The sequence below is a fragment of the Passer domesticus genome, chromosome 5 (assembly GCF_036417665.1).
Source record: "Passer domesticus isolate bPasDom1 chromosome 5, bPasDom1.hap1, whole genome shotgun sequence".
Taxonomy (NCBI): domain Eukaryota; kingdom Metazoa; phylum Chordata; class Aves; order Passeriformes; family Passeridae; genus Passer; species Passer domesticus.
Window position 1 is genome coordinate 7,035,534 of NC_087478.1, and position 121,896 is coordinate 7,157,429.

The window sequence follows — 121,896 nt, forward strand, 5'->3', positions numbered from 1 at the left end:
ATCCCAATGCCAAGGAAAACAGCTCTATGCAATCTGAAATGAAAATGGGCCGTCATGAAGCTGAGGAACAGCACATTTCCCCGGGGTGGATAATATCCATGCAAAGCTACAGAGGCAGAAAGGAGACTTTAAGATATTTGGTAGATTATTCATCATTGTTTCTTTCAGAAGTGAGTTGGATGGCTGCCCTTCAAGTGCTGAAGCACGAACAATCATGTAGTGTACATATTTGAAAAAAAAATCCCAGTAACTTGGACATATAGTCCCACTGGATTTTGCTGAGATCTGAGTGCAGACTATTTATTTAATCACACCAGCAGAGGAAAACACAAGTCTACCAAATAATGTAGCAAAAGAGCATTCTTGACATGATGACCAGGACTGGGCTGTCACTGAGGGAAGAAAGTTGATTGCATAGCTTAGGGGAGAATGCACTGGGTAGTGACTGTATGAGAAGTAAAGAGTTAAATAGGATTGCTGAAGAATGTTGCAACAGCACTGGTCTGACAGTGGATATTTATATCAGTATACCTGTATTATACCACTATACCAGTTTTGTTGGTTTATCAATATATCAAGACTCATGTGAATACCAGGAGATATAAATATACGGATAGATGGATTAGATATAGATATAAATAGAGAGATAGATAGATAGATAGATAGATAGATAGATAGATAGATAGATAGATAGATAGATAGATAGATATACATCAGCAGTAGCACAGAGAATCCCACCTCAGTTCAAAAGTTAAAGTAATCAGCTTAATTGTCTTTGGCATATTATTGTTTCTTCTAAATATAGAACTGGGAATGAAGCTTTGTCAACTGAAAAGGCTTCCCAGGGGAAGTAGTTACAGCAGCCAGCCTTCCAGAGTTCAAGGAGCATTTGGACAATGCTCTCTGGCAGTGGTGTGATTCTTGGGTTTGTCCTGTGCAGGGCCAGGGGTTGGACTTGACAGTCCCGGTGGATCTCTTCCAACTCAGCATATTCTGTGATTCTGTGATCGATGAATAGCAGGTGTACTGAACACATGCTGCTCAACTGGACTTACTGCTAGGTCCATGCTTGTGTACAAAATAAACACATACTTTTGCGAGAGCCTGAATTTTACTGTCGAAACTTCTGCAATAAGATTAACTCAATTAGTGGCTATGCAGACTACTACAATCTATGCTGAGCTAAAACACATGTGTCTGGGTGACCTGGGGTCCAAACACCTACAAATCTCTTTGCATGTTATTCACCATATTTATTGTGGTTTTATCCTATTTATTTTGATTGGGTGTCATTTGTTTTTGCACAGAGCTTCATGTATTTTAGAAACAGAAGTAATATATACATAAATGTTTCATTATTATTACTATTACTACTACTACCAGCATCTGGAGGTTGAGGAATTAGTTTGGAGAATTTTCCCAGATGTTAGACAGTTTGTTTTAGTGAGCAATGAGCAGGAGAAATGGGACAGAACAAAACTGATGTGACACGAACATCTGCAAAGTGAAGAGAAAAATCTCAGAACCATCAGAAGAATAGATTTGACACCTTCTGAATCTCCAACAGAACTCTCTAGAGGAGAGTACCGTGATGAAGGATGGTGTGATTTAACTCCTGAGTACTACCTTAAATTTTTCCTGTCACTAGCCAATCTAAGTCTCATTAACAATGCTAGGGAGAAGGGTGAAATAAAGGCATATATGTCAGATTTAGAGGCTGTTCCTGAAGCTCCCACACATGATTTCTGTTCTGCTGAAATATTATTTCCTTTCACCACATTTGAGATGGTTGTTTCACTTGAAGCCCAGGTCTGTCTAAGAGAAGGCCTTTTTCCAGCAGTGAGATCAGAAACTGATTTAACTTGAAAAGATGATTGTTACTTAATAACACAGATAGAAGCCTTCACATAAAACTCAGTTTATGGGATGAAAAAGCATGGTGAAATGAGAAAAGTGTGACTAAATATGAAGGAAATGGTGAGGGATATTTACAGACATGGCTAATAAGGTATCTTTCAACGAGCTTTTGAGGCCTGCTCTGGAGTTACTCTTAGCACTGTTTGGAGACTAAAACTGGCTATTCACTATTCACTGTAACCTAACCAGAAATTCAGGCACTTTTCTTGAACCTGGGTGGGCAGTTTGGCAGTTTTTTAAAAGTAGGGTTTTGTAACATTGGTTATTTTTTTTCTTAGTCAACTGGTTTCCCTCTGCCCCTTGGCTCCTGCAATTTTCTGATTACCATGCAAACAGATCACAGGCGTGGGCCAGGAGGAGGTTCACAAATGTACCTCATTTTGCATATGTCATTAATTTGAATGTTATAACTTATATGTTCATCACATTTAGATCTTCTGCTTGGTGATGGCTCTTAGTTTTTGATTTACTGAAGCTTTGAGCCTTCCTCCGGTGGAAGGGTGTTTGCACCATGTTCTTTTCTGACCAAATTGCACAGTAATGCTTCTATTAGTTCTGACTTCAAAACCTATTTCTGCCTTTATGAAAACCATTCCTTCTTTTAAATGATTTTTCCTTTGAGATAAAGCAAATCTGTGTTAACATCCTCCCATTTAGTTTGCATAGAAATCCACTTAAAAATTCCCCAAATCTCTGTCAAAAAAGTAACTAGTAACTACTTCCTTCTTACACCATAATTACTTCTCCTCTTACCAGAAATCCTCAAAAAAATGTAATACATTCTGACAAAAACTGAAATTTGAGTGTTCTTTTCAAGTCGAGAAATGGATAATGTGAGAAACAGAGAAAAATAAGTTGAATTTGGTTGTATTTCTCCATATCTTTTTAATCAGCATTTATTTATACTTGGAAAACCACTTCCCTTTTGAATGCTTCCCTAACATTAAGGCCAGAAACTTTCATCAACATTTTACAAGCATGACTGAAGCTAAACAGCATATTTATACTGGATGGCATCAACCCAGTTATAACTTCAAGGAGATAAATATTGCAGCTGAATGTGTTGATGCAAAACTGTGGTGAAAGAAAAAATAACTTGATATTCTACTCAGAGATATATCAAAAATGTGACCAGGTTAGTGCTTTAATTCAGAGCTGGATGTTCCTGAAGAGTCTGGGGGGACTGTTTGGTATTTTGAATATCTGCCATGAAATGTCTAGCATAGATTTGGAGAAGATTTTATACAAAGTTATTCCTCTGCAAACCTTGAGTCATTCGGGTTATGAGTTTTATATAAGAGCAAATATGCAGGGTCAGGATGAAATGTTCATCTAGTCCTGTGTCCTGTCGCTGACATGTCAGCCAGTGGCCATGTCGGGGGAGGACGCGGAATGAACAGGAGAAAGATTTAGTGACACTTTGCAATTATGGTCCTCCAGCTTCCAGGGATATCTCCCAGCTCTAGGACTTTCTTTGCCAGAAATTGTAACCTTGTGGTTTTGGGAACATTACAGAAACAAGTCCAAAATTTATAATGATTGAATCCAGCTTTTTTCTTTCTCCCCCATTTTTTTCCTTTTTTTTTTTTTTTTTTTTTTTTTTACTACATTTCACAATCCCTCAAACTATTGGAAATATGTACACAATTTTTTCATACTTGATCATGGAAAGCATAGATATTTCTCTCCTGTGACTTATGATATGTCACAGGAATGCACTCCCTTGCAAATCTCTGTAATTTCAGGTTTTTAGCAGGAGCTGAAGTACTTCAAATTTATATATGTGTGTGTATATATATATATAATGAATGTGTTGTTTGGAACAGTGCCCACCTTACTGCAAGCAGGAATTATTAGAAATCTCACAGGAAAAATTTTTCTTATGCAGATTTTTCCTTCATTTGTAATAAGAGTCAGGTACTTTGTACTTTTCTTAGATAGTTCATACTTAAAGTACAAAGCTAACTCTTACTCTAATAAGAATTTCAGTTTAGATCAAATTAAGATAAGAAGAGATAATAAAGGGATCGAGCCTTATACCAAGGTATTACTCTACTGTTATTTACACAGAATAATAGATTATGTACATATATGTTTATTTATTTATAGATAAACACTGTGGGCATGAGGTCACAATGATGAAGGGATGTAGGTAGTACACATGCATATATCAGACATAGTTGTGTTTTTTCCTTGTGTTAACATGTATTGTAGGACCTGGTTTTCCAAGTGGATGGGAGTCAAAATTCCTGCCATGGCCCTGACTCTTATATTCTGGAAGCCAAATCCCCAGAGTCCCCAGACCTCCCTCCAGATGCAGAATGCAACTCCCAGCCAGACAAATATGCACTACTATAAGGTTTTTGCTTTTATAGCTAGGTATAATTTTGCATTTTATATGTCATTGGTCTGCAAAATAGATACACAGGAACAACCACAGAAAGAAATTTGCCATGGCTATTCTGCTGGCTTTGAGATGTGGTGGCACCTCATATTGGTCATATTGATGGAGATCCCAGTTAGAAAGGAGCTTTCCCTACGTCATTTGTGCACTTTATTTTTTGCTAGATTGCTACTGATATGTGGAGACATTTCTCATTTCCAGAGGTCACAGAAATAAGTTTTGTTCTATTTCATTTCACCTACCTATCTGTAGACACCTTGCCAGAGCACTGCCCAAGTCCTAGGTACTGTAGTTTACTTTTTTATTGCCATCATTCTGATTTTGGGACTTTTAACTTTCTTCTATGTGAAAACTTCTCATAAGCAGAGAGGTTTTTTACACTTAAAAAAAACCCCTAAAACAAAACCAAAAAGCCACTTCCTTTATTTGTCTAGGTGAACTGAAAAGCTTTAACAATAAAAATCCACGTGTCTGAATATCACAACATTATGAATGTTCTTATCAATCAATTCACTGTAATTTTATTCTCCCTTTTGTAACATGGCAGTACAACAGTTCAGTGTTGCTTCCCCAGTCACGGAAATTGATGATGCATTGTTCTGTACCACTATCTTCTCTCTTGTGTGCCAATGATTATGTATATTACATAGAAAGATATTTCTTATTGCACATTTATCTTATTAACATATTACAGAGTAAGATATTTCTTATCGCTGCTCAGTGTGAGTTTATTGCTTTACCACATGTATTGCTTTACTTTTATGTTGCCTTCATGTTCCTAGCAAGAAACACACATGTTGTCAGAAAAACAAAAGGGAAATATAGGTCCTCAAGAAAATTTAGATAATACAATATTTACACTAAAATTGTTGAAAGTAGATCATCAATTTTGATCCCTGGCAGAGCAATACTTCTCTGAAGGTTTGTGTGTGCAGAACCAATTTCTAAAAGTTTTAGGTAAGGATCCACAGTTGGGTGTGCAGTGGCAAGGCCTAGCTGACTTGCTGACCTGGGGGAGAAGGTACATGTGTGTTTTGTTGCCAGCAGGTCTACGGTGGTTGCCTGCTCATCTGGAAAAATATCAATTGCCTCCAAGAGGATGAGGCCCAGTGAGAAGAAAAATTACCTAATCACCATCCAGCCCTCATAGCCAAGGCAGGAACAGAAGGAGGATTGCCAGGAATGTGGCTGTGTCTGGAGGCTCACAGAGACAGCCTGCCAACACAGGCCTTGTGTGCCACTGCACCCACCATCAGGGTATTGTGTTCCAGCTATTCCCCATTCCATGCTTCCAGAAAGATACCCAGTAATGCCAAACTCAGCATTTCCAGCTAATGGACTTCCTCCTGCCTAAACACAAGATACCCAGTAATGTCAAACTCAGCATTTCCAGCTAATGGACTTCCTCCTGCCTAAACACGGCCCCCACGCTCCAGCCCTGAGCTCTTTGGAACAGTAGCCATTTATTTCCACTTCCTGGGACATTGGATATTATATTTTTCTTTTGCTATGCTGTGGATCTCTTTGTCAGTGGTGTGGTTGTATTTGATGGGTTTTTATTGACTGTGATCTGTATTCCATGTATCTTATCCTGTGTCCAGCAGATGACCAATAATAGTCTTAATAAGATAATGGCCTTACAGGTGCTGTTTTGGTATGATAGTAGACAAACTCTTTGCACAACAACCAAAGAAACAAAAGAAACAATGAAAGGGGAACACTGACTCATATTCACACTACCCTGAAGAAAAAGGTCTTCTAGACACTGTTTAAGCATTGTCTAGTGAAGGCATGGATCAAAACCAAGCCAAAGTCTGGTCTAGCACGCTACAGAGAAGAGTAGGTAGAAGGCCCTGAGCCCTGATCATGCAGCACTGAAATATTTATGGGCTTTTCTGACAGGCAGTAGCAACTCAGACTCCTGTGGTTCCTAACAATGTTATTAAAAAGAGCTGTAGGTGAAGATCAGAAATAATTTATTCATGTAATAACCAGCCCTACTGGAAGGCTTGGGTGTGCAAGGGTAGGAAGGGGATTATTTGAAGGTATGCAGTTTAAGAAAGTCATTTCACAGCAAACCTTGGAAAATAGTGTGGACCTTGTCACCACTTTGTTTTCTCTTAGTATAGAAGTGGGTGGCTATATTTGTTGTGGAAAGCTTGTAAAAGTAAACAGCGCAATTATTTTAATCTCTTAATATGTTTGGAATTACAGCTCATGGCTGTTCAAAACACTCTGGTGACTGGGGTTTGCATAACACGTATGCCATAGAGTCAGCAAATGTCTACCATATGGGCAACAAATATAGAATGATAAAATAAATTCAGAAGAAGACCTTTCCAACCCTGGATACCCAGGAGACAAGGGAAGCAAAAGTGACAGCTGTCTTCAGCAAGAGAAAATCTATTCAAATATTGTTTTTCAAAGGATTCCTCTAAGTAAGGAAGATTTATTTTACCATGGGCATGCCAGAAATGCCATGATGTTAGGAAAAATATTAGAAGAGTTATCTGAGACCCAAAACTCCACCATACCATGAGTCAGTTATTAAAAAACAAATAAATGGATACTTCAGTCCTCAGGCACACAAAGTAAAATAGTACTGCCACATTTTCTCCTTTTGTCTAGGATATATTAATTTTCTATAATATTCAACAAAATAGATTGGATCCAGATCAAAACAAAGGTATTCACATTGCAGATTCCCATGCAGGTTAGTTCAAGTCCTTCTGGATTAAAAATGCCATTCATATAGTTAGGTATGGTAATTTTACTAGCTGTGTTCAGAAAAGAGCAATACTTTATAAAGTATCCCACTGGTGCTTTTTATTAAAATGACATTTATCCTAAGACATATTAATTCAGTTTGTTTATTATATGAATATAGCAAAAATACTCGAGTATGAGAGCCTTTCCCCTCAATGTCTTAGCTCAGAGCAAGGATTGCTGTTGATTCTTGCAGTTCAGTAGGGAGGATTCAGTAAAACATTACTTAGAAGAAAGGCACGTGATAAGGTTAACACAATAAATACAGCATCTCTTGTTGGTAGACTTAAAGTGAAATTAACATTTTTTAAAGATATCATTTCTGAGCAAATCCACTTTCTAAAACACAGTTTATGTGCACTGTATCTTTGACCAGAGGTATGGAGCTGGACCCCATCAAATGCCTATTTCTGGCTATATTATCCAAAAGCTCTGATCTCACTCCCTAGTCAGCTCTTGGTCCCTTGGTCACTCATCTTGCAGAGGTACAAGTGCTTCAGTGCTGTTTATTAAACATACTTGTTTATTAAATTCCATTGAAACTTTTTCTTCTTCACTAGAAACTAGCTTTTTGATTTAATAAAACATCAATTTAAAAAAATCCCAGGCAGATTTCTCAGCTTCACCACAAAAAATTTTAGCACCTACAAAAATGGAAGAAAGTTAACACAAGACAAAAGAGGCAGTCACAGCTTTCATTTAAAAAACAATTTCCCAGAAAGTACCACAAGCATTTTCAAAAGCTGTCAATTTTCCTCCTATTGGTCATAATTACTGTTAGAAAGCACAAAGAATAAACTGAACATCACATCAAGCACCGAGCAAGTAGCCTCCAAGGAAGTCTAAAGGCACATCACCTTCTATAAATTTACAACACAGCACGAGAGTACAAATTCCAGAAAGAAGTTGTTGAAATACAGCATTAAACTCCTTTATAAATCATTTTTAGTACAGGTAATTAAGCAGAGGCAAAAGCCATAGCAATTTGGATTAGATTTGGAACTATATTTTACAATCTGTTGTGTAATTCCTTAGTCTACATGAAAAATTTCTGCTTGAAATTTATATTCCAAATGAGAATAATATAGTCCATAAATGAAAAATAGCAGGAGTAACTTGATGAATGGAGGCAAAGATATGATTGTTCTCCCTGAAGTTTAGGATGAAGTTGGACACAGTAAATGAGAACAAATTTATTTATTTTTTTAAATCTAACACAGCAAGAAGCATGAATTGCAAATGGCTGAAAAATATTATATTGCATATAATACTGGTTTAAAATAGTGCTTGATTAATTCAGCAGCACACAGCCTCAGTCTCTTTAAGCACTATAGACTTAGTAAATCACTCTCAAGGAGAGAGAAGCTGAGATTCAAAGAAAGCAGGGACTAAGCTAATGAAAACACATGACTTCAAGAAAGCTTTCTCAAAAAAAGTGTTTATTTAATTTAAATTTAAATAATCATACTATTAGAGATTATCAGATATTGTGGTTTTTATACTCTGCTTGTGTGTTAGAAAGTTATCTAGGCAGGTCTGTGGAATCTTGTTTGGGAAGAGAAAATAGAAATACTAAGAGGAAAGATTTTTATAATAATTTTTAGGACATGTCTATTTGCTTTCTGAAGGATTTAAATATAATATGACAAGACCAAATTACAAAGGAAGAATTCATCACTATCAGATCTAGAGACTATACAATTCTGTGTTTTACCAATTAATTAAATAGGAAAGAATTATGAGATTAAGGAGAAAGTCATAAAACTATTTGAAGATTATGAAGCCTGACAAATCTGAAGATTTGTCAAATATATCATGAATTTAATCTAACAAAGTTACTCTAATTTTAACTCATTTCAGCCTAATGTTTTTAAACTGAATCTAGAATATTGTTTTACATTAATGACATTTATAATAAACTGGAAAAACCCCAATGGCATTCCCATCTGGAATATCCCATGTGAGCAAGCCATGCTGTGCTGCTGATCTGTTTGTATTCTGTCTGGGCTAAGAGTTTTCTGTGAAAGGACAATTCTGCATGTGAGGAACTTCAGGCGGGAAGAGCTGGGATGCACCTAACAAACATCTTCAGCTGAAGCTGGAAATGGTGCAAGGTTTTAAAAATTCCTCCACTAAAGAACACTAAACAGGAGAGTTCAACCTTAATGGTTGAGCTGCAGTTTATGGTGTAACTGCAGTTCTGAAATGGGACCTGGGTTTGTGATGGTGTCTTTCTGAAGATGGAGGTCATGTGGGGCCAAGAGGGAAAGGAGGAGCTCAAACATGCTGGGGACTTGGTGCAAATTCTGAAACCAACAGATGAAGCCAACAGCAAACCTTCCTGTGGCTTCAGTGGCCCCCAGATGCATATTTGAACTTCTGTAGGCCTAGCAGGACCAAACCAAAGCTCTTGAGTTTCAGTTATGATTCATCTGGCAAAAGCTGCTGTTAAGTCTACTCAGCAACTAAAATGAGACATTGCTAAAATCTCCTTGGCAAGTAACTGCTACACTGGAGCTGCCTTTCAAAAACATCCACAACTGCAGTTTGTTAGGATTGATTCTAACTGCTGGGAGATGAAAAGAGGGAAAGTCTGACTGGGGTTGAATATTGGAGAAAGCAATTTTAGTCTTAAGAAAAGAAGGAGGTAAATTTAGAAGTTCAATAGCTTCTGAAATGTGCATGAATATGTGTAGACATATATAGCATGTGTGTATAAATACATATACATATAGATAGCATGTGTATATATGCACATATAAATCTACATCTACACATCTAAGATTAAAAAAATATTTTTCCAACTTGTGAAAAAGTTCCTTTTCTCTGAACACAAACCATTAAGCACTCTGCAAGTGTGCCAAATGCTGCTTTGAATAAAAAGGGAACCACTGACATTGTTTCCAGCCCGCCAAAATAAACCCACCCCAGCTGCTGAGATGGAGACCAATGGGACATATGTGTGTGATAACCTCATTCCAGAGTAAATCCAACCACGATACTAAGGTGCAATTTGAATAATAAAACCGTTTCATTAACCGTAAATCAAAACACATTTTATGCCTGGAAGGCGATTTTGAGCTTTCTTCTTCTTCCTGCTCCCTTCCTGTGCCCTTCATTACAGTATAATCAATTAGGAATGAGCTTGAGTCAAAACTAGGATGCCAAGAACCTCTGAACACCAAAGAAAATTTGAAATTGTCTATATCTGCATTCAATGGATGATTGCACATTTCTGGCAGAATTTTAGTAAACCCAGGTAAAGTGTGTTTTCACCAAAGGGAGCTTTCTCATGAGTGGAATGACTTTTGCCTGTGACTCGATTAGCAGTAGCTTTCTATGTGATTTCCTGCCCCTTCCTACTTGCAAAGTAATGTGCTATGTCCTTAATCTCCTGCAAAATGGTTTATGCTACACCAGTTAATGCATATTTGCAGTTATCCAGAATGCCACGGTCAGCAGTCACAATTGGGCTGGAAAGCAACAATGCATTAAGCTGTGATAAATTAATCACTTGGAAACTTGTGAACATGTCCTGAGGAACTTATGGTTTCCCCTTAGCAGAGTATTTCTTCCACTCTATCATTTTAATAGCTTTAGCCTCTCAGCACTACTGTGACAAAAGCAAATTCTCTTTTCATTCTTTCCTTTTTTCCTAAAAAAGATATTTAAGGCACAGAGGAACGGTCACATAGAATGCATATGTCTGAAAAGGAAATTAAGGCTTAATCTTCTTAATCTTATGTGGATTCACTAATTGCTGGACAATTCTTCCTCTTGGGTTTTTTTCAGCCACAAGTTTCTAGGCATTTGGGAGGATGAGGTGGGCGAGGAGTCATATTAACATTAGAAATAAAGAAGACCAGATTCAGATAAAGTAAGAACTGGCTGAAATCCTTCCTCAAACCTCAAAGCCCTTCTGAGGCTTGAAAAAGTTCAGCACGCTCCTTTTATTTGCTTCATCTGCTTCAATGGCACTTCCTGACACTGGAGTGGGGAACAGAACAGTGAAAATACCATTGAAAAGCTGAGGTTTGAGTGAGTTCTGCCAAGTGTACACTCCCTCGGTGTTTTTGTTGAGGATGTTGTTCAAGATTATTTTTATTAGGCTTCTATAAACAGAAAAAAACAATACCAGCACAGTACACTCAGATATCACAGATATCTGAGCATCAGGCCTAAAGAATGCTGTGGTATGTGGACTAGAGACAGCTCCCTGGGCTCCAGATCAGCTATCAAGCCCTTTGGATGCACCCTAGAATTGCTTCAGGAGTACTCTTGGGAGCCCATGAGTGTAAGTGACATCACCTACTTAAAACCTTTCATGGTGGCTGTCAAACACATGGAAAAAGCTGTGGGATAGAAAGGAGGTAAGATTCACTACTGATGAAATATTTTTATTTTACTGATGTTCTTTCAAACATAATTTCTGACAGTCACAGAAACACCAGAACCACTTCTGGGATGTTTGAATTAATCGTATGTTGGTTACACATTTGTCAGATTATTGAAAAGATATTTTTGAAGACCCCAAACAAGCATGCACATCTGTATTCTCATCATCAATCTCCCTGAAATCCAGAAATTGCAGGAACATCCCCTTGCAATACTCAAGTGAAATTGTCCTTTATTGGCCACACCACCCGACACCCCCAAAACCTCCTAAATTGTCAGGGTAATTTTTTTTCCAGGCTTTTGCAATAGATTGTACTCCTTTTATTGCTTTGAGCTTTTAAAAAAGTCATGCACATGTTCAAGGTATTCCAGAGTCTGTTTTAGAGGTTTTAGCTGCTTTATAAACTTATCCAGTCCACCTTTTAGTATCTATATATAATCTCAAGTGGGAGTTTGTGATTGAAAGATCCTGGCAATTTTCGGTCTAGATGAAATGAGTTACTGCTATCAGACGACCATCTAGAAACCTTAGCAATTCAATTAGCACTAATTGAAATGGTAATTGATAATGTCAGCTCAATGGCCCCAAAACAAATGAGCCTTAAATCTGAACTGTTCCCTTATCTCCAGTACTTAGATTTATATCCTGGAAATGCTTATTGACACAGAAATGCATTTGTTGGCAAATTCATTGGAAAAATTCCTGGAAGTGAATCAAATGAAACTGGAAGAAATGTAAAACTGGAAGAAGGACCCATGCATGTATGATAAGGTATAACTGGCTTGATAGGAAGAAAAGTGAAATGTCCAGATCTGTTATTCAAAAATAGGATTAATTTTCCCTAACTTTAGGTGTTTATGACATAAGCTTTATAGCTAAGGTTTTAGTTCAGGGGTCTAGTAACCGGCACCTAGAGCAATTTCTGTTGACTCAAGAAAACCTGTCTGATACCCAGCTGCTGCTCCAGGTCATCACAGATTTTCTGGGAGTCCTATGGCATTTTTTCCAGCTGCAGATGCATTTTTGGGATGCTACAGAGCACCTCAAATGGCGGTGGATATCAAAGCTGAAGCAAATGAATCATGCCTGTGGTGCCTACACCCTTTTTAGGGGAGAGGAGATTTTTATTCAAGGAAGGAGTCTTACAGCCTTGGTGAAAGGCTGCTCACACGTAGATAAGCAGCACAGTTTCAGATGCCTTAGGACTGGCCTAAGCACACACCTCCCATAATTCACATCCCTCAGCAAATACCACAGACAACCCAGGGCTCCTCAAATGGCACAGAATACAACGTGTGGGCAACTGAAATGAGCCCATGTATCTCTGAATGTGGAGCTGTATCTCACATTTAATGTTAGGGGAAATTAATCCTGTCATTTATGTCCCTATTTAAGAGTATCTTCTGGGTGTATTCTGCGATTCAATACCAGGAATCCATGCAAAAGAGAAGGCATCAGTTTTCTGTGCTGTGGACACAGCACTCCCACTCAGCTTTGAAACTGAGGATGTGGAAATGAGAGTGGAACTAATACATGGGGATCTCAGGAGTTTAAGGTTCTAACCTTAACCTCTAACCTTGTCTTAGAGGGTTATTTAAGCAGCTAACCTGGCTGGATTATTGACATAAATCTGTCTTTGAAATATCCATCCTAAGCTGTCATGGTAAATTTATACACTCAGAACAAATAAGTAAGAACAGAGAACATGGGTCAAATCTCTAGCTGAAGAAAATTCAGTGAGTACCTGGCTACGTATAAGTCCTTGTAATGGAAAACTGTGTAGCAGAAAATCCATTTCCACAGTTACTGAAGGGATGGATGTACACATGACACCTGGTGGGCTCCAAAGGGAACCCACAGGACAAATTAATTTCCTAAACTTGTAATTTATCGAGGCTGTGGTCCAGAAAGACATTTAAGACACTTACATTTGAGTATCTTTCATCATTGCTGTGAAAAAGAATAGGCCTGCAATCTTGCAAGAGTTTAAATATCTTATTCTAGTTTGTCAGAAAACTACTTTGTCTGGCTGATCTATTAAGCTGCTCTACCCAGCTGGAAAACACTCAGCACTTTCATGTCCTATATTATTCCACTACTCTGTTTATTTTGCCCATTAATGAAAATGCTTTCAGAGTGGATTAGATATAATCAAAATATTATGATCTCTCCACCTTCAAGGTTTGGCAGAACATAAAACACAGGCCAATGCAGCTGACCAGGCAAGGAACAGATTATCTGTGAGAGATAGAGAGTGTCATGTTGCTGTTGCAAAACAATCCCCTGGATGTGTGAGTGGCTGGAGGGAATGCATTAGAGAAATAAACTTGCAAAGAAAATAGGATATATTTGTAAACACAAAATGCTCATCTAAGAGTTGCATAACCTAAGCACTGCCTATGAATACCACTTGAAAAACTACTAATATGCACAATATAAACTTTAAAATTAGGGTTTAATGATAAGATGACAACACATTTCCTAAATGACTCAAACTTCAGAGAATATCAAAGGTTACCAAAGGTGACAATCTATGAATGAACAAAAACATGTGCTAAAATTTTGGAAATGGTAGCAACTTCAGAGATTAAATTTATTTTGACCCAGTGCTCCCATGAACAATGCACAGCTCCATATTTCCCACATAACAACAGATAGGATTTTTCTAGTGGATGTAAAACTTACAGAGTGTAATATTTGTATTATGGATCATTATAATGATCAAATCATCCTAACACACTGAAGGCAGCTAAATATGAGCAATGCCATATAAAAATAAATGAGAACAGAGTGGATATTCATACACTTCTTCCTCCAGAGGCAAATAGGGGATTAAGTACTTCATGAATGATGATGAAAAGACAAAGCACTGCAGTAAACTCAGTCCTGCTGTAAATAGACACAACCCCATTGACAACTGAATCTGTTCTTATCCAAAACCATATTTAGGGTGGAAGGTTTCCATCCCCATGGTGCATTCATTACATCTGTCTCACACTGAGGCAGCTCCATTGCTTTCACTAAATGGAGCATGTCATTTTCTTAAATAAGTGCCTGCCCATAAAAAGACCCTAAGCATATATGGAACATTGTGTGAGAAAAACAGCTTCCTATTCTGATCCATGACTTTGATTTCACAAGTCCTATTTCCATCAGCAATCACATTTACAGCACATTCACTTTAATTCCCCAAAACACTGCATTTATATGATGGAACAAACCCCTATTATCAAAACTGTTCTGATGCACCTCCACAGTTTAGCTGACATAAAACACTTGACCTTAGCTCTTGAGAAAGTGCAGCAAGTTCAGATTACAGGCTCAGACAGCAGAAGTGGGTATGTGAAGTTCTTGCCATCAGTCCAAGTTCTTTGGGATTTAGCTTTACCTGGGATTTCTCTCCTGGAGCCGTGACACAGAATCCAGTCTCTCTCTAAATTTCTAGAAATGCCGGGGCTCAGGTACCAGAGTTCCTACAAGAGCTCAGGGTTACAAGAAAAAGTGACCACAGACTTCACTGACACATTGCTGGGTTCTCATTCCCCAGCTATCAACATCAGGTTTCTTTTGCATACTGAAGTTCCTGCCTGGAACATTTGCTTGGATTTCCTTTCTACAAAATGCCTAAGCACAAACAAGAAGTTGCTACAACACCGAAGTTTCTGGGAGATTGGCACATTTGCTGTGTTCAGTATAAGTTAAGAATATAACCTTTTCTGATGGGTCAAATTAAGGTTAAGTGTTTTGTTTAGTTATAAAACCATTTTGCTATGGCTACATAGTTTTCATTACAGATATGATTACATCAGCATCATGGTTAATCACTAATTGTCAGATCATGATATAGCTGTTATTTCCTGCTGGCAATTAGGAATTTTGAAAGTATGTCTATATCCTTTTTTGTGTCCAGAGAAATTTCATCAACCTCAGAAGCACATGTGTCAGAAATACAGGGAGGAAATCCATTCAGACTGGGTGTCAGAAGGAGAGAGTGTTGAGCAGATTTGAGCAATGATTGAATGTTTGCAGCAGACTTCACAAGCCACAGTGAGTTCCTCCAACAGATGTGACTCTGCTCCTGAGGAACAATTGCCTACTCCTATACAGGTGTGCATTAAATTGATGTACAAATGGCTGAGATTTCTCCATGCATTTTAGAAAGAATTAGATTAGAAGTATGATCCATCTCTGCTCTGATTTCCCAGCATGTAGAAATATCAATATGAGTAGCAATGGGTAGAAATGACTCGCTGAAAACAGTTCAGACTGAATAAAACCTAACTTTACTGTTATGTGCATCTTTACCCAGTCTCTTCTGGGATGGAACTGCTGTGTTTGCTTCATGGGTGTATAAGGAAGGCATTCAGATAAATGGGCATACCTTGCACGATGCCTTGCATGATGAAGTGTATGCAAAATAAAAAACATAACCTTTGTTACCATTAATCCTGCATTTAACTGGATTGCCTACAGCATGGAACCAGGGATAGGAAGGAGTAAATAGAAAAAAAAATAGACAACATATACATTTAAATGACAGAAAGGGTGGAAATGTATGGTTCATAAAGACAATGCATCATTCCTTACTCTTCAATTCAGAATAAATAAAACAACTCTATTTTTCTCCCAGCAAATCAATCAAATAATTCAATAAGTACAATGACACCCTATTGTTTCTTATGGTTGCCAGAATGAACGTGAAGTTATGAGTGTTTTGCTTGGCAGAATTGAATCTTCCCCTCAAATCCCACTAACCAGGTCCCAAGACTTACCTTTCTTTGTCAGAACCCCCTGTAAATAATTATTTTTAATTTGAAGGATCTCTCTGAAACCTTTCCTGCACTTCTCATTTCAGGTATCCTCAGGGATGTTGTGTGTTTTTGGAGCACAAGAAAGTGCTGTCTGTTTTCAGACTTCTTTGCTGTCCCCACCCAAAAGCCACTAGCATTTTTGAAGAAAAGTTGAAATACTTCTGGCAACATCCTTCTCCTTCTGATTTTTAACTGAATGGGAATGTGAAGTGAAGGCATGCACCAAGACCAAGGGCATGGCTGAAGTGCAGCTCCAGGGTAGGGAAGCAGCAGGTGAGGCTTCTCACTCCTTCCCCACACACTTTGCTGTGTTTACAGAGTTTAATACAGGGTTTTGTGGCTCCACCATATCAGACCTGGCCTTAAACACAAGCTGTTAAAACCCTATGAGGAGGGAGAGGAGCTGCTGACCCTGTGGATGTACTTGAAGATTTGACACCTCCTTGACCACGATGCTGCTTACTTGTCTTGAAAAATGTCCCTCTCAGAATGCCCCAGAATGGATACTGGGTGGCAACAGCTCACATTTTCCCCAAAGGGGAGAGGTGAGCACTGCTCCTGCACAACTCAGTGGCTGTGGATCAGCACTTTGAGCTTTTCTGGATCTTTTCACATATTTACTGTGATGTTAAGGAGAAACTGAATTTTTAATCTAAGTCTTGCTCAGACAACTTAAAGTGGCACTTAACAGACTGCCATCTATTGTGCTATCCATGCTCAAAAGTCAAGGAATACAGAATTTCCTTTCCCCCCAATCTTATACAGTTAGAGCAGAAAGGCAGGATCAGTAACTGAACTGCTTATCAGAAGTGATCTGCTCAGTAATAATTTCTGACTGTGTTGGACTCCTGTGCCATTGGAAATTCTTACTTACTTTTTCACAGGTAATTTAGACACATCCTTGTGAAACAAAATAGTGGAATTCATTGTTGTAAGTACTATTTTATAAATATTATCATTCGAAAAACTAATATGATTATCACAGGAAACAAAGGCCAGCCTGGATCCATAAAGTCTTCAATTTTCTGCATTTCTGTGCTTTAATTGACATTTATGCAAAGGGAATTAGATCTACCTAGTGGTTACACACTTAGCAGTCTGTCCTTAAAACATTTATTTTCATCCAGTTCACTAGCAAATAAATGTTAAAGCCATCAACATTGCTTTTACGCACTGTGGTCATGCTCCTGACTTCTCTGCTTGGCTTCATCCATGTGTAGAAAGACACAATAGAGAAAGGGACTTGTTAATGTAATTGCTCTGTCACTGACGAATGTTACAATAAAATAATACTAAGGGTTAAGGAAAAGGACTCTGCAGTAATGTTGGTTAAGTGTCTGTGAGATGGCAGGAGAGTTGGTGAGATAGTTCTGGCAGAGAAACTCTTGGGATGTTGTGGCCTCTTTAAAATTTAGTTTAGCAGCAGTGGATGCAGTTGCTGCACTTGAGTGGGTCTTCTAGTGCCATAGAATATTTGGTGTCACAATACATTTATTTCAACTACATTTATTGCATCCAAACATTTCTGTTTAGTCACATTGGAAAAATGTGGAGATTGCTGGAAGTCTTCCGTATGCTCATTTCTTCTTCCAATTTCTCATTTGCTTGAGGCAAATGATTTTCTGAGAACCTTAAATGTGACTAAAGATGCAATAATTCTTCCCAGAAAAAGCAATAATACCATCCAGCAGTATCACATTCCCACTTCTTAATTACAGTTCTATGCTTTGGTTATTTGTTGACAGTAACCAACATGCACATACTTCTGCATAATTATACCACAGTTTCATTAGGATCTATGCACATATACGTGTTTGCCATTTGGAACTCACATCCATCTGAGCCTGACAGATCATGTCAGTGAAAATAAAATTAGTCTTAAAAAATGAAATCTAGTAAGCTATGGGTAAAAACAATTGAAAATTTTAGAGAAATTGGACTTTATGGAGATCGTCACTTTTCCACTCTACAGAACACAAGTGTTCCTAATGTAAATTTGGGAAACATAAAGTAATAACTGAGGTACAAATTGTTATATTTGTATAGGTATATACGAATTGTTATATTTGTATTGAAATTTTGCTCCTGGTATTTCTCAATGCGAATTGCAGTTAGTTTGCACAATGTAACCTTGGGTGTCACACTGGTATTTAAAGTGACTTTTCAACAGAAAAATTATTGCAATCAACAACTAAACCCAAAAGTGTGAAGTTTAATGGCTATGGCCTAGTTCATGAGAGACTTTACAGTGATGCCTAATTTGAAATGTCTTGTGCAGCTGCAACTGTCAGGGCACATCTTTAACAAAAGGCTCTAGAGACTCTTAGGACCAGATAGATTTTGCAGACATTTAGGAAAGGGGTTTGGTCGTCACAGACTGTTTGTTAGAGTTAATGAGGACAGATAAAGACCTGCAGAGGGAGAATCAGTTGCTAAGTAGATTAAAAAAACTTGGCATGTATATGGAGATGAAACACCTCTGAGAGGCACAGCTTCCTCCTGTCTATTGACTGGTACCTGAAGTGGAGAGGAAGGAGTCCAGCCTCCAGAGCACTACTGCTTCCTAAGCATCCTCCCCAGAGTAAATATTTCAGTGGCTGTGTCAATTCTGAGTTCTGCTTATGCTCTTTGGCAAACAGCAGTTTTGGATCCTACTCCTTCCTCGGTCTGGAAAACTGCAACTCACTTCTCTGAAAAGTGACCTCATCACCTATAACTGAGATTGCAGTCACTATTTACTCCTTCTACTGAGAATATATCACTGTGCAGACACTAATGCAGAAAAAAAACCCACAAAGATGACTGGCTTTAGCTGAGGTACAGCAGCATTAACCTGCACTGGGCTGGGGACAATGTCTTGAAGCTAAATCCAGAAATTTCAGGAATCTCACTGCCACCCAAATGCTGATGTTTCACACCCATTTCCTTTATGGGTCTGCCACTTAAATACCCAGTTAGGACTGGATATTCACACGGTGCAGGAATCATTGGGGGAAATAATCACCTAGGTCCTGATGCACCAAGGACAATGCTGGAAAAAAGAGATGTAAAATACCTTTGGACATAAACCTTAGGTGTATGATAGTTCAGTGTGATGGATTCATCTGAATTCAGCCAGTGAGCTGGGAAGGTAAAATCTAAAAATTAATCTTGTGTTCTTATGTTATTCTCTTGTTCTAAGGAAAAAAAAAATCTTATTAAGTTGAATTTTATAGGGTTCTTTTATTTAAATTTCAGTAACAATTATAAAAAGAAGGGGAAAAACATGATAAATTTCAGCAGTACTATGTAAGGTCCCATTTCCAAATTACAAAGAAATTCATTTGGAGGAGGATCATGAAATGTGACTTGTTATAAACTTCCTGGGAAAAAAATGGGACAAAAGAGATTTCCATTTAAGGACTTTCCAGGACATGCCAGCTGCTATTAGCTATCTGCACCGAACAACTAAGGAATGCTAAAGTAAATCCTTTAAGTATGATCCAAATTTAATTTCACTTTCTGATATTTATTAAATGTTGCCCTGCTACTGAAAACAGAATTTTTACGTTAACCTATCTTTTTTAATTTCAAAGCCTTCTTTGATAAAGGTAATTCTGAATAATGTTCCTGCTCCTGTTTAGGGCAGTGATTTTCAAGAGCAGGAAACTGAAACACTTTCAAAGCAATCAGGGCACTTTCACAGATTCCCCAGGGTTTCTTAGAAATGTCTCGACTTGAACGAGCTACTCTGAGTGCTGGCAATTCGTGGATCTAAAGACAAGGCTGTAAGGTAGTAGCTAATATTAGCCAAGAAAGCTCTGTGGTATCCTTATGTTTGAACCATGAGAGTCCCAAGAGAGTTCATAACATCTGCCTAGAACTCTAACAAGGTTAGCTCTACTCAAAGCTCACTCAGCTTTTGTAAAATAAATCATGACATAATGGTAAGTTAAGTACTCCACTTCCCCAGCTTTATGTGCAAATCACCGAGTTCAGCTATAAAACTATCATCTGTTTCCAGATACTTAACATTTATTTTTCCTTCCATAATCAAGAATTACAATCATAATAAATAAAGCTCAGTTTACTCTGCTGTTATTCCATGGCATCCCAGTGATGTGAAACACAAGCAAGCCAGGTTTTATTGTCAGATACAAATGTCCAACATCCCTTTAAACATCTCTATGTACATGCACTTCCTGTAGGCTGAATAAATCCAGCTAGTAAAACTGCTGCTGTAATGAGCCTGAAGTGTAAAACTCAACAGAAAACATATTTTTATTGAAGTGAAATGGAATTCATGTCTGATTATGCTGTCTTTCTAAAAAATCAGCACCATGATATGCTCTGGGGAATCTCTGCAAGGCTTTCCAGGCTATATGAAAATAAGCTATTGAAGTAAGAATAATAAACAGTTAATTAACTGGTCCTTTTGCATGGCAGCTACTGGATACTGAAATAATATGGAATTCTCACAAGTCATATTGTCGCCTTTACTGATTCTGGAGGTTTTTTGTTGGGTTTTTTTTGTGGGGTTTCATTGTTAATTTGTTTTGGTTTTTTTCTTTAAGCTGAGCATTGTGAACTTTTTAAAAGCAAATTCAGTAAGAGTGAAGCACAGATGCTTTATGGGCAGCTCATTGTCCATAGTGTTTTATTCATGCTTGGTTCACAGAACTACCCAATAACTGTTTCCCCTCAAAATTTTTTAGATTAGTAAGAAATCACTAAATGGATTTCAGAAGTGTTCATAGTAGTTTTGGGAGCTTTGTTAAGTTTTTCAAGCCACCATTCATGCGAAAATTTCTCTAGGACAGTTTTTGAAGACAAAATACTTTAAAAATCAAGGTTTTAATTGCTTATGAACAGTACTAGAACCAGGGGTGCACTCTTTTTAAACCATGCTGAGATTCAGATTGATCTTGTCAAGTTTCAGCGCTAAAATTTATGTATGCAGCCTCAGTCAGCAGGGCAGGCTCATTCCATAGTGAAAATAAATGGAGAACTCCACTGGGACATTCATTTTGTGTATTCTCAAAACCTGTCTTCAGACAGATCAAATAATCTGTTAGCAGTGCCTGTATCTTTGGACTGATGAAAAAGCAAGCTTTAGTGGTGAGTTTAGTCCAGAAATCTATTTTAACCCACAAAAGTACTGCCAAAATGAATCCCACCCTGAATGAGAAAAGAAAGATTTCTAAGTGCCTTTGTGTGTTTCTGTTCAGAAGTTTTAATATTTTATGTATCAATGAGATATTCCTGAAGGCTTTCTGGATTTCAGAAACAAAGACATTAACATGCTCAGCTCTGAGTGTAACCTGGATGTGTGCTCCCATCTTTTGGGACATAACTGAAAATCAAAACCCATGCACAGGTGTGAGGTGCACTTACCTTAAACATCTCAGTTAAGCAACACTGTTAATCAAAATTAAATGTGGCTTCATCCTTAGACTCATAGAACAACAGAATTTGGAATTTTGTAAAATTGGACCTCTGGAGATCTTCATGCCTACCCCCTTGCTCAGAGCAGGTTGTGCAAGATTGCATCCACTCCAGTTTTGTCTAAGAGTGAAGTCCCTATAGCATCCCTGGGCAACCTTAAATACCAATAGTTTTGTTTTATATGCTCTCTATTTAATTATTTTATGAAATTTGGTAGCTACTTCTTTGCTAATTATATTCAGAGAAATGGCTGCAGCTACTGCAGGTGTACCAAAATTAGTTTTAAAATCGCTGCTTTGGGTTTTAGTAGTAATGCACTAGCAACAGAAAGGGTGCAGTTGGAATGAAATAATTTTACTTTTTCTTGATTTTTGCAATCCTGAACTCTTTTCCTGTGATACAGAACAAGGTTCATCAGTCTAGTAGGTACTGGAAAAGCATTAGAAATATTTTTATCCTTACAGAATTCAGTCATTATTGGAAATGCTGCAGAAACTGTGAGGGGTATTGTTACGTTTTGAGAGTTAAATCTTGCATGTGTTGCTTTGTTGTAGTCATGGGGATTTTTAAGAAAAGCACACTACATTGGTGAACTGACTGATATTTAGAAGATAAGCTCTCCTAGGAAGAGTAAAAAATGATATATGAAAAACAGAAAAGCAAAATAGAAAGTGCATTAAAAACAATACAACAGAGAGAAAAAACATGATTTATCTAATGGAGTGACAACAGGCATTCACTTGTGATCTAGTGAACCTGAGGTGCCTTTGTAGTAAGAAGAGAGAATAAGGCATTTCTAAAGCTCAGTTCCGTCTAAAGCAAATACCTGGAAGAGTTTAGATAAATTATGTTACAGTTTCTCCCCCACTGACTGCAAATAGAGCCCAGAGTGACCAGCTCAGCTATTGACACCTATAAGTATAAATGCTTAGAGTTAGGTGAGACAAATCCCACCCTAACAGTCTGCAAGAGGATGTCTTTTCCAATCCTCTTTTTCTGTCTCTCTTTCTGTCTCCGGGGTAAGATGGAATTTCTGGGAAACCTGGACTGTCATAAGAAAGGAAGTTACAACTCCAGCAAAAAGTTTTGGGTGTATAAAGAGCCTATGAAGATTTAGGCCTCAAAACACCCTTAAGAGCATCAACAAAAATAGATTGCTTTTGTTTCCTAGGATTAAAAGGATAATTATTTTCATGCATACCTAAAACCAAATTGTTGGATTAATCCTCTCAAATATCTGTATTGCTTTTAGAAGGAAATTATTAGCCAGCCATGCTGTACTGAGACAATGATTAGCTCACTGGAACAGAGGGAAGCCATTTGAGGAGGTGAATCCACACTGTGTTACCACTGTGCAGAGACACCATGAGTGAAGGAAATGCTTAAGGAACCTGTATCCCAGCCTCACTGTACAGAGACAATAACAGGGCAATGAGCCCAGTGTTACCCTCAGTTATGCAGGGTAACAAAAACTAGCCTAGCTCTACCATTATAGGCTTCCCAGGTCTCCTTCAGGATGGAAAGGCTTATCTAAAGACCAGAAGAGAATTAAGTTTTATTTGACTTCTGGACGATTCTGTTATTCCCTGTTAAGTCATTCTGGGAATACAGTGCTTCCATGAATTTAGCCTTCCTGAAAATTTGTAGGGTCCTACATTGAGGACTGAAATGTATTTCCCTTTTTCCGGATCAATTAAGTGTTATGAATCAAGCTAGAAAGTGAAGTTACATTCAGGAAAAGGTATATATGGCTGCTACAACTTCCCAGCAAAGAGTTCGGTGAGTAATAAATCTGTAATCCAGTAGTGATGCTGAGAAAGGGCAAAGCACTGGCTTGTTCTCTTTCAATGATCTTATTTCATAAGGTAGATTGAGTTTATTAATAATAGAAAGTAACTTTTTATTTTTCTCTTTAACTTTGTAAATTCTCATGTTAGTCTTAAAATATCTGTTCTTCCAAATCTGCTTGCTGAGAGCTGCACAATACCAATATACACTGTGTTAACAAGCCATCTGACCTCTTTAAATGTGTGCCTATGTAGTCTAATAATATTAAAGACAGGGATTCAAATACAAATGATAGACTGTTTTATATCTATAGAGAAAGAGAATCCAGTCATTAGGGATGTGGAATATGGGGAAAGATATATGGCTATGTAGGTCTGGATTAGGAAACAGGTTCCAATTGCTTTTGTCTTTGGTGCTGTGGAATTTATTTGCTTTGTTCTTGTAAAGTCATAGCAGAGCTGGTAGAGAAGAAATATAAATCTGTTTGGACCCCCAGAAATACCAGGTGTACAGGATTAAAGTAAAACCTTTAAAAAGTTCATATCAAGCAGACTCTATGAAGCAAACAACCCTGATCTATTCTTCCCTGGGTAAAAATTCAGTGAAAGGGAAAAAAAAAAAAAAAGATGCAGTGTGTAAATACAGAAGGTTTACAATTTTCCCTTCTGTATTCAACATTTAAATTGGATGGACATGGGCCAGTGGCTGGAAGAGTAGAAGTTACATGGGACAAGTTAATATGCATTGGCACAGAGCTCTGTATTCAGGCCTGCTTGCATAGCTCCTGCTGTTGTTATTAAAAGCTCTGGATATCCATTATAAGAGTCATGTACTTTAGCAATCCGTACTGTGTAGAGTTATACTGGAACAAAATTATTACTTTCTTCTGGTAATGACTTTTCTAAATGCCCTTTTCTTACTGTAGCAAAGTTATTTGAAAAATGTGATTTGTGCTGCAACTTCAAACCAAAGAAACGGAGAGAGATATATAAATAATGACTTTTTTTTTCTAATTTCTCCTCCATTTCTTTACAACTACAGTGTTTAAATGGCTTAAAATCATTGCACCAAGTGACTGCTTAGTGTGCTATTTCCATACTTTATATCAATTTGGAAATAAAAATATTGTGTTTTTTCTGACCACAAGCTGAATACTAGCTTACCATCATGAAGGTTTATTTGTTAAATGTTTTGCTATTATGAAGTTGAAAATATTATCTTTTTCATGAATTGGAGTACCTATGGTTGGATCCATTCTCCTTTTTTGGTTTTTGTCATCCTCCTGCTCCAATATCACCATGTGGTTCTGCAGTTTGATTCTGGTCATGTGGCTGAGTTTATCTGTGCATGGCAATCCTCCAGTGCCAATGATAATAAGTATTGTGATCATGGTTAGATATGTACACAGGAAACATGCAACCAAAAGAGACACTTTATCTCTCTTTCTTTGGAATAAAAATAAGAATTATTTCTGTTGTTTTTGGAAAGTAAACAGATTCTGACTGGAAGACTGCATTTGGGGTAGGAGTTGGCCACAAATTTGTTACAGCTCGACTTCTAAATAGAAATGAGGGATCGAAGCCACTGCTGAAGTCCATGAAGATCCAGTCAACACAGTCAAGAGGGCTGAAGAGGGAAGGATGTCACCTTTGTTTTTACTTTTGTTAAGCTGTCTTCAGTGATATTTTTCATGCAGCTTTTCTCCCTTTCTCTGTTATCTGCTCCCCCAGACATCTTGCCAAGCAGGGATGCAATGCAAATCGAGTTTTGCAGCAGACTGGATGTGCCCACACATGATGATGGCAACACCCCTTAGCTACTGCCACCACCTCTCTCTCTCTTTCACTTGTTTTCCTGCTACAGCAGCTCTCTGACTGCCCCCTTTGCAGAGGTGAGGTAATGCTGCAGAAGGGAGCTGAACTGAGGGGTCAGAGCTGGGAGAAAATCACATTACTCAAGGTCCCACAGTGCTGGGACCCACAGGTGTGAGCTGGAGGGATGCAGCTCTGGACCACACTGCAGCAGGCACTGTACAAACAGAGGTAGCTCACCCCCATTCAACATTAATTTACTTTTCTCATGCTATCTGTCAGGAGCAGTCCTGATTCACGCCATGTTTCAATCATGTCAAGGCATTTCTGAAAGAGAGGGAATTGACACAAATCAAATGCTTGTCAAGGATGTGAGAAATGAAACACTATTTGTAGCTACAGCACAGAGCTTGAACTGGTTTAGATTCCCCCACAGACACTCCTTGACAGACCAAGGCAGCAAACAATGCACACAAATTGGTCCTAAAAATGGCAGCTTCTTTTTTTTTTCCTTAGGGTGGATGAAATAAATTGGTTCAATTAAAAATGTATTCAGGGAATGCAGGGGTTTTCTTCTTCTTTCCTGTCTACTGTCAAGTTGGGACAAAGGGAGGAAAAGGATGAGCACACTGGTTTTTCAAAGAAGTCAAGCTTAAAAGAACTTTTTGGGGGAAAAGGGTGAAAGAAAACATAACCATATCTTCAGAAATAATCAAATGAAATATTTTTCATCCTTTCTTGTGACCAGAACTATTTGCTACAGGAGTATTCATTGATTTAATTGTTCCTAAATTACATTCATGGAAACTGTTGTATTGGTCTGAAAAAGCCAACAGAAACAATTTTAATAGTTAAAGGTTACCATTAAAATGTCTTCTGGGAAATTATTTTCTTGAGTTCTCATGGCTGTCTGTGGTAATGTGGCAAAATGTCTGGTGCATGTGGGAATCCAGGTATTAAGACTCTAGTTGTGTCAGAATTCCAAACATAATTAACTGCTTCACTTAAACCCATAGGCTTTTCATTTACAAAACAGTTAATTTTTTCAATGGCTTTACATTTTGTGTGCAAAATATATTCTTCAAATATGGACAGCAGCACCTACATCAAGTACCAGTTTAACCTGATATTATTGGGAAATATGAAATTTCCTTCCCATCTGTTTCATTGGAAGCTCCTGCAAATTCTACTCCCTGAGAGAATTTTGTCTGGGAATTGTGGCTTGGTTTATGCTAATTTAGGTTCTTGTTAGTGCTCCATGGGGCCGAATCACTGTCGTGTCTGATAAGTCTCCCTGTTATTTGTGGTGGATATGTACATAATCTAGTTTCACCTGGGGTAAAGATTACATTATTTATTGCTGTTTCTAAAGTATTCTGGGTGCTCAGAGTTAAGTCATGCAAAAACAAAACATGAGAACTGAAATCTTGAAATCTTTCCAATCTGTGTTTGGCTCAGAGAGAGAGATGAGAGAAAAAGGGAAAACCTTATTGTTCAACTTTTTGGGGTTTTTTCCCTATTATTCCATAATATTCTGTTTATTTTAGAATGATGTTTAACTCTGTAATCAGAACATGTAGTCAGTGGTACATGGATGTACTTGCATTGCTCTAATTTTAATTTCAAAAGGTTTAGAGATGTATATTAACAATTACATTCGGATTAACAAAAACCTTGACAAGCAAAATTGACGTAAGCACTTTTCTATCCCTCCCTAATTATTTTCTTTTTTTTTTTGGTCTGATCATGGTCTGATCTCCTACACAGAGTGAGGAACATGAAAGTCCAGAAATCATCTCATTTTCCTCTGTACAACCTTAAAGTCTGATTTGGCTGAGATAAAATTAGCAATGGGTAAGGATTCAATATATTGAACACTGCTCTCCTCTTCCCGGCATTTGGCTTGTCTGAAGTGGCAACCCCACTATTACTGCAGTGCTTGTTTGATCACGTCTCCTCAGGGTTCCAGAAGCCTGCTTGCAAAAATCACAAGAGCTCTTTGCACTTTCTGCATCTATTTTGTTGATTATACAAGTGACAGAAGTGAAACTGCATAATTAGGAAGCATCAGCTCTGTGCACTTAACAGCAAATGATGGAAATTTGCAGAAACAGAAGAAACCTAAGAGTGTCCCAGACTATCCTCCACATGCTGATGATACATCCAACCATATTTTTCATACATATTTACTTGCACTATTTTCTTTGTTTTGGTCCTGTTCAACAGTTAGGACTTGGGCAAAACAAATTAACAGTGGGAGTGATAGGGAAAAGTAGAACTAAGTCTCAAAATTAATTATTGTCTTTCAGTAAAAACTTGAGCTCAAATCATTTTATGGACTTGTTGAGTTTCCTACTTTGCAAGTGAGATCCTCACAATTTGCATATTGTGATTTCCCATTCATAGGAAAATCTCACACATTTGTGAAAACCATACTAATGGCAATACAATTCTGCAAGTCCATATGTTATGTGTTGAGGGGGTTTTGTTTTTCCTTTCTCAAAGTGCCACATGCTTAATGTTCTGGATGGAGGAATGGGAGAGTGGTTGGAATATTCAGCTGTAGTAACAGTCATTCTTCACTTTCACATAAATTCCCTGCAAGCAAAAAGATTATGACATAAATCAACGTGTGTAAAAAAAGAAGGAACTGTAATGGTCACTTTCTCTCACCTATGTGCACGCTGACAGTCACACCAAAGAGCTCCCTTGGCAGCTGCTGTGACCCAACTTGTGCTCATCTATTCCTGTGTCAGAGTCACTGGGGCTAAGACTCCCACTGTCCTGCTTGTCCAAAGCCAACCAATGTGCAGCCAATAGTGCAAGAAACACTTGTTTTTCTTTTGATAAAACTTAAGAATTTTTAGCACACAATTTTAGTTCACACTCCTGACTGATCTGGGAGAGCACAAGGGAGTCCAGTCCCTCACTACACCACAGCACACTGAAAGTCACACCTGGTGCAGGTGGAACACAGGAATATGAGCCCTGGCATAGGCCAACCATGTATATCTTGTCTCATTTTCTAAGAAAACCACATTTGATCCAACACCATTTGCATACTCTTGTGGTGTGTGTGGGTGCTAAGGCAACAATGATTCAGAGTGGAAGGCATGAATCAGTTTACCAGTGCAGATACATCTTTAGTCTCCCCTTTTGTAGCACCAGAATCGTGAAAAAAACTCCCTGATGCATTTCAACCACCTTCACAGAATGACAGATCACAGAATTGCAGGATGGGTGAGGTTGGAAGGGACTTCTGGAGTTCATCTTCTCTACCTCCTCCTGTTCAAGCAGGGCCACACAGTTCCCCAGGACAATTTTTTGTAATATCTCCAAGGATGGATATTCTACAACCTCCCTGGGCAACTCATTTCAATGCTTGATTACCCTTACAATAAACAGAAATATTCCCTGATGTTCAGATGACCCCTCCACTGTTTCATTTTGTGCCCATAGTCTCTGGTCCTGTCACTGGGCACCACTGAAAACAGCCTGGCTGTTTTCAGCCCTTTGTATCCTGCCCTCAGTTATTTACACACATCAGTAGGATCCCCCTGAGCCTCCTCTTCTCAAGGCTAAACAGTCCCAGTCCTCTCAGCCTTTCCTCATAAGCGAGGCGCTCCTTGCTTTCACATAATTGAAATGAAAAACACAAAGAACTGGAATTCACTAAGCATATGTCATGAGATTTTTTTGGCTTAAAAACGTTGCTACATTTGTAGAACAGTCAAACACCAAAGGATAGTAGTTTTTAATTAGCCCATTTCATTTGCTCAGTAGTTTAAGTGTATGAACAACATGAAAATCATATTTTAAAAGGTTCAGACAAGGACTCTGTCTCATTGTATGATGTCTGTCTCATTTCAACAGAAACCTCTCCTAGAACTTCCCCCTGGCTACATCTTGTTGCTCTGGTCATTATTTTTTATAATCTAGTATTTCAATACAGGAGGGAAACCCAGTGATTTTTATCCTTTGTTATTAAAACACACATGGGATCTGTATTGGATGCAGACAGCCTGGTCTTTATTGCTCATTCTGGTTTGTGCCATTAGGAGAAACTCTTCCTTGGCGGGTGTTTCACTGTGTCAATTTGGGCTTTGTTTATTTTTCCCTTCTCACAGAAATGACTACTGAAGATTTAGACAGAAAAAAATAAAGCAGTTGCAGACCTACTTTACAAAAGGAGATCATTGCACAAAAGAGGTCAGCAGTGGGACATACTGAGGCCACTCTCCCACTCTCAGAATATAAAAGAATGGTCTTCTCTTAGATAGTCCCTATTCTGCTTCAACAGACCTACTTCATATCCGGGTTTTCATATCAGAGAAATATCTTTTCTTGATAAAGCTGTTTTGGTTAGGAGCTTTGGAAGGCTAAAGAAAAGCTGGGTGCGATCTTAGCATTGCTTGTTGTAACATTTATGTGGTAAATCAAGATGCAGGTGCGTGTGTGGGAGTAGCTTGTTGCCACTGCTTGTGTAAGCTGTGGGAGGGAGAGGAGATCAATAAATCAATCTCACTCATGTCTGTGGTCTTTTGTAGGGCCAGAAAATCTAGCCAGATGCAGCTATAATGCATCCCAGGTACCTCCTGGTTTGTGTGCTGGAATTCGAGTCAGACTGCGGTTAAACGGTAAAATAAAGCTTTCCTCCACAAGCAGACATTTAACCACTCTACAATAATTTTGTCCCAGAGGGCAGCTTGGCAAAATGCTATTAATGAGGGAGTGTAGCAACGTGGAGAGCTTCCTGGCACAGCTTCTGAATGCTGGCTGGTGTTACGCAGTTGTAACTGGAGCTGTTTGTAAATGTTGTGGTACAGCTCTGTTCCTTTAGAAAGCTAAATCTGAAATCCTCTGGTCACAACATTTGTTGAACATCTTCCACCAAATGCAGAGTGTTGACTTCTTGCCATCTGCTGCATCCAGTGGCTGACAGAGCTGCAGGCATGGATGTCTTTACCAGGGAACTGATCCAGGATTTTGGATAGCTGGAAGTATTGTGTCTCTGGGTCTGCCCTGGGGAATACCAGAGACAGAGGGACTCCAGGGACTCTGGGGACTGGGACACCCCAGCTGGGGGATGTTTAGGCAGTGAGCAAAGGCATCAGGATAAGGGAATAACATCATCAGCTCCAAGGAAAAACCCAGAGTCTACTACAAGGGTTTTTCCCCCTGGATTGCTGGGGATGGGTGTAGGTAAAATAGCAGCTAGAGAGGGGTTTGCACCCCTTTCAAGTTTGGAGAGGAACTTGTACTATGTGTGCATGTAAATCTTTGCATTTTTAGCAGGATTCTACTCAGAATTGAGCATTCCCCTGTCATTCAGTCACTACTAAACATCTTTCCACAGCCTCCAGTTCAAGGCCATCAAGTGTAGCACTAATTTGCATTGCAGCTATCTCTGCAGCTGGATTTCCCAACGGGATCAGACTTGTTGAGGGTTAGCAAAAGCAGAAAAGGGCATAAAATTCACTGCTTCCACTCAGCCTGTAACCTGAATGAGCTTTTCTGTTATTGCTACAACAATTAATTTTCTTGCAGTTAGAATGAGTGCAAAATTGTGAAGGAAAAGATCGACAACAAAACACACAATGCCATAAATGCACAGCTTGATAGAAAACCAAGTATATTAGGTTCCTAATTCTTTGAATTATCTGTGTATTTCCACTCTGGCTGCCATCTTTGGGCACTGTACACTTCAGGAATCTTGTAAGATGGGTTAGAAAGAAACATTGTTTTTTTCAAATGTAATTCTCTGTATTGTATAGAGCAGTGAACCTCTCCCAGTCACATCCATGTTGTAATTCCTGTATTAGTTACAGCCTGAATATCACTTGCATATTTTTCAGATGTTGAAGATTGCACATGTTGGATAACTTGCCACATCTTTCATCAAACTTTTGCAATGATGAATTATTTATATTGTTGAAATGTGAATTTCTAGTCTGAATTTGCTTCTGGCTGTTAGATCTCACACATGCTATTTCTGATCTGTGAAATACATACTGTCAGAGGTGTCTCCCTTCACAGCACCTTGTGATATCAGACCTCAAAACAGCAAAATACCAAAGGAAAAGGGCTCTTTTACTGTTTGTGGTACATGTACCTTTCAGGCTGATTTTTCCTTCTATCTTCATTCAGCAGTCTGAAACCCTTCCAGCCAAAGCTGTCTATGAGCAGCAGCTCTCATCAGCTTTGCACCTTCCCTGACTTCCACTGAAAAACAGAGGCAAAAAGAAGCAAGAGTGAAAATTAACCCTCTGGACATGTTTTTGTCCTCACCTCATCTGCAAAGGGAACCTGGTGAACTTGGGAGGCCAGGCAGCTTTTAGAAAGCTGACTATAAGCGTGATGGATCCCTTTTTATGTGACACAGGCTGTTCAGAGGACAACTAGTACTTAGATACCACAGTGATTGGCACTCTCAAATGAAAATATAGGGAACAAGCCCAGCATGCCTAAAACCCTTGCTTTCTGCTTGTCAGCTGTGACATTTTAAAGTGCCAGCATTGTAAGTGCACTAGGGAGGGTCGTGGGAACCCTGAAATTTCTGGCTGCAGCAAAACTGAGTGATCCATCGATAATTTGCCATTATTAAGGCTCATTTAACTTTCCATCTCAGATCTGTGCAGGCCCATAGGGCACTCAGAGGCCCTCGGCTCAGCTGAACAGCAGCACCACGGGGTGAGCCCACAGCACTGCAAGGGCTGACCACAACCACTGGTGGTGGCTAAATGAGAGGGAAGGGCTGGCACTGGTGGGCTGAGGGGCCAGATGAGCGCCTACAGCCCCGAGGAATCCAGGACAGGGACGGAAGGAAGGGGACCCGCTGTGATCCGCAAAACCAGGCAGTGACCTCATCGTGTTTATAGTGGAAAGCACATGAGAAAGGAGAAAAACAAGGCAGCAGCCTTGTTATGAGTATAGTTTTTGGTGTTGTACATGGAGAATACTAGAGGTGGTGAGGGACTCTCTGCTGGCATTTTGTGGAAGGGTTTGGTAGCGTCTCAGTTTCTCTTTCTGTATCTCCTAGAACACAAAAAAAAATGTTGACTCCAACTATTTTCTAAAGAATCTCTATAAGATCACCCTTCAGTGGAGCATTGTGTACAAGAGAATGGCCAGGGATGGCCAGGGCTGGGTGGAGTTCAGAAAATAGTGGGCAGCTGAGAGAAAATGCCTGACTCCAGAGCCTTGGAGAAGTAAGCCAAAAACTTGATGGAGCCAGACCATAGCTAAAGCAAATCTGCCTATTGTCACCACCTGCAACTAATTTAAATTCTGAAGGCCTGCTGAGAACTCAAGGCAACCCATCAGCTTGACAAAGGCACAGAAAATATATCCATTTGTTGTACATGCTTTTCACTTTTTAAAGGTCTTTAAAAACAGCATCCAGAGAGGCATCAGTCTGAATCCATGGACTGCAAAGCAGACTGGACCAGAGATCTCTCAGAGGTCCCTACAAATGCAGCTGGATTTCCTTATCACTGGACCAGAGTCTGAAGATACCTGTAAGATGATGATTAAATATGTACACAGAAGCCAGGCATCTGGGTTTTGTTCTCATCCAAGGTAAAATGTCCTACAATTTTAGTTGAGCATCCTGGTACTGTACTATTGCACTCTCCTACAAGGGGATAAAATCTCTCCCCCCTCCTCAAGTTTCTGAATTTTCTTTTTGTGTCTAGCACTTAACAAAGTACTTGCTTTCAGCGTTTCCAAATTTATTACTATTTCTTGAATGAACAAAGTCCAATTTACAAACTGCATTAGTTCCCCAAACCCACATACTGAGTGAATAAATAATTTTTAGTGTGAGAGAGAGCAGAGCTGCTCTACTTTCAAACAAATTGTGGTGACAAAGGCAATTCTCCTTGGAGCCACCTAATTCACTGCTTTGTGGACAATCTGTGGATCAGATAAACTTTTTCTACAGTAACTCAGAATTTAGGTTGTGGGAGTACTGTAGTTGCTGCTTTACTTTTTTCTTGTTGCTATTTTATTAATGCAATCCTTTTTCTTTTAAGTTGTCTGTGTTATATTTAGGTAGTCAATGCTCCTGAACTTTTACTCAGAGAGTACTTGGCATATTGGGCTCTTATTTCCAATATACAGATATTTCCTAACACAATGAGATCCTCAGCACAGCTGACAAATGCTATTTTTATATTAGCAGTAATAAAAAAAGTCTAATTATGGTGAAAATAAAACAACCAAGACTTTCCCAAATGAAAATACAGTAAGTTTGCTTCTGTGCTTAGAGATGTTTTCCCAGCTGCAGACGGGAGACCAGAATCATTGTCAAAGCCCAGTGGCACCACTGCCCTGCAAATGCAGTTTGCTGTGCAGGAGAATCATAGAATTATTTAGGTTGGAACAGATCTCTAAGGTCATCGGGTCCAACTGTTAACCCAGAACTGCCAAATCCACCTCTAAACCATGACCCCAAGTGCCATGACTACACATCTTTTAAATAACTCCCGGGAGGATGACTCAACCTCTTCTCTGGGCAGCCTGTTCTAGTGTTTGACAACCCTTGAGGTGAAGACATTTTTCCTAATATCCAATTGCAACCTGTATAAGTACTTTATGGCCGTGGTGATGGCTACTATAGGAAAAAAAAAAAAAAGATTTCTAGCTGAAAAATGCATAGTATGATTGATGTAATCTGCTTTTCTTACTCATACATTCTCCATACTGAGAAAGAGCAGTATAGTATTAGGAGCCACACATGGACTGGTACTGGGCTGCATTTTTCTGTTTATGGTCTACTCTCTGAGATTTACAGCATGCTCCAGGCTGGAGCTTGGCAGGCTGTAAACACCAGAGTTAAGGCAGGGAATGCATTTTTATCTCTGAGTCACCAGGACAGGGTGGGTGACCACAAAGCCCTGCGTCCACCCAGCCGTAACGCTGAGTCAGGAGTCAGCTCTGGCACAGGCTTTACACACCCCCAGAGTGCTGAGTCTCAGCAAAAAGCTGAAAGAAGGGGACCCGAGCGAAGCCACAGGAGGAGGCTTCTCCAGCCAGCACAAACCCTCTGTGTGACACAAACAAGCAGGGCAGAAATCACCGGTAGGATTAGAGATGCATTACTTTACTTCAAGCACTTACTGTGGGGGAAAATGCATGCCAAGGGAGTAGTAAGCACAAACACACAAAACGTGCTCCAGTTGGCTTTGTAAAATTAATCTTTCAACACAAACATACCAGAGCTATTACAAATTGTAAACCCTGTAGTGTGCAGGGCTTTTCCAGCCTGTTTACAGCCTTCCTTTTTTTTTTTTTTTTTTTTTTTTTTTTTTTTTTTTTTTTTTTTTTTTTTTTGGCAAATGCAGAGAGATGTGAAAAGCCAGAGTTTAAATAATTAAATGAGGCACACAAAGGCAGAGACTGGCTGCTGTAGATTTCAGCTTCACGGAGAGTTCAATACCCATTCAACCAACAGCAGCTGGTTGAATGAATACTGGGTATTTTCAGTATTGAAACTGCTTCTTTCCTCCTTCCTCCTTCCCAGTTCATGATTTGCTCCCAGCCCTCTACCATACCTTTACCTGTTGTCTCTAAATAATAAATAAATTAATAAATAAATGTTCTGCTTTTAACCTGGACATGTTCCTTCCTCTCATTCATAATCCATCCACTCAAGTAGATGCATGAGAAAGTGAGTGAAGCATGGGCAGAAGCAAGCAGCGCCAGGAAAAGGGGAGCAAGTACTGAAGTCATGGGGTTAGCAGAGAAAAACTGTAACAGAACACCAGTCCAGACGGCCCAGTCTTTCAATCATTCCAAAGGCTGTTCATGGCATTGGTAAGAGGTACTGGGATTCTTGGTAAGAGGCCAATATGCCCTTATGTTAACATAGAGTGAAAAGCTGGTTCATGCCCCCATCTGCTCAGAACTGCAGACTATAATCAGTCCTGCCTTTTTGGATGCTGTAGTGGTAGTTTACGATGCCACTGCCTCTTTCTCTTTTTTATAAACTCTCTCATCAAGCTGGCTATCCTTCCCACATCAGTAAATGCCACACAAACATCACTTACCCTGCTTATTACAACCCTCAAAGCCACTTGGACTGTTTTGCTCCTACCTGATCTTTTACCACATCTCAGTTACAGAAGTGATGAATAGTAGGTCATGGGTAGTCACAGGCTCAACATGTTTGCTAGACAGCTTCAGTGTATTTGCTAGATCTACCAGAGGACATCTGAATATGTCTCAAAATCAGGACAAAACTGCAGGACCCTACCCAGCCTAGATGAAAAATGTAGTTTAAACACTGGGATTGAGAGACGTCCATATCCAAAACATAAATCCAAGAGCTTGTAAAATATTTTAGCCGTGTCTTTAGAAGTGATGTTTTACACTTGGAAATCATGAAGGCAGTGCATTATTGGTGTTATACTGCATCATTCACTTCATTCCTGTAGGATGTGTGGTGTTCATCTAATGTAGGTGTGAATTATGAAGAGAAGAAACCTCAGGAAACAGAGGTTTCCCACTCACAGACCATGATACTCAATTCTGATGTCTGACTGTAGGTTTTGGACACTTCCTTCTCCCCACTAGTGATCTAGTACACATGGACCAAGGAGCTATGCAGCTCTCCATAAAGTGCACACCTTTTCAGTCACCTGGTGAGCTCTATTGGCATCACTAAGCAATTAGGATCTTGGCTTGGTCAGTTGGCTACTCACAGGAAGCAGATGTTATCTGTGGTGCACCAGGGATCCTGCCTGTTCACCTCCTGTCCCTTCAGGAGGTTGCCAGGTGTCCCTTAGGAGCCCATGTCTTTTCTGCTCCTGTTTTGAACAACATCTAGCACCTCATGTGATAAAACACACAGATTTAGGCAGCTGGATCACATCCCAAGCATCTGTTTCATTCTAAAAGAGGTCACGGAATGAGTCAAGAAAATCAGTAGGGTGAAATGGCCCCATGTAAAACTGCAGTGAAATCTAGGGGTTGCACATAAATGCTTATGAACAGTCTGTTGTAGGTGTGGGGACCACAAACACCACACAGTTCATGCCATTAGGAGTTCACAACCCAGCACTGTCATGTATAAATCCAATAAATGGTTTTGCCTGTAGGTTGCAAGACCAGGAGGAACTGTGAGTAAGGAGCCAGACCTGCTTGTGGTTAACAGAATTCTTACAGTAACTCTGGGAAGCTTACCTTGGAGCATACATTGATGCCTAGCTGAATGTTTCCAAATAAGAGCCAAGAGGAGCTGCCTCTTTGCTGCCAACACCAGGATCAAGTCCACATTAATTTTTATGTATTTTGTGTGTACATTGGCTCGAGGCCATGGTTATACCTGAGGTGTAGATAAAAATCACTGGCTACATCTGTTCTGGAGGTGCAAAGGCCCTCAGAGTTAGCTGAATACTCTGCTAACATGATGTGGAATTAAGGGTGACCCTGTACAGCACACGCAGGCAGTGTGTTATGAACTGTGAAGTACAGTGCAAACGTGTGGTAAAGGTGGTCCCTATGTCAATAAATGTACTTTTTTTCCCAGAAGAAGTTGGGAGATAACAGCTACATAAGCAATTCTATGGGAAGGATGACAGAGTAAAGAAAACAAAGTCAGTCATTCCTGTACATGGAACCACAGCTCTCCCTTCACCTGAAAGTTTTGCACACATCTGCAGCTTTATTTTCACGTGTGTTTAGGGGAGCCTGATTTTCTTGTAAAATGTGTGGTTGAATTCTTAGCTCTAATGAGACCTCTGGGTTCAGTTTTCTGCTCAGTCTCCAGGGATTCACAGCAATACCTATTACTTTGCTAGTGCATCTTACATGGATGACCTGGCAATGGCATTCCAAATCTTACCAGTCTGTGACACTGTTCATAAAGAAGCTGAATTTTTTTGTGTTAAGAAAGGAACATTTGTTCATAACTTGGTTCGGATATTTGGATGAGAAAAGGAAGTCCTATCTATGAATCCTGTTAGCATGATGTATTTTTACATCTTGAGTACTTCAGTATAAAGAAATCCATGGAACAACCTCAAACTAATGATTCAACTTTTACCCTTTAAGTTTTTAGAAGACCTTGGTGAAGTCCAGCCCAAATCTTTTGCTCAGTCTTTCTGGACAGGCCACACAACATAGGCTGGAGGCAAGAAAAGGCCATAGGCTGTCATCCTCCCTTAGTCATTGAGCCATATAATCAATTTGTATATGCAGTAGATCTTATTTCTCTCAAGCAAGCTGGGCTTGCTGCTTGCTTTGCAGGGCTACCGGAACAAGTTAATTTATCTGTCATTTTCAAAGTACACTTAGAACACCAAAGCATTGAGGAGGATCTCTTCCAGATATTTTATTTATCATCAGCAGTTCTGGGACTCTCCAGTACCGTCCTGCCAAGACTGGAGCATGATCATATGTGGGCCAATTTCCCTCTGCTAGCTCGTCCTTATATCTCCCAAAACTTAAGGGAGGAGGAACATGTTTACTACCTAACTACTCAATAAGGAAGAAAGCAGCCCCCAGTGTCTGTAAGGCAGACACAGCTTTCTAAACAGCTATGCCAGATGTACTGCCTATGCTAACATGGACCAGCACACCTTTATTCTGGGCCACCCAACCTTTCCAAATCTTAACCAGAGATCCACACAGCCCAGGCAGAAGTCTATAAAAATGTGAGCTGGAGACATGGTATGATATAAGACCCAGCTCATTTTTATGACAAATACATAGTATGGACAAAGACACAGAGTTATGAAACTAGAAAAATTTGAGCTGCTGTCATTTACAGACAGGTGTTCAACATGGACATCATTTAAAGTACACTGTTTTCCATGGTGCCTGTGTTTTCCTGAAGAGCAAGCATGTTATCTAGTAATTTAATGAGCCAAGCTCTTCACAGGCAAACAATTTATGAAAAAGCTGTGAGATTATATCAGAGCCTGTCTATACCTAATATTAAGCTGGATTAATAAATATCCTCAGGCAGCATTTATTTAAATATTTAGGTTTGCATTAAGACCATTTAAGAACTTATTACTTGGAAACTAAATCCTTAATCTTGCTGAACTGCAAGTCTTTGCAACCTTTTTCTGTACAGAAACACAAAGAAATAGATTTAATTTGTGTTTTCTCTGCATAGTGTAACAAAACCCAACCCAAGGTTACTATAGCAATAATAAAAAGATTTTATTCCAAAACCCGCATGATTGCATCTCTTTAACATCCCAGAACAGAACTGAAGCTGAAATGCAGGGCAGTTTGAGTAACTCGGTTCTGTCATTCCAGCTCACTTCAGTATTTTAGTACTGAATGGTCTCTAAAACAGTGGGGAAAACACGAGTTTCACAGTGCACCTGCTGGGACGATGTGTGACTCACTGGCTGAGCAGCCTGTGGAAGTCAGCTATCATATAGCTGCAATATTAACAGCAGATCCTATTACTGTCATCCCCCATCAAGACCATGAGTAATGTGGAAAGAGACACACAAAGAGAATAAATATACACTTTTCTTCACTTACAGTAAAAGTTGCCATTTTGAGCAGCAGCAGCCAGAATATCTCCAAAGTAATTCATCCCTTCTGTGAGGCACCCTCTGTAACATCAATAACTGGAATTTATTTACCTTATAAAAATTACCTCAGTGCTATAGAAACATCATTCATGCTGCTATGCTTAAGGTTATGACAGTGTTTCCAGTAAAAACTTCAAACATACAGGATTCAGCTGTGCAAATCTGGGAGTTGAAATGAAAGTACACACACAGAACAGGCGCTGCAGTGGGACCTCATAGGGAGAAATGTACACAGAAGTTGTGTGGAGCTGGTAGCCTGCACATTACAGAAATTATCAACATGGGCAAAAAGGCAGGAGGAGCAAAACCGTTCCACCCAGCTGGCTCTGCCCAGCGTGGGAGGCACATGGAGGGGATGGCAGCCAATGCTCCCCTCCTTCCCTCAGATTCCAGAAGCCTGCAGGGTATATCCCACCCTCTTATCTCCCAGCCTGGAAGCATTCTAGTTCACATGTAAATGGGAGCAAGCAGAGAAGAGTATTTTTGTCTTTGGGCTGCCCAAGCCCCACCACCCTCCTCTGCAGCAGTGGGCATCCAGGCAGAGGGACTGCTCATGACCCAGCTGCCCAGAGACCACTATTTACAGAGCAGAAGATTAAGGCAAACCAAAACTGATGATATTTTATTTTAAAATATTCCCCCACAAAGAGTGTTGTCGTTTTTCCATCAGCAGGTGGCTAGTGGGATGTTTTGTCACAGAAACTGTACTGTGTGGCCTCATGACCCCTCTAAATACATCTTTATTAGTGTTTTAATTCACATCAGAAGTGTGAATTTGAAGCTAGGCACCAATTGTCCCTAAATATTGTGCTTTTGGTTTGCTTAGACAAGCAGTCCCAAAGCACACAAACTGTTTCTTTCACTAAGCCACAACTGTTTTCCTAAAGCAGAAGATAAGGTCTGGGAATGCTCTAATGCCAAGGGGTTTCCTGGCAGATTACAACTAGTTAGAAGTTTTATCCTAGAGAAGCCCTCATCTTGGGCTGGATTTCAGGTAAGGAACACAGTGTTAGTACTTGAAGGTTAGATTTCTGATGCCCTGGAGGATTTTCTTTTACTGGATTTTTTTTTCTTTTTTTTTCCTTGTTTTTGTTGTTTTGTTTTGTTTTTTTTTTCTTCTAAAGAAAAGGTATCATCATTTCATGAAAATCTAGACTTTTCAGCTGACAAGACAGAAAGACACAAAATATGTATATTTTGATTGACAGTGCTGAAAAACATAATGTTGAATTGTACTAAATACCTGACAAACACTAGCTTTTTAAATTCTATTCTCTTGAAAGGAGCTGCTTTTGTTTGCTTTAGCAGATGAACAATGTTTTAGCTGCCTGGGGAAAAAATTAACTTGGACTTTTTCTATACTTTGTATACTGTTTCCCTAAACCAAGGGAAAATCGCTTCTGCCATGGCTTAGATTACAATAGCAGGAGTGTTATCTCTTGATATACATTTCTTAGCATATGTTCATGTTAAATTCAAGCCATACTGATGTAGTTTCACTTACAGTCAGTAGCTGGTTAAAGGATAAACCTATTGGAGAGCACTGCAGGTGTCCAAAAGGGCAAATACGGTTCCCTTAGGGAACTAAGCAGCAGTTTGAGAATTGCTGGGCCTGCTGGTGTAAATATGGAAACCATCAGAGAGTTAGGGATACATCAAAGGTCTGACAAAACTTTATTTGACTAAAGAGAAGTATAATCAAACCCTGACAATCTGCACTTATGCGGTTGTTGTTGGCCATTTAATGACATGTTAACTAAGCACAGCTGACTAAAACGTCACTAATTGGTCTAACATATATAGCCTGCTTCTCATAGAGTATAATATAACATCTAAGGGTACATGTGTTTCATATCTATCTTCAGTAGCTGTGTGTGAAGGTTGTAGCACTGCAAAGCCCTAAAGTTTGTGAAGGTGTCACATAAGTGAACAAAGTATGACAAGATACAGCTCTTGCTATGTGAAATTTTCTAACAGAAATTACTTTTTACACATTATACATACTCAAAATCAATTGAAAAAGATTCAGATTTGACCCCTGTGATGTACACTGCCACAATTTGGCCATACAGGCCAGCTAGCCTTAGCTAGCTTGTAAGGGATTACAAGCAGCAAAGTCTTTTCAATTTGGGAAAATGAGACAATAGTAGTCTCCAGCCAACAGAGACAAAAATTACTAAAAGAATTGTGCTACCTAATCCAAGACACACTCGAGATTGCTCAAACCTTTTCAACACCAGAGTGGGTTGTAGCCCTGTGGCTCAGGGAAGATCCAGCCAAATGCAGGTTCTTCCCTCCAAGTACAGGGGACTCCAGACTGCACTGTGTGTGGAGCCAAATAACAGCATTTTACAGGTAAGAAAATGAAGCCCAAAGTAATTCCCTGCCTTTCTGGTGCTGAGTCTGTCACACAGGAAAGATGGTAGGGCAGTGCTCTCACTTCCAGTTAGGTCTTTTCGTTTAAGTCCTTTAAGATACTGGAAATTACTTTCTTAATGAAACTCCACCACTGAGGGGAAAAAATCAACATTATTGTACTAGTTTTTGTGAACATGTGCTCGTCTCAACATCTGCTGCCTTAGAATAAATAAATTTGATAATTAATAGTAATATCCCATAGGACAGCAATGCCAAAGCTGATCAAACATAACAAACCCAGTAAGCCTCTGACATCCTTTGCACCATTTTGCCAACTGGGTCAAATAATAGCCATGTCTCCTTTGAAAGGAATAGCTTTTTATTTTATTTTTTTTCCTGAAGATGAAAAGCAATGGGGACACTCCTAAAAAGACTGAGTTTCTTGTCTTGCTTGTCCTCACATATTTGTGAGAACAAACCTTCCCACTTGGCTCCCTTCCCGTCAGGCTGGGCGGAGCAGGTGGGCGTGAAGGCGTGTTTGACATTTAATGTCACCAAGCAGGGCCCATGGAGGAACCTTCCACTAACTGGGAGAGAAAATGTGGGTTTTGGAGTTAGCTCACCCACTGTTACCATATGTAGAAGGGAAATGATGGGGTGCTGACTAACGCTGTGGGGAAGCTTGGAAAATCCTCTGAAAACTGAAACAGGAGACTATCTTAGGCATTTCCTTCACCTCTGTCTTTTAGGTGCTTTCTCTTCCCATCTGCTCAGCCTACAATTGCTTCTGTGTTCTTTCTGCCTTCTACATTGCTTATTTTGGGCTTCTGATGGAAACTACCTTGAAACTAGAAAGGTGTTTGTTTTAAACTAGACAAAACATTGGAAATATATGACTCTGGAGTGTCAAGGAAAGACATAACTATTTCAATTCAGAGTTTTCCTATTTCCATTCTTTTCTTCTTTCCATTCTTTTCCATAAGTTAAAAAAGTTAAAAAACACTTAGAGACATATTTTAAAAGTGTACAGTTTCATGACTTTCTTCTCATAGAAACCAAAGAGAAATCACCACTGACATTAATGGAACAAATATAGAAACACTATTATCTTACGCAAGGACATTTTAAATTTCCACTTTTTGGCACAGAGACAGAAAGAAAATAGAAATGGCCACAAACACATTATTGTTACTATGATTATAGTTGTAAGTTATAAATTATAATTGCTAGGCATACTTCTTAATTTCTATCCTTCTGGTTGTCTTTTAGATAACCTGCCAGTGTGTTACCAGGACAACCCCTGAGGGAACAGATCTTCTGCAAAAGCAATGAAATGGAGAGATTATGCCGTGCAGAAAGGGAGGAATGACAAAAGACAGAAGCCTTTCATAAAAAATCACAATAAAATGGACATTAGCATCCCCCTGGCCACTCTATGTCCCTTAACCTTATTTTTTCCACAACATGCTTTCTTCCCCCTCCTCCCATGGCTAATTTGTAATAGCAGAACAACAACTCCTTTCTTCTTTGGGGTAAAAATTTCATTTATACTGTGTGAAGGAAACTGCTTCTCCTCACATCTGATATTTCAGTGACATTTTTTAATCTGTAGAGTATTGATACTTAATGTTTACAGTGATGGTGTGCCATGGGCAATTTTATAACTCATTTACTATTCTTCTGAATAAATGTATGAGGCTTTAAGATGTGTAATGAACAACATACAACATGCCAGTTTGTTTCAAAGAACTGCATTTATTCTAATTACATGCTGAACTACAAAGAAGAGTTTAGCAGTGCTCCCCACACTGTTTGCCAGGAAGTCTGTGAGGACCCCAGCACTCATCTTCTACAAAGGCAACATCTGTTTCCCCATCTCCATCCATTCCTAAGTGAAATGAGGCCATTTCACTTAGGTTGGATGGATTTTTAAATTTTTTTAAAGAGAATGATGCCAAAGTCCCCAGAGCTGGGTCCAGAGGCAGATTCAGCAGATCTGTGTTAGCTCAGCATTGCTGATCTCAGCCCCACTGAGCATCAGATCTGCTTGGACAGGATGGTAAACTACCAGCGCTGCTGTACCAGGTATGGCTATGGTGTACACAGAGCCACACCATGGGCTGCAGGTGAATAGATTTTCTTGGGAGGATGTCCAGCATTCATCCCCTAATTCTTGGCAGATTTTGCCAGTTTGGTCCAACCACAAACTCCTAGGAATCATTGTTTAAAAGCTCAATGAGGTCTCATGACTCGCCTTTTGCTCTACTGTTTTGAACATAATGTTGGGATATATTTAATTAGGTGATCACATGGAAATAAATATTTGGTTTATGCTCCTGGGATGTGCAGGGAAATTATCTTAACTGTTTGTCTAAGATTTGATTTCTCATTTGTTTGCACAGCTTTTAGCACAACACTGTAAGCACAACATTGATTCTAAGAGACAAAAGGTGTGAATCCTTGGAAATACAGGGACATATTAAATAACATACCATTTTATAGGTGAAAGTATTCACTTTAGTTCACTTTAGAAAGGTGAATTATTTTCTCCTTTTTTTCACTTTTTGGAAAACTGCTTTGTCCATAAGCACACTGTGTCTTTCTCAAACATCTGGCAGATGTCTTTTAGGGATGGCCTAAAATTGCAGAACAGAGAAAATACAAATAGCATAATTATGGCTTTATTTTGGTCAGCTCACGAAATTGAAGGATTAGCTGTATGGGCCAGCTGTTAGTTAGGGAGGTGGCTCAAGGTCAGAAGGTTATTCTCTTGACTCCAAAGAGGATCCCTGTATTAAAGAGAAAAAAGCTTCAGACAGTAGCAAATTGATGTTTTAGCTTAATCTCTTAAGAGATGAGAGTTTATGGAATCACTTATGTATACCAACACATTTTGTCTTATCCCCTTCCTCACAATACTTTTTGAATCTACTTGTCAAATTAAGTGCATTTTGACAGAGATCTGAAGTTCTCAAAGACATTTTGTCTCTTCATGTGTTGAAGCAGCTGACTAAAGGGGAGACAGTATTTGTTTTCCCCTGAGTGAAAGACTTTATCGAGGGCTTAGATTCACCAGATAGGGTGAGACATAATGAAGATGCCCATTAAAGGGGGAATTTCTGTCAAAGCTCACCCTAGAGACCCCAGCTGTGAAGGATCCATCAATAAGAAAACAGGTTTATTTAGTTATAAATTTTACTGTAGAGGAGATGCAGTAGTACAGATAAGAAGTTTATGTGAAATATGCAGTAGTGTGTATACAGAGATGGGTGTAGTTTGCTGTGATCTGGCTCATCCTGTCCTTTGAGCCAACAGAGACAGCCCCAGAGCAAAAGTGTGCTAACCATCTTAATGAAGAGATTTGTTGGAGCTGATGTCTGCCTTCCAGCAAGGTCTTTATTATCTCAAACACAGAATGATATCCTCACGTTTGATCTGCATGGGAAGAGAAGGTGAATGCTCAGAAAACAGTTCCAACAGACACTGTGATCAAAGCTCTCCGCATTTCAGTTCAGAGCCATGCTTTAGCCACAGCTTGCTTAGTGGTTTACCTTGAGCAGAGGTTTTATCCTGCACTAGGAAAAGGCTGATGCTTAAATCAAGAGTGATGTGAAAATGGGCATTTGGAGTTTTTGCCTCTGTTGAAAATTCTTGTGTCCAACAGGGGGAGTTTTAACTGAAAAACTGCTTGCTGTCCCTTTTTACTTCTCTCTCTATTCTGAAGTGTCCCCATAATGATCTCTTGTTTGTTACTTATGCTCACTCACCTTTCCCTTTCCCTGCTTTCTCCAATGCTCTGATCTTATTTGAACTAACTTTCCTCAGAGGCAACTGCAGTCAGCAGCTAACTTAGCTTATCTCCTATTTTCTGTTTCTTCTGGAGACAATCCTGTTTACCATCATGTTCTGCTTCTTTTGTCTGTGGCAGTGGCCTCGTGGGACACTCTCATCAGGCAAGCCCTGTACATTTGTTCCTTACTGCTTCTGCAGGGATGGGTCTGCTCCAGGACCTACAGGGACACAAGGACAGGGCAAGACTCAGACTAACCCCAGAACTGCATGGCCTCACATACTCTGGTGATATGTGAGCTGGGAGCAGGGAGTGAAATCAGGAGGAGGCAGGAAACTCCTCTACCCTCTGGGAAGTGAGTTGAAGGAACAGCAAGAGCTACCAGATTTGGCTCATAACTAGCACTGAGAGTCCTGGATCACTTCCTGCCTCCCCAGCAGCCAAAGTTTTACTCTGATCAATTTTCTCTATAAGAGCATGTTTCTACCTGTCTCCCCAACACAGCTTTGACATGTAGTGCACATAAATTGTGTAACTGCATAAAACAATTTAAAAAATACAATTTTACTAGAGCTGTCAAATTCAGAAACTTTGATCTTTGAACAAGGCATTCAAAGTTAGATGCCAGAAGTTAAGTACCTAAAATAAATATGTGGCTAGCTCATTAAAAGTGCAAAGGACCTTCAGTGCTTTTGAAATCTGAAAATTAAACACAAATCCCAACCAGAACCAATGCTTGTCACTCTGCCAGAAAAGTAAAAAAATAAAAAAACAACACAACAACCAATAACCCACCACCTAATTTAAACAGATCATCAGAGTACAACCTTAAAAAATATATTTACATTTATCACTGCAATCAGAAATAAGGAAGGCCATTAAAGTAGCAAAACAGCAAATTCAAGAAATAGTATGTAGGTTCACAGAAAAATGGCATTCATTTACACCTGCTGATCTAGTAACCCATGATTGTAAAGGAGATAAAATAGATTTTAAACTTTACCTTACTTACAAGGCATGCAGAAAAGTCCAGGTGTTAAGGGAAGAAAATGTGGAAGTCTGTGAATTCTTTCATCTGCTCTCCAGACCCTTGAGGCAGTTTTACTTAAAAAAAACCCAAAACCTCCCTAAATCCTCCTTTAGCTCAGGAAGGGGGATTGCTTGAGACTGTCCCTGAGGGGCTGGTTCCATGCTTGTCTGAATCACAGATTCCTGGAGGATGGGATACACTCCCTCTGTTCAAGAGAATAAAAAGGTAGGAGAGTTGACAGAACACAGCAGTACCTTTTCCATGGGATTATCTCAAAGTTTGCTATCAAAACTACCTTCATTTCTTTTGAGGGTTTATTGAAGGTTTTGCTGTTGCTCCTTTTCTTCATGCATGGGATTAAGAAAATTTTCTGTCAATGTCAAAAAAGAATAGATTTGCAGAGACTCTGAAACCCACCAAACCTGAAGGTGCCACACATAAGGAGAGGCAGAGTTTCCTAAGCCCAGGTTGATATGTTTGGAACAGGATTCTTCAACTGAATTGAATAGCATTCCTGCAAGACAAATGTCTGTCCCTGTGCTTTCAAGGGGCACACAGAGAAAAAAAAAAATATATGGCTTTAAAGGATTGAAAGAACAGAAACAGAAGTAGGAAATCATGTCCTCATAGGGTGAAATACACCTCACCCCATTTCAGCTATCTAAAGGCTAGGCACTGAGTTTAGGCCAGCCATGCCAGTACTCTGTAGTTTATGAAGAGGCAGGCACCTACAAAGGATAATTCATCTTCTTGAAGGACAGATGTGTATGAAGGATGAGGAGGAAGTCTGTCTTTCATCAGAGACTACTGGGGGAGCCCAGATGATGGGCTGAGGCCAGATGCCTAACCTTTAGACAGCTGATGATAAAGGAGATGAATCTGTAACTTTATCAGAAGATGAGAGGTGATTGTACTGCTGTGTGACCTGACAAACAAACTGGTTTCTGAAGAATATGTGCTATCAATTTCTTTAAAATCAAGCTGTATTCTCTCCTGATAAGAAAAACACATCAGTAGTTGATACTTAATTCACTGGACAGCCTTTACATGAGTTTATACATTAGTTTTGGACAACTACTTTTCCGACAGCAGAACTGGAACGTGTCTAGCCAAAATTCCTTACAAAGGATGAGAGAAGAGAGGATGATGAAAAGAGACAAGCTTGCTATTAAAGTACATTACACTCAATAATTGCTACTTTAAGGATGAGGATGTTGAGCTGCTGCTCTGATGTGTCAACTTTTTAAAGTATAGCAGGAATGGAAATAAAAGAATCATAGGATATGCTGAGCTGGAAGGGACCCATCAGGATCACTGAGTCAAACTCCAGGCCCTGCATGGGACATCCCAGGAAGCCCAAGAAGTGTGCCTGAGAAAGTTGTCCAAACTTTTCTTGGACTCTGTCAGGCTGGTGCTGTGACCACTTCCCTGGGAGGCCTGTTCCAGTGTCCAGCCACCCTCTGGGTGAAGAAACTTTACCTGATATCCAACCTAAATCTCCCCTGATTCAGCTTCAGGCCATTCCCTCAGGTCCTGTCACTGGTCACGATAGTGAAGAGAATGATGTTTACCAGCACTCCATGCAGTCATGGGAATGGATAACTGGGATCCAGGCTCTTGTTGACCTCGGAATAGTATAATGGCACAGAACAACATAACAAGCACTAGGGGGCTTTCTTCCATAACCCTCATACCATTTCAAAACTAGATCTAAGAGTCATAGAATCAGTGACTTGGATTGGAAGGGACCATAAAAACCATCTAATCCAACCCCCCTGCTGTAGGCAGGAACACATTTCACTAGACCATGTTGGTCAAAACCCCATTTCCAGGGATGAGGCAACAACAGCTTCTTTGGGCAATCTGTTCCAGTGCCTCATCACTCACACAATAAAGAATTTCCTTCCATTCTTTAATCTAAACCTACACTCTTTCAGTTAGGAGCTGTTCCCCTTGTTTTGTCGCTACAGACTCTTGCAAATAGTCTCTCCCCATCTTTCTTGCAGGCTGCCTTCAGATACTGGAAGGCTGCAAACCTTCTCTTTTCCAGGCTCAAAAGTCCCAATTGTTTTAGCTTTTCCTCATAGGAGATGTCCCATCCCTCCACTCAACTTGGTGTCTCCCTCTGGGTTTGCTACAACAGGTCAATGTTGTTCATGTGCTGGGCACTCCAGAGCTGATGCTTAAGAAGAAGAATGACACAGGCACCTTGAACTACCTAAAAACCAATTTTCTTGTTCATAGAGTCTAAAGATTCTCTTAAGCAGGGCATTCACACCCTAAACCACCCAAATTTCACACCTCAGTGCTTTTTCCCTATACAGAACACCATCTTGCAGCTGTACAAGACTCAGCTGAAAGGTTTATTTCTCAAAAAGGATTTAACACACAGAGGCAAACCTCATTCCATCACCCAGGACAGCTGTGTTAGCCCTGATAACACCCCCTGTTGGCTTACTTTAACAGAGAACCTTTGAGTCCTGAGCCATTCACTTGAGGTATCCAGGATGTGTTGGCACATCCTTACCAGCCACAGGGCTCCTTGATAATGACAGAACTGCTAAATAGCATAAAAGTACAGGAGCAGGTACTGTTCTTCACATTACTCTCATTAAATCATTCTTGACACCCTGCAGCTTAGCACATATTAGGGTTGTGGAACCTTTAGGACTTTTCTCCCCAGAATTATTCCCTTCCTATCAGCTTTTTCAAATTTTTCTTTCACTTTCATGTTCAAAGCTAACCAGTTTGCTGGATAGAGAAAATTGCAGACATGCTGTTTCCTGAGCTGGCATTGTCAGGTCCTTGTTCTCAGGAGAAGGTCCTGAGCTTTGGACCAGCAAGAAGCAGAAGGTGACTGCTTGCAGCCTTCAGTCAAGTATTAGAATTCTCTGGATACAGCCCTATGCTCCTGTTTCTATCAGGTAGCTGTAAATGACCCACCTGCCACACCAATGGCTTTCAATGCACTTCTTTCTTCCCAAATTTTCTATTGGAAAACTGCTTTCTAAGACAATTCTGATTTCCATATCAGGGGAACAGGAACCACTTTGGCATTCAACTTGCAGACAATGAAGCCTTTCACGGGGCCTACCTCCTTCCCTATAAATCTTGTCAGTAAAGGAGAGGAACTCACTTGTCAGTATCTAAGCCATCTACAGCTACTTATGGGTAAATCCGGACAGGTGTGGTGCAGTTTTGGGTTTCCTCCTGTAGGCCTGCAGTCAGTCACATTATTCTTTGCAGGAGACAGACAGAAAATTTATAGCTATGCAATTATTGAATAAGTAGCAATGACTCGTGGGGAAGCCTGTATGTAAAGGAATCCCTGCAGAAAGAGATTATTTCATCTTGTTTTTTATGTTAGTCTTCTGCATTGATAATCAAAGCAATTATATCTACAGAAACATCCCAGTTATTGATTTACTTGGGAGTGTTTTAATTTTCCTGCCTTCAGTGGAGAACATCAAAACTGTATTAAATCTGTTGATTCTCATTCATCTGCTTGACAAAGTGAATTCAGTTTCTACAGAATATTTCCCATCAAACTTAATTAGCCCCCTTGTAAATAACTGAAACAGCTACAATCAGTTTTCATAATTAACATATTTTACTCTCTTCTTTCTCCACCTGGGGCAGCAAAAGCTGTTCAAAGGAGCAGGGCTGTGACTTCATGAGGCAGTAAATCTATTTATAACACTTTAATACATGATCAAAAATTCTGCAATCATATGAAGTACAGTACTGATATAGTCTGTTCTTCGTGTTTACTCACTGTGCTGGCCACTTTGCTAATTTAAGCTTGTTCCAAAAAATGCGACTGGCTAACTTAATTCCAGGAGTTCAGCTGTTAGCTCTGCTCCTGCTGCTGGCATCCAAATGGAATTAGCTGCTACATGATTGTATGTGCCTACCTGGCCTTATTCATCCTGAAAATCCTCGTGCCACCTACCTGGGCAGACTGGAAGAGTCAGGCAGAGCCAGGACATCACCGCGGCAGCTCTCTGCACACAGGGGCAGTGAATCTAGTCAAAGACTTTTAATGGAGCATTCTGGCCTTTTCTTATAGATGCAGCACCCACAAAGAGAAAATGATTGTTGGTTTGAGGTTTTTTTCATGAATGTGTACTTCAGGAAATGTCTCTCAGAATTTTTTTTTTAACATTCTGTAACTTGAAAAGTTTTTGGAATAAATAACTTCTGGGCTAGAATTTCAGCTAGTAAAACAGATGGTGAAAAATTAGCATTGTAATCACGTTACACATTTCTGATATTTTCAGAACGTTTCCACTTTCACAATTTGCATTTGTTTACTGGTATTAAAAGTTGGAGACTTGCTCTTTTCATCTTCATCTGTGAAAGGGGCTCCTTGAGTTGTTTGCTTATCTTTTTTGAAAAGTCTAAATCTTGCAGTTTGAGAAAAACAGCTTCTCCCTCAGCATAACACTCCCCACCGACTTTAAAAGCCTGTCAAACATCTTTCTGTAGATCTGATTTATTGAAGCCATGCCAAAGGTGGACGGCACAGCTCTGTGCTTACTTGACCAATTCAAAGGGGGTGTTTATGGGCAGACACTGTGGCCTAGAGGACGTTATCTCTTTCCCACCCCCTGCCAGGATGGAATCTGACACTTCTCACTTCGTTGATGTTTTCTTCTCCCTTGCCCCTGGCTGTGGCTAAGTGATTGTTTATGGCAGATACTTTAAATCATTATCACCTCCCGGGCCTTTGAGCACAGCTACATAATCTGATGTTGAATCAAGGAAACTCTTCTTTCAGTACAAAACAAGGCCAAATGTTTATCTGGTGAGATGACAGTCGAAGTGTCTCCTCTAATATTTAAAAACAAACAGCAGTGTCCCTGCTCTGTCGCAATGAGCATCTGGTGGCTGAAGCTGAGCAGGATTCCTAACACTGCAGTGTGTGACAAAGGACTCCTTGGACGCTTGTTTTTAAAACATTAATAAATACTCAGGAAACTTGGGGGATGGTAGAATATATTAATAAGCTCCCCAAAATCTGTTTTGTTTACGGCAGTGCCTTATCACTTAGAAGCCTGGTTTGCAGTGTGGTGGTGCCGTCACACCACGGAGAGATTTGCTGTGTCCAGCAGTGACAGCTGGGCAGGGCAGAAGGAGGTGCTGGGAGCACCAGGAAGGCCATGACCTCTCTGCCCGACTCGGGAAACCAAAGCTTGTTGTTGCTCCCCGGGGAAAGATAGGAGTTCGAGGGCTGTGATTAGTGATTATCAGCCAGCCATATCCTGGGCTGCAACAAACGATGTTGCTCTCCCCCTCTACTCTGTTCTTGTGCGACCTCACCTGGAACACTGTGTCCAGCGCTCGGGCCCCCAGTACAAGATGGGCATGGAACTGCTGGAATGAGTCCAAAGGAGGCCACAAAGATGTTCTGAGGGCTGAATACCTCTCCTGAGATGACAGGCTGAGAGAGCTGGGAGAAGGGAAGGAGCTCACGGCATTTTGGTGCACCTAGAGGGGCTACAAGAGAGCTGGAGACTTTACAAGGGCATGTAGTGATAGGTCAAGGGGTAATGACTTTAAACTGAAAGAGGGTAGGTTTAGATAGACATAATGCAGAAATTCATCACTGCAAGGGTGTTAAGACACTGGCACAGGTTGTCCAAAGTGATTGCCTCATCCCTGAAAGTGTTCAAAGCCATGCTGGATGGGACTTTGAGCACCCTGGTCTAGCGGAATGTGTTCCTGCCTATGGCAGAGGGGTTGGAATGACATGGTCTGTTAGATCCCTTCCAACCCAAATGATTCCGTGAGTGATTTTATTAAAACAGCCCCTCCCTGAATCCCAGTGACCACAGTTATGACCCTCCCAGCTCCCTGAGAAATAGTGTTTTTTCACGAACATACCCTGGCTCTTGCCTCCTTGATTGTGCCTCTCCTCCTCTTAGCTCTCCTCCTCAAGGCAGCAACATTGAGCTTTTTAAGGGGTTGAGAGACCTTCAGCAGGCTCAGTCAACTGCCACAGCAAACCTCACAGCTCGCTAAGGGTTTACTGTAGTTTTCAAGTAGTTTGTTGGCAGAGGGGAGTTCAAAGGAAGCAATGGAACGATCCCTGTCAGTCGGCTGGTAATAATTACATAGCTCCTCTTACACACTGAGGCCAGGAGTACTTTCTGGGAAGCTTCTATTTGAAAAGGACTTTGAAAACAGAAGTCTCACCTATTGAAAGGACTCAAGTGGGTGTTGAATATTTTCTGAATGGAAACTGGCCCAAAGTTCCAAGTCTTAGGAATCTTAGATCACTTGCTACTAAGTGAATGAGAAAAACACTGTCAAATACTACTGCATAAAATTCTCAAATGAGAGTTTGCTTTAGAATTTCGTATTGGAATTGAAGTTCAATGATTCACTTGGTAAGGAGCTGAGTTAAGAGTAGGAGTTGATGTATAGGCTTAAATTCTGGTTGAAATGATGTTCCTCAGGGCTTTGGCACTGACCGGAGCTTTTTGGAGCCTTTTTTTTAAAGAAAGTGGATGGAGAGAGAGGGGAGGAGTAGGGAACAGTGATTAGGAAAGAAATAAGCAGGTTTCATGAATATTCCTGTTCTTCAAAGTAAAGCTTGCTGTCCAAAAACATTAACATCAACAGAAATGTAATGGGTTTACATTTTTGGTTAACCATACAACACAGCTGTTACCTCACTTCACTGTTCAATATATTGCAGGTTTAGTGCATGAAATCACTCTGACATCCAAACTAATCCAAAACATAGTAGCAGGAATAAACAAAACTAAATAAAGAAGTCCTGGTTGTGGCTTTGAAAGATTCCTACTGTTGCACTGCATTGAAAATGTCCAGAGTTGTCAGCACAGCCAAGGCTGACTGTCAGCATGGGTGCCTAGGAAATGTTTTAAACAGCTGAAGGAGCTGCAGCTACAGTTCAAGCCAGACACACAGTAGTTGTTTTATTTCTATTATATTACCCCTTTCACAGTAATTGCCTGACAAAGGCAGTAGTGGGGAACAGTGTAGGGGCATTTTTGTTGACTTTGCCCCTGTGAGCATGAATTAAAGGAAAATCTCTCTGTGGGTAGGAGCAGTTAAAAGGTAGCACTGTTTTCTAGCTTGGGATATCAAGGACCAGACATAGACTATAATGACCTAATGAGATTTACATTTTCAACATTGAAAGAGAGCTTGAGTCTGGTCCTTTCCCTATTCTTTTGGCTTTGCATTAAATAACCATATTGAATATGTTACTTTTGCACTCATGTCTTTCAGCAAAGTATTCCTGCTGTAGTAGTTATATCGCCAAAACTTAACCCAGCAAGCTAAGCCTGAAAGGACATTTAATCACCCAGATCCAAAACTTGTGAATTGGACCTGAGCAATCACATTTTCTCTCTTTCAGCTGACCGATTTATTCCTGGATAGGTTTCATTCTCCTTGCTGTGCCTAAACTTCCTAAGCATTACTCTGCATATTTATTTCTCATGCTTTATAAATAAACTATTCTTTGCCTTATTGGAGTCTCTGACACAACTTCACATTGGCTGCCTTCTTCCCTATTTTGAGCTGCAATTTTTCCTTCTGTCTGATCTTATCATTATCGACCCAGTTTTGCCTTCTCCTTCCACTGCCTCAAAATCTTATACAGTCCATTCCCTTTTGTCTTGCTTTGCATACCTCTCTCTTTAATGACCTCAGGATATCAATGATTCCCTTAAAGTGAATCACTCATATTTACTCTTTTACCTGGGCAATTCCAGATTGCATAGTCAGTATGGAGTTATTTGTCTAATGTCCCCCTTTTGAAGTTCTAATGCCAGTTTGAACTTCAATGTATCTAAGGAGATAGAAGTACTAATTCCTCCTGGTACCTCTTCTGCTCACTTTTCTCCACAGTTGTTGGAAGCTTCACCTCTCCATGTTCACATTCTTGAAGTAATTCGAGTTTGTTTTCTCCTTGTCTCCCATGCTTTCAATCTTCCAGCAATTTTTATTGTCTTCTTGTCCAATATTGTCACACTTCTCTCTCTTCAAACTTTTGTTGTTCTGCTGTTAATCAGCCACAGAACTATGATATTTCCAGCTTCAACTAATGTAGGCTTTAGCTTTTCAGGTTTTTTATGAAGGTGTAGAAACTGTGTTTGTCCATACCTTGCTCACAATGTCTCCAGGGGATCAAACCATGTTTTCACTATTAGTGTGTCAGTCACTGTCAGCTTTTTGTCCAGTTTATTTTTTTAATTCCACTGTCTGAACAAAAAGGTTTACAGAATGGCCTGATAGTAATTTTTAAAGCTTTTCTTACCCCTATGCCTTTCCCTCTGGGTATTAAAACTATATGAAAAAGGCTGATTCCACACTGAGGAGAGATGATGTTCTATGTTCTTTGATGTATAAGCCAGTGTTGTGTGGGACTTGAAACATCCTGAGTCAAATATTAAATTCTTGAAAGAGAGAAAACGATTTAGAACATTATTTTTTACCACCAGCTCCGGCTGGAGAATTTTCTTTCATAAACTCTTCAGTCTATGATTCCTTACTGTTGATATTTCCTGTGAAACATGGTCTAGTCTTTAAAATACTGCAGTGCTCAAATGGCAAGAAAGTAGGATCTGGAAATCCAAACTACTAGATGACAGTTATGTCTTTTCCTCAGTTCAATACTCCTCAGTATGACAGAGAGAATTTTCACTGTAAAATATATTTCAGATTACCCCGACCACTGAATTATAGGGAGCCACTTTCTCTAGGGATGTCAAAATTATTTAACACAAAAGGATTATGATTTTAATAATTTTTTTCAAATTTTGTTCATATTTTGGAAGTGATCAGAACACACTGTATATAGTGATTGATTTTTGAAACTCACACAGCTAATTTAATCTAATGAGACTGAGAAACAACCTAACTTTGGTGGCACTTTTTTTTTTCTAGCAACATACCTTGATTTATGTAAATCTAAAAAAAACAGACAAAGAATATTGAATGGCATTTTTATCCTGCTGTTGGAGATCTAGAAGAGATTTGTCTGTATGTTTGGTTTGGTTTATTTCCCTACTTAAGTAACATTATTTAACTGTAATAAGGGGGAAAGGAGGTGGGACAAATAAAGAAAAAAAAGAAACCCACATTTGTAGATTACGAGCACAAAGATGCTATGAATATAAATTCTGTTTTCAGCATGACAAAAACAATGAAACCCTTTAATTAGCAAGAAGAATTGACAAAAATGTATCCTCTTTGGAACTTGGACTCTATATGGCCAATGTTTGAGAGCTTTAATTGCCTTAAGGAGGGAGTTCTGCTGTACTCAAACTCTTATTTCATTTGAAATATGAATTGCTGTGAGTAGAAGGAAAGGGTTATCTTTTCAATCCTACCTTCTAGCCTGATGAGTATTTCTTTTCCACTGACTGTAGTCACAGCTACTTGTTAAAAAACTTTAATACACAGTGCAATGTAAAGGAACATCATCTCTGGGGATGCATCTCTGGGGAACACCATTCATAAGGTCTTAGATCATAACCGAAAATGAGCTGTTGATCTCACCAGTTCTCATTTGTTTGCAGTATAAAACCACCACATGGTTTGGCACAAAAAGAATTCCCATCCAGGGAAGGCTGCTGCTTTTGAAGGGTGTAGCAGGTTTAGTATATAATAATTGAACACAAGGAATACACAAACGGCAGTGTAGTTTAATCACTGAATTTGCACATGAAAGAAATATGTTATTTGTGTTTTCTAACACCAGATACCTTCCTGGCTTGATTATTTTTCCCTTCTCTTTAAATTCTGTGAACCTTTCCTACCAGTATTGTGGAAACAGTCTAGTCAGAGTATCTGTGAGTTCATTGTCTAGATGCTTGCATCATTTAGTAATAAACACAGCTGACACTGTTTTAGCTGATGAGGTCAAATTAAACCTTCCTTTCTCAGCAAACAAACCTGACCTGAAAGACAATAACACCTTGGTCTATAGCGTGGCCTCTCATTATTTTCTGAAATTAATGTTAAATGAATAGGATGTTGAAAAAGGTTGTTTTGGCTTTTGTGCACATGAAACTTGATTCTGCCCTGAACTGTTGCATGCTCATTAACTCTTCACTATTGGAAGTCAACACACAATTACATCTTCTATGTCAGTGTTCAAATTTTGAGGAGGAAGTATTCAATTAGCATTGTCAAATGAAAATGTAGACATTTGCTATAGAGAAGGAACCTTTTGTTGATTTAGAGTCAAGCTGTGTCAGAGGCACAGCAGGAAATTGCCATTAGCCAATCTGGACTTTCTCAACATGCAGCTCTACATCCCATAATCAATAGCTTCTGAAGGAGAGCAATTTAGGTAGCAAGTCAATCACATCTGTAACTTCGGCCAACCTATCTATGGCATGCATCCACAGATGGGATGAAGATTGCTTACACATTCCAGCTCCTGGACCTACTGCATGACTCTTTTTCTTTATCAGATGTGCCAAACACCATTGGGAGACTGTTGTTATTTTGGAGGCAGGAGATAACTGGCTTATCTTTAAAGTTAAACCAGCTGTTTCATTTTATACAGACCATACTGCAAATATTCAAGGTTGCATTTGGTAAGTGATATTTATTGCCATGTTCAGGAGATGAAATTGTTGAAAATTTGGATCAATATTCAACAGTAAGACTGAGTCATATGGAACGTTTTTAAGCAAATTTAGAAAGATGCGCTGAGTATGAGTTCACAATTAATTTCCAAAACCAGTCAGTACTGGAGCCATGTGTCATGTTTATTCCATCATTCCACCTCACAACTGATGCTCTGTTGCATGCAACGATTGTGAAGTCATAAGCTCTGACTGACATTGTGCAGCAGCTGTACCATGGGGGAGGAATGGACTTCCAAATGTCCTGCTCACACAGCTGTGTGGAAATTTAGTTCACAGAACCTTTCTGGAAGAAAAACCTTACAGAACTTAATGGAATGAAAACTTTAGAAGATGGTGATGAGGGAAGACTGTGCCTTTGTTTATTAGAAACTGTAGTTATTTTAGTTTTAACTAAAAAATTATTAGGCTCAACATTCAAAGGCACAATAAAGATTCATTTGGCTTCTTTTGGAGATTCAAGTTAGTTGCAAACTCAAGGATAAGAATTAAACAAATTAATTAGTTAAACAGACAGGCTATATAAAGTGTCTTCCTATTCTTTTTCTTTAATTTTCCTTTGTGTGTATGTGAAATGATTCAGCTCAGATATAATTTCTATAGCTTTTAAATTGAATTGAATGATTGGAGAAAATAGTACAAACAGTAAATACTTCATTTAAAAATGTACCTTATCTGGAGAGGGAACTTTCCTGAAAATGAGTAGATAAGTATGGGTAGCAATAAATATCATGAGGTAAATGTTAACTTAAAACAGCACCCTCTGTGTATTTATTACCTAAAGAAGGCACATCAAGAGATAAAGCTAAATATTCCTTTAGGCTGTAGATAAAGAGTACCATAAAAGATTGAGTATGCTCCTTGCAATCAAATGCCTTAGAGGGATTCAGCAAGGCTGCCAAATAAATTCCCTGATCTTAGCCTGACTTGCTATTTTTTTCTCATGAATTTGCCTTTACATTGGTTTGAACAACTGCTGAATCCAAAGCCAGGCTAATTTTGGCAAGAAATTCCAGAAATGCTGAAAGGACTAATATATAGGGTGATAGAATCATAACTCAGCTGACAGATGGAACCAATTCTGTTATGCTGGTCTGTACTTGTCCATTACAAAATCATCCCTGGCTCAAAAAAGTAATTCAAATCATGGAGTACTTTTCAATTGGCACACAACACAAGACCATGTGCTCTTACCTTGAATAGCCATGAAAATGGAGTTTAAATGTTTGGAAGTTGCTGTTGAGTTATAAAGTTAGGTTCAGCCCACTCCTGGTGATGGAGTTGAAAATCCATGATGACAGAATAATTGATGGTATGTCACACCACTAATGAGATAATGTCATTACTGATCTACATTTTAATAACACAGCAAACACCATGATTACTCCTCTACTGGTGACCTAATCTCCCACTTCTGAAAGAGTAATAAATATCTTGCCTCAGAGGATAAAACACACACAAAAGTAAACCATTTTAAAGGAAGTTGAAGCCATAATCTCCAAGTTTTATGTTATGCAACCTTTTGTTATGGTACGAACAGTCATCATTTTTCCTAATTGGCAGAAATATAACTATATTTGTACTACAGCAGAAAATTGGTTATTTGATTTTTATAACCTTAAAATAAGATATTACTAGATATTAAGTCATCAGAATCCTAGCAGAGATGTATTAGTATACTTTAAAAGACCCAAAATTGAAAAGCCTGTTATGTGGGAAAATCCAATACTTCAGGAGAAATTTTATTCTAAATCTGAACAAAACCCAGAAAGTCTGAAGTTTCTCCTGGAAAACAAAATTCCTAAAAATTTTACCAACGATTCTGGCATTGGAGGTTTAGTTGCTATCCTGACTGAGGAAGCCTCTGATAGTGCTGAAGGACTAAGCATTGGTAGCATGGGAAAGCAAGGTTTACCTGCATCTGCATAAGAAACCCAGAAGACTACACAGCCAGAGGGCTCCCCCACAATCACAGATCTGTGACAGACCTGGAAAGTTTTCCATCTAGCTGCACAGCAAGATAGGTGCAGAGTATAAGGTCTTGTGAACCCAAGAAATGCCTGAGCAAGTAGTCTTAGGACCAGGAAAATACTCTACTGGTAAATTACCAGGTAAGTGGAATACACTTGTCATCAGGTTTTAGATCATCTATCTGTCTGACCCAAGTCCCCTGTTAACCAAAGAAAAAAATATATAGACAGATTCACATTACATGAACAAAGATTCATATAAATCTGTATGATCTCCTGAAAAGAAAAGGTCTCTGCAGGAATCCAAATGAAAAAGTTCCACTGCAAGTTCTCTTTTTTCAGACCTTTTATCTTCTTTTGTTTCCTTGATTCCTCCTAGCTGAGAACAAACCTTTAAAACTAAAATGGTGAATTTTTAATTTTTCTCTCTGCTGATGAAAATAAATAAAATTTGTTGACTTTAGTATCACATGGAATGTGGACAAAAGCAGACAGGACAAAAATAATTCAAAGGCTTCTTACTTGCTCAGGTGCTGTTAAGTGGGGCTTGAGAATTAGAATGTGGCAGTGCTTTTCATGCTGATTTTTACAATGTGTTTGTGTAAAGGATGAGAAATGTTTTTCTGGCTATTTGCAGTAATGACCTGGAGATCTACATTTGATAAAGTTCACCTCTCCATCATGTGAATAGTGTCATAAATTTTTTTTTCAATATATTAAAAACAGAATTTTATATTCATGGGACTTCAATTCCTGAGGTTTTTTTCATCAGGGACAAGTAAGTATCCAAACAGTACAATTATCACTAGCACTGACTGAATGCTTTATCTACATTGTTTGTGGATTAGGAATTACCTATTGGCTCTTTCTGATTCAGTCTGGATTTTCTTTCTCCGGAGAAAAGGAAATATTTTTTTCCTGAAAAACCCTGAACAAACAAAAATATTTTTCAAGTCACTTTAGAGCTTTGTCCAATTATTAAAATATGAAGAAATATTTATTAGAATACGAAGAAAAGAAAATTATTAGAATATGAAGAAAAAGTCATACATATAGGAAAAAGAGCCAAAGTTAGAAGACCAGAGGAAAAACTTTGGTAGAGATGGTAACAGATCTGTCATTCTTGGCTCTGCTGGGTGATTCCATTACTGAGAAATTAACACCCTCCTGAATTTTAGCCTGAAAATACATGTAAAAGAGAAAACCTAAATATACTGTGGTCTCACTGTGACTTTTGGCATTATGAATTCTATTACTGAATTACTTTTTAAAAATAATTTATTTTATTTCTTATTAGGTCTTCAGAATTTCAGACCATGTGACATTCCACTTAAACCAATGGAAAATATGTCACCAGCTGGCTCTTTGTCTTTCTTATGCCCCAGTTAAAAATGCCTTTCTCTTCACTGACACAATGTCATGAGGCATGAAATGAGTTTCCTTCCCCAGATTCTTGGTGCAATCCACAAGAATGTAATTAGATCTTGGTCATGTAAGCTCAAAGATGAAAAATTTTGTGTTCAGAGATTCATTGTTTTTAAGAGAGGTACAAGTAATGTAGTTTGTCCTTCAACACTTTAAAATTGTCTGGAAAATCGTTACGAATACAAGTCAAACCTCCTAGTTGTTCAAATGTCACTATTTGCCCCATTATTACCCTGCTTGTTTGATTCTGCTTATGGGCTTGTTAAAATTGATTAGGGTGAAAACTGCTTCCAAAAGCTGCCTGAATCTGATCACTCCAAAATTGCTTAAGAAGAATTAGCAGTCAGGAATAACACATGTATTTTTTTTTTCTGTCATTATGCAAGATAAGTTCAAGATATTTTTGGGGGGTGGGTCAGGAAGGGTGGAGTGACAGGGTAGGAATAAATAAAAAAGAATGAACCCTTTCATGGAGCTTCCCTATAAGGTTAAAATACAGAATGTTTGTTGTACTAGGCTACCAGCAAAGTTAATTGTATATTTTTACTGATCCCTTAGGAAGAGCTTATTACCATCACTCTTTAATAGAGATGCCAGTGATGGCTGAAAAAGCTAGTGATGGATAAAAAGATAAAATTTCTCTGGTTTTATGTGAACTTAGTGTTTCGTCACACTGATTGTTGGAAATGATCATTTAGATGACAGGTTATAGTTCTGATTTAGATTTTCATAACCAATTAAACCTGAGATTTGGTGCATCAAAACCACTTCAGCTTAGATTCACAAAGGGCTGCTGGGTAAAATGACACAGCCCTTTGTGACCTCATAATGAAGAATAATTTCAACAGGATTCAGTTTCTTTTCCCTCCAAGGCTGAGTCCTCCCACCCTGTCATTGAGTCAGTGGATTTGCAGGTGCAGTAAAATTTTTAGAAATCAGACCATATCTAGTTTTATTTCAAATTAAGGAGTGGTAGTTGTCAACCTAAAAAATCTTTTAATAACAGTAAGAATCCATGATATTTTGTATTTCCATAATAAACCTGAAGACAGCAGCAGGTTTTCCAGCTGCTTCTTCTCATCCTCTCTGCTAGCAGCTGTACACAGAACACAACAGTTTTAAATTCTAACTCAGTTTGTGCTTTGCTGATGAGGAAAGCACAAAGAAACAGAAAGGACTTGGCTTCACACTCAGAGCAAATGTGAATTTTCTGGTGGATTTCAGTGTCTAACCTGTAAGGGATTTTCTTCAGTAAATTCAAGGGACAGTTGCCTACAGAAACCCTGACCTGACCCAAGAGCTCTTCTGATGCTACTGGCACACGCTGTCAGTTCTCTGGCTGTGATTCATTTTACTCAAAGCTGCTGTCTCTGAATGCACATCTGATACCAGGCCTTGCTCCATTCAGTCTTTGCTAAATCTATTAAAATTGTTAAATTCTGCTCACCGAAAGGCACTCTGGGAAGGGCTCAGCTGCAGGCCGGGTGAGAGGCAGTTGAATGTCGGTTGAGTGCCGGTTGGAAGCCAAGCAGTGATTGGCTGGGGAGATGTGAGGGCCGTATGAACAGAGAGCTGATTGGATGCAGTTGAATGTTAGTTGAGTGCCGGTTGGAAGCGAGGCAGTGATTGGCTGGGAAAGTGTGAGGGCCGTATGAACAGAGAGCTGATTGGATGCAGTTGAATGTCGGTTGAGTGCCGGTTGGAAGTGGGGCTGTGATTGGCTGGGGAGATGTGAGGGGTTGGATGCAGTTGAATGTCGGTTGAGTGCCGGTTGGAAGCGAGGCAGTGATTGGCTGGGAAAGTGTGAGGGCCATATGAACAGAGAGCTGATTGGATGCAGTTGAATGTCGGTTGAGTGCCGGTTGGAAGCCAAGCAGTGATTGGCTGGGGAGATGTGAGGGGTTGGATGCAGTTGAATGTCAGTTGAGTGACAGTTGGAAGCAAGGCAGTGATTGGCTGGGAAAATGTGAGGGCCATATGAACAGAGAGCTGATTGGATGCAGTTAATACCAACTGGACTTGCTCAGTTCCCTCCTCAGTGCTGCCTCCTGTTTTCAAGGCCTGAAAGAGCAGCTCAAACAGAAAAAACCATCCAGATCATTTGTCTTTGCTTTCTCTTACTGAACATTGCTTTCAGTTTCCATCCTGGTGTAACTGCATACTACCCACCAGTAAAAATCAGCACCTGAGTTGCACAGTAGTGTTTCAGTGGCAACACTGAACAGCTGTATGTTCCAGCCTTCCCTCAGCATGCCCCTCACACACAACGCATCAAAACTCACAGCCGGACCTGCAGTTTAACCACCTGCAACAATTCTGGCCCTGGGTGGACTGTGCAGCAGGAAGCCATGGGGGCCGTGTTTCTCCTTCACCTCAAGCAGTATTCTGTGGGAACTGAATTGTTCCCCAGGAGTGTATAAAAGTGACTCTGTAAAGAAAACTTTTCCAATGATTCCTAAAAAATACAGTAGTACTCTGCTGCATAATTTCAGGCACTTCAGGGCATTTTTAATTCAAGCTTCGAGTATTTCTATGGGAATTCTTGAGAGACCACATACTTAATATATCCAACATCTCTGATTGCAAACAGTCTTTATTTCAGATGGGGGTAGAGGAAAGACATCCTCTAAGATACTAGGGTTAAATAGAAAGAATGACACATTTCAAGCAATTTGAGAAACATCTCTTTTTATTAATTTTTCAAACACAGATGTGTTTGAAAACAGACAAGTTACTACAGAAGGGTAAATTTTACAAAACTAAGGGTAATTTTACAAAACTGACTACACTAAAGGGCTTCTGGAAGGAACACTAATAAACAAGTCTAATTAAAGGTGCAGTTACAACTACAAATAAAGCTACAATTACAGTTACAACTACAAAAAAAGCTACAGCTACAACAACAGCTACAGCTACAATGACAGCTATAATTACAACTAAAACTACAGCTATAACTAAATAACTACATTAAAATCCTAACAGGTTGCTGTCTTCGAGGTGTTCCAAGCAACCTCTATCGGCTTCACAGTCTTCCACAAGGATGTGCAGGTGGAGCCAGTTTCTGCCTCACAGACTTGGTCACCGTTTTAACTAGAAGGTGAAGGACAAGGCCACTCTGAGATGTGTCTGCACAATGAATCCATGTGCTGCAGCATCTTCCTTCCGCAGGAGCAGGAAAGCAGCTTCGGGATTGCCAGTGACAAGTGAAACCATTGTGCAGAGTTCACGTGGCTGCCATCAGATGTGACCCCCCCAGCACAGCTCTGTGCAGGGAACGCCTCTCAGTGGCTGGAGAGCATCATCCAGAGGCGAAATCTCAGCTGGCCATATGTTTGCATCACCTCTCTGTGGGTGACCGGATCTTGGGCCAGGTGCTCAAAGAGGTTGAGTGGCTCAACCCTTCCCATTGCTGGCGACACGCTGATCTCTGCAGGAAGCCTCTCACTGCCTTGCACAAAGTGCTTCAGGCATTTCAACTGCAGGCAGCGGTGCAGGTACGCCGTGACATCCCACAGCCGCCGTTCAAATTCCCTCCTGCGCCACTGGGACAGCGGTACTGTGGTCAGCACGTGCATGACCACAGTCTTCCAGGTAGAGCAGGAAAACCCTGTGCCCCTCAGGATGCAGGTGAAGACCTGCAGGCATTTCAGGTGCAAGCTCTGACAGGGCAGCTGCCTGGCGATGTGCTGGAAGAATTTCGCCTCTGCCACAGCGTACGTCTCAGGCCATGCTGTGCTTGTGATGATGTTTGCCTCAGCAGGCTGACTGCTCACAAAGTTGATGGAGGCCACCTTTCTGGGCCTCTGTGGGCTGGCTGATAACAAAGATGTCAGAGTCCCCTTGGCACACCCCAAAGAGCATCTCCACCATCAGGCTCTTCTTGCCTTTGCCTAACTGGAATTGGCAGGATCGGCTGCAGGGCTGAAACGCCAAGTGCCATGAGTACGACTGAAGCACATGGAACCATGAGCATCTCACCAGCTGTAAACATCTCTGTCTTCCTTCACCTTCATGTCACCATTCCCTTAAATGGCATAGTCTTCTTCATCTGCAGCCACAGGACTGCCTTCTCTGTCACTTCCACTGCTGCTGTAGTCAGCCTCCACAGCCTCATCAGTGTCTTCTCCATCTTCCCCTAGATCAACATTGTCTTCTTCCTCTTCTGTTTCCTCGTCGTCGTCTCCCAAGATGTTGCCGCTGCTGCTGGCCTCATGGCTCCTTCTCCTGCAGCTAAACCACAGGCCCAAGAGGAGCAGGACTCCAGCAAGAACCCAGAATGGCCACTGCTGCAGGGCACCAAAGAGCACGGCTCCCCAGCCTTCATCCAGGGCCCCCTGCTCTAGCTCCTGCAGCAGCCGAGCCATCTCCTGGTCCAGCAGCTCCTGACGCTCCTGCATACGCTGGTGCGTAGCCTCATCCAGCCCATCTCCAGCCGGCTGGGGATGGATCAGGCTTTGCACGAGCACGAAGATCAATGATAGTAAAGCCATGGTCCGCAGGAGGACACACAGAAAGGGTTCAGTGGGGCCGGAATGGAGACAGACAATGGGGGTCAGCAGCCACAGGGATGTGGCGGCAGGAAGGAGAGGGCCCCCGGCAGTTGCAGGCGCGAGGTCTGCACCGCTGCTGCCCAGCAAGCGCGGCGCCCTCAGCAAGGTGCTCCCGCCGGGCGCTGGGCCCTGAGTGCGGGGACAGGAGCACGGCCCGGTAGCGGAGCCTCTGCCCCAGCCCTCCTCCACCCCCAGTCCTCCTCCAGCTCTGTCTCCTCGCTGCTGTGCACTCACCGCTCGCCCAGGCTCTACTGGGGCAGCAGCACGCGCTCTGGCCTTTTATAGCTGCCCCCATTGTGACGCGGCCCTGGTGCTGTCACAGAACCCAGAGCGCATCACCCAGCCCCGCCCGCCCTCCCCAGCCCGGGCAGGGAACTCATCATGGCCCTGGGCACACAAAGCCCCAAGAGACACCAAGTGCAGACCCATCACTTGGGAACCTGGGAACCCCAGAGCTTCCCTTGACATAGCAGGCACAAGTGCCCTCACACACAACTCTTGTCAAATATAAATTTGAGTGACATGACCCATGGATGTTTTCATTATACAGGTGTAAGCTTTCATTTATTATTCAAAGTGGAACTTTTCTGCTACTAATATTGATATTTATTACTGTGGTGGTGCATCTCCCCCCCACCTTACTCCTTGCCAGGCTTCAGTGTGGTCTGAGAAATACTTGTTAGCCCTTGGCCTTGACACATCCCCAGGGATCAGCTCTTTCTTTTTTTGGGTGATGTCAAGCACACCCATTTGTGACAATTACTTCGGGGACAACATGTCATATCAGCTAATATTTATTTACTGATTTAGTCAGAAATAAATCCACAGTGCTTGAATGATGCACAGAAAGTTGTAACATCATCCAGTCTTAAGGCCTACACTTACTTTACACCAGCACTGTCATGCCTCACAGGTCTTTTGTGAAAATAAAGATGTGTTGGGGTTTCTCTTCTAAATTAGGAACACTTCCAAAGATCTGTTTATTGACTGACAAAAGATCACACACAACCAACTTATGGTTTGCACAGCAGCATAAAAATCCTCAGGCGCATACAAACTTCTTCTTACACCAGAGATGGCTGATCAATAGTCTGGCTGAAGATTGGGCAAGCCACTGTAATCAAGAATGCAAGTTTTAAAATGGAAAAAGAAAAGTCCTTGAAAAACAGAACTTCTGAAGCTTAGCTCATTCCACTCTAATGTGCTCTCCCCCAAAAACACGTGAAGATGTGCCTCTCCTGCCACTTGCTGCAACTGGCTACCCTAGCATGACAGCCATTCTGAGGGAAACTCTTTTTTGTATGGGATGTAGACATGTCTGCATTTGGATGCCCTCCTGGGTACAAACCTCCTCCCTTGTTTTTTTCTGGTTGGAGATCCTTGCTACTGCATGTGATGGAGCTGTTTCTTGGGAAGAGTTTCTCTGATGCTGATCACAGCACAGCGGGAGGTTTTTGCTCCCTTGGGCTTCTCAAATTCTTTTTGGATGATCTCTTTACCAGCTGAGGGCTGACAGAGCACAGAACGTCTGAATAATTGCCTTTCTCTTCTCCACCCATGACACAAGAGCCTGGCTACACTCAGAAAACAGTTTTCTGAACCATCCTATTTAATAACAAACAATGCCTTCTATATTCTGCCATCTAAATGAGGTCGCTATTGAACAGCTTCATGTCCCAAGTGTTACCTAGCAGGGAGGGAAGCAGAGCAAGACAGGATCACAGCAGCCACTGATCAGTCACTCACAGGCATCACCAGGAAGAAACAGGAGAGAGCCATGGATTTCACAGGCTACTGTATTTCAGCAACCCATATCATATGTCTCTTTTGATGACAAGCTTCCAGTCTCATCACACTGTTCACCTGAGGCACATGAGTAGCTAAAATGAAGAATAGGAGAGAAAATTTCTTCTGACCTCCAGTCACTTGAGCATCAGAGAAGAAAAAACCTCTGCCCTGCTCGAAGGGAGGTGGTTTGTAGACTTACCTATAACTAAAGCTATTCTGAAAGCCCACATTATTAGACCCAGAGTGATAAAGAGCCTATGAAATTGCTGACCTTGGGAAAAAGGCAGCTTTAAATGAACTCTGCTACTCCTACTCTCTCCCCTTACAGCTTCAGATTGAAATGCTTAGGACCAGCTAAAGAAAAAAGTAATTTCATTCATGCCCTGGTCAACCATTTCTCAGTTTCTTGTCCCTCCCAAAGCACCAGCCAGTAAAACACAGAAAAAGCAAGATACCCATGGTAAGCTTTCAGTGGAAATACTGGCAAAATCCTCTTGGACTGCAGTATTTGAAGAACCTGAGGTCAACTCACTCACTGTGAATCACTGTTACTGCTCTGCTTAGCTGACCACCTCAGCTCAGCTCAGCTCAGCTTAGCAACCTCCCAGCTACTTTCAGCTCCGTAAGTCCATGCAATCAGAAAGGCATGAGTCTTACAAAAAAAAAAAAAAACAGACATGGGGAATGAAGTGTGGAGATTAGTCCACACTCTGAGGAACAGGCAACACTAACAAACAGTCTGGCAATAGCTTGTGTCTAGAAGCTGTGTACCTTCAAAACCACCTCAGGGGTTTGAGACTTGTGCTGACTTGCACAAAGGAACCCACTCCACCCTGCAGCAGTGGGCTCCTTCTTTCCAGGCTGGATGGAGACATGCCCTGCATTTTGCAAGCGTGTCCAGGTGTTCAGAAAGGAACATACTGATCATATTTAGCACCTTAAGGCATGCAGCTCTTCCTTTCTCAAAGTAAGCTTTGTGAAATTATAGGTAGTGCTATCCCTACCTTTCCCAACAAATTACCCTCATTATATTGCAGTTGCCTTCAAAATACTGCCACTCCTCTGTTTCAGACTTTGCTTCCCTCAGAAGGATGCAACAAATAATTGGAGCAGTTGCAAGGACCTGCACCTGCAACTTTCAACTAACTGCATCTTCAGAAAGGGTTCTGGCAACAGGCCATTTTTTGGACATGAATATGCATGCTGAGGCAAGACAGATGACTTTGCTACATCTTATAGCCCAGATCTCTGTGGCTGGAGTCACAGTTCTTGAGATAAAATGAAAAAAAAAAAAAATAAAAATCAGGGAATGTATTTTTGTCAAATGACAATGAATTAAATCTATTGTGGGCTCTCATTCTTTTTAAGAGCAGAGTTGCATATACCTGAAAAACAGGTTTGTAAAGGAAAGGCTTCCAGACACTACTTTATAAGAACAATAACAGGCACCACTGTGTTGAAGGCACAGATAACAGCCCAGTTAAGGAGGGTTTTCTTTCATTGTAGTCACACACAATTTAAAACCAGCTCCTTACTTGCTTTGTCATGTTCATTGTGAATTTTTCCTTCTAGGAAAATGTAAATAATTGTTTTCTATTTAGGTTTCTCATTAATTTGCTGTTACTTTGTAACCATTGCTATTCACAAATTAGATTCTTAACCATTGAAAATATGAAGAACATCATGGTTTCGGTGGAAGAGAGTGATGTCAAAAATAAAAAAAAAAACATGGATTGTTTTTACTATTCACATCTATTACTATTTTGACAAATAAATTTTATTGTAGTTTGACTTGATATTTGATTTGAATTGATATTACCTGTAGATTTCATAGGTCAGCATATTCATTTATTTTTCTTTGGTTCTGCCAAGAAACCCACTCATCCTAATTCTTAATAACAACACCTTTCATCTTTTTTTATGTTTTGTAAGTTATGAGCGGAAAACAAATTGTCAGTGAAAAATGTTACTTCCTTACTATTCTCTATTTCCCCCCTTTCTTTCTTCCTCAGCACAACTGAAACAGTTGATTTAGTTCAGTAGTTCTGGAAACAAAGATAAAAACTGTCTTAACAATCCTGATAGCCATCAGTTGTTCAGCAGATATTACAAGACTGTCTTATCTCCTAATTAATCAGGAAAGCACAAGTTGCACTTTCTGGGCTTTCCTGAAATGCAGTGAATTTCTGTTTTAGTTGTGCATACAACTTTTGATTCTAGAGAAGCAAGATGATGGTGGGAAGATCTTCCATGGAAACCACTATGCAGCTTCCTGACCAACAAGTTTCGAAGTCTCTGATCCTGAAATCTGACTTCATTAAGGGTAAATACAAACAGCTACAGTGCTACAATGAAGCCAGTGAAGGTCTTCTTGAGTCTGTGCATTGTAATAGATGATGGTAATGGGAGAGCTAAAATAAAATGCTTGCAAATCCACAATATAAAATCAGCATATGAAAAGGAAAGACCTGAAAGATTTAAGAGCCTGTAGGAACAAAACCTGATGGCAACTTGTTTCATCACTCTCAAAACCTATAGTAAAATTTTAAAAATTGTTCTCATGAGGTACTATGAAGGTGAAGGTTTAAATGTGTGAAGAGAAAGGAGGAGGTGTTAGGGATGGCATAAGTGTGCTGGATTAAGTGATTTGGCTCCTAAGAAGCTGTGTTGAGTGATGAGGAAGGGACAAGTAAAAATGAGGAATTTCATTCTAGCCAATGAAACATTAAGCAGAAGAAATGAAACATTACATGAAGAGTTCATTCTCTTGCAGCTTGATCCCTCCCTGCTGAATGTAAGGGCAATAAATACTTCAGGGTTTTCAGGAGAGAATGCACTGAAAATTTTTGTTCCAGGAACTGTTGTATTCTTTTATCAGTGATGATGTGTGCTGCACGTAAACAGTTGCCAGGAAGGGTAAAGTGATAAGAAAAGGTTAAATTTACTGATGAAAAAAAATTGCACAGTTAAGGCTTAAAGAAATTCAAGTCTGAGACATTATTTTGAGCTAATGCCAGCATGTTTCCTTCTTCATAGTCTGAGAAGAGCCACCTTGTTGCTGTGCTCACATATTTTCAGCTTTTGGGATAGAAACCTGCTCCTTTAGAAAGGATCTAAAAGAGCCTCTACTAAACCTGAATAGAGCTTTTGCTCTGCTATTTCTGAACACCTTGTTCTTATGAGGAAAAGTTTTTCTGTGAAAGGAGATCTAGGGAACTTCTAGGCCATAATGGAGATGGGAGTGAAACAAGATTGAAGTACAGTAGGGAAAAACAATTTATTTGCTGTATTCTTTATGCTCAGATCTTTCTGAACAAATAACTGTGTATGCAGAAGCAGCCAAATCAACCATTTGGTCTTGACTTCTTCCTTCCTCCTGTCTTGGATAAAATGTACAACAATGAGCATGAGGGAGGCCGGGAAATGGCAGATGTAATAGTGAGTTGCTGTCATGCTTCCTATCCCTTTCAAAAGTGTGGCATAATAGTATCTGAAGGCCTCTGATTGTTGAGTTGAGACCTTCAACATGGCTATCTTGCCTTTAGGACACTCAGAGTTATGAAGGATGGGTATCCACATTGTCACAATGGCCCTTTCTCGGTGATTCTTCCTGAAGGGGAGTGTGACTCAGCCAGCCTGAACATTTCTCCCTGCATTTGCACCCATGAAACACAATGACAATGGAGCAGATGCAGCCTTTATGAGATTTGACCTGTGATTCATAAGAGGTGATCCTCGCTTTCCAGTCTGCTCCTCTTCCTGAAGCCTTCCTGCTCAGATTTGATTGATCACTGAATGCATTTTCCAGATATGCTTTTTTGCTTTTATTTCCTCTCTCCTTATGCTTCCTCATTTCTGAAATGAAGCAATGAGGGGGAAGAAATGAACTGTAAAAGAAGCACAAAAGCAGAGATTTGTTGAATGACTACAGCATACTCAAGGAGCCTTCAGGTAAGAATGGAGTAATTGGACAACAAAATATCATATGATTTCAGGACACGATGTGACAAGCATTCAAATGACCTTGAATTATACGTATTCAGATCCTTCTCTGGGACCTCTTTCTGTATCATTTAGCTCAAAATGAAATATGCTTTGTTCCTTTAGGCATACAGGGGTTTCTCAGATATCCTTCAGGCTGTGTTTAGAAGGAGGGGAGGATACACATTTGTAGCCTGTCCTGGCAAGTGTGACAGGTCTGTGACTGCCCTCATAGCTGCTCAGTTTCCTCTTCCTCTCATGTGGTTTTTATAGATCTGCATCCAGTCCAGCTTTTCTCAGCTCACCAGTCTTCCTGAACATATGTCCCATTGGGTCCTTGACTTTCAGTGCGTTCCAGGAAATGGTTTTGGTTTTAGAGTTGCTCTGAGTTTTTATCTTCTTGCAAAAGTTTAGGCTACCATAGTACTTCTCTGAAAATTCAGACAAATGAAAGGATTGGAAATAAGGCATAAAGAATACAAGACCAGTGTGGTGCCTGAGATCTTTCCTGTATGTTGTATATTTCTTAACCAGGAGACATAGAACCTCTTCCTTTTCCTTTTTCTGAGTCCTCTGGTTAGGCTGAAAGAAATCTCTCTGCAACACAGGGTTGCACACAGTGTGAGAGTCTCAAAACTCTGTGACTAATGAATATGCAGGGGATGGGAATTCTGACTAATGAAGATGCAGGGGATGGGAATTCCTTTCTAATCACAATGTGAAATCCACGACAGCTTTTAAAGAAACATTTTTAGAGATAGGCTGATTAGTACTGCTCTGTTGCTTAGAAATGTCTAAGAAGTAGACTGTATCTAGATTATTTTAAAATGTGTTAGTCTGTCAAACTGTATGGAGTATCCAAAATGTGTTTTGTATCTGTGTAATTACAAATAACACCAAATATGAGATGCATCACTTGGGTGTCTCTACATTGTGTTGGCCACATAGGACATTCATTTTCTTAATGTTTCTTTTTTGCCGAAGATTTTATTTTACATACTGTGACAGATGAGTAATGCAATGGTTGACTCTCACAATTAAAAAGCAAATATTATCTATACATGTTAAGAGAAGTTTTACAGACTTATGTTTTACCCTGCTTGCCTTGTCAGGGGGTGGCCTGGGTTCGGGAGGGTTGGCTTGTTGCTATGGCAGCAAGCAACTGGCTTCCAATCACGATTTAAGGAAGTGAACTCCACCACTGGACAGCAAAGAAGGAGTTGAAGGACAGAACTTTGGGAGGGGCTAAAGGGTTAAAAGGTGAAACCTCCATTATGTGGATGAGCACATGGTGGGAAAGATCCTCTGCTTCTGGAGCTGTAGTATTTTCTCTATTTAGTCTTCTGTTATATTTTTGATAAGGTTTTAATAAACCTTCTTAAATTTGTGGAAGTAAGTATTATTTCTAACAATACCTTTTTAGAGCCTGCAAGTATTAGATATAATATTTATTAAAAAAAAAAAATCAGATTTACAGAATTCTCCTGACATGCATACATCATTTCACATAAATAAATTTTGAATACACATCTTAAGACAAGTTTTGCCCAGATGTAACTAATGTAGTGTAATTATGAAAATTCTTCTGTGTTGTGTCTTCAGGAAGGAAAATCCTAAATCCTCCACCATTTATTCAAAACTATGCTTTTTTTTTTTTTTTTTTTTTTTTTTTTTTTTTTTTTTTTTTTTTTTTAAGCAGCATATGTCATTAGTAAACTTAAAATATGCATTGGAAGTGCCTACCTCAGGGTTGTGTTGCTTTGTCCCTCTCCTGTCCCTGAACATTGAAAGTGAGTTGGAGTCCTTTTAAAGTTTATACACAGTTGTAAAGACTTTGAATCAGTGAAATTTGCAGCCACTTGAGCAAGTTTCATCTCTTCTTTCAGTGGAAGAGGAAAGAAAGGTGAATGTTGCCTTGATTAGAAGAACATGAATAGGGAAGATCTGTGGAAAGTCAATAGTGACTTTTGTCTCCTTTCCTTTGACTTAAATGCCTTTAAAAGAGGTTTGTATCCAATAGAACACAGAGTGTTACAGTCCTGCTGCAAAACAGAGAAAACATCCAGGGAACAGCACTCACTTCTGCACCAACAGCCATGTATTGTTTGAACCTTTGTCATAGGGAGGCTACTCTCCCATCCAGGGAAGGTGGAAAAAGCACAACCTAGACTTTTTCATGCACACAGAAAGCAAGGTCTCTTCTTCCTTTGGGCTTATCTTCAAAAGTCTTCTATTGCATCACGTCTTCCTATTGCAGAATCCTCATAGCGGGGTTGAGTGCAGTATGGAATTCAGTCTGCCTCACGTGCCAGCCATTGTACTAGGCTTTTTTTTTTTTCCCTTCTCTTTACTTACTTGTTTCATACTCATCTTTCTGTGGCTTTGACTTTGACATAAATATTTATAGGCTTTTGGATTTCTTTTTGCTGTAAGCGATTGTTTTTAATCAGTATAAGCTCCTGGGAAGTCACTGGTCCAGAAACCAAAATGTACTTTTCCCTATGTATGATAGCAGAAGAGGAACATAGGAATCTGTTCCCACTTCTCAACTAGGAGTCATTTCCTTTGCTCTCTGTACTAATGCTTCTCAGACTGAGGCCAAGAAAGCTGTGTAGATTTTATATCTGCACTTTTGACCCCCATAAGATAAGTGAATATGGACAAAGATGTTCTGTGTTTTATCCTAGTGAACAAGGAATAGAGAGGAAACTGTGACTATTTTCAGAGTAGTTACACTTTAAAATCACAGAATTATTGGATGGTTGGAGCTGAAAGAGACATTTCAGATCATCTAGTTTTAATCCTCCTACCACAGACAAGGACACTTCCCACTGGATTAGGTTGCTCAAAACCCCATCCAACACAGCCTTGAACACTTCAGGGGTGGGGCATCCACAGCTTCTCTGGGCAACCTGTGCCAGTGCTAAACCATGCTCGCAGAATGCTTCCTTCTTTATATCTATCTAAATCTACCCTCTTTCAGTTTAAAGCCATCTCCCCCTTTGTCCTATATCTACATGTCCTTGGAAAAAATCCCTCTCCAGCTTTCTTGTAGACGCCCTTTATGCTCTGGAAGGCCATTATAAGACCACTTTGAAGCCTCGTTTTCCCCAGGGTGAAGAATCTCCTCAGCCTTTCCTCATAGGAGAGGTGTTCCACAAATCATCTTAGTGGCCCTCTGGACTCCAGCAGAGTTTTGTCCTTCCTCTGCAGAACCCCATTACTTTCATGATGCTAGTTCACTGTTGAGCAGGAGAATCAATTATCTTTTCAAACCAAGCATTTCCAACTCCCAGGTGCCACCTCCATGCTCCATACCCACACTGTGGTTTAGCCTGTGCTGCCCCAGGTGTGGCTGTCCCATCACTGATCTGCTGGTAGCAGCATTTTGTAATTACTCTGTTCACAGTACCAACCACAGACATTTACAGACAGGGGTGTAAATACTGGATTCTCATTTTCACCCCTGAGTATCCTAGTGGAAGGTGGGAGGAGGGTATGTTGTGGACAGTTGTTGCTTGGGAGAAAGAGGTGATAGTGTGGGAATGGAAAACCAGAGGTCATACACGTGCTGCTGAGGCCTGTCACAGGGCCAGTACTCTGGGCTTTTCTGAAAGGGTCTCGTGGACAGTCCTGGCACAGCAAATTAAACCTGGGATCCTTTCCCTAAAACTTTTCATCCCTTAGATACATCCATTTCCAACACATTCTTCATTACCCTGTAATAATCCAAGAGAGATAGGATTCATATTGATCACAGCTGTCTGTTTCTTCAAGCTTCCAGAAGCCACACGTTCATCTCCAAAACAACACATCTGCCATGATATTATCATGGGAATTTTCAGGGTATTTATATTGATCTGACTGAGGATGATAAGCCCTTTGCAGTGTAGTCTCCCTTCATGAGAGCCCTAAGTATCTAGTGATGTTCTTGCAGCTTGGGTACACAATAGCCACTGTGATGGCAGATCTTGAAAATGTGAGATCTGATGTAAAAGGCAGATTTGAATTTTGTCAAATACATGAGTATCCCCCCTGCACTGATTGAACCATTTAGGCATTTGGAGAAATATCCCTTTGACAAGAGTGCACATCCTGTGTTTTCTAAAGCATTCCAGTGCACATGGGAAAGGAGCTGTTTGATCTCATCCTTACTTGTATTTCTTGCTACAGTTACCTCCATAGGTCATTTAATGTTAATTTACAAAAGGAAAATAATGCTTCACACATTGGCTTGTGGTGCTTTCTCCTCATGTCTCTGAGAAGTGTGATCATTTTGCTGTAAATAATGTGAATGGTACAGTACAGTAAGTGTTAATTTGTAAAACTGTGTAGCTCCACCTGACCTAGATCCCCAGAATCTCTCCCCATGCATCTGCAAGTGCTCCTCATGCTAATGAGGAAAGCATGCTCCTTGGAGAGGAAATACACACATCATGCTTCACATCTTAAAGTACTCAAGATGTTTTTTTGACATGCCAGAGATAAGTAGCACGAGACACAAATACATCCAATACTTGATGAGGTACCATACTGCTTGATGAGATACCAAAATATACACAAATCCATTATCACTCAGCTGTCTTCCACTACACATGCTGAGGCTATCAATAATCACACTTGGTTTGGATTTCTGGGTAATATCCTGAGTTGAATTCAAATACAAGTATAACCTGGCACTAAGACTTTTTTCCTGCACTACAGGAAAAGCAGAGCTAATTCAAAAATGTGTTGGATTCACTGTGAATTTTGAAGTGTGTATCTGCAACTACTTGCTGCAACTGGATTTTTTTTTAAGTTTTACACCCTTTTTCTTCTCAATTTTTACAGCTCTGACCTAGAAAATACAGAATAAGGAGTTAATAATTTAGTTTTCTTATATTTATGATAAAATTGACAAAAAGCCCCAGCATAAATTGAGTATTACCTTTTTTTTTTTTTTCCTAAGAGGTGTGGCCTTGGTTAGCTGCCTTTGACAAGCAAACCAACAGAAGCTTGATTAGACTCAAAGGTCATGCTAGATCAAGAATAATATTTAAAGAATTAAAATAAATATAAGCAGCCAAAAATATTATAAGCATTTTAATGAAGTCATAGAATTCAAAAGAAAATAAATTATTGACTGGCAGACCGAGCACTTGGAAGCTTGCAGCTGGCAAAGAAAATAAGCAAATGTGTTCTTTGCAGTATTTTGAAATCATAGTTTACTCCAATAGTTTAGAAATAGGGCCTGTAATAGGACCTGTAATCCTTAGCCAGTGCCTAGCTGGTTATGTTTTCCACATTGCCAGTGAATCAGAAAGCAAACTCCTCAACAGCACTGCAAATTCTTGTGGGTTTTGTACTCATGTTACTATTTTTGCAAGGTCTGACTCCTGATCTACCTGTTTGTAAAAAACTCTTATTCATGCCAATAAACACAGATGTAAGAAGAATGCTGTATTTTACCTAATTTCTGTGTTGAGTAAAACAGAACAAAATTTGGTTATAAGTAGTATAAAATAATCACTATTTTAAAAATCTCCATCTGGATGTATATACTACATTCAAAGAACTGCTCATAATCACCTGGAAATGGACATTATTTGCAAGACACATGGATAATATTGCAAAATCCATTCTTGGGCTGAGAGCAAAAATAATAAACCAACCTAAGTACTATACTGCTCTGGGTTGTAGGCATGACCAGGGAGAATAAAAGTATGAAATAACACAGTCCATCCCAAGTTCTCCTTGACGTGTCAGCAGGACTCAGAATCAGATCATTACATGCCCCCTTGCACAAGTGTATTGCAATCCTGTTTTATTGTGTGAGCCTCTCTTTCCTGCAGTACGGCTGCATCCAGCAGAGCACAGGATGAGCTTACATTCATACAGGATGGTATTCTGTGAGTGAGACTGCTGAGATTCCTTTCCATTCCTTACCCTTCAGTATAACACTATGCCTCATTTATTCCACACTATCTGAGATTTCCACAGAGGAAATCTTGTTTGATGTTGTCCCTCTGTATTTGTGCACATCTTCAGCAAGGACCAACTCCTCCTTAGCTCCTAGTTTGGGGCAAAAACATGGAGAAAGGAGAGATTAAGCCACTTCCTTTGTATGATAGAAGGAGCGAACACTAAGGGCTTAAAAAATACCCAGGTCTCTCAGATTTCACTCTAGAGCCATAATTCAGTTAATCTTTTCTGTTCTTGGTGTTTTAAACCCCTATTCCTTGTGGTCTCTGCAATGGATTTGCTAGTCTTGGTACTAAGAGTACCAAGACTAGCAAATACCATTTCAGGACTGTGCTAAGTTTGGCGTTCCCTGCTTAACAAGGAGCTGCCTGTGAGCACTGTGGAACTCAGTGGGTTCATGTAGCAAAAACCCAGCAGCGGGGCTAGGATCACTTTGGGATTTAATGGTACTTTCACAGTGTCGCTGGGACAGACTCAGAGCGGTTGTGTTGAATTGTGCAGTGGTAGAGGAAAGAAGAAATTTCACTTTGGGCAAATATTGAACAGTCTGGAGAAAGGACTGCAGTGAAATGATAGAACTGATTCTATGATTCAGTGCCAAGACGGTAACAACATAAGTGAAAGTGTCTTGTGGTGCCAAAGGACTCTGCTTCCCCTAGCTAGTCCTATATAAAGGGAAGCAGGTATTTTGAAAAAGGGGTTTTACCACTTCTGGTATTTGCTGATTCCTAGTGCTGGGATAGAGCAACTGTCCAGCTTTTTCCCCTAATTCTGCTCCATCCTCATAGTGCTCTAATTGCTCCATTTCCACTACAACTTTAATTCACGGGGAGAATGGGGAGGCCTTTTCTTCTTGCAGGTAATGCAAATTTCCTACAGGGCAATGTGTTAACTTTCCTGCAGCACTGTCATGAAGAATTTCTCTGCAATACCTGACATCTTCCAGTATTGCCATCATTTGGCTTTGACAGGCTTGAGAAGTGGGCTGATGTGAAATGTGTGAAGTTTGCACTTGTTTGCCAGTAAGTCTCTGACCTGCCTATTACATTTCAAGTGTCTGCCATCCAAATCCTTCAGTCATAATGTGTTTGAGATTCAGCAGTAGCCTTCCTAATAATGCAAAATGCTATCCCTTATTTTTGAAGATTGGATTTTCTGGGGAAAAAATCATTTTGGACTACTGCTTGGACTTAGAAGAAACAAGCTATTCCAGATGAAAAATTAAAACAGAGAGGTAAATGGACCTGAAAGAGGTCTCAGAGAAATCTTTGTGTAGCTTTAGGCATAGGGATTGCTGACTATAACAAACATGCATTTCATTGCAGCTTCAACTCCAGCTGGGAGCCAGCTATGCACATTGTAAAGTAATACAGGGTGAAAAGACAGTTGTGTGGTAAAAACAAAGCATCAGGATGGACTAGGCACTGAAATAAGCTGTTTGGTCTGTTTCTCTCTCCTTTTGAATAACTACTTGTAAAATTACTGTAGTACTTGCACACCTCTTGGAGGTAATGGATTGATAAGCTGATTTAATAGACTGCTATTTTAGGTGGAGTACAAAGTGCCAAAACATTATTTGAGACAATGAAGAGAGTATTTCCTGTCTGTCTTTAGCATAATTCTTAATAATTTAGCTAAAAATGTTTCAGATGGTGACAAGTTTAGCTAGTATAACTGGTATAACCACAAGTGTTTAACTGTGTTTAACTGTACTGTTTTGACCACTGATAGGCTTTTGGGTTTGGTTTTTTAATGGTTATTAGTTTATTAGGTTGGTTTTATAGATACCCACATTAAAAAAAAAAAAAAACAAAAAAACATAACGTACCAAAAGTCTTCCTGGGTTATCTGCATAGCCCAGAGAAGAGTGTCATCCTCCAAACAGTCATTCTGAATTTTGAAATTAGATTTTCCTTTGAAACTGGCTTTCAAAAGAGTATTTGCTGACTATTCAGTGACTACAGGATAATTAAATACTGGATGCAGCTCCCCAGGTTTCAGTGCCTGATAGGTACATCTTCACCTGAACTAGTCATGTAGGCTCAGTGGGGAGAAATACTTCAGAGTATAAAATAAACATTTCTCACAAAAGACACACATTTGTCCAAGCAGCCATAAACTGAATTTATAGAGTAGCTATTAAGTGTTTCCACTGAAGAAGTCTCAAGTTATATTCCTAATGTTTAAATACCTCTTTATTCTCTGTCCTCTACCTGTCCTGCTATGAAACAGATGTCCTGATTATCCTTAGCATTTAAGAGACAATACCTTGATTTTCCACACAGCTTGAAATAAAGATTATTATCCCCAAAACATAAGTATATAATTTGGTCTGTCTCTTACTCTGAAGTGACAAAACTTTTGTTGAACCAACTTCTCAGGTTCAGGATTTAATTTTTAGGAAGGAATGCCAAACCCAAAAAGACCAGAACTTGGGGAAATCTGCCCAATTTAGAAGAGGAACACGAGGCTTGGCTCTTTTCGTGCCAGATGCAAAGCTTATCCTCCACATTGTTGGCAGTTCTACTCTAGGCCTCTCTTTTTTCTCTATCTCCCACACGCCTTCTCTCCCTTCCCCCACCTCTGAAAAAGTTTTACCAGGTTTGATTTCCCTTCTTTCACCATCAGAAAAGAAACACTGTTTCCAGTCTAAAATCTGTGAAAAAAACAGAAGATTTTTCTTTTTCAGATCAGTGTGCTTATAAGTACCCTTAGCATCAGCAGACCAATAGAATAGTTTTGTTTGAGTGGCCAGAAGTCTCTGTTTAAGAAGGGAAAAATATGCACTGCAGCAAGCATTAAATAAAAAAAAAACCCAAACCCCCAGAAATACTTATGAAATGGAAATTAAGCTAGTGTTTCAAAACAACTTCTTAAAAAAAAAGTTTCATTTCATTTTCTGGCTTCATTCATTTTTCTGTTTCTATGTGTTCCAATTGTTTTTTGTTTTGTTTCATTTTTTTTAAGAGATGTATTGAATTCTTTTTGCTGAAGATACTGCTTTGTGGTAAACAGAATTTGATCCCTCTTTTTCCAATCCTTTTCTCAGGATAAAGAAAATTATTCTAATGCTTTCTGATTTTTGTTTAATAAGAAGTTCACCCACATCTTCCAATTTTCTTTCTTTCAAAACATCAAATAATGAAGCAATTCTCCTCTGAATGTTGCTTTCACCTTCATTTTTTACTCCTTTTAAATATTACTCTCTCTGGTCTCATTGAAAGAGTAGCACTGTATTGGTATATGAACTGGGAGACTGTCACAGGAAAAATGGCTCCTACACAGATGATTCTGCTGACCAAGGGTTACACAAGTTTTTTTTGTGAGACTCTAGCTGATAACAGAAAAAGGACTTCAGTGCAGTCCTGTTGTGAATGTCCTAAAGTGGAAAAGCCCATCTTTATTTATCATGAACGTTTTCTCCTTGCACTTGGCCATTCTTCATCTTTAGTCTTGCTGCTCACTGCCTGTCCCATGACCTTCTTATCACCTTTTCTCTTTCAGATTTCTTGGTCTCCAGAAGTAAGGTGCTTCCAGAGTCTGTGTTAAGAGTTAGGCAACTTAAATCAGTTGCTTGCTCAGTCCAGGCCACTGCTATCCTCACAGGCACCTGAACACTAATGGTAGTGTAGAGAGCAAAACCGATGCATTTAGAATCACAATCCTAGAATCATGAGGTTGGAAAAGATCTCTTATGATCAAGTACAGCCCTTAACTCAGCACCACCCTGTTCACCACTAAACAGTGTCCCCAAGTACCACACCCACATGCTTTTTTTTAATATTTCCAGGGATGGCACTCCTACCACAGCATATTCCAACCCCTGACCACCTTCTCAGTGATTTTTTTTTCCTAATATGTAATCTAAACCTTCCCATGTGCCAGGCTCTCAAACCAGAGGAAAACCCAGGCGATTTTCAGACAAATGACCTCTGGTCTGTTCCTTGCACTAGAGACTGTGATAGATATGTTGTGTCATTGTCTGCATAACACAGCAGCTAGTTCAGGATGTTTCTGCTCTTTCTTATTCTCTTCTGGGTGTTGATTATGTGCCCAGTCTTGTATAATGCTTAAGAACATATTGTTCTCTCGCAGAAGGTTATTGCATACATATTGGATATACAATGCAATTCTAGACCTCAAAAGAGCTCTTTCAAAGTGATTTTCTTTCATTTGCTAGTAAAAAAGGTCAAAAAAACACTGCATTTTTCACTCTGAAGCAAATCAAAAGCAGAGTTGGATGCTCAGGAATTTGTTCTGCCAGAGATGATGTTATGCTTAGAGCACAGGGGTCATTAAATATACCAGCATGCTCTTACAAGAATAAGGCACAAAGGCTTCAGCATTAGTGTCACATACTAAGGGTGAGGTGTACTTGAATCAGAACCCTGCCTTGGCTTTTTAGGCCCATCTAATAAATATCCAGGAACATCAAGTTTTGTAATCAATTTCTCAATTCCTAACTATTGTCAACTATGTTTTAGAAATTAATTAAATACCTCCTGTGTAAAACACTTTTTTGTGAATAAGGGTAAGTGAAGATGGTGAAGGGCCTGGAGGGGAAGCCATGCAAGGAGCAGCTGAGGTCATTTGGCTTGTTCAGCCTGGAGGAGACTGAGGAGACCTCATGATGGTCTGTAATTTCCTCACAAGGGGCAGCAGAGGGGCAGGCACTTGTCTCTTTTCTCTGGTGACCACTGACAGGGCCTGAGGGAATAGATGGAAGCTGTGTCACGGGTGGTTTAGGTTGGATATTAGGAAAAGGTTCTTCACCCAGAGGGTGGTTGGGCACTGGAATGGGCTCCCCAGGTAAGTAGTGGTCACAGCACCAAGCCTGGCAGAGTTCAGGAAGTGTTTGGACACTGAACTCAGGCACATGGGGTGATTTGTGTGCAGGACCAAGAGTTGGACTTGATGATCCTTTTGGTCTCTTTTAACTTAGGATATTTTATGATTTTATGGTTCTTTAGGAATGTCTGTTTTCTTCATCACCTTTCAAGTGACTTTGAGGTGGCCTTTATATCCTGACACTGGCTTGATGAAGTCTTTTCTCATTATCCAACTGCATTTTTACAATCAGTCTACATTTTCCAATTGCAATTGTACTTCCATTTCAGCATTTGAATCCAGCTCCAAGGCTTCCCTGACAAATAAATCCCAGAGTGGTTTAGCATCTGTACAAATGACATATTGCAGACACAGTACACTGAAATATGTTGTAAAAATTCAGATTTTATATGGTAGTCTAAGGTATTTGAGTGAAAGCACAAACTGTGCTGTCCATGAGCAGATGTTAATTAGTAAGTCTTGTATCATACGTGGTCTTTGCTCTTTATTGTGCTGTTTCAGAAGTGTATTGCCAGACTACCTCAGTTATCTCCAAGACAGTTTGGGTCTTTTATCATCTCATCAGTCTAAGAGGACAATCAAATTCTTACCTTTTGGAGAAGATATTTTGTCTGAGCAGTTCCATGTGTGCTGAAGCATATCCATCTGGCATCCGTGAAGGGAACTCAATGTGATAAATATTACTACAAATTAGTATAGTTTGAAACCTTGGCTCCAAAAGGATTTAATTAACTTTATTTACTGAATGGTCTTGGGATGTATTTTAAGACTACTCCCTGCAGAGAGATGAAGGTAAACACAGACTTTGACACTGCATGCTTGTGTTTCTATGTGTGGATGTCTGCTCTGAAACTTTCATCCAAAATACAGGTTCTGTTTTCCTGTTCCAAATGGAATATCCAACAACTTAGTCATTGGCAGTAAAACCTTTTGGTGCCTGAACTCTTCAAAATAAAGTGTCAATAGCTGGTTTTTTTCGGATTTTGTTTTTTTTTTTTTTTTTTTAACATATGACTCAGGGTAAAAGCGCTATTGCCAAGGTTTATCAGTCATTAAACTTTCACTCAGTGCAGATACAATCTGTGTGCCTGGGAGTTGAAACAAGAAAAAACACGTATTCCGTAAACAAAGATCTCATATGATTATAGTGCTGACCTCTCTTTGGTTAAAATACCTTCCAGAGCAGCTGTGGATCACTAGGCACATTCTTATGGACAGGTATTTCATTGGCAGATTGATGGAGGTTCTGCTTTTGGCAGCAGCAAGCATTAGGTGTGGGATAAGCAGCAGTAGAGAAGCAGCTGCTTTTGTGAGGAAGCATAAAAGTAGCAGCAGAAGATTAGGAAGGGCAACTGGAACCGCTTCTAGGTGGCTAGACAGATGGAAATGAATTCAGACACTTTGGAAAGTAAATTAAATTACAACGCAAGTATGTGCAAAAATTAAGAGACTGGTAACAAAAGACATTAGTAGAACTTTAAAAATAAATAAAACACGATTAACAACTGCTTAGCTTGCTGTGTTAGGTGAAATAAAACTCCGGATGGACCAATGTCAAGGTGGCTAATTATGGTGTGGATACTTTAGGTTGGTATCTTGTAACTGGTGTTGTACACTAGTACACTAATCCACCTACAAAATATCACACATTCATAGTAATGATTTCTGGAAGACAGAAAGAATGTTACTTCAGAGAATGGGTCAGGCCCTCAGCTGATGCTAATTGCCATAGTTACTTTTATTTCAGTGGAGTTATGCCAGTTAATTCTGAACTAAATGTTCAGCTGAAGTTTTGATTTGTAAAAGTTTCAAATTTTTCATTTAATACATTCTGTGCTGGAGAAATTCTCTCTTCTACATTTCCTCTATACTTCTGTTTTTTTTTTTTTTTTCTTTTTAAATTACTTAGCCTCTTTTTTTCAGTGATTAAGGCCTTTTTCTGAGTTAATCAAATTACAACAAATATTTTCCAGGAAGACATACTAGGAATGTATCACTTGGATTCATTTGCAAGGCAGAGCAATCCTAGTCAAAATGATGTTTCAGTTATTCATTTTTGGAATCTAGAGTTACATTGGTATTTGTCTTTTATTTGTTGGAATCTGGAATTGACTTTTCAGCATAATTTTGGTTTTTTTTATAGGACTCTTAGTACATGTGAGATTTGGTGTCAGTGTAATATTCTTCTATGTGTATACATATGTATATGGTCAATTTTCTTTTAGGTTTATGTACACGAAAGAAGTTATAGAAAATTTTAATATATAATATACATAAGATATAATGCAACAGGAGATTAGGAATGATAGGGCAAACTGCAAAATATTGCCCAAGGTCTTAAAAAAACATGCATTTCCTAATTCTGAGATTTTCTATATTATCTTTGAAAACTGCTCACTCTCTTTGTGTCAGTTCCCCTTTACTTGTGGTTTAACCCCAGCTGCAGCCAAGTTCCCCACAGCCACTGACTTCCTCCCCCACTAGCAGGACCAGAGACAGAATTAGAAGGGTATAAAAAGCAGAAAACTCATTAGGGTTGAGATACAGACACTTTAATAAAGGACACAAAAGCTGCACATGCAAGAAAAACAAGGAATTAAGTCCCCTCTTCCCATGGGCAGGCAGGTGTCCAGCCATCTCCAGGGAGAACAGGGCCTCATCACACGTAATGGTGAGGTAAGACAACCACCATCACTGCAAATGTGTACCTCCGTTCCTCCTTCCTCCCCTCCCCTTATGTGCTGCCCACAATGTCACATGTCTGGAGCATCCCTCTGGTCAGTTTGGGTCACCTGTCCCAGCTGTGTCTCCTCCCAGCCTCCCATGCCCCTTGCCAGTGAGGCCGTACAAAAAGCAGAAAAGGGCTTGGCTCTGTCTAAGTCCTGCTCAGCAGAACTAACAGAAACACGTGATAACAAAAACATCTCTGTATCATCCAGCCTGTGTCCAAGGCAAATCTGAAACACAGCCCTGTACCAGGCACAGTGAAGAAAATTAACTCACCCCAGGCAAAACCTGCACATACTTCTGTTTAATGAGACATATTGTCATTCCTTATCAATAGATAGCGAGGATAAAACTGCTGGTTCTTCATGTGCTGCCTTGACGTGGTCAGGTGGAGTCAGATTCATCCCACCCAGTCTTGTCTTCATTGCTGTAATCTTTAGTCTATCTTCATAGACAAAGGAGGAAAACCTACTTCAAGAAGATGCTTGTTTTTATCCATCTGATATTCCTCTCTTATGCCAAGGTGAGTCCATCCCTGAGATGTCCATTTTGTTCTCTTCAGGCTGGAAGGAGCTTAGATTTCTAATCTGGAAATTTCTAAAATTAGAGAACTTAATCACACAATATTAATTGATAATTGCATATACTGCCAAATAAACTGGTTTGAGAAGACTGATTTTTATAAATTGTGATATACCTGAGCCTCCTCACAAAATCACTGGTGTTCACTGCTGCCTGGGGATTTCCCCACAATTCATAGCAGAAGCATCTGAAGGGGGAATTTTAGGGTGAAACAGATGATTGCAATATAATCAGGTCAATCTTTAGGGAATATTTTGTAAAAGATCAATCATCATATCTTATAGCCTCCCAGATATTAGACAAGCCATGTGTTAGTTCTTCTGAATTTGAAAGGGGAGAAAATATTCATGGCTGAAAGCAAATCTTTGTATGTGTTGATAGACATCAAGCAGATATAAAATTAAATTTAGCCTGGTTTATGCTGATTACAGAACTGTTACAGATCTATGTAAAAGCTTAAATGATGTGTCACCCTTAAGATCTATAAAATTGCCTGTTCCATGGGCAACCCATTAAAGTGATCTCCTATGCCTAGAGGGGTTCAGGATTTTTTTTTACTTTTTCAGTGCTTTGGTTTTTGCCAGGCCATAAACTCAAGACCTGTGCCTGTAAGGCAGAAGCTCTCTGTTTGACCTGGGATTACTCTGTTTATGCCAAAGCAGAGGAACAACATACAAATAAGTTAGTCCTCTGTCAGTAGGACACATGTGCTTGACCTCAACTTCCTTTACTATTTCTGGAGCTCATAATTTATATATAATTATTTTTATATAATTTACATATAAGCCAAGATTACCTTTAGCAAACACCATAGCTGAACTGAATTTCCTGCTTCACTCTGAAAATTAGACTTCTCTTTGAAGCTCTCTTTGTATCACCCATGTTTTCCCCTTTGGTTTTCCCCTGCCTTCAGAGATCTTTGGTCTCTGATGCAGTTCTTCATTCACAGTCACTGACTGTGTCCTAAAATTGGAGAGGAAGTCATGCTAAGAATTTTGAAAATTTGAGTATAAACTCATCCACTTTATGAGTAGTATAATGAATAATTTAAATTTATTTTGTTTATACCATATACCACAATCCTTAGTGAATTGTTAGGTTTTATTAACTTTGCATGAAATCTCTTTGGTGTTTTCACTTGCCAAATTCAGAATAAATATCTGAAAAAAATATCTTAAATTAAACACACTGCAATATTTTAGATCATAACCTCTCTCTACACACACAAACTACATTATCACAGCTGTGTAATGCCCTTTTGACTGAAACTGATAGCAACTCCAGACAAGAAACCTGTGCATTAACTTTACTCTTGCATACATCTTCTACTTGGTTCTAACTCATTGCTGACTAATCAGCTCTCTGGCAGGGTCTAGTGTATGAAAAGCACCAAAGCAACTTAAAGCCACTTTTGTTCTCCCATCACTTGTATGAGGAGGTACAAAATACACAATTCAACTCATTGTGCTTTATACCACTTCATAACCAGCCCTCGTCTAGTTTTCCTCTCACTAATAGCAGTAAAAGGATTATGACTAACTTGGGAAAAGTATGGCTTTAAATAATTATGGTTTCCTGAACACAGCTCAGATGGTAGATACACTCAGCCTTTGTATTTCCTGGGATATTGGCCTAACCAAAACCAAAAAAAAATGCACAAAAACTTCATTCACATCTCCTTTTTTTAGTAGCAGAAAGGGATATTATGTAACTTTGGAAATTCGATAATGATGCAGCTTCAGAGATGGGCAAGTTAATGGAAGCATTCTGGTTTCCTCAAAAGAACGATGTCTTTGTAACAGTCATGGCTGAAGTGTCCCCCAGGGCTTGAAGTCCTCTTCTGTACTGCTGAAAGGATAATATTTAGAACAGAGACAATCAACTACTCATCCCCTGCCCTGATTTATGCTGTACACTTTGGATAACACTCTTGCAGTAGCGGAAATTGTCAAAGCTTTGCCTGTCTTTTAAGCCCTGGGTAAGGATGGAAGAGGAATAAGAAGCTTGAATGGAACACTGACTATAGTACACTCTGCTGCTGTGCATAGTAATTATAGACACATTAACATGCCTCTCTGGAAATACTTTTGACCTCTAGGTGTTCAGAGCCTCAGTTTAGTCCTGCTTTTGCCATGCATAAGAGCTTTTTGCCTACAGAATCTGTTCTATGAGGCACCATAGAGAGTGGCTACTCCAGCTGATTTAAAGTGAGACATGAGGCTTAAGGAAACACCCAGAAATGCACAGCTGGAAGAGGAGAAAATGTCAGAAGACAAGGAAGACTGTATGTATCACAGGTGAATAAGGAAGTACTCAGCTTAAAAAGAAAGCCATGAGGTTTGGACATGTGTTCACTAGGACACATAAGTGGTAGTGGTGACAAGGAGAGAATTTCTGTTTGATGGCATAGATCTCGCTGGGATAAGAATGATGAGTGGTAGGTGAGGTAGCTTATTCACATAATGTTTAATAGTTTTGGCATAACTCAAAGAAAATATAGTCCTCTTCTCTAGGCTTTCAGTAATTTATTAGGCTCTGGGCCACCCAGCTTCACCACCAAACAAGTTCCCTGTAGGCAGCAGCGGGGGGTACTGGAGGGATTATTCTTTAGGCAGCAATAACACAATTTTTTTTCCAGATAGGTCAGTGATTCTCAAACTAATTTTCCTTTGCTTCTCAATGGGGGAGCCTTGGGATAGGATACAGCAATAATTATTTGGCTCTATGGCTCCCAGGAACTATAGCCCCTGTTTTCTGCTTCTGTATGTGCGGTCCATTTGTGCCCCTAATCAAAATTACTTCTGGGACAGATTGAAACTTCTTGATTCTTAACTGCCACTGTTTCATGTGGGAATCTGCCTGGCAATATGCCTGATCTTCTTTTCCATTCTCTTTGTCTCTAGTTTGAGAACTCTGATCCTAAGACAGGTTTTGCTTATTTATATATATATTTATATGTGTTCTTTAAAATTTAAATTAATTTAATTGGTTTCCTGAAGCTTTCAACTTCGTTGAGGAGTTTGGAGTTGATCCAGTAAATCATTTCAACCCTTTTGCTTTGCTAGTGTCTTCTTTATTTCTCCCCTCTTCTTTTGTATTTTAAATTCTCCTCCCTCATCTTCATGATATTACATTGACAGCTTGGGAGGGTGGGAGAGGAAAGGAATAACCCCTTTTTGTTTTCTCATTTCCCTATGTTACCTCTACTATTCTTGCTTTAATACTGAGAGAAACCATTGGAATGTTGTCATACTTTTTCATTGGTACAGATTCAATGTTCTGAAAAGCAATCTCATGCTCTGAATGGCATCTCTATTTGCCAGGAAATCACTTATTTACTCATGAATGGCTACACCCCTTGCTGAAATTGTCAGGTGTTCTAAACACATATGGAACTTCTTTGGGTTATGGAGGTTTTGGCTTAGCTGGCATCATAACTAAGAGGCAGTACACACAAAGTGGAAAGGATCTTCTTGAATTAAATAGAAATGTTTTCAAAAAAGTCTAAAAGAAGAGCTTAAAGAAAAAGGGGAGAGACTTATCAAAGATAATTTCATCTTTATTCTGTCTTGAAAAACAATTCTTAGTAAGTTAAGCCAGGCAGTTACAGGGAGCCCTGCCTATGACTGTTTTTGACTCAAAAAAGTTATTTTCTTAATGAATCCTCCACTTAATCAGGAGTTACTTGCTCCACATAGTTAACAGTGTGGTGTGTTATTGCCATCCTAGGCAGACCTGGTACAGAGAAAAATTAAACAAGGCCATAACCAAATAATCACAAAATTTTAAGTATTTATAGTAAGGGATCATATATTGTCAAGAAGTAGAAGCAACTGAAAAATGCTACAGGGTAAATATAGCAAAAGGTTTAAGGAAATAAATATGATTCTGTGTTTATGAGATGTGCAAGTGCTTTCAAGAACTTCCCTGGCATCCTTCCTGACAAAAGTAATGCTCTTATAGACATTGGCTTGCCTGCTTCAGTGCCTGGCCAGAAAGCCTTCACATATGGAGAAGGGTGATAAGCAGGAATTCTGTAAAAGAGAAAATTCAATGGAATGAATGACCTGATTGGCTGCAATAATTGGTATGGACCAAGCCAGGCTCGCTCAGAGTAAAGCTGGTTTTCTGTTGTCTTTGCCCTGGCAGAGATTAGAATTAACTGAAACAGAAGGTAATATTGGAATGCTCATGCCCATATTCTGAAATTAAGATAATATCACCTGGCTTCTTAAATGATTTCTTGGTTCCAGCTGATTTTTTTTTTTTTAAGGTAGAATGACCATCTTATGAAAAGGATATTCAATTAAAATTCATATGCTGAACAAACACATTCCCTGAAATTTAAGTACTAGCAAGTGCAGTACAATTAAAGACCTGAGATAATTAAATATTAATGATAACAAAAAAAGCACATTGGTATTTTTTTATCTATTTAAAATCTTAAATTTGTGAAAAATAAATGAATCTTTCATCAATTTAATGTGATCAGGCAAAGAAAAATGCTCTGCTAGGCAAATTGATACCTCTATCCACAAAATCTTATATCTTTAAATAACATAAAATTTATATGCTGACCTTTCAAGAAGAAACCACTGGAAGATATTGGAGATGTTAAACTTCATTGTGACTGCTGTAATACTGAGAGACATTCATTTGTTATAAAAGTACTCTTTTTGGATGATAATTTTAACCAGCCATAAAAATTGCTAAGCCAAACTCCACCTTCTGTGTCTAACACTGCACAATTGTACTGTCAGTCATTACACACAATACTGAGATTTTGATATTTTCAATGTGACTGAAAGTTCTTACATGACTGAATTAAGGTCATTAAAATACTGCCAACTTGAAATCTTCATGGACAAAAGGAGGAAATGTCTAATACAGCTGCACTTAACCCATTTTAACCCTCATTTTGCTTGTGAGAATAAATCTTTGGGTTTTATCACTGTAAAGAATTTATTTCTCTGTGTGTCATTGCTTTGAATAGGTTGGGTTAAAAATCCACTCAAACCAATCCAGCACTCCCAACACTGACCATGCTTTAATCACACTCAAAAGCACAGGCAAGAGAGGGCCTTAAATTTTCAGAGCACGTCCCAGTGGAAACATTAAAGATCTTGCTAGTGGAAATGGGCTATCTAATACCACAATAAATATAAATCTGCCTGGAAGGATCATGATTGTCCTGGAAGTCTAACAAATTGAGAAACTTGGTTTTGGTTAAGAGAAAGCTTTTAGGTTCCTCAAGTGTGATCTGCCCAACATTCATTTCATCTCATTCAACACTTCTAGATTTATGTTAAACTGAGGTGTACAAGCCCTTCTATATATATATATATATAATTTTTTTTTTTAGTTAAACAAAATGTTTTAGAGTTCCTGTGGCTGTGGGTGGATGAATTAAAATGCAAGCTTTATTGGGATCTGTAATTGGTAATGATGTTTGATCAAAAAGAAGGAAATAAAAATAATAGTTAAACTGTTAGAGTCCTTCAGTTTTATATTGCTGTTGTCATTTCTAGAAAAATGACAATGAACCATGCTTAATATGGTTTTAAATTTGGCCAGTGTCTAACATGATGTATTACTTCAAATAAATGTTTTGAGCGAATCATATCTACAAGAGGATATTTCTAAAAGTCTTATGTTCATATAAATCTCAGAACTTATAATTTCACTTGTGCACAAACAAATAAATCATTGTTGAGAGTAGGGTATGGGAATTTTTATCAAAACCATTAATTTTTTTCTATTAGAGTAGACAATAAAGTTCTGAAATAATCTTCCATATGTCAGATGAAAATGGACTTGTAGGAAAGAAATGTTTGGTTTTTTTTCTTTGATGAAATAAAAGAAGACTGTGTTTATTAGATGGTATTTGGGGATTTAAAACAATGAATCTTCTGAATAAATCCAGGAAATACTGTTTTGGTTGTAAACCTATCAAATTTGTAATATTGGGTGATCATTCTGAGACTTTTTGTTCAAAATCTGGATCTTACACTGGATTGATGCCACCAGTTACATTCATTAGTATAATCAATACCAGTGTGTTCTTGGTGACTTTTAATGATTTGATCTCTTCTGGATACAGCTCAAAATCATAGTTTACTTTGTGTTGCCTTTATATGTGTTAAGGATTCAAATTATTCATGCAGAGTGTAAGTAAGTGCATGCTAAAACTGACAAAATCTCGACATCAAAACCTTGTGGCTGGTCACCTGAGACTGTCTTTGCACACAGCAGAGCTAGTTAGCAGAGATATATTTCATCACATCTTAAAATAAATGTCAAAAATAGGTCAAGTGTATCACACCCTGGAAGTCCTTAATTCTGTCTGTTGACATTTGCAAACTCAGCTCTTGATGTCTGCTGCAGAAATCCGAACACAAGTGTTTATACTTTCATTGTCAGATATGATTAGGAACTTGAAAATAGCACTGAAGTGATTGGAGAAACATTCCTGAGGCCTCTACTCCAAATCTGTCCAGCTATTGAAGAGATGTATTTATTCCACAATGAGAATTAAAAAAAAAAATCTTTTTGGAGCTATGATATTTTTATTTTCTCTGACTTTGGGATTCCAGTGGCACACACAGGGGCACAGGTTTATGTGTGCTGATTGCAAAACTCATGAGAAGGCAGTGCAGCCTGGCCTGACAGCTAATGAGCACCAAGTTCACATTTTGTCACTAGTACAGGCTGGACTCAGCAATGAAAGAAATGTTACATGATAAGTATTCTGCCTGACATGAAAAGTCACGAAAGAAATAAAGCAATAGAAGGGCTCAAAAAGGATGGAACTCCTTAAAATACAGAAAAAAACTCCTGATATTTAGAGCAGTTAAGCTGAAGACAGAGTTTTGTTCAGAGAGAGTAAAGAAACTAATTGTTGCAGCAGAGAACACAATAGGATGAGAAAAGATAAAATCACAAGCACAAGAGGGCCAAGTGGTTCTTTCTGTGTCTTTTGGAGATGCTGATAATTGACAGTTCTTGGATTCAAACCAAAAGTCTTGCTGTGTTTGATATAAAGATAACCCCAGTAGCTTGGAGGGAGTTTCATGAGTGTATCTTATCTCACTTCATGAAAACAGTATGTATTTTTAACTGATGACAAGTTCATTTCTGTAGAGTAGGAAAGAAAGGTGTGGAAAAAATGACTGATTTCCAAATACGATAAGAAAATAAGGTGGTGTTTAGTTTAGAAGGTGTGTCTGACAGCAAGCTTTAATTTATATGCCCAAAAGCCTTGGAAAATCTGGGGTGGGGGAAATAAACCTCAGCAAAAATAGAACAACCATCATTCTGAGGTATAATTTACCTGCATTAAGGAAGCAACACATATCATGCCTTGTTTTGAGCAAAGTCTCTGGATGAGTGGAGATTAGATCCAGCAGCAATTAAACCACTGCCTCTAGAACACTGCGTATTTTCAGGTGTGTAACACAGGGTAAGGAAAAAATTGGATTTATTCAACTACATGAGAAAGAAAGAAAAGAAAAAAGAGAGAGAAAAGAAAGAAAGAGAAAGAAAGAAAGAAAGAAAGAAAGAAAGAAAGAAAGAAAGAAAGAAAGAAAGAAAGAAAGAAAGAAAGAAAGAGAAAGACATGTATGTTGATTATCCAATATGCAAAATCATAGTATCAGTATGTGGAATACAAGACTGAATTATCATTGTTTAACTCATTACTGTCTCACTGTTTTCTGGAAATAATGGATATTTTTAGCCCACCACCAGTTGTGAGGTTATAAATTATTTGTGAGGTTTTTAAACTGATATGTATTGCCTCACATCTGAAACAGGATGAGCTCAAATATGTAAACATATGAGCTCAGATATGAATGTGCAATAACTTTGCTAAATCCTAATTAGGTTGTGTACTCAACCATTGGATCCACACTCAGTCATTCAGAAGCGTGTACTTCTTTCATGTCTGTAGAAAAAATAAACTTGATATCGCCCAGAAACAAATCTGTAAATCATCTAGGACAACTTTTCCATTCCAAATCAGCATGATTTTTGAAGATGACAACAAAGGAAATCTGCATTCATTAAAGGCAGGCCAGTTTCTGAGAAGTATATTTTACTGCAGGAATGGATTTAATCAGGTCAAAATCACAGATTTCTAAAGTATCACATGGATCAGAAATTTACAGTGTTAATTTCTAGGTTTTTTTGTTTGGTTTTGGGGTTTCTTTTCTGTTATTTACAAAATCTGATGTACAGGGAAACAGGTCTCGAAGTTTCATTAAAACTAATTGTGGTGCACCTCTCTTCAAGAAAGACTGTCCCTGAAGACAACAAAACCATAAAAGATCATGAAAAACTGATTAAATGCAGACTGCTCTGGAAAACTGAGGTTCAGGGTCACTGGACGACTCCTCACTGTAATCCTAAAGGTTTAGCCCAGCTGAAGCTCTGGGACTTCATTGAATCAGGAATTACAGTCTACCAGATGAATCACTATTCCAAGGGAGAAGATAGAAGCTGTGGCTTTACTGTTTTTTACAGGGAAGGAGCATTTAGGAAAAAATCCACTTAACCCTTTCTTGGAGTTAGCAGAATGGTCATTGAACTGGAAATGCTTCAAAACAATCTGAGTTCAATAATCCACTCCTGAATTAATGCTGTTAATTAAATTTTCCAACAAGTTTTAAAGAAAAACATGAAATATTTCCGTTTCTGGGTCTTTCAAATCATAGTCACTGAAAGGAAAACACGTTTATAGATTTCTTTCCAATGTAAATTAACCAGGTTTTGTGTACACACAAGGGTCCATTTAGAAAGAGAAATGAGAAGGAATTTTGACTGCTCAACAGCCAACAGACTTATCTGCTCCCAGCAGAGTCTCCTAGGTGTTGAAACACTGCTCTTGTGTCTAAATGGAAAGCAAAAGGTGATCTGTTTAAAGAAAATTCCGGTGTTGGTGTTGGGTTCTCATGAAAGGTGGGACTTTTTAAGGAAACATGCTAACTTCCTATATGCAATTACCAGCATGCTATGTTTTTTCCTTTAAATCTACAGTTAAACATGAGCCTGCTTGGCTGCTTATAGAAGAAAAAGATGCAATCTGTTCCAGTTACAGTAACCTGCAGCAAATATTTCATAATTGAGAGCTGTGGAGGCGTTGAATCCATACCTGAAACATTAATATCTTTAAAGAACATAAACAACTTCAGTGTCAAAGACTCTTTTCCCACGAAATTTCATTATGCTATTAAAATTCACACCTGAGGCTGCAGGGGTTGTTAACAGCTGACTTGGAATAAAATATACACCAGATAGGGTTTATTCTATTAAACTGACTTGTCAGTAGTTTCACTTTGTATTCTTTCCATAGAGCTTGATGTATGAAATTAATGTCTTAATTTAATACCATAAATGAAACTTGGTACTTTGTGTTTTAAACATATATCTGTGTACAAATAATTGATGGTATGGCTGCATTTTTTGTGATGCAATGATGTTTTGCATAGTTACCAGCCACTAATGAGGTTTTAAGAAACTGCATTTTTAAAAGTCAGGCTATGTGTGCTCATGGAATATATCTGGCAGCCTCAGAGAAAGCCTGTCACACTAAACAAGTTATTTTTCTGTGAGTTATCTGATAAGTGGCCTGTATCCGTGCAGAGCTCTAATGTAAATGTTTAAAAAATGTAAGAAAGCCTCAATATGATCACAATATGGTCCTGGGTGTTTTGTAAAGCCAACAACTCTTCCAGCCAACTTAATACTCCAGCCCTGGGAGGGACTCCTCCCTGTGTTTTGGGAGCTCTACAAGTTGTTTCTAAAATTCCAATATAATTACTAGCTTTATACCAGAAATCCCATGGAAGAGGCCTGATTGGAATGTATGCATTTTCAAAAACTGTATGATGTTTTAAAGGCTTTTTTTTGTAGCTCTGTTTAATGGAACTGACTCCAACCTCAGCCTTGCAAGAACAGAAATACTTTCCTTTCCAACATGTCAAAATCTGGTCACTTGCTCAGTTTCAGAAAGACTATATTCGTATTCCTTTTCATGCTGCTTCTCATGTCACATCCTCAGGGCTATCCCTTTAACTTTCAAAGCATTCCTTAAAATTGTTCCCCGGGCTGCTTACAAATAAGCAAGCTAACATCAAGATAAGACTTTTGACCACTATTAGTGATCACCAGACAGACCGATATTATTTAATTTCCTTAAAAGCCCTTGACTGCCTCAGCATAATGGTTTTACTTCCACATTTATTTTTCAGCCTTTGGTAATATGTGTTCAAGGTCCAGTAGGCCTCCTCTTTTCATTTAATGTAGATGCTGTGGCATTTTCTAAAAACAGACTTGGCATGGCATTTAGATCAAGATTAATAGGCTTACAAGGAAGACATTTTCATGTGCTGTATTTAATATCCTTTCCTATTTATTAACAATATACTCAACATTCTCAATAGGATTTAAGGCTGTACAATTCACTTTTAAAGAGACAAAATAAATTCAGCTCAGTATCTCAGATTTAGGCACCTAAAGCCATTTGGGATGCTTGAGAGTATCAGGTGTAGAGACAGGACTGACAGATTTGACACACTACCAGTGATCCTCTGAAGCAACACTTCAGATCATTCCAAATTACACTGGAGGTCTAAGTTGCATCCTTAGTCTGAATTCCACATTTTGCATGTAGAAGGTAATCTAGATTACGTAAATTTATTCTATCATTAAGGAGAGCCAAAGTATCTGTGGCAAAAAAAAAAAAAAAAAAAAAAAAAAAAAAAAAAAAAAAAGGGAAATTTGTATGAGTGCTGGTCTACCTGGAGCCCATTAAATATTATCTCTGTTCAGATATATATTCAAAATTCTTCTTTTCTGTAGACACTTTCCTGGGGTTGTACATTTGTTCATTTGGTCTTCCCCAGTCTGGCAAACTCTCTATTTCTAAACCCATGCAATTCCTGTGATTAATGCATGATGCCAAGACCAAGGGAAAATCACTTCTCAGAACTATTTCCCTCTAAAGCACTCAGTCTATGGTGTAGATAAAAGGTACCAGCTGGACAAATTGCTTGTATCTTTCCTTCCAGAAGAGAACACTTTCTGAAAGTCTAGTAAAGAAGACTTATTCTGATCTAGCTGGTGGTTAAACTGATTCTGATCTAGTAATTGCTCTTTTAAAATACACTTTCTACAGGACTGTAGCCTAAATTTAGCATAGTGAATGTTTTTGTTCAAAGGCCACGCTAGTCAACAATTTCCAGTGCTGGAAAATATTATAAAAATTACTGGGAACAGCAGGCTGTCTGTTTTTTTCCAAAAGCATTAGAAATTACCAGCCCTGAAATGAGACCCAGGCTCCCGGCTAGCCTGGAAATGGAATAAGAACCACCTATTTCTCCAATACAGTTCTTGAATTAATTCTGGCTTCTGGTTGGAAACATAATTAATTTTCCTTTCATTTTTATGTTCTTTTTTTTTTTTATTAAAACTGGGAGGTGACATGTCAGAAGAATGCCAGCTTGGTGCTGCTTTTTTCTTGAGAACAAGAAAACCAGTTCCCTGATGGAGACCTCATGGAAAAGTTCTGTAAGTCTGAGGGGAGGGATGGGCTGAAGGTGAGAGGGAGATGGGAGAAAATGAAGAGAAAAAAGGAGATGACTAAAACAGGAAGCTGGAAACAGAAAGCTGCAAAGTAGAAACTGAAAAATTTTGGGGTTGCTGCTTCCAGGATTTTGTTCTGAAAAGGAGGGCTTTCTCCTTTTATGAAAGGAGTAAGTTTGGGAAAGCAAGTAGAGGCAGAAATGGTTTCTGGCCTAACCTTTCACAGCAGCTTGGCTGAGCTGTACACAATTTTTCAGTGGAGATGAAACAAGTTTGGAGACAGGCTTGGGCATGGAATAGGGGTGAACTCCAAAAGCCCCAGGTTTTAAAGAAAAACAAGAGGTTGTGTAAGGCTTTAAAGAGCATCCAAATTGGAGACCTAGGCTATGCTATTATGATTTGTAGATATACAAAGTGCTTTTGCTGTGAGCTGATAATCAATGTTTTTCAGAAATGAAGGTGAAAAATCTTTCATTGAAAGATTATCAGATTCATCTCTGTACAAATAGCAACTGTTATCTATCTCAGAGGCTTTAAGTAAATGTTAATATTTGCATAATTGCAGACAAACATTTTTAATGAATAGGGAATTCTGACATGTTGTGAAAAAAACTTCTTAAAAGAAAACCAGCCCCAAACTCAAAATAAACAGCAGAAAAAACCAACTAAAATCTTGCATGGGAAGCATGTAATTTTCGTTTATTCCATCCTCAATTAGTTTAAAGGAAAATATTTTATTATAGAAGCATGGTTTAAGAATAAATCTCTGTTCAAGTCAGCACTGGAGTAGTTACTTAATTTCCATTGGCACCTGTGGGACCCAAGCTCATGATTCATATTAGACAGATGCTTAAGTGCTGCCCTGAATAGGACTGTGACACAATGACCCAGCCCCAAAAGTGTATTAATGTATTATATGCAGTCTCTATAATATGCCAGTAAACCAGAAATAAAATGGTTGCTTGTGCCAAAAACATCTCATGATATGTAGCTTACAGAATGGTACATTGTAGGTTTACTACTGTAATTCATTTTTATCACTGCAGTTCAGCTGATTTCCTGACAGGAAAGGTAAACAGGACAGAAGAATCAGCACTCCAGGATTCCTCTGTACCTAAAGAGATTTATTCTCAAATAAGCTTAGGGACATTCCTTCTGCATTCTGATAGACAGCAGGCAGATTGAGGAAAGGCCATGCTATTCCTGAGGCTCTCAAACAGTACAGAAATAAAAGGATTCCTAAGACATAGATTGTAACTTTGTCAGCACTCAGCAGAAAATCCTTGATTGTAAGTGAAAAGCAGAAACACCATGGAAAAATAAATTCATTCAGAAACTCCTCAGTTCACTAGTTTAGAAATACCCTCCCATATGACAGCTAGGATAAGACACATTTTGTTTCCTTATTTTTATAAATTTATTTTGTAGATGCTTCCAGTTCTGTAATTAAGTATCTTTTTTGCTTAGCTGGAATACAATTTGTCTTCCTATTAAGTCCAGAGTTCAAAGTGATTAGATAAATCTGGGGGAGTACATAACACAGGTTCAAGCAAAAAACCCAAATAAATCAGTGTTGCAAGTAAGTTCATTGCAGGGTCTGCACTTTGAGAGGAATTAGGGGGTTGAAAGCAATGGTATGCTCTTGCTGAATTCCAGTGCTTGGATCAAGGTCTGAAGGAAACAGGAATTGCTCCTAGATGGTAATAGGCAATTCATGACTCAAAATTCATGACTCAGGGAAATAAACCCTGAACTGCTCATTGCATTGGAAAGTGCTGCAGCTGGAAGACTAGGGTGGAAAACCCCCAGAAAATGGGACCTGGAGAAGTGACAGTATGTAGGTGAGGGTGTGCTGGAAATGAATTCAACAAGGTGAAGTCCATCCTGTGATACAAGGGCTCTTGGTGCCTGAGTCCCAAGAATGGCAACAAGTGCACTGAGGAACAAAAATGCCCCAACTGGGAATTTCAAAACTTTAGTGTTGAAGAGGATTTAAACAACAAGGTTTAAATTACTGTGTTTAAATTGATTGTCACAGTTTCTGAAATCAATCTGAATCTTGCTACAATGACTGAATTGTATTCTAACTGATGAAAACTACACAACTATTTCCCATGCTGCTGCCAAACAGTCACTGTTCACATTGCATTAATACTTGCTACTTTTTCTGAATGGATTACAACATGCATTTGGTCCGACCTCGCTGGGTTTTTTTTATTTTTTTCATGGAAAATTATTCTATTTTATATATTGCTAAGATGAGCCTGCAGGCAAACTTCCTAAATCCTCTTATCTTCATTGAAATTGCCCCAAAGAAATGGAGGAAGTGAGCTTGATTCCCACCTTACTCAAGCCCTAGAGACTTGAGTTTGGTGGTGATTAGCTTCTCTCAGAGGACTTAGAAGACAACTGTCTTGATTTCCTGGGTTGATACAGATCTGAAATCATCACCCACCTCTCTCTTTTTTATCTTCAAAAGAATAAACAGAATTGCACACAACCATTTAAATGAGCTTAAAGTGCAATGTGTTAAAATATTTCCCCCTAAAGTCTTATTGAGGAAAACCTCTTCTGTCATTCGAGCATGTTCAAATTCACAGTAAGCATGCATGCTCTGTTTTCACAAAAAAGTCGTGGTAGGAAATATTAAAAGAGAATACAAGAATTCTCTAAAAAAGCCCCTTACAAATTCTCTAGTTTGATTGCAATTGTATTTGAGTGCCTAAAGCACTGTGTTGCTTTGTGAATCAAAGGTTATTTTTATTTTTAGATATTCTTTCAGCCACTGATGGAATTTCTAATCAACAAGAATGTTTTCATCCTTTGTTATCGTGTATAAATTGTTTGAAAACCTCCTATTTACATTGAGGGGGCACAGAGCAAAATTTCACATATTGCAGGAGAAGTAGGTTGTGAATGTCCACAATGTCTAATTTTGAATGTAATTTAAGGGTTTCTAGTATAATGTGGGATTGAAAGTGCTTTGCATAAAGAAAAAGGCAAATCACACCCATTGACTCAGTGCATTTACTTGCAAATGCAGATCTGCTCAGAAAGGTATCCAGACACAGTAATGTATCCTAAACACATTACATGTGTCTGAAAGTAGAAGAAAATGAGGGAAATTTGCTCCTTACTTCAATTTGTCTTGCTTTGTATTCTTTAAAAGCCAAACTAAATATCAAGTGTATAAAAACCACTTGGAAGTGGAAGAAACAACAAAATACCACAATGCATTTCTTGACTAGGATGCTTCTCCCAAAGCAGAACTTTTTTGGAATATGGTGTTGGCACTCCACGCCTGTATCCAGGCAGGGACTGTGAGCTGGGTGATAAGGCACTTCCTCCAACCCAGACTTTTTCTCTTCCAGTCTGTCAGATGTTATTTGTACATTTCCCTGCATCATTGTGAGACTTAATCACTTAGGACAATGCTCATATAATCGTCAGTGGAGGAAGGTTAAGGGTCTTAATGTGTCCCAAGCACTATAAAAACCTCAGAGAAGAGGTTCAGGGACTGAACAATATTATCTCGAAGGATAAAGATGCTTTTTTTTCTCCTTAATGTATACAATTAGATGTGCTTTTACTATAATGAGCAGAAGTAACTATAAAGGTCGCTGATAATACTCTGTATTTATAGAACCATTTAGAAATATTCCTATCCCTTCCCATCATTGTGGAGGAGTTTTACAATCCTTTCCTTTCATCTGGTTGGCCAGTGGCACAATTTATTCTACAAAATTTTTGGAACATGGGTAGAACTTGGAACAATAGTCAGGAATTTGGATGTACATGTTTAGGCTGTTACAAATTCTTCATAATTATTAAAACCTTTATCTACTCAGGGACTTTAGAGAGACTTTCACAGTTCCATATATATAAATTAACTGATTTAGGTAAAAGATCTCTGAGGTTGAGCAGCTTCAAGAACTTACTGTCCTCTGTCTAATCATCAAAGCAATCATCACCTACCTAGCTGTTATTTCAGGTTCTAGGTTTAGCATCATTGGCATCTCATACTCTCTTTGTGTCCCTGTGTTTAAAGCAGTGAAAATCAGATGGCCCACTACTGTTTTAGCAGACAATTTAATGGGTCACAGAACTTTATTCTCTGAAGTGCCAATTTTGATACAACAACGCACACCCTAAATTAAATAGTTCCAGTAAAAGGATCAGTGCAGCCAACTTGGCTTCAAATTGATGTAAATTGGCCTAGCACTGAGTAAATCCTCAGGAGGATGGTGTTAAGATACCAGAGATACTCTACCACTGACATCCAAAGTACTTCCAGAAAGTTGTCATACATTTCTGTTTCACCATAGGCACATCTGAGGTAGAGAAGGGCTCAAGGCTGAGTCATGTGGTTGTCGAGGCCTGTGAAGCTTTTGTATACATTGTGTATAAAAACGATATTTCAGGCTCTGGGATGTCCATTTGGCACTTCTTCAAGAATGTGAAAAGCAGGCTTAACTGAAAAATTCAGAGTTCTGTAATAGCTGATTCTTCCACATAAGACAAAAATCTTCTTTACTGAAAGAAAAAACTTTTGTCCAATAAAATAATTCTAAAAGAAACAAAATATCTTTTTTTTTTTCCCACATGATGTGATCAAGTACATTTGTCATGGGTAATTTGTAAAGTGCATACTTTTAACACCGTGTTGGTCACAAGATTTGTACATTGCAAAGGCCCAGTAAAACCTCAGAAAAAACTTGGAAAACAGATCCTTGCTCATTGTAACTAGAGCATGGAACAGACTGATATCTGAGCAGTGAGCTAACAAATGACCCATTACAGAGGTTATTTAAATGTTTGGAATAAAAATGGTAATGCCTCTTTAGGTACTTCCAATGGCAACACAGGAGTTTGAATTCTCTGTTGTAACAACAAAATACTACACAATTCAATGAGAAGAGCCTGAACTATTAAACTCTACAAAGGTCACATTAATTGAAATCTATGTGTAAGCCATTTAACTGGAACTTGTTGGGTTTTTTTTAATCTGGAAGTTGATTTTTCCTCTTTTGTGGTTAGAGTCTATCATTATCTAAATGTTTACACAGTAACATTGATACAGTTTCTCATTTTTGAGTGAATGTATAACCTACCTTTTGCATATCATGATGGCGATCACATTTCTGTATTTTTGTTTATCTTTAGCTTAGTATTTTAAAATATTAAACATTGATAACATAGTCACCAGCAGTAGAACATTGCCTCCATGCACAGTCCTAAGGGTATGGATCTGCACCACAAATTCACCCACAGTACAATCAGTACTTTAGTATTCTGTGCCTTATTTTTGAAAAAAAAAAAAAAAAAAACAAACAAAAACCAGTGGGTTTAGGGTATATCAGGTGTGAAGGGCTTTCTTTAGAGCTGAATTCCAGGCTGGAGGTGAGAGGGTTTGCTTTGTTCACCTCACATACATTGTGGGATTTTATAGGTGCTGTAGTCCAGACTCCCTCTGTGCAGTGACAGGTCCAGAAGATGACTCAAGGCACCCATTACAGTATCATCCATTTAGTACACTCTGTTACACATAAAGGGAGTTGAATAATGCTGCAAGTGTCTTCAAAACATAAAGGAAGGCATTTTTAATTATGGTTATCTGAGTGTGGAGGCTCTGGAAAGCTTCAATTAATTTACTTTGTTATGAAATATTTTCTTTTCATAGAGAAATGTGCAGGGTTAATGAATACTGACACCTGAAAGTCTTGGAGATCCAAGTATTGGAAACACATCCTCTTACTGTACATCCCTAGAGTTAATCAATGCCCCTTATCAGTCACTGGATAAGCAGCTCCACTGTCTAGGACTTGTTTTCCTTAAACAAAGATTGTTTCATATGGTCCTCAGAAATCTAGCACAGCAAGCCAAGCTAATAGCTTTATGCTTCATTTGCCTGAAACAATTATTTTGGTCTTTTCACTTGGAGAACTTTTTTCACTCAGTGGTGATGATTAGAGTTTGGCTGACTTTTTTCTGTCTGGTCACTCTAAAGTTTTGTTATCTGGTACATGGATAAAACTCCATACAAACCAATCTAAGGTAAACAAAATAAAACTTTAGAAAAATGGAAACAAACAAATGGGAATTGGAGAAGTGTTCCATGGGATGTACAGCATCTGCAGGCTTGCTATGCTGAACATTTCAGATAAAGAGCTGAGAACTTTAGCCAATTTCTTTTCCTCTCATCTATAATTTCGTGTTCATTTTTGTATCATGGACATAAACCCATCTGCTGCAAAAACACATAGAAAATTATTTCTATAGAGCTGAAATTGTTGTGGTAAACAACATTTTTACTTCATGCAAGCAGAAAACCAGAGAAGTTTTACAGTACCATAACTAGAAAGAGTTCTTTAGGAGAAAACTTTGCTTTTTTTGTAACTAGAATGTATAAGGGAATAAGTGATGGAGTTTCAGCAAAGCAAAGAATATTCATAGCAAACATCTGGCTGTACAGTAGGTTTATAGCTAATATACAATAATTTAAACTTAAGTCACATTCTCTCTTGTAATTAGATAAAGTGATTCCAGACCATTCTGGCTTGTAGCCATTAAGACTACTAAATCCTGAGCAAAGGTTCATGTTTTTAGATCTCTCTTTCCACTGGTGATGACCCTTTCAGGGAAACTATTAAACCAGTATTCTTCATCACATTAAAGACAAGCAGCACAATATTCTCTTTCATTCCTTTCCAGATCTCATTCTTCTCTTAGGCTAAATTCATAGCCCTGTGTATGAGATCCACCACCTATCAATGATCACAACACTTGCCCTTTCTTCTTTTAATTAGAATGTTGAATGATTATCTTGATATTATCCTTTTACTTTAGCACCTTAAAAATCATTGTATTACTTATATCGAGCTGAAAATCTAGAAAAGAAACTACATACAGAACAAGAAGAAATTATTTTGAATAATTACTTTGAATTTAAAAATTGGGAGGATACAAAGACTGTTAACAACTAGGCAGTTAGCAATCTGTAGGTCTCAGGTCTAAATCTGGACCCCTAAATTTAGGAGACTATGATGTAAATATCTTCAGGTGAGTGAGAGACTGAACTCTCTCATAAAGCCATTGGAGACCTAGCACAGGGTTTAGTTCTGGTTCAAGGAACATTTCAGGTTCCTTGTGGCAGCTGCTTGGCCGCTCCCTGCCAATTGAGAAGGATGTGGCTCCCCTGTAAGTCTTTTGTTGTATCTCCCAATCCTGTGAAAATCTCAGACTCCCTACAGCATTTCAATTGGTGTCAGACACTTACATTTAGATAAATTAATTGAATACAGTAAAAGGTAAAGATCATAGCTGGACAAAAGCCAGGTTGCCTAATCTAATCTAATCTAATCTAATCTAATCTAATCTAATCTAATTCAATCCAATCCAATCTAATCCCCATTTGAAATATTTCATAGGATCTCAGCCAGGCTGCAGTTGTCACTGTCATACGTCTCCCCATTGTTCTGTATCATCTGATAAGCAGATGTCTTGTGTGCCATGGGTTGCAAATACATCATGCAAATGAGTCATGCCATAGAGGTGTGCTCTCAGAGGAGCTGAATGGTTTTTTCATGGGTATTCTATCAAAATCTCTGTTGATAATGATGAGATCTTAGACACCTACTGAATATATAAAATTGTGCCTATATGTTCCTAAATTTAGACACATTTTATACAAACAAAATCTGCACTACATTATTTTTTTTATGCCAGTCTTTTGATAGTTCTAAATAGCCCTGCACAGGGACAATCTTTCCACCTACCCTTGTTCAAATACACAGATCCAGGAGAACAGCTGGGAGTGGATCCATGTAAGTCAGCAGTGGTCAGTGGTAGCTGGTAGCACTCCACACTCACACCCTCGAGACCAGCTGACCTGTGGTTTGGCTTTGTTCTTCATAGTCAGAAACATCCCTGAAGGTGCTCAGCTCAAAAGTGCTGTATTTTGCTGCCTAAAGACTTGTTAGACAGCAGTTCCAAATGAAATGCTGTCCATGATGGGAGTCTGGTCTTAGACTGATGGAAGTAATAGCAGGTGTGGAGAGATCCCTCTGGAAACAAAATGGGCCAGCACAATTTTTTGTATTAATGCAACATGTGTTCTTAGTTTCATTTGCATGAAACCTTTTCTGTCCATGTGCCTTTATGCAACTGAAGAGAAAAAGCTAACATTATATAAAAGAACACAATGCAACTTTTGGAAGGCAAAGTGTGTATTTGGGAGACAACTGTTCACATCAAGGCCTAGTTGGATTTTTTTTTTAATACTAAGGCAACTCAGTAAAACCAATGAAAAATCTTGTTGTTGTAACTGAACAAGATTTATCCCTTGCTGTCTCATTTTTACAGCTGCATGGGGTGCTTATAAGGGTCAGGATTCTGTCCTTTTTTTTTTTTTTACTCTATTCCCCAAAATCTCAGCATTCAATCAGCAAGGTCACAGAATCCTTTGGGGGGAAAATAGAGAAATTGGCCAAGAATTTGTTCATGCTCCTCTGTTTCTTTATATTTAGGAACTACAGACTTTTCTTTGAGCAGCATGAGCACAGTGTTTTTGCTTTCTGACACAGAGGTTTTTGGAAATACTTGATGTGATTTGAGTTTACTCTGTGCCTCTTTGTATCTGCCTTGAAGTAGTGCTTGATATTTCCAATGTATGTACTTCTGGTGATTGAAAACTGAATGGTAATAAAAACAAACAAAAAACCAAAAACCCCACAAACCAACAGTAGAACACATTCAGAGAGAAGGAAAACAAATCATGGAGGAACTCTGTTGGAATATAATGGTGAAGATGGGAACTACATTAACAACTCTGAGGAGAAACCTTGAATCTTGTTCAATTTGGATTTTTCTTGGGAATGTTTGGGAACATTTCTGTTTAAGTTAGCTTGTTGTAACCTGGAAGAAATCACAGCTTTAACAATATTCATCTGTGAAAATCTGAACAAACTAATTATGTTTAGGCATGCCTGGGCTGAGGTGTTACCCTAATTTAAGGCAACATTTTGTGGCTTAGCAGTGCAATAGTCAGAAACCATAAGGAAACACAGAAGAGACTATTAAGTCTCCTCCTAGCAGGAAGAACTGTGTGTGGTCCTTCATCCTACATGTACTCTCAGTCAAATGCAGAAATCACTGGAAAATAAAGATGATTAGTGGAGCAAGAGAACTCAGCACAGTGAATGGCAGCTCACATTTCTGGGTCAGCTGGAACTTAGATGTGTCCTTACTAAATTTCATGACTTGTCAAAGCCTTGGAAATTGTAAATTGTGAATGGAGCATTAATATAGAGTGTCTGGGAAGGAGCCAGTTGCCCATGCAGTTGCTTCCCAAGAAATTAAAGAAGACTTAAAATGTTTTCGGAAGTACTTTGGGCAAAGAATAACTTCTGATTGTATATAATGCTGGTGTTTATTGCTTATTTATTCTAAGTCCACATTCAAAAAATGGTGTATTTCTCTCCTTGATTGCAGGAGCACCTACACAGTTCACTGTGATTTTACCAAGATACTCATTGGGAGATATAATTTGTTTTTATTAGTGGTCCTAGAAACCTAACCTGGCCTATAAAACTGTCTAGCTGAAGGATTACACATATATAACTTTATTTACTCTTTTCAGCTCTACCTGGCAAACATTTCACAACTGAACACCATGTTTCAGTGGAAAGTAATCATTGTACTGCCAATGGCTTAGAAGAGGGTCTCCATCCTCAGTTGTAAATATAGCAATCTTTAGTGAGCAACACTGATTAATCCCAGATGAGTACGTGATTCTCAAAAGCTGTGGTCACAGCGTTGCAGATCTGGGATGGAAAACTAGGGGTCACATTTCTGTTTAGAGTGGCACATTCACATCTCCGGCTGTCTTGTGTTTTGCATACCTTAAAATCAACAACTGACTTATCTAACCTGGAAGGAATAAAGCAAAACAAAACAATTCCCCCCACAAAACACTCTTGTGAAATGAGGAAGATTAGAAACTTGCCAGTATGGCCTTTATGTCTGTCATATCTTGCTGACTATTTTGCATTCCTAGGCTATTGCAGCAATTTCTAAGTATGAAATTTCCTTTTCAGTGGTGTGTGTGGTGGGAAGTTATAAATTAGACCTATAGACAAATACAAATCTGAGGCAGAACATTTGTGTGGATTATTCACAGCAAAAGAAGGAGCTGTCAGTGACTCTGCTATCCCACCCAAAATACTAGATAATGATCTGTAGGAAAGAAATCTGTGCTGGCAACCAACAGAAGTAGCATTAAAAGGTCTTTTTTACTTTCATATTTAAAAAAAATCTTTCAACACAAGCATAGTTTAGTGGGTATCTGGGGACTTAACTGAAATATGTCCATTTCACTCACATTGTGGTAAAACACGTACATCTGAGCATGATCTTTCTCCAACTTGCAGAAGGAAAGTGGCTTAGGAAGCAAAATTCTGCTTTAAGGAGTTAAACCTCTGATCAAATACTTTGTTCCCACTCCGTGTGACACTTTAAGCTGCCTTTTCAGTTTTCCTCTCATTTGAAAATTCTCTTGCAACTAGGGAGATGGTGCTGTGGTGATTAAACACAGATTTTAGTGGCTTGCTTTATTAACAATGTCTCTGTTTCTGCCAAATGTTGTTGTTGCTTCAGGATTCTCTGGTGTGTACCAAGAGCTGGCACATCTTCCTGCATTTGTTCTGGCACTTTTCAGTCCCCACAGTGCAGCAGCACAGGCACTAGAGGAGTAATCCAGCAAAACGCCCCAGGGACAGAAATGCCAACCAAGCAAAGCCTGACTTGAGTAATGCAGCCAGTATACTTGAACTGTCCTGGAAAATAGGAACTGGAGCAATGGAATTGAATTTTACAAAAGATACTATTAAAGAAAAAAAAAAAAAAAAGAAGAAGAAGAAAAAAAAAGGTTTGAATTGAGTTCAGTTTTAAAGCCAGTGTGAGCCTGAGCAGAGAGCAGTGAATAGAGCAGGAATAACTGGTCCACATTTTCCCTGAGAGCATGAAAATGATTGATGGCATCTTTCTTACAGGCATTGATTCCTTTCTGCTTAATTCTGGCTAGTGAAGATGAGAGCTGCCTGCCATCCATTCCCACCCACCTGGTGATGAGGGAGGTAAATTTTGACCTTCCCTCATCACAAAAGCCTGAACACTTTCCAGAAATGCAGTTGTCTCCATGAGGGACACTGACCTGTGTCCTCCTGCAGGAGAGCAGGAGGGGTCTGTGCCCATCACATGTGAAACAGGAGCACGCAGAGCTCGGGGATACAAACTCAGGTGTAAAGCTGAAAATGGAACAGCTTCATGACCAGGAACCCAAATTTGCACAAAACACTCCAGAGCAGCAGTGTGGGAAGACCCATGGAGCACCAGGCTGTGATTTGAAGCCGTAGTTTTCCATGTGGAAGCTGAAGTCTGTGCTGTGATCTGCAGTGTAATGGGGAGATCTCCAGCCTGCATGGTGCCTCAACCCAGAGATGTCCCTGTCACACAGAACACACACCTGGCTGTACTGAAAGCAGCTTGGTTAAGCCAGCCAGGCCTCATTCTCCTGGAGTGACCAAACATGTTGCAGTTCTGCTCCCACCCTAGTCCTGGACTTGCAATGAGCTCAATTTACCCTACCTGCAGTATGGGAATTATGGTTCTTGTTTAAAGTTCTCTGTGATCTGCAGCTAGCTGTGCACTGTTGGTTTCTTTGTTCCCTGCTCAAAACAGCTCTTGCTTCCATTTAAGAATAAAACTCTTTTTTTTTCTCAAAACAGTAATTTTTTTGCTCTATCCCCAATAAAATTAATTAAAAAATATTATTATATTAATTTTCATTTATTCAAACATATGAATCATCTTATTAAATCTTCTACAATGCTTTTCCAAAAGCTTTTAAAAGAAATATAATTTATCTGAAGAGTCACTTTTTAACACAGTATTTCTATAAAACGTAATTTATTCCTTTAGATAAGACAGGTAATATTTTCTTTCTGGCATCCCACTGACATTTTGACACTCTTCTGCTTCCCTCTGTTCTTGGATAACAGAAAACAACACTTAAGAAATTACAGGGGATTTATTTACAGTGAGACATTCATCAGTGAGGTGGCAGTAGCCACTCTGGTACTCATTGCAATCATATGAGCTTAAGTAAATTCCCAAGCAGCTGTGATGCCTCCTCTCTCCAGCTGCACTGGAGGCATCATGACTATTTTAAAGATCATTAACAATACTCATGTAACAGCAGACTTACAATCACCATGCAATGTAAAGTTCCCTGACTAAACTAGCAATTTTCCATTACAATTCAAAATTGTTATTAATGGCAGGGATTTGCATATTTTAAAATATCATTTTATGCTTAATTTGTCTTCTAATGACTCCAAACATGCAGTGCTTCAGTAATGACCCTTTGGACCGTGTTCTACTTTCTTTCTGAATTAATCCTGACAGCTTTCTCACTGTAAGAAATCATTGATTTCATAGTAGTGTTGCACAGATTTCAATCATAGCCTCGAATCTGCATTTAGTTGTCATGACTGCAGCTGAACACTCTTCAAATGTTTCAGCCCTTCTGCTACCTCCACACCTTTTTAGAAAAGCCACCTCCCAGAGCCCACCAGGAATTAGCCATCAAAGCAAGGCAGTTTTTACCATGGTCTGGGGAATCACTGAAGCATCAATCAGGAAGCCTTTTTTCTCCTTTATTTGCTTGTTACCTAGGAAGAAACCCCACTGTTTTTATGTTATTGATTCTTCCTTGATTGCTATCTCGATAAGTAGATTAAACATTAGCACTCTGTAGGGTCAGGCCACTCCTGCTGCTCAGAATTTCCAGTTCTATTACAAAGATACTGTCAGTTTGCCTCAAACTCCGTAGCACATGTGTTTCACTTTAAAACTGAAATCATCTCATGCAGATGCAAATCACCTTGTTGCCTCCCCAGGGATGGTGTGAATTGGCATCCCCCATCCTAACCTCTCCAGCTTGTGTGTTCCCTGAGAGCAGCCACTTAAATTCCACCTTACACCTGCAATATTGTTCCCTTTAGAAAGAACTGCTTTCACTCCGCAGGGATATGTCAGAGTATAGCTGGTGGAAGCCAAAGGAGTCTTCGAAAAAAGACTTATTATATTTGGATTTGAATAATAAAGGCTTCTCTGCAAGACTGCAGATTACAAAAAGTCCACTTAAACCAAAATCTCTTTAGCATTCAAATAATCATTTAGACAGGAACTCAGCCACCTAAAGAAACTCCTTTCCACTTCATCATCATTCTGGGAATCAAGCCCTGAGACTTTTCCAGCAGTCTACTGGTATAAGACTGGTGTAAGAGGAAAATCAGACTCAGAATTTTAAATTTTTTCCAGCTATTAAGTGCCTTTCAGTAATTTCCTTTTTTTGCCATTAATACCGAAGAATGTCACTTCCTCAACCTTTTTAATTCCCCCCTTTTCCATTTGGGTAATGAAAATAGAAGGTAAGACTCATGGCAGCCTTACAGCAATGAAATCATATTGTCACTGCCTTCAGTTTCCCCTTCCTGAGCACCATGCTTTCCTACTGAGTTTGCATATATCTATTATTTTTTCTGAACATGGAATCTTTTTTTTCCCCCCTATTTTTAAACAGTAAATATTAAATCAGGTCTTTACTTTCAAAATTACTCACTGGATAGATCTCCTATTCATTAAAGCTCTTTAGCAGTTTAAGTGACTGCCAGTAAAATTAAGGAAGGATGATTCAGGATTGGGTCAGACCTAAACTTACTACAGTTTAGTTGATTTACAGCATATAATTTGAAAGATTTTTTTTAAATGGCATTTTTACATCATATCTTTGCTGTTGATGATCTGCTATGGGAGCAGCACTGGTTTTGACTTCTGCTTCATTGACACACAAGAACCATTTGCCACCTCCTCAGGCCAATTATCTCATGCACTTTCCACTTTCCATTTCAAAACCTAGCAGCTGAATTCATTTGCAAGGAAATAATCCTACATTAAAGGATGTCCCATGGGTGAAGGCTACTTACTCTGTGTAAAGCAATGAAAATATCACAGTCCTTAAATTATAATGTTGGCATTTCAGCTCCTTAGTTTCAGACTCCCAAGAGCTGTTTCCACCTTTTTGAGATGGAAATAGTAATTTCTATTAAGATGTGACAGGATCTTTCCATAGACAGTGTATCTCAGGGAATTTTTGAGAAATTTGTGCCTCTTATTTGGTTCATTTTGTATTGGGAGACTCTCTGATGGTCAGTTCTCATGGTTGCTTGGAATCCTCTGTGATAGACAGTTATATGATATATATTTTTCTTATTGCAAACCCATCCTGATGGGTTTTGCAGTGTACACTATCCAGAATTCTTGTGCCAATTTAAAATTCCCTGCTGCCACGTGAACAGAATAAACTGCAACAATGGCATGCAGACAAATGTGTCCCTTTGTTTATTGCAATCGCATAAATCTGTGTGTATTGATACTGGTGCAAAGGTCTCTGATGATCCTGAAAGAGAGAATTTGGGCAGGATATCAATCTCTTATGATCCCGAAATAATGCCATGAGATCTTTAACTTCCACTTGAACAAGCACTAAAGGCAGAGAGATGGAAACTTGGATTAACTTCTTAGCCAAGTGACACCTCTCGCAATGTTTTTGACCCTTACTTTAAAGCTGTCACCGGTTGCCTTGATTTATGGAAACACTATCCTTTTAAATCCTCCTCCCTCTTATCTCTGCAGGCAGTTTCCTGATTTGCTTTTCTTTCTCTTAGATCATCCATATTATTCCTTGACAGAGGCTGTGTGGACAGCCACACTTTCGATGGTACTCAGAAAGAAAAATGATTCTCTGCTTTTCAGCTGAACAGAAAATATTACAGATGGTTTCAGTAGTTTCACTCAGAAGACTCCAAGACTTTTTGTTTCAGGTTACAGAAAGAAAAATAATAATTTTTTTTAAAAAATGCAGGAAAATATCACTGCAAAGTCATTTTCATCTTACTCTAATTTCACAAGCTAAGTTTCCCAGGAAAATCTGAAGTGCACTATAGTAACAGGATACCTTTTCCATCATTCCAAAGAGCTTTCGTCAGTAATAAAGAACCTGTTGGGCTAACTCTGATTCACCAACAAAAATAAAAGCTGGCCCCAGCCCTAGAGATTATGTCTATACACTAGCAGTGTACAGAACCATGACCAGGGAACAGGTCAGAGCATGAGCACACCAATATCTCTGTTATTTAACAGCTGCCATGATCCCTGTTTTGCCTTGTGCCATTTAGTGTTATCCAGACAATACCTGGGTGCAGTTCAAGAGACTGCACCTCTGTTTCCCATGGGCAGTTTGGGTGTTTTCATCCTGGTGTTTTTTGGAGAGAGCAAGAGCCAGTGTCTGAAGTCAGGCCATGCCATATATTCAGGGGTGAGGGGCACAGAATGGTCTTTGTCCATTTTTACAGCTCAGACACAGGAGGGAATCTGCAGCTGAAACACAAGGAAAGTGGCAGCACAAGAAGACAGTGCAGTATCAGCCCAGGGGAAGGAAATTTTGTGAGTCATCACCTGGAGAAACATTGTCTATGCTGGCATAGTCTCAACTGTATTTAAAAGGAGCTTTTCTAGAATCTGTCGGTCAAGATGAAATAAATAATGAAGTGTAGCTTAAATGCTGAGAATAGATAATAGAGTAGGATAGTTAAGTTTTGCTTTTTAAGCAGAAATGCACATTAGTTTTAAAAATTATACAAAACTACCATTGGCCACACTGTTATTGTCTCTTGCCCATAGTGGTAGCTTTCACAATTTCCTTTGGAGAGAGGACAGTCAAGCTAATTCCGCTCTCATCCAAAAAAAAAAAAAAAAGAGTGATGAGGTGGGACACGAATGAAGCAGAGCACATTTCTCCTATTCCAGTGGTGGCTGATCTGCTTTGTGGAAGCCTGACCTTTCCCAGAGACTCATTCAAACACACCCCATAAAATGTTCAATACTCTCTATTATGTTCATTTTTCTGCCATGGGTTAGGAAAATCTAAAAGAAATGAGTGAAAGTTGATTTTGCAAAGATGACTACTGTTAAATTAGTTACCATATAACAGCCCTACAGTTGAGATTGGTATCTTCTTTGGTATGTGAGAAACTGTAGAAATAGACTTCTGTAAGAGTTTGAAAATATGGACAGCAAGTTGTACTTGATGTTCTTCTGAAAAGGCATCTACAAAGGGAATAAAACCATTAAAAAGACTACAAAATAGCAAGTCAAATATGTCACTTGAATTTAGACAAGTGATCTCAATAGAGTAATAACTTGAACGACAAAACCCTTAAAGAGAAGGATCAGTGATCTCCTCAATGTGAAAATAAATGTGAAATAAATCTACTGCTAGCAAAGTCACTTTCCTTGTGATATTAGTATTGCAATGTTCTTCTGCAAGGAGATCAAAACTGTCCCACTTTAATTATTTTACATGCAAAACAAACTGGGGACTTGTGACCAAAAATCTCTAAGTGAACTCGTAAAGTTTTTCATGTTTTTCTTTTTCTCTCTTTTTTTTTTTTTAATATGGACCTAGATTATGTTTTCTTTCATTTTCTTTCTTTTTTTTTTTTTTTTTAAGTTACTCTGGTGAAGAAGGGAACTGTAACATGAATGCCAGAACCGTCTGCAGCACCATCTCCTGCTGCTCCAAACCAGCAATGTGGGTAAGATCACAAACAAACAGCACAATCCCAGTAGGCTCCAAATATCCTGAACTTCTACTCATTAAAGTTGGGCCTTAAAACAATACAATATGGCTTCCCCTAGAGATACTTTTTTCTGAGAAAAAAGAATAATACACTGAATTTTAAAATGTTTTTTTGCTGTGTCTTGAGACTTTTGTAATAAAGCAGGGAAAGTACAGCATGATTTCATTATGTCTTGACTATATACATTGTGAATATTGACTTTTTTGTCAATTAAAATGTAAACATATCTTGAAGATTCCACACAGCTTAATACATGATCAGCACAGTTACTCAGACTGTGGGTATTTTAAGAACATGCCCAGATTGCAGCTATCAGAAGCAGATAATTTTATTCAATGTAATTATTGTGGCTTTATTTTGTGACTTAAAATGTGCAAAGTTGAAGTTCTCTTTTTCCTAAAGTCAATTACCACAAAGCTATGGGAGAAGAGCATTTTTTTCCACATGAAACCCAAGTTCTTAAGCTCAGTTCACACAGCTGGGCATGCAGAATCAGCAAAGCTCTTAAAAATTCCCCAGGGAATTAATGTGACTTAATGGCAGTGTAACAATGGGATAGGACTTGTCACAGTCTTCCCAGCAACTTCCAAATAAAATAATATGTAAAAAATAAATAAAATAAAAAACAACCATCCAACCTTTTCTGAAAGAGATAGTTACAATGGTATTAACCAGCAAATTTGTTCAGACTAAATCTGTGATCCTTGCCGTGTTTATTGCAATGAGACAACTGCCACAGTCACTGGAAGTGTAGTATGTGAAAATTTTTCATTGTTTCTGCACTAGTTTGTTCTGCTACAGTAGCTGAGGCAATTTAAAGGCCAACTCGTGGGAATTACTGCAGCATATATGTTAAATGTGAGCATTATGCTAATATCACAAGCCAGTCTGATTTAGCAGCTCTTTAAGGCATAGTACAGGATGGTCCCTTGTCTCCTTTGAACTGAAGATATGTATTTTCTTACTGTGGGGATGATTTTTAACTGATCACTGAGAGACATTTTGAGCATTTTACATAATTTTATGGTCCTTATAATCTTGATTCTCTTTTAATAGAGAAAAATTGGCTGGCCTTCTCATGTGAATCATTCTGGTGTTTGGAAAGGGAAAACAGCCAGTAAATGTTACATAAAAACAGGAGGGGAATTGAGTTACAGGCATACCCCAAAGCATCCAAACCAGTAAAACATATCACATATTATTCTTGAACAGTGCAGCCTCTTCAGAGGTACTGGACTGCTTCTCCAAGGTCCTGTTTAATACATGATTGACAAGAAAATGACACCACCTGTCTTGAAGCTGGCTTGACTGGCAGCAGTGGAGAGGTCTCCTTTCATCCCACCAAGCCTGAGCACTGAGAGGTCATCCCGTGCCTGGTATCTCTTTGCTGCTGTCAAAGCATCAGCTGCATCCCTGCTCACTTTGGGTTCCTGCTGCCTGTCACTCCAATCCTGAGTGACACAGCCCAGGGTATCCTCTGCCACCCTTGTGTGTTGATGGATGCAGCTAGTCCTTGTCTTCTCCTTCCTCCAGACTTTTCTGCAGTTTTCTCAAGTGTGAGCCCCCAAAAGGGTTGATAGTAATTGCTAAGCTTAATTACTAAGATTGTGAGTGGGCTGTGAAAAGAGCAAACCTGTAAATTTCTTTAATTTAGTTCCACAACTGAATAAAAAGGAGAGAGGGAGAAGAAGAAGGTAGTGTTTGACAATGTGCAAATCCGTTCAGGTCAGAAAAGGTTAAAAATTGAAAACCTATTCCTTTGTCCAGCAACCCTAAAAGACAGTCCTGAAAAAAGGTGCTCCTGGAAAACAGCCTCATGCCATTCTGGCTCAATATCCTGCCAGCATAAGCTATCAAACCCTGGCAGGATTCAAGGTATTTAGGACTTTACAGGATTTTAGAGTGAGGTTCAGTGCATCTCTCTGCTGAGGATATTTGAACCTACTTTGTCCCACCTAGAACAATGCCACAAATGCAGCATTATGGTTCAGCTCTTTCTCTTTCCATAGATTAAGTTTCAAAAAATTGGAGCACAACTATCACTTCCCAAGTGAACACCTAAAAAAGTGTGTGGGATAACCAGTGCTGATATTTTTATATGGAATGATGTGTATTTAAATCAAAGTTCTCAAAGGAGAGACTGAAAGAACCTCCAACATTTCTGAATAAGATTGTCATACTCACTCGAAATCATACTTTGTTTTATTGAACAATGATTCAGAGTGATGAGAGGATTGCTGTGGGAGGAGAAGGATTTAAATTACTTTTTGTTGTTAGAAACAAAATTTAATCCTGTGTTTCCCAAATTCTGCATGAATTCTATTATTACTGAGTAAAAATGAAGACATTGTTTCTGTTTCTCTTTAAGGCAGACTTAAGAAACTAGCGTTTTTCCTTCCAAACTCATAGAATTTCCTGGACACAGAACTCAAGAGTGCTACCATTTTGCAGAAAAAAGAAGGAAAAAAGTATTCAAAATTACCCAGCTTTCAGAGTAAATCTTATTCTTAGATTTAATCTCACCAAACCTAATCCAAGCTTCTCAATTTTCTCAGACGCACCACACAGTTCAGGGTCTTATTACTGTGTTCTTACATCAGTATTTTGCCATTTATTTATTCTGAAAATTTTCTTCATCTTCTAGTTCTTATTGTATCTATTGATGTATGGGCTTTCTGATAGAGTGAGACATTAATTCCTGATGGAAGGCACATGAGGATTTTTTGGGAATGGAAGAAGGGAGAAGCCTGAGGAAGCCCAGTCAAAGAGTGACAGAGTATATATTGGGTAGAAGGTATTGTTTTTACTGCCTGGTGACATCACAGTCAGACTGTGTTCTGCACTGCATCTGCTGTGATATACTTTATTTGAAGAATACACCTCTCATGGTACAGTGTTTCCTAATGACAAAATTGAGTATACGTGTAGAATTCACTTAGAGAGAAGCAGAACAAAAAAATGGCCTACAATAAGTAGGTATTCCTAGATTAAATACTTGAACTGCTCATTTTGGAGATCACTGCTCAAACTAACATAGATGCAGAACATGTTTTCCAAGGACTAAGAGTCTTGACCTCTGTTGACTGGGTTATAAAATTGTTGTGGGAGGCTATTGTGGAGCACGTTCCTTAGGTGAGTGTGTTCCAGTTTAGGTCATTGGACTCTGAGATAAAACCTCTCCTGAGACAGTTTGTAAAGATTTGGACTCTTCAGAAAGTCCATGCCAGCCCAAAAAAAGAAAAAACCCCACACCACAACAAACAACAACAACCAAAAAAAAAAAAACCACCAAAAAAAAACCACACCACCAAAAAAAACCTCAAAAAACCCCACCCCAACCTGAGGAAAGGCATTGGCCATGGATTAAGAATCTCTTCTGACTAATTTCCAATAATTTCTTTTATGAGGGGTAGAAAGGAAGGCTGGAGGCAGAGAGAGGGGGTAGCTTACTTGGGAGGAAGGGAGGCAACAGAGCTAAATGATGACTTATGAATAATCATTTCTTTTGTTGTCATGACATTTTATTGCATTTGGCACCAAATGGCTGTGTTGTTATATGAATTTATATTCATGCCTCATTCAAATGGGAAAAAAATAATTAACAATTTGTTTCTAAAATACAAAGAACATGCAGGAGCATCTGCAAAGAAAATGACCTCTTTCATTTAGTCCAGCTTTAATAATGTGTAAAAGCAGAAATTTACTGTCCAGCTGGTTTGGTCAAATTCTGTTTGGTTCCCCTTGGGATTTACAGTTAGTCAAGCAGGGGAAGAATCTGCTACCCATGTTCAAAACTGGAAAAACATGGATAAGATTTTAAAAGGTTGTTGTGCTTCCAGAGACTGTGCCATTGAAGTTTTTGGTTCTGTTTCTTTAATTAATTACAACAATTACCCATCCCTATCAGAATTCAGCTAAGGACTCCCTGAGACTTGAAGACTGGGCAGGTTGTGCTAGGTCAGATGCACTGACTTGAAGAGCTCCTCAAGTGAAACCAGTGCCTGTGGAGCAGAGACATCCCACCTCTGTCTAAACTTCATGTTGTGTTTGCCTCTTTCCTGTCTCATCTCAGAGCTGGACCTATCCAGTGCCTCCACATATTTCCCGTGAAGTTCCTAGGTTCCTTTCAAAGCTGACAGCAACATTTGCAGTAAAGAGAGCTGGAGCTGGGATTAGCTGAACCAAAGTTCAGTGTCTGTGGGTGTTCTCCCAGCTGGACACTTGTGTGCCCATGGCAACTGACTTCTCCTGATGTCCACTTTGTGGTGTTGTTCTTGGATGGCTGGAATAGAGAATGCTTTAACAGCTACTTGCTTCACTTGGCTGAGGATGGAATGGTTCCAGTTGTGTAAATAGCTCCTGGTGCTCTTCCAGTTTTCCTCTTCACCGCCCCGTGGAGATGCATTTGCTTAAGCAGGGCATAGGAGGAGAAGAAGCTCTGCTGGATTCCTCCTCACAAACCTTCCAGCATATCTCAGGCCTGACCTACAGCATCCCTGTCAGTACAGCCTCTCCTTGAACAAAAAGAACCATTTTTACCACATTAAGTCATGGTTTTGTCTAATAGCAAATTAAGAGGGATAACTTAACCCATGTGACTCTTGGGCCTCCAGAGGCAATCAGTGAATATCCCAATCAACTACACATTTGTCTATCCTTGTATGAATCCCGTGAGATAACAGTTGCACAAAAAGGAATATTATCTAATTAACACATGCAGTTGGAATTTGATCTTCCGTTTTCCTTTGGAATATCCCAGCTGAAACTGCACTCACATCACTACGGGATTTATGAGGATTACACAAAGAGCTTTTTCCCATACACATGGTGAGTATGAGTTTCATCCATCAATGCAAGCTTGCATAAGCCCTGTGAATGAAGGGTTAGGCATGACTTTGAAATCCTATCTCAAGTGGATAGTGGAAAAAATAGAAAGTGCACAGAATGTAACATACAATGTGTGGATATGAATTTTTTTTCTCATGTATAGTTGTAATCTGTAGTTTATGAATGTTAAATTCAGGCTGGAAGGTATAACAACTTGTATAACATAGTTTTCCTGTGTTTGCTTGTTAACTAAACAGCATGGGAATTAAAAATCATCTTTTGATATTCGATGTTGTAGAAATAACATCTGAAACTTCCTGCTGATTTTAGAGGCTTGCTTGCCTCCAAATACCCACAGTTGCAGAGGAGAAGAGTGAAAATTAGTACTTATTTTCCCCTGGCTCCTAGTTTTATAGCCACATGCCTAGATGCTTCTGGGAAAAATGATGGTGAAGGGAAGATGCCTGAATTCTGGTCTGATATAAATTCCTGAAGTTACATTTGTTCCTGGAGTGATGTTTTTGATGCCTGCTGAAGATATGACACACTGTTAAAAATGTATTTAACAGAAAAATTGAAAGCATTCACTGCTGACTCACAACAATTACTCTCCTTCTCCACAGGTACTGGAGTTGGTACAGAGTGTTGAACAATGCAACCAGACAAAAAGTCCATCAACCTTTCCTACCCAGGGACTATTGTCTGAAACACTTGAAAAAAAAAATCACACAGAGAAACAGTACAAAAATGAAGTGGCTTTTGTCCTTTCCTGGCCTTTTAGCTTTGCCAGGGTCTCATTCAGACCTTTGAAAGAAGTGGAAAATACTCAAAGCTTTAAAGTAGAGACCATCTTTCCTTTTTCTTTCTTTCTCAGCATTAACTTTCTTCTCAAGCCCTTCAGTATCCTTAAACTTTCTTCCTCCAGGAAGTAGCATTAGGAGCAGAGAAAGTCCAGACAGAAAACATGTATTCCAGGGGCCATACAGACAGGATAGGCAAGGGAAGAATAACAAGTAGAAGACTATTCATGAAGAGATGGTCTTTGGCATCCTCTGGCATATCCATAGGGGTGGAAATCATGCCAGTTCTTGGGTTCTGTTCAAAACAGTGCAAAAGAAAAGCTAGCAACATCCTATCTTTAGAAGAGCTATCCTAGTTGCTAAAACCAAGATCACAAGAGAAGGAGGTTTTCAGTCCAGCCTGTGTAGTTTTAATGGACACATAATTTGAAGGAGTGGTGAGCACTGACCTGGAAAATCAGTTTTTAATTGAGATATCTAAGAGATAGAACCAAAAATGTCCAATTAGTTTTAGCAGCTGAGCCTACAAAATGCAAATTCAATTGCTCAGAGAATTCCTAATGGTTAAAAAATGTCTTGTAGGCTAGATACTGATCAGGATGCTTTACTTGAATAATTTCAGAAAAAATAAGACCCTATAAAACATAATATATTTGCTGGTAAAGAGATATTAATTGCATTTGTACCTCATTCTGTCCAGCTGGATTAAGTTCTTGCTGAGCACATCAGACAACTTTTATTTGCTTCTTGTCATGCTAAGAAAGAAGCCATTTAATGCTAGAAGATAGCTTTAAAACTATATAAATCTTTGCAGCTGCAAAAGGATCCCCTCAGACTGAAAATCCTTGTGTTCTAAAACAAACTCACTTTGTTAACATATTTTCAGTCCAAATATTCAAAGTAATGTTTAACCCTTGTTGTCTTTTCTTCCCTCTTACTTATTGCAGTATACTTGACTTAGATCACAGCTCTTCCCTTTTTGCTCAACACAATGTACATGTGAGCATGGTAAAGTCTCATTAAAGCAAATAAATGTAAACTTCAGGTCACTCTCTTAGTAACTTTGTATGGCAAGAGAACTGATGCATGTCGTTCACTACAGATGGATGTATAATAATAAAAATCCCGGGAAAGTTAAATGGACAAGCCTGGATCAGATATACCCTCAAAAATGTCATCATTCTGTAAACCTGAGAATCTCAACAGGACACTTTGGATGCCAAAAAATTATTCATTTAAAAGTGGGAGCACAGCCTAGATTTAGCCAAGTCCAGGCTTTAGAATTTAGCAACATACTACATGGACTATAACAAGGTATCTGAAATATAGATTTTTATCTGTTCAAATTTGCCATATATAGATGTAGACTTTGTATTTTATTTTTATAAAAATGTTTCTGGATCATATGAGTCACCTAGTTCAAATGTCCTGTTAAAGAAATGTAACTCCTCAATTTAGAAAATATGGAATATTTTCATGTCTAAAAAGCTCATTAGTGCTAGAAATTTTTTTAGGCTACCCACAAATTGAATTAGAGACTATATTTTGAGGAAAAAAATAACGAATTGTGATGGAAAAGGATTGGTTTAGCAATTCACTTATAAATACTAAATAAAAAAAGACAAGAGAGTGCTGCACCTGGATGGACACCACGTGTGTTAGAAAAGGATGCCCATTCCAATACTGGCCTCTGGCTTTGGCCTCTCTGTTTAGTTCTGTTCATCCTTGAGGTGTAACAGCTATAAGCTTCATTGTTAACTCTAAATTCAGACATTACCAGGATTTATATAATCTGTGGGCAAATTCTATTACCAAATGAGTTGGTTGCTCCACTCCTAGAGAAGATTTTCATGCAGTGATTTCCCATTCTCTGTTAGCAGAGGTCCATGACAGCAGATTTCAAGTTGATTATCAACCAGTTTCTCTTTGAAGACACAAATTAGTTTTTCTGTCTGATATTAATCTGGGACATACCTTTTAAGTAGGAGCCAAGATAACACAACCAAGTTCATTTTTGAATGTAAATGTAAGGAACTATTTGAAAGAAACTCACTAAAACAAATAAAGGAAAAATATCATAGGCGCCTGTATGTAAACAGAAAATTAACTACCCTGCCAGCTTCTTGTTGGATTGGTCTAAATATTCCTGTATTGCTTTTAATATGAATATTTGGATTTCACTTGAGTAGTGTTGCAACATCACCTGCATAAATCTTTTTTCAGTCTTCATTTAATGTGTGCTTTGCTTGGTCAAGGCCTAGAAACAAAGAAGAATTATTTAAAAATGAACAGGAACAAATTCCAAGGATGAGAAGATATCCCTCAGGAGTTTCAAAGGAACATATACTGAGTAATATTATCAGGAATTCTGTAGGCAAGATTAATTGTTAACATTCCCAAACACTTGAAAAATCAATCATTAACTTTCATAAGACTCAAAATCTATAATATTTTTCAAGCATGTTTTTCAGCTATCTTCTATTTGCTTTTTATTGCTGAAGTTGCTATGGTTTGAATTTCCAAGCTTTTCTCTGCCACATCCTGTAGGCTGATGTTTTATCTATGTTTAATGGAAACTGATCTTCTATGAGCATAGAGCCTGGAGCTGAATTTTCAGAAATCTGTCAGCTCTTTTAAGTCCTAAAATAATATGATGAGTCTTGGAGTTACAAGGGCAGGTAAGAAACCACCTTATGGCATTTTGCTTCTGTGATTTGGAGATCCCTTGAGAGGTTCCCTTCCCAAAAGACCCAGATGTGTTACTGTAAAACCCAAGGCCTGTTCCATAAAAAATCTTGCTCCAAAGAGAGGACCATACCAGTTTGGTAGGACCCAGGAATTCATCCCTTGGGATCTTATCATCACACCTGTGCAATTCTTCATTGTGTGGTGCAGTGAAGCTGATAGACAGCTCCACTTGCTCTCTCTGTGAGAAGAAATAAACCCCAGAATGTGTGAAATAATCCCCAGAGCACAGTATTGCAAAACTGATGTTTAAAAAGCTCATTGTCTATGAAATGCATTGCATGTCCTTCATTGGATTGTAAGAATTGGGAACATAAAATAATTGTATTATGTCTTCCTTACAACAGTCTTTTTGTATTTGTCTTCTCAACAATTTCCAGGGAATTGGTATTAGACTTTCCTATAAGCTGGGAGGCAGGACACAGAGATAGATTACCTTGGACAAGTGTTCAAAAGAGTTGAACCTGGGCCATCACCAGACCACACACTTGTTCCTAACCCAAACAGGTGGAATTCACTCTTTGCTTCCCTTTCACAAAAATAGATCTCCTTATGATTACACTTGGAGTTTCAGCTGCACTGTTACTTCCTCCCAAGGAAGACAGTAGGGTTGTAGCAGATTAATCTGCCTTTTATTCCGATCAGACAAGTAGCTTGACTTTTTAAC

At 39.1% G+C, this 121,896-nt stretch overlaps 3 long non-coding RNA genes across 8 annotated transcripts; 1 reads left to right on the top strand and 2 right to left on the bottom strand.

The window, feature by feature from the left end:
• Positions 1 to 25,652: 25,652 nt before the first annotated feature.
• LOC135301613 (uncharacterized) lies at positions 25,653 to 39,372 on the bottom strand. Its single transcript, XR_010363387.1, has 4 exons — positions 39,017 to 39,372; positions 38,821 to 38,894; positions 31,430 to 31,539; positions 25,653 to 27,915 (listed from the first exon to the last, which is right to left on the bottom strand). It is a non-coding gene; the product is annotated as an uncharacterized LOC135301613 (long non-coding RNA).
• Positions 39,373 to 43,896: 4,524 nt separating this feature from the next.
• LOC135301612 (uncharacterized) lies at positions 43,897 to 61,857 on the bottom strand. Of its 4 annotated transcripts, XR_010363386.1 has the most exons (6): positions 61,313 to 61,521; positions 59,511 to 59,583; positions 46,025 to 46,256; positions 44,999 to 45,241; positions 44,576 to 44,666; positions 43,897 to 44,020 (listed from the first exon to the last, which is right to left on the bottom strand). It is a non-coding gene; the product is annotated as an uncharacterized LOC135301612 (long non-coding RNA). The 4 variants fall into 4 exon arrangements; XR_010363383.1 differs by lacking the exons at positions 46,025 to 46,256; positions 61,313 to 61,521 and adding an exon at positions 61,528 to 61,857; XR_010363385.1 differs by lacking the exon at positions 46,025 to 46,256.
• Positions 61,858 to 64,983: 3,126 nt separating this feature from the next.
• On the top strand, positions 64,984 to 112,888 carry LOC135301614 (uncharacterized). 3 transcript variants are annotated; one of them, XR_010363390.1, is made up of 3 exons: positions 64,984 to 71,791; positions 95,992 to 96,082; positions 112,728 to 112,888. It is a non-coding gene; the product is annotated as an uncharacterized LOC135301614 (long non-coding RNA). The 3 variants fall into 3 exon arrangements; XR_010363388.1 differs by lacking the exon at positions 112,728 to 112,888 and adding an exon at positions 107,146 to 107,828; XR_010363389.1 differs by lacking the exon at positions 112,728 to 112,888 and adding an exon at positions 106,751 to 106,986.
• The last annotated feature ends 9,008 nt before the right edge of the window (positions 112,889 to 121,896 follow it).